General features: G+C 34.3%; 2 protein-coding genes across 5 annotated transcripts; one reads left to right on the forward strand and one right to left on the reverse strand.

The window, feature by feature from the left end:
• Positions 1 to 6,329: 6,329 nt before the first annotated feature.
• On the reverse strand, positions 6,330 to 17,843 carry LOC118607696. The gene is made up of 4 exons (XM_036226392.1): positions 17,659 to 17,843; positions 16,917 to 17,615; positions 7,067 to 7,189; positions 6,330 to 6,967 (listed from the first exon to the last, which is right to left on the reverse strand). The coding sequence occupies exons 1-2, from the start codon at positions 17,841 to 17,843 to the stop codon at positions 16,928 to 16,930; spliced, it is 873 nt and encodes a 290-aa protein (XP_036082285.1). The 3' UTR covers positions 6,330 to 6,967; positions 7,067 to 7,189; positions 16,917 to 16,927.
• A 34-nt stretch (positions 17,844 to 17,877) lies between these two features.
• On the forward strand, positions 17,878 to 116,167 carry CNOT6L (CCR4-NOT transcription complex subunit 6 like). Of its 4 annotated transcripts, none has more exons than XM_016154416.2 (12): positions 17,878 to 17,968; positions 47,006 to 47,127; positions 49,627 to 49,813; positions 51,128 to 51,213; positions 70,591 to 70,680; positions 82,806 to 82,874; positions 85,496 to 85,653; positions 87,387 to 87,541; positions 98,327 to 98,478; positions 102,496 to 102,720; positions 104,789 to 104,991; positions 108,844 to 116,167. In XM_016154416.2, the coding sequence occupies exons 2-12, from the start codon at positions 47,016 to 47,018 to the stop codon at positions 109,054 to 109,056; spliced, it is 1,650 nt and encodes a 549-aa protein (XP_016009902.1). In that variant the 5' UTR covers positions 17,878 to 17,968; positions 47,006 to 47,015; the 3' UTR covers positions 109,057 to 116,167. The 4 variants fall into 4 exon arrangements, with proteins under 4 accessions (XP_016009902.1, XP_016009903.1, XP_016009901.1 ...); XM_016154417.2 differs by lacking the exon at positions 17,878 to 17,968 and adding an exon at positions 18,082 to 18,343; XM_016154415.2 differs by lacking the exon at positions 17,878 to 17,968 and adding an exon at positions 18,082 to 18,253.
• The last annotated feature ends 28,012 nt before the right edge of the window (positions 116,168 to 144,179 follow it).

Below are 144,179 nucleotides of genomic sequence, written 5' to 3' on the forward strand. Positions count from 1 at the left end.
AAATCAGAAATATAGTAATAAAATATTTGTAAAAAAAAAAGATGCAAAGAAATATTCAATTTCTCTCATCCAAATTGAAGAAAACTAAAGAGGTTTAGAAAGGCATTATTTTTTTCCTTTAATTAACTTTATTGGACCTTTACCATACAACTCAGATTTCAGATAACTGTATTTATTGCTTTATCTGATTTTAATATGACAATATTATTTATAAGACAGTGTGCATATGTCCACCCCATTAAGAATTTTAACCAGCTTCTGTAGCATACTATGTGTTAACGAAAAAAAAGAAACACACGAAGTACAGATTTTCCACTTTATTAATAAAACATTTACTAAATATCTTCTAGAGGAACTACAGAGAGTTATTCTACTAAAAGTTAGGATGGCCAACTTGAAGTATAAAAAAAGAAAAGAAACAAAACTGGAATGATAATAATAGTATAAAAATGCCTCCAGGAAAGTCTTTTCTCCAGTCAAGTGTACTCAAAGCTTGCTTAAAAGGGAGAGGAAAGAGCTATTAGAACAATAGGAATTGTTAATATGAAAGAATATAAGATGGTGTCAAGGAAGTAAAGTAGGCAAGCGTTCTTAGAGAGAAATTGAAAAATGCTTGCCAAAAGACAGAAAAGTAATGAGCTAGGGAACAGATATCTCTGAGGTTACCCCTTAAAGAAACATTTATTTCCATGTCTATCTCCACCACTAGATTTTAAGTTCCTTGAAGCAAGATGTCATATCTTACTCATACTTGTGTCTCCCAGAGCAACTAGGTAGTTCTTCATTCATAGAAGATACTCAATGGGTACTGAGTTGAACCTGAATAAAAGTTACCTGTACTATATCAGCAGGCTATAAAACACAATAATAGGAATAAAACAAGACAAAGCTCAATAAGTAACTACTAGCTCATTTATTCATTTTACGAATTCTTAGTGAACACCATGGGCTGGCAAGGCTTTTAGGAAAGAGCAGTGAATCATATGTGTTAGGATTCTGTTTTTCTTTACAAAAATATAACCCAGATCTTCCAAATTTAGCATTAGAAAAATTCCCACATGATCAGGAGATAGCTGGACCACATGGTCCTGCCTGTTTCCTCCAGCTTTCCCTAGCCATTTAAGGTCTTTAAATTTAAACTGATTGGCATTGAGACAACCATACTGGATGAAGGGGGTGGGGAGTGAGATCCTCCTTTTGGCACTCTGGACTAAGCAGGGACAAATCCTTGCTTTCTGTAATACAACCAAAATACTTTATTAAAGATTGGGTGATAATGAACGGTAAATAAACCTAAAAAATATCTTGTATTTGGAATCTGAGTTGAAGTTTTACTTTGTCTCTAAAGCTCATGTGCTACCCTAGAGGGGGAAAAATAAATTAAAAACCAGAGATCTTATCTATGTCCTTTCTTGGCTACCCATTTGCTACTGTATGATGGATCATGGGAGTCATCTTTAATAGTCATTATTCAAGAGTACTCAGTAAAACCTTCCTGTCTGAAGACTAACTTCTTTCCTTGGTAATTATCAACAAGAAAGACCCAGTCCTTCCTACTATATCACAATGCAATAAGCTTAATATTCTCTCAAGAGATACACACGTATAGTAACAGTATAGGTGAGAAAGTTATATACTATGAGAGTACTATACTCTCTAGTTTCCTCTTTTATTCCTAATTACGGAGCTCTGTGTCTATTAAAATAATAACATAAAACTAAAGTTTGTTGATTGTGTTCAGATATCTCACCAAATTCCATATACATCATAGAGGGGGAAAAACCCTGTATGTAGACAAGTTCAAAATTTAAATCCTCAATACTTGGGCTCAAAGCACTCTGTGAAGGGAAGGAGGTTGTGGGAAAAAGATGATAGAGGAGGAAAAGAAGCTACTTACTCTTTTCAAATGTCTCCTACGTGCTAGTATAGTTTCAGCAACACTCACAAATATCTCATTTTGTCTTCGCAGTAACCCTATGAATACGGCTCATTTTATAAACGCGGAAACAAAACACAAAGGACTTAAGTGAGGAAGACTTCATTTTTAGCTTATAATTATTGTTGTAAATTAGATTGATCTCAGCTTAATATAGTCACTCAATAGACATTTACTGTGAATTTACTGTATGCAAGCACATGTCATACAATATATCAGAGAGGAAGCAAATTACTTCCATTCTAGTATTGGAGGGAAAAAACACTCCACTAGTGAGGAGGTCATTTATCACCACTGAAATAATATTTTCAGATGACAATAGTAGGGGCGAAAGCAACCATCCAGTGTTTTAAAAAGTGGATGTCTGGTGAGGAAACAGAGGTAATGAACATGTAATAGTATACTCCCTGAACATGTTGGTTCAGGTTAAAAATTCTCAAGCTCCTTTAAAACTTGAATTTACTCAGTTACATTGAGTCATTTATTCAGAGACAGCCTGAGGGCAGGTACATTAATTAGAACCAATTGTAGCAAGATCCAAATCTAACACAGATCTCCACTTTAAAAAGCATGGGAAGGAGGGAATGGGGAACAGCCTTCTGTTTCCAGAAAAGAATTGTTCCAGATAGTTCAAAACGGAAAGGCAGTTTTGAAGGGAAACTGCATAACAAGGCAAAAGAAAAAAAAAAAAATCAAACAGAAAGAGAATGGCTGCTCTAAGAAGTAATAAAAACTTCATCTGTCAATATATTGTTGCGGCTAACCGCATGGACTTAAACATCAAGAAGATCTGAATTTGGATACTGACTCCCTTGAAAAAAAGTTATTTGACATCTTTAAGCCTCAGGTTTCTCCTCTGTAAAACAGGGGGCAGGCAGTAGGGAATAACACTATTACTTACTTTTATATGATGATTGTAAAGGTTAAATAAGCAAATACAGATAAAATGTTGGGATCATTGTGAGCTCTCAGTGACTATTCAGTAATTTAAGGAGATTGTGTCCTTTAATTTAGTGAATAGTTGCTAATCCACTAGTGCCATATTACTTGAATGGAATGCCAGCAATCTTTAAAATATGTTCTACAGCAGTGGTTCTTAACTATTGTGTGCCTGCTCATAGATGGGTGGGACATTTTGAGAATTTGTAGGAAAGGTTTTTGGACATCACAGTCACCATGTAAGAGTGAGAACTGATACCTGGGATTAGTGGACATGGGCTGAGGATGCTATATATTCTAGAATTCTCAGGACAATCCTGCACATAAAGGATGCATGCTCATGCTTCCTGCAAGGTTTTCAAATGTCCCTCTAGATATCCATGTAGGTGAAAAACCTGTTCAAGATGATCTAAACCTAGACTTCAACTCCATTTTACTTAAAACATAATTTTTTTCATGGTTTTATGAATTTTCTAGAAATGCAGCTATTATGTAAATAGAGAAAAGAATGTATTTTGTTTTGTTGGAATTTTACCAAGAGTAGTTCACCATTTTGGTAGAATTGTGTAATTCATGACAGTGTCAGTTCTATGACATCCGTGTATCAGTCTGCTTTTGTAGACATGGTATTTGCATTAAAGCCACATATAGGTATAGGCATCTAACTTCTTTACTCTACCTTCTAAAAAAGTCATGCCTGAGCATTTCATATATTATTTTATTATAAATCATTTTATTTTTAATTATTCTATATATAATAGCTAAGGCATTATATTGTTTTTTATATAAATTGTTTATATACATGCAATATGTTATTTATGCATTTCATCCCAGGATTATAAAGAAGGCGTTACACAATATTTGCTGTAAAGAGGAGTATTGGGCCTGATGGATTGAGAACCATGTTCTAAAATTATATTTAATGTCATGAAAATAAATTAATAATATAAGGTCAAGTGGAAAAAATACATTTCAAAAAGCATTACCTATGGATCAATCTCAGTTTTATAAACAAACAAACAAAAACTTCAAGAACTATTACTCGTTCTCCCATAATATCTTATGGGAGCACAGTAACCCAACTGAAAAGGCCTCTTTTTATATGATTTATAGTTATATAGCATTTTGATCAAATAATTTGTGTTTTATTTTGAGAATTCTAGAAGTGTATTGTTTGAGTTCCCAGGAATCAGAAAGGAGATGAAATATGAATTCTAATCTTGGCTTTACTATTTAAACCAAGTCATTTTGCTTTTATAGGTCTATTTATCTGAAAAACTTGAGGCTTAAGATACATTATCAATAACACAAGATTTCAAGCTTTTTGGTTCTATGATTCTAAAGCAAAACTTTTAGGTTTGCTTCCCCAAGTACATTTCATAGAGCACTGATACAATAGGACATTTATAGGTGTTAAGTAAATAGAGTTCTGTGGTCAATACATCTGAGAAAACACTGGATTAAACAAAGTTAAATACGTTTCTTTAGGTAAGACTTTTCGATTTCCTTGTTAAGCTTAAGAGTATTATGAGTTTTCAAGAGAGGCACAGTGTATCACATTCCCTTTGTACATTTGACCACAGAATTTCCCCTCTCCCTATACTCAAAATCTCATGTAAGCAGTGTTCTGCATAGAAGGTGTTGGGAAACACTAATTTGAGATGATGTACATTTTAATAATGGTATTATACAAAAGCTTTTATTTTCAAAGGACTGAATCCCCATGGTTAATTTCCAAGCATTATAACAAGCAATGGGGAAAATAGTTTTGTGCAATAATTCTCTGAAATCACATATACTGGCGTCCTAACTTGTAAATTCAGGTTGACAGAAAGAAAGAACTGAAAAGGTTAACAAAAGAACACAAATTAAAGTATGTAATGAGCATGAGTCAATTTAGAACTAAAGAGTGAAACAAAGGCTCTCTTCACATCAAAAGATTGCTCTATTTCAAAAATTCTGTCCAAAGAAAAAGCAGATTTGGTTGGTCTAGTCAGTTAAAATTGTTAAATCTGAAAGATATTTACAGAACAACAACAACAGTATATATAGAGAAGTAATGTAATATTATATATGGAAAACAAATAGAATGAAATTGGATTATTTGAAATATTAGAAATATTGTATTTTCTTGATTATTTGTGTCATAAAAGTGATGCTGTTATGAGTTACATGATTAGGCCACCAATATAGATGAGTTAAATAAAAAAGTGGAGTAAAATTCTAGAAAGAACACAAATAACATTATTCCTCTTGCAGAAAAGAGCATAATTTTTTTAAACTAATGATTATTTTAAAGGTCAGCTGGTAAAAGTTCACCGGGTTTGTTTTGTGTAGGTGTATCGGCAGCAGTTGCTATTAGTTAAAAAACAGAAAGCAAGTTTTGATATTTATAGAGTTATTTTACATTATAAAAGTCTCACATTTCAAAATGTAAATTATTTAATGAATGGATTATCTATTTTATTTGCCCTGCCATACAGTGTGCTTCTGGACCAGTTTCCTATACAAGACGGTTTATGAAAACTAATAACATAACAAATAAAACTTAATCATAAAGGCAAGTCTACTATAAAAAAAATTGTCAAATATAGATTCTAAAACCAAATTAACGCTTAACAACATAAAAAGTCCTTAAAGGCAAAAGCAACACTGAAATCTATATTTTGCCAAACATTTATTAAGTCTCTACATGCACATGTCATTGAGCTAGATTTCTGGGAAAGAACCCTGCTATCACTCTAATCCAGGGTCCAAATTCAGTATCATTTATTGTGAATCAACCAGATATTATGTGTCTTCCGAGGGGAGGCAACATGACATACAGAATGTCCCTATAATGCATTCTAGCCGCGTCTTTAATTTGAATCCTTTAAAGCTTTGGATTTAACATCTGGTTTATAAAAAACACGAACAAACCAAATTAACACACGGAAGCAATTAGCCAAACCAGAAAGTGTGACATTCTCCAGAACCATTTTCCTGATTTCTTCAACAAGTCAGAGTCATAAAAAAGGTATAGTGCTACATGAAGAGAGACTTAGTTATATTAACTGGATGTAGTGTGTGATTCTGGATTAGACAAACCAGCTTTAAAGGACATTTTTGTGTCACTAATGATTTTTAAAATTATATTCTGCATTAGATAAAACAAACACTAAAATAGATAGGTGGCCATCATCAGCTGATAAAAGCAGGTTACAAAAGAGAATATACTGTATAAGTTAATTAAGTTAAAAACAAAACAAAACAGAACCAGAAAGATTATCCCACTAGGTATTAAATATAGTGGATACATGGTGTTTTTATTTTTCCTTGCCTGTATTTTCTATAATGCAAATTCATTAATAAAGGGATATTAAGAAACGGAACAACAATAAAATATGTTTTTCAAGGAAATGAGTTTCCCTGTGACTTTCCATGCTGTATATTAGGAAAAGTATATGACAAAAGCCAAGTTTTGCTGGGTCTTGATTCTACAAGTGAATGCTGAATCTCCAGTCTCCTGCAAAATGTTTCCACCCAAACCAATTCTTACCCTATTTCCCCATCAGTTACATATTGCTGGGAATCTTTTACAAGTTAAGAGTGAACTATTATCCTTGTCTCCTACAGACACAAAGAGAAAAAGACTTTAGTGCCTCTCTGTATTCTAGCTCTGTTGGGCCTCTTACTTACTAGTGCCCCATTGAAGAAAGAGTGGCCAACCCGATGGGCTAGAGCTTGACATTTACTCGAACATAGTTTTCTGATGGGTAGGGTCGCTGGGTCTAACGTGCAGGACCGTTCTAGCTCCAATATGTTAGCTGGACACGAGGGCAGAGCCTCAGGACCTCCTCCCCCTATGAGGGCATGGCCTGCCATCCTCTCTCTGTTCTACCTATAGCTGCCTGTCCACCATTCTCTCTTGCTGTTCCAGCTCTTCACATGCAACAGGGTAAATCAGCCAACCAGCCATTTTCATTTCTGTGGGAATGAATCCATCACTTTAGCCTCAGCCCAGTAGTGTAGGTAGTTCAACAGTTTCTTCAGCACAGCATGGCAGCATGGGACATATTTTTAGAGGCCATATACAAAATGTCCTTCCTTTGTCTACAGGGAAAAATCCAAGAAAGATTACTTGGTTTCTGAAATAAATATAAAAATGCTTCAAATAGAAAATTTAGTGTATGTGAAATATCAATTACTCACACTATTTTAAGAAAATTTTGGCACTATGTATGCTTTCAGAATAACATGCCAGGTAGTAAAATCTTGATAAAATGTACAATGTCTTTCCACATCTTTGTTGCTTTATGCTCTCCTTCTCCATCTCTAAAAGTATATTATAAAAATAAAAACAAAAATAAATCCAAAGGTTGAACACATATATTTTTTTGCAAATTTGAAATTTTATGGAAAATACTCATTGGAAAAATCATCCCTATAGAAACAAACTACAGCTTTATTAACAGATTCACATATTGGTGTGAGGCCTGGGTTAGTGTCATATAATCGTTCTAAGATTTCAATCTCTATTTCATCCTTGCTACACAGAATTGCAGGCTGTGCTGAAAAACAAGAACAAGAAAATCAGAAAGGAATATCCTCCCCCAATGCTTTTAACATGAGAACATGGCGACATTTGGGATTTGGGGTAAAGCAGTTAAGTGGGTCAATCCATGCATTAGCATATAATCTTTTTCTATCCACCCAAAGGGTTGGTCAGGTAAAAATATTAATTTCATTGATTAGACAATTATAAATCCTGTACTATAAATGAAGGAAGAACAAATAAAGTATGTGGATAGGTTGGTTCTGGAGAACTGATTTGGTTGTGCTATGAGAAAACAAGATATTGCAGCTGATAATGAAAAAATTCATTAAAGGAGACTTAGAAGAGATATACTTCTTTTGACTATTTCTTTGTCTTATTGTAATTACATAATTACAACGCCTTTAGTAATACATAGCATTTTTTGTTATGTATTCTCATAGTATTTTCACTTGATTATCTTCACTTTCAAGTAGTTTAGGGTATGAAATATCCTGTTTTTACTCTGTTTTTGCTAGATCAGGAAGCTGAGAAATAAAAATCCTGGCAAATTGCCAAAGGTAGCAAAATTATTTAATGACAGAATTGGAAATAGAACATAACATTTCTGCCTCCAAATCTGGTGCAAACAGATCTGTATATTTCTACGAATTTTCAGGCTATGGTCACCCAGAGATTATTTGAAAAGTGATTTCTTAAATTAAAGACATGATTTAAATATTTTTTACTTTTGGTTATATCTTTTTATTATGTCATTATGTTTTGTTTTTATGATTTTTTTTTTTTTTACTTCTGATAAAATCTTGCAGAAGAAAGCACAGCTGCTCTTTGAAGGTAGCTTTGAAAATTTCACAGTGTTAATATAAATCAGCACAAGCCTATATACTATATTTATTAATTTAGTCAAGAAACATCAAGTGTCTACTATTATCAGGCTTAACATTTAGTATTTTGTTTGTTTTCAAGCCAACCCTGAAAGTACATAGTATACTTATGTTTCAGATAAAGTTAAGCAATTTGCCGCCTGGGGTCATGTAGTAAGTGACAGAGCCAGAATTTGTATCCAGATCTGTCTTACTCCAAAAACCATAGGATTTCTTCTACACCATGTTTACATGTCAGTCTCTTCTCTCAAAGTTCTGTGGCTGATCAGAAGGGGAGGAAGATGTATCTGAAGGGGTCGGGAGGGAAAGAGTAAAGCTTTGTGAAAGGAGGAGCATTGGAGCTAGTGTTTGAAAATGTGCTTGTTTTGATTATATGAAAATAGAAGGTTGAGAAGTGGAAATAAAAAACAACATGAACAAAATGGTATGGAGAAGGAAAGTCAAAGTGTATGTAGGGAACAAGTTTGGATGGAACCTAGGGTGAGTGAAGAAATGTGCTAAGTTTAGAAGGATTTTCAGGTTATAAAGATTCTTGAACAAAGGCAGTAGGAGCTTTTACTACCATTGGCCTAGGAATACATGTGTGAATATAACACACACAGTCCTAAAATTTTAATGGTATCTGGGTTAGGAGAATGACCCTCTTCTTAAGAGGAGCCGTTGTTGTTGTTGTTGTTGTTGTTGTTAATTTATAAAGAGTAGGGGAAGCCTTCTACTTGACAACTCAGAATTTAAATGTCGATGGTGTTTGGGATACCAAAAACAAACATTACTGACCATGAAAGTTTTATCGAAAGTGTCTTGCTTTAATTTAAATGTAATCGTACATTTGCTTTGCTAGGGCAAAGCTTTTAGTTAAAAAAACAATTGCTGGACTCTATTTCTTTGCACTCATCAGCCATCCGATGTTGAAGTACTGGATTGTATCTATGCTGCAGCTATACTGAGGCTGCCCAGTAGTTTATTTGTAGCGACAATGTATTTAGATGAAACACTGTTTCCCAGCTTCCCTTTCAGCTAGTTGTGCCCTGTCATTAAGTTTTGGCCAATGAAATCTAAGCAAATATTTTTCCCCCCTCTTTGATTCCCTGTCCCCCAACTTCCACCCCTGACCTATGGATGTTGCCATTTCCCTTTATTTTAAGAACTAGATCTCTGAAGGTGGGGCATCTCCTCCCACACGCAGGGTGCACCCAGGGCCTGGTGCATGGGAGGGGCGGGGCGGGGTACACCAGGGACCCATCCAGGATATGGCCTGTGGCTCCACCTGGGATGCAATCCCAAGACTTTCTGCATGTAACCACAACACAATGGAGCTTCCCCGCTAAGCAAATATTTTTTTGTATGGGCCTTCCAGGAAAATCCTTAGTGGTAGAGATAATTTTGTCCTGCCAGGAAAATGGATGGGATAGCTGGAATATATAATATCTGTGTTAACCTCTTTTGTGCCTTTGAACAGAATAGAAAGGGCACTCATCTTTGCAAATGAATTAGAAAATTTCCTCCTCTGGGTAGATGTAATACATCACAGTATGCAGATCCCACTCACTTTTCGATCTAGTACCTTTGCAGTAAACAACCTGCACAACCACATGAAGTTGCCCTGACAGCCATATTGGACTATGAGGCAGGAAAGGAAGCTACGTTCTAAAGATAGCAAAGCCAAAGAGAGGAGACAGGTCTCAGCTGACCATGAATATGCCATATCAGCCCTGAATCAACTACTTCCAGACTTCTTTTGTATGACGGAAAAAAAAATTATTTCGTTTGTTACTGTTATTTCTGATTTCTTTCACCAGCAGCTGATTGCTAGTAAATTAAGCCCACACAGCATGTTTTGAGAAGTGTTACTATTAATTAATTAGTTAACTAATTAAACCAATGTTTCTGGAGCATTATGTATCAGACACTCTGACATGCTATAGAGAAGGACAGAGCTTACAATCTAGGCGGGGAAAGACAGATGTATACATAGATAATTACAGTATACTGTGATATAGTTGTTCGGTTTTGATATTACACAGATACGTGGTGAAGAGCTGAGAGAGGGCTATGCTTTGATACACTGCACTCACTCAGAGGGGGAAATTTTTCTAGTTCATCTCCTCCTTTTTACATATTACAATTCAACCAATAGTAATGCCTCATTGTTGTTTAGTTCAGTAATTTCCGAACTTATTTTAGCAGCAGTTAGCCTTCTTTTAAAGAACTCTCATGTGGAACACAATGTAGTAGTCCAGATGCTTTGGTTGTAGTGGTCTAACTCAAATTAGTTTAGAAGTAGAAGATAATTTACTAGTAAATTTATTTACACTTATTATAATAGAGGCAGGCATGGCATGCTAAAGAAATACACAATCGGGTTAAGAGAGAAGGCTTCACAACGGAAGTGATGCTTGAGCTAAATCTTGGATGATTTCAAGAGGAGAACAAAATGGGAAAAAAATATACTATGCTGAGAAAAGAGCATGTGTAAATATATCTAAGAGAGTATGTTCTGTTTCAGAAATGAGAAGTTTATTAAAAGTAGGGGTGAAAGAAAAAGGCTGATGGTTAAGTGGCCACAGGTGGTGGTAAGAGAGGCAGATCATTAAGGGACATATATGCCTGTGAAATTAGATTTTAGTTTATAAATTATGGGAAGTCATTGAAAGATTTTAAAGAGCAGAGTAATATGAACAGAATATGTTTTGGGAAGATGTTGGGATTATACTTAGCAGAGATACATTAATGGACAAAAATGCAAAAGCTCAGGGCAGAGGTGACACATGACTTAAGACAGTAGTACATTGGGATGGAAGGAATTTATTAACGAAAATATTTAGTAGGTCAAAATGGTAGATTGCAGTGAGGATGGAAGAGAAAAGTTAAGAATGATTCCTAGGATTCTACATTGGGTGACCCTTCAGATGATTCCATAATCATTATTAGCATGGTGGTACCATTTTTTAATGGGAGAGGGTCACACAAGATCAAGGGATAGATAATAGAGAAAAGACAATCAGCTCAGTTTTAGATATACTGATCTCGAAATATGTGCAGATTTCCCAGGTGGAAATATCTGGGAGGAAATTGACAATATAGATCTGATTGTGTGGCAAGAACTCTGAACTGGAGGTATAGATTTGAGAGTTATAAGTATAAAAATGGTACAAGCATACAATGGAGATTTTGAGAGTTCACTTCCAGACTACTGCAATAGAGTATTGCAATAAAGCAAGTTGTAATCATTTGCTGGTGGAGGGTCTTTCCTTCAGTTTGTAAAAATACAACATCTGTGAAGCATAATGAAGTGGAGCGCAATAAAATGAGGTATGCCTGTAGTTAAAACTTGTAAATCTTACCATCTAAGACTCAAAGAGTGTGTTTGAGATCAATATGAAAAATGTGAGAGGCTCAAAAGGGAAAAGAGTTCTATTATGGCCTCCATGCCACCAGGTATCTTCGCACTAAGCAGTTAGTGTCTGAAATTGCCATTGTTTTGATTTATTCCTTTGGGTTAAGGTTGTATGTCTAAGTAATTGCCACTTTAAAATGTCACTGAGAGAAATGAACCCGACGACAGGGTAGTTTAATGAAGAGAGCAACTGAGCTAGGTATCCAGAGATCAGTTTCTAACATTGACTTTGCCACTGATTGCCTGGGTGACATTCTGCAAGTCATTTTGCCTTAGGTTCCTCATGAGGAAAATGAGGAAGTCAAACTAGGTGACCTTCAACATTTTGTAGACAGTCTTACAGTAGTTTAGTTCGGTGATTCTCAAATTTATTTAGCGGCCGTTAGCTTTCTTTGAAAGAATTTTCCTGCAGAAACACAATGTTTTGGTTGTAGAGGTCTAAATCAAGTTAGTTTAGATATAGAAAAGAATTTACTAGTTAATTTAACTACGCTGTGTGAAAAAGGTGGAACTCAGCCACATGGATGACTATAGAACCTGAAACTGGTGCACCACCAGGACTTGCTCTCTATACGTCTCACCTTTGTGTGATGACTTCAGTCTGCACAGGGTGGTATGTGGCCACTTGCCTATCTCAAGACTTCTTTTTCTTCCTCCTTGTCAGACTACTATGGTGGAGTAACCCTTTTTCCCTGAAAACAATGTAGGGAGGATGTCTGCTTGTTATGGCTTGAGTCATATTGCCCACCGCATAGCCAAAAAGTTGGGGGACTCTCTTGAGCTGCAGTTGGCACTAGAATCACCTGTTTTTAGGACAGGCAGAGATCGTTACCCCCAAAGAAAAAGGATAAAGGAAAAGGAAAGCTGCTAGATAGACAAATAGATGATCAATATGTAAAACAGATAAAACAGATGCGTTCAAATTGGGATCACACCTATATGGTTCCGAGGTGACTTCTGAAGCATATATTTGAAGACCTCATGAGGATCCTTAAAGTATAGTGTTAAAGTAATTGATTTTGATTGGATAGCATACCAGGTACCTGCAAGTCCTTGACAAATTGAAGCACTAGACATCTATTGATAGTGGCAGTATTTACCTAGTAGAAAATTTCTGGAATACAGGGAAGTACTAGAAGGAGTGGTACTGATGCTGATGGAAGTGGAGTGGAGATTCTTAATATTCAGGGATCAAGGAACTTAAGAAGAGAGTGTAGAAAAAGTAGGCAGGAGGGAACCAAGATGAACTTTGCCTACTTAGCCATTTTATCTAGGACTAATATATTATATGGCATGCTACTGATATTGTTAGAAAATGTTCATCTTTGGCTTAGATAGTGGGACAAAGGGGAGGTTGATGGGAAAGAGTTGATGGACCTGTAGAGGGACAGAGGCAATGAATGAAGTCACCTTTCTTGGCTAAATATATCCATGGTATATGGTACCTCAAAAAAATATTAGGAATGTAGGGAGAGGAAGAGGTATGAGTAAAAGATGAAAAGATGGAGAGTAGTATAGTTCAGTAAAAGTTAGAATATGTCACTGGGATATAGTTTGGATCCCTGTCAGGAGGACTAGAATATAAACGGTCAAGATTATTTTGACTAATACTTGTTTAAAACTTGCACTAATGACTATCAGGTAAATTATAGTGAATTATTTTACTAATTATACCTTACTGAATAATTTAAATGTGACACTTCTTGAAAGTTATGTAGCTATTAATATAAAAGTGTATTGAAATCAGTAAAAGTAAGTATAATTCTTCATCAAATAGTAATAATGCTCTTAAATAAAAATTTTTAAATCTTTGCCTTTTGAGCAAAGTGCTCAACAAAATTTCAGAAAACAGACAAGGAACATAGTTATAAGGGATTTTATAGATAGCTACCTGGGCTACCAATAGAAAAACATGAAGAGATCAGATTTACTCAGATCAAATGTTAATTGCTAATTTGGAAAAGACACAGGTGGTTGCTAGAACACCAAGTACTTTTTTTTTTTTTTATTGAGAAGGAATGAATAATTCTGTAATAATATAAATAAATATGTGTCATTTCAGAACAAATTGTACCTACACAGTGCTATTAAACCAATTTGGTCAAAAATGCCTTACTTAAGCCAGAAGTTTTCACTAGGATAAATCATTTTAAAGAGATATATTCTTATTGTGTTCTTATTTTTAAATTTTATTTTTTCATTAGTATACATTCAGTATTATTTTATATTAGTTTCAGGTATACAGCTTAATGGTTAGACATTTATAAGTTACAAAGTGACCCTCTTGATTAGCCTAGTACCCACCTGGCACTATACATACTTATTACAATATTATTTATCTTTTCTATGCTGTACTTCACATCCACGTGACTATTTTCTAACTACCAAATTAATCCCTTCACCTATTTCACCCAGCCCTCCAACCCCACCTCTGGCAATCATCAGTTTACTTTCTGTATCTGAATCTGTTTTCATTTTGTTTATTTTGTTTAGGTTCCACATATAACTGAAATTATATGGTATTTGTCTTTTCCTGTCTGACTTATTTCACTTAGCATAATACCCTCTGGATCCACTTGTTATTGCAAATTTGTAAGATTTTATTTTTTATGGCTAATAGTCTATTGTATATGTGTACCACTTTTTTATCCAATTTCCTATTGATAGGCACTTAGTTTGCTTCCATATCTTGACTATTGTAAATAGTGCTATAATGAACCTAGGGGTGCATACATTTTTTCAAATTACTGTTTTGGTTTTCTTTAGATAAATAACCAGAAGTAGAATTGCTGGGTCATAAGGTAGTTCTATTTTTAATTTTTTGAGGAACTCCAAACTTTTCCATAGTGGCTATACCAATTTGTAATCTGACCAATAGTTCACAAGGGTTCCATTTTCTCCACATACTTCCAATACTTGTTGTTTTTTGATTTATTGATGATAGCCTTTCTGACAAGTGGTAGGTGATACCTAAATGTAATTTTAATTTGCATTTCTCTGGTGATTAGTGACATTGAGCATCTTTCATATGTCTATTGGCCATCTGTACATCCTCTTTGGAAAAACTTGCTAGGTCCTTTTTAAATTTAGATTGTTTTTTCAGTGCTGAGTTGTAGGAGTTCTTTAAAATTTTTAAATATTAACCCTTTATCAGATGTATCATTAGCAAATATCTTCTCTCACTCAGGTTGTCATTTGTTTTATTGATGGTTTCTTTTGCTGTGCAAAAACTTTTTAGTTTGATGTAGTATTGTTATTTTTAATTTTAATTAAAAATTACATCTGACAAACATGAAAAATTCCTATGAAATATCAAAAGCAGTTTATTCGGTTGCAAACACTGATCTTAAAACTGCTACTCTACGAAAAGTGCTACTCTTGTGTTGTTTGAATGTCTTTTGAATTGCATCTGAGAGGTTTTTTTAATCAGTGAAGATTTAATTTCACAGTATTTGTACAGTGCTAATTGAAAATTATTTCTCTAATCTCAATCTTACCGTAAATGAGTAAATTAACAATGTTTTTTGGGTGCTATAATTATAATATGTAAAAGTATTGCTTTCCTTTTGTTTTTAGTGAGGGTCAATCCATGTGCTATATGTGGCATAGAGAGCATCCCAGAGAGTAGAGATTTAAATTTAACTTGTACTCAATTGACCTTTTTATAATAAAGTCCAGTATTCTTAACTCTTAATGTCACAATCACAATTATTCAGTGGATTGTGACACTTAGTATTTAAAATTTAAAGGCCAACAATGAACATTTCCTACATAAACCTGAACTCCAGGACCACCAAATCCCATCATTTATTAGTGCTTCTCTAACATCCACAAAGACACTCCCCTCTTTCTTCACTCCAGTCACTACTGCTATTCAGCCTGTGAAAGTGTCAGGTATCATATGGCTCAAGTAAAATGCCAGTGCCTTCGGTCTTATCCTCCTGGGCATTGTTGTCACCTTTTATACTTTCATTTCTGGTTTGTCCTGTGAGAATTTCCTGTTTATGTGTCTGCTTCCCTTTCATCGGCTGTAAGCTGCTTAATAATAGAGACTACATATGCTTATCTTTGGATCTCTGATGCTAAATACAATGTCTGGAACATTGTACATCCTCCACAGATGTTTATTATACATGAATAAATAGGAATCTATACAGCTATGGAATTTGAAGAAGCTAAATCTGTGAGGACATCTCATTATTTATGTTTTTTGGTGTTTGTTTTCCTCTTTCCATCATCATTTGCTAATATTTCTCCTTGGAGAAGAGTGTGGGCCAAGGAGAAATGCTGTGGCAAGATGCCATTGAGCAGGTTGACTATTCTGGGCCCCTGAAGTAGCTTCTTTGGCTTTGTTGCTTACAATGCCAAAGATAATATTATATTTCAGCCTAGACTCAAGATAGTTGGGAATGAGTGAGACTTCTTCCAGGATTAAGGACATTTTGATGCCTATTACAGAAGCTGTATGGGTAGTATTGCTAGGGAGACAAATGGAACTTAACCTAAGTGGAAAACAAAGTAGTCTGAGGTCTTTTATGTCCTAAGAGACGTCTTCATTCACTCACACACACTTCCTGGTAACAAAGATGAAAGTGGTGCAATTGTTCTTCTGCAACTGTGGACTTTTTAAATAGCTGATCAGGTCTAGCTAAATGATTTGCATTTTTACCGCAACTTTTTCTCCCCAGGAAAGGAAGACCTTCTGCATTCAACAATAGGGCCTAAGATTATTGCAACCAATACAACATGATTAGTGTGCTAAACAACACCCCTATGGGAAAAAATTACTGAACACTGCTAATATACCCGTGGCTAATACTAGTAAGTACACAAGACGGGAGCATGCACTGAGAAAGAGATTGTGTGAAATGCAACAGAAGTATTCTGCTTCTAGAGCTGGTATAATTTATTTTTGGGCTGCTGGTGATAAAAGCTAAAGCTGACCCACGAAAACAAAATTAAACCCCAGAAAACTTAAAATGTCAAAGCTACAGTCACTAAGTAAACATTAATATTTCTAGTTTACATTCTGATGTTTTCATTCGTTAGCCAAATGTAATTTTATCGCGAGAAGGGATAATTAAAAAATAAATAGGACGAGATTATCGAGGAGCGTCACAGGTTCTTTTATTTACCTCTTGCGAAATAACCTACAGATGTTATAGGTTAAAAAAAAAAAAACAGTGACGATGTCAGGAAACATTTCCTTAGGTCATTTCACCTCACCTGGCGTCTCCTTAGCCACCTAGATCAGCGCTCGGCTTCGCTGTCAGGCCGCCTTTGGCGAACGTGCAGTAAAAAGCGCCGAGTCCACGCACCAACACGGGGAGAGGTGGGTTCGCCAGTCTCCTTCCTGCCATGGATTTGTGGATGTGGGTTTTTAATACCCTACCAGCCTTCCCAGCTCTGCTCGACACTAAAGACGAGAAAAGAGAATAAGAAAACAGTACTAGCAGGAGAGAAAATAGGAGACTCCCTGGCCGCTTCACGCGCACGCGCACCAGGACCAACGCACCGCCCAGGGGGCGGGGCCAAGGCGCAGCGCTGGAGCTCCGCCTTCTTTCCCTCACCCCACCCCTCGGCGCAGGGGAGTGACTGACTCCAGCCAGCCCCTCCACGTCAATCAACCCTTCTTCTCGCACTCTCTGCACCTTGTTATTAATCTCAATACCGATATCGCGCGGGTGCCTCTCCCCCGGCCCTCGGGGGTGTGAACGTGTGTGAGGGATTGCGAAGGCACCGAAAGCTGGCGTTTCTGTGTAGCAGCCTCGGCCCCGGCAGTAGCAGGCGAAGCAGCAACCCCCGCAGCGGCGGCAGACCCAGCGCCAGGAGGCCAAGGCCAAGGCCAGGCTCTGCGCGGCTCTCGGAGCAGTAGCCGCAGCTCCGGAGGCTGCGGAGGCGCAGCTTCCTCCGGCGAGGCCCTTCCTGTCGGTGGCCGCGGCCGCGGGGCCTCTCCCGCCAGGGTCACCGTCCCCAAAGCCCGGCAGCGCGGCCCTCGTCCCCTTCCTTCCCCGCCCCCTGTCGGTCTCCTTCTCTCTCCCTTCGGCTGCCCTCCTCACCGCCGCCTCTGCGGTTCCTCAGGCGGCCCGGCCCGGCCCACCCGCCCCGCGTCCCCTCCGGCCGGTGCCTCTCCCCCCGGCGGGCTGCCTGCATGTCTTTGCTGCCCTCAGCCCCGCCGCCACCGCCGCCACCGCCTCCCCCGCCGCCGCAGCTCCAGCACCAGCCGCCCCGCCGCCGCCGTCGCCGTCGCCGCCCGGACCCCGGCGCGCTGAATGCAGGTGAGGAGGGGGCGCAGGGCCTTGGCGACCCCAGACCCCGGCGCCCTGCGCGCCCGCCGTCCCGCGAGCCGGGGTCCGGGCCCCGCCGGCCCCGGTGGCTTCCCTTCTGGGCGGGCGGGACCGAGGCCCGCCCGTGGGTGTTTGTGTTTGCGTCTGCGGCCGCGGCTCTGGAGAGGAAGCATCTGTGGGGGCCTGGTGCGCGCGGGCGCGCGTGTTTGTGTGTGTTTCCCCTGCCGCGGGGAAATGGCTGCTGTTGCTCGTCCTGGGCCAGAGGAAGAGAATGAGGTAGAGTGTTTTCGTACCTCTGAGTAGGATGAAGAGTGTTGGGAAGACGAGCGCGCCCCTGGGGAAATGAGGTTGGAGAAAGGCGAATGTGTGAGTGGGCTGCAAGTTGAGACTTTGGCGGGTGGGGAGGCGGCCCCGAGGGTGTGTGTCGGGTGTGGGGATGACCCATGTCTCTGTCAGAGGCGGCGAAGGTTCCGGGGTGTGCGTGTGTGTGTGTGTGTGTGTGTGTGTGGTGGGGTGGGGGTCAGAAGTCCAAGACTCTGGGGGTGGGATCGTTGTATCTGGGACCCCCAAGTGGCACGTCCCTCCGCTTTGAGGCCGAGGCTCCGAAGCCTCGCAGGTGAGAGCTGCTCCGCGGCGGCTGACCCGGCAGGGCGAGCGTGTGCTGCACACGTACAGCCGCCGGGCTGGGAGAGCTGCGCGTCCCGGCAGCGCCGCTGTTCTCGGGGCCGCGGTAGGGAGCGCGCCGGCCTGCGGCGCGGCCTAACCGCCTCCGCTCCCGCCCGCCTCCCGCGGGCCTCCCGGGACGCATCCCGGGCCGCCGGGCCGCGCGGGCCCTGGACGCTGTCTCGGGCCTGGGCAGGTGAGGGTCGGAGGCGAGACGTGCCGATTGCGGTCGCCTTGGCCGCCTCCGCGACTCCTGAGGAGAGGCGAAAGCATATTTTGGTGTTGGAACTGCAAGTCTCCCCCCGGCCAGCGGTGGGACCGGAGGGAAAGTGAATCAAAGCAGTACATCTCGGGAATACGCGGTGTCGAGATCCCTTTTTTCATTTTTTTCTTAAGGCTACGTGGAGGGCTTAAGTACATGTTTTCAGTTTTCGTTGCAAATACTTTGTGGTTGGTAAGCTATTTACTTTTTTTTTTTTTTTTTTTTTTAAGATAAGTATTTTCTTGGAGGGGCGGGGAATAGAAATGGAAGCTGGCTTCCCTGTCCTGTGGTGTTGATGGGATTGGATCGATTTTGTGCATTTGAAAATTGTTTTATCCTGCCTCCTAGGGGGAAAGGCGTGTACACGCCTAGCCGAGGAGGTCGGTGAGGATGAGGAAGTTATTGGAGCTGTCATCCTCCTTAACTGAACTGGGTAAATTTAGCTTAGGCTGTTTAGATAGATTTATGTTCAGGCAGTTTAGCCGAACCATTTGTACGCGTTGGAACCACAGTACTACGTTTTAGGAGATACGTTATTGCCTCTAGTTATCTTAATTGTCAATCAAGATAGTTGTGCACAAACACGTTTTCCCTCACAGTCTCCAAAATCTAGATCAAACAGCCTCTATTGTCTATTCAACGTGTGCTCCTGGAAATCTATTTTGAGAGTAATCTTAGTAAAAGGCAACTGTAAAGAGAAATCTGCCAATAGGTGTACAGTGCATTTGAGAATTAAATATAAATGCCATTTGGATAATTATTCGTTAATTTACTTCACTCTCTTTCCATTTGCATCTAGTTAGCTCATCTAGCTAAAACCCTGTGGGTAAAGTCATGATAATATATTGGATCCTTGAAGGCCATGCCCTGTATAATGGCCAGAGATTGGTCCTTTCTGAACCTAATCTCACCAAGAAATGTTCTGTGCTGTTCACTGGGAAGTGGAGTAACAGTAAGAGAGGTGGATAGCTGTTTTCTGCTACCATTACTGGAAAAACAACACACAGTTTAGTGGGACAAAGACTGTTTTACAGACCTTGGAACTCAGTCTGTGCCATTTTTCTTAGCTGTTTGACCTAAGGCAAGGTACCTTGATATCAATAAGCCTTTGATTTCTCATCTGCAATAAAGAGATAATACACTTATAGTAAGGTTGTCTGAGGATAGAATGAAAAAAACATGTTTGGCGTGTTGTAGATGCTTAGTTAAGTATTACTTCCTCCTGCAGTACTGAGTGTGGGCATTGAAAAACATGAGTACAAATACTCATTTAATTACCGAAAGCAGTATTATGTAACTAAGTTAAAAATCAAGACAATAGAACGTTTCAGAGTCCTTTGATATACATAAGGTATAGATAAACAACTTTTAATGTATTTTAGAATTGTTTTTCTAAAAATAAGACTTATTAAAATGCCTAGTGTACTAGTTTATAGTGACCGTACAGTCATATTTAATATTTTTAAATACTTTTTAATATGCTATCTCTCATTACTCTTTTAATGAGTTCTTGCTATGTAGCCCTGGAAAAAAATATTTAAGCTATATGTAGCACACATATGTTCCAATACAATCAAACATTAAAAAGGATCAAAGAACTAGAGTTTATGTAGGTCCACAAAGTGTAAGTGCTACAAACATTGCTATATAATTCTTTTAGTTTATGTCGACTGATTCTGGTAAACAAAACCTTTGTAATATGTTCCTGAATGAAAGCAAAAATTTTCTATCAACTTTAAATAATTTCCTATTTTTATTCTGTGTAGAGAAGTAAATGTTCTGTTCATTTACTTTTAACTGTATTGTGGTGGAAAAAGTGATGGTATGGAGTTTAAGGCAAAGGCAACAGGTTAATAAATGACTTTTTCTTTTCTTTTTTTTTTTTTTTTGGTGAAGGCAGATTAAAAAGAATGAGAGAAGTTTTAGTGGCTTAAGTTTGTAATATCTTTGTTTACCAATGCCAAGTTTCCTAGTTAGGTCTTATATCATTATATTAGCAATATTAAACTTTAAAAAAAGCCTAGCAAAGCACTAAAATTTCAGCAAATTTGTGAAGGATTTTTGTGAAGGATAGTAGGGACGATTTTATTAGGATACAAAATGTCATGGTTTTGTTAAAGTGAGTGTGTTATAGGTATGTGTGCATTTACAACAAACAATTATCTGCCATGTTATTTAAAGGAAGAATTATTCCCTTAAAATTATAAATGATAACTTTCAATACTTTAAAAACAATAAAATAGAATTTTGCTTTTAACTAAGTATTTGGTAATTTTCACAAGACATTATGAGTTATAGTATTTTAAAACTTCCTACATTTTTTAATTCGGGGGAATTGAGGAAAACATTTCTGTAATATGAAAATAATGAATTAATAAATTAAGATTTGTAGACAGTGAAATTTATTATTAACAGTGGAACTACTCATGCTGTTATTGTTTAAAGGAATTACATTCCAACAAAATCAAGGTGGCAAATTGTTTAGGTTTTTTAATGTAATGTTACTTAAATGGGCTTTTAAACAATCTTTCTAAAGATTTGAATTGAAATACTTATAACTTTGTGCGTATATTAGTTTGAGTAATGCTACTTATGGTAATAAATACACTCCAAAATTTCAATGACTTAACACATGTAAGTTTATATTTTGCTCATATAACAGTTCAGTGCAGGTTAGTAGGCTTGTGACTTTCCTCCATCTGGTAGTTAGGCCCCCAGATTTCTTTTGTCTTATAGCTGCACCATTCCCTAAGGCCTTGGAGCCCTGTCTATTACCCACAGACTATTTCTTAACAATCCCCAGACTTGAAATGACAAACATCTGCCCATATTTCGTTGGTGAGAATTTGTCACAGAGTCTTATTTAAATGCAAGGGAAATGGGAATGTAGTCTCTGGATAGTGGACAACTTGGGGCATTTCATGATGTTATTTTAGATGATAACATATTTATGAAATTATGTCTAAAAATGAATTATAATACTTAAAAAAAATTGTTTTCCATCTTCAAAGAGTAAAATTAGGGGGAGGGAGAAGAGAAGGGAAGGAATAAAAGCCATAAGAAGAGGAGGAGGAAGGAACTTTCTGCTATGAGGAGTTTGAATGACAAGAGAACTTCAGCTATTTAAAGATACATATTTTACAGAGAACATTACAAATGTATTTTATAACTATTAGTGGGTCTCTCCTAAACTATCCACTTATTGTCATTGTGGTCTGCTGGGTTCCGGCTGTTTGAGTTGTTTCTCTTCATACTTTGAAATTAGTTTAGATTTCAGTTTTTGGTGTATAGTTTTATGGAAAATATATTTTTTTGGATTTTCTTTTTCCGTTGTTGATTTCAAACATTATTATTATTATTACTTTATATGTTAAGAAAGTATCATTTATGTAGGCCTTACCATGTTTTATTCTTTGCTCTTGGCCATTTTTGTAATTCTAATGTCATTATATTAATATATGTGATCCTTAGAACAATAAATCATCAAGTAAACATCAAGTAAAGTATTAATTATTAATTTGCACTTGTGTTTTATGATGAAAATTCTACAACTTTAACTATACTGACACCAAATCTCTTCTAAATTAAATGCATATTATCTCTGGACAACTTGAATTTTAATTGAATTGAAATTTATTCTTTCATTGCCTAGGAATCTTGTAATGTGAAACCTCAGCTCCATGGTCCACCTATGCTTATTGTTATTCTGAAGAGTTTGGTTGGGGATCTGGAGAGTTTATATAAACCTGTAGTCTCCAAAATGAAGATTTTTGCATAGTCTGGTTAACTCTGTGGCAAATATTTTTAATATTTTGCATTTTGAAAATTAAAAACCTTATCCAAGGGCCCATTTTGTACCCATTTTTATACTCAGTTCTAAAGAGAAGTATGAAAGAAGTAGGAGAAATCCTTGTGAAGCTCAGAGCTTATGAGTAAGGGAGATAAAACAATTTAGTTATTCAAAACAATAACCGCAGGTCACTATAGAATGAACTGTTTACAGACATTGTGAGAGGGAGTAACAACATGGAATGGGTGGGTAAGTTAGGGACTACTTAGAGAAAGAGTTGAGAGGCTTTTTTTTTTGGTAACAGCTTTTTTGAGATATAATTCACTTACCATAGAAGTAGTCTATTTAACATATATAACTCAGTAGTGTTTAGTATATTCATATTTGTGCAGCCATCACCACAATTTTAGAACATTTTAATCACCTGAAATATAAATTCTGTATTCTTTAAGAGTTAGCCATCATTTTCCCACACTCTTAGGCTAGGCAATCACTTTTCTATTTTCTGACTATAGCCTCTTCTGGACATTTTATACAAATGGAATTGTAATAGAATATGTGGTCTTCTTTTACTTTCTCTGTTTTCCAGGTACATTTGCATATGTACTTTCTTTTTATGACTGCATAATATGCCATCGTTTGGATATACCACATCTTGTTTATCAGTTGATGAGCATTTGGGTTGTTTCTACTTTTTGCGTATTGTATATTATGCTATGAACAACATGTGTAAGATTTCGAGTGTATAGTTTTTTTTTAGTTTTTTTTGTGTATATGCCGAGGAGTGGAATTGCTGGATCACATGGTACCTCTATGTTTAAACTCTTGACAAATTTCCATCCAGACTGTTTTCCAAAGCAGCCTCACCATTTCACATCTCTTCCAACAGTGAGCACGAGGGCTCCAGTTCCTGTAAATCCTTGCCAACATTTGTTATCTTTTCTATCATAGCTCTCCTAGTGGGCATTAAGTAGTAGTACCTCATTGTGATTTTGATTTGCATTTCCCTAATGAAGCTGAGCATCTTTTCATTTCCTTCTTGGCCATTTGTGTATCTTTTTTTGAGAGTTGTATATTCAGATCTTTTACCCATTTTTAAATTATTTTTTATTTTTATTGAGTTGGAAGAGTCCTCTGTATATTATAGATACAGGACCCTTATCACATATGTGATTTGTAAATATTTTCTCCCATTTAATGAATTGTCTTTTCACTTTGCTGATGGTGGAATTTTAGGAATAAAAGTTTTTAATTTTCATGAAGTCTACTTTTTCTTGTTGCTTGTGCTTTTGGTGTCATATCTAAGAAATCATTTACTAATCTAAGCTCACAAAGATTTTTCTGTTTTGTCTTAAGTTTTTTATAGTTTTAGCTCATATTTAGACCTTTGATCTATTTTGAGTTAATTACTGTATATGGAAGTATATGTATGTGATGAAGGAGTCTAATATTATTCCTTTGCATGTGGATATTCAGTTGTTCAGTACCATTTGTCGGAAAGACTATTCTTTCCTCTATAGCGCATTATCTTGTCACTCATCAAAAATCAATTAACATTAAATGTGAGGGTTTATTTCTGGACTTTCAATTTTATTTCATTGATCTATATGATTTTGCCTATACCAGTACCGTCTTTACTGCTGTAGCTTTGTAATTAAGAAGTATGAGTCCTCCAACTTTATTCTTCTTTTTCAAGATTGTTTTGACTATTTGGGGTCTTGTATTTCTATTTGAATTTTAGGATTACCTTGTCAATTTCTGCATAGACGCCAGCTGGGATTTTGATAGGAATTGTGTTAAATCTGTAGATCATTTTGGGGAGCACTGCCATCTTAAAAATATTAAATCTTCCTATTCAGGAACATGGGATCTTTCCATTTATTTCGATTTTCTTTGATTTATTTCAACAATGTTTTGCAGTGTTCAGAGAATTTTGCAATTATTGCATTTATTCCTAAATATTTTATTCTTTTAGATGTGATTGTAAATGGAATTGTTTTCTTTTGCTTTTTTTTTTTTTTTGAATTCTTAATTCGATTTTTGGGTTTACTGCAAGTGTATAAAAATACAGTTGATCTTTGTGTATCACTTTTGTATTTTGAAGCCTTGCCAAACTTGTTTATGTATTCTAATGGATTTTTAGTGGATTCTGTAAGATATTCTGTATAACAAGGATCATGCCATCTATAAATAAATATAGTTTTACTTTTTCAATCCGGATGTATTTTATTTCATGCCTAATTGTCCTGGTTTAAATCTCTAATATATTGTTGAAAAGAAGTGTCAAGAGCAGAAATCCTTGTCTTGTTCCTGATCTTGGGGGGGAAAGCCTGCGGTCTTTGACTATTAAGTGTATTAGCTGTGGGGTTTTCACAGATGCCTTTTTATCATGTTGAGGAAGTGCCCTTCTTTTCCCAGTTTGCTGAGTGTTTTATCATGAAGAGAAGTTAGGTTTGAGTTTTACTGGAAGTATGACATGTGGATTAGAAAATTGAATATGCTATGTCTAGTAATGGGTGGGAATAATAATGTTTAACTTGTTTAGAAAAGAGGGCCTGGCTTCCCACCCCCTCTTTCCCTCTCTCTCCTTCCTCCCCACCCTACTCCTTTAATGCTAATTGTCTTCTCATTGATCCATAGGGGTAGACTCTTTATTGTTTACTGAAGATTTTCTGAATAATTCAGATTTCTTGAGCAATGGAGAATATTGGTTTTTGTTTTTGTTTTTTAAACCTGGAGAATTTTTTTTTTTTTTGGTAGCTAGATTGGAGCGGGGAATGACACAGGGAGCAGAGAGAATACTAAATTGTAAATGAAGTGCTAATCATAGAATTAAAAAAAAAGGGAACAAACTTTTGTGGTATTGAGGTTATGGTTAATGAAGAATTCCATGTTTACTTTGAACCTGGTTGTCACCTGACTTTCCAAAATATTGCAGCATCAGTGGTTTTGTTTTTGTAAGTTTTCTAAAAAATTTAATAGCTTTCTTTGGAAATTTTGCTTTCCAAGGTAAGGTTATGTTTCACTCGATGTGGTGATTACCCTTTGTTTAATTTTTAAAACTTTAATTGTGTTTCCATGCAGCTACATTCTAATTAGATAAATATATATTTTTAAATTTTTTTTTCTTTCCTTCATGTTAAAAGTCTCAAGTTAAATAACTTAGGGTTTAGCTAAGAATCTTCCTGTTCAGGCAGAATTGGAATTTGGTAATTTCATTTTTGTTTCATATTCTCTTTTGTAGCAGGGTTATTACTTTTCATTATTTTTTTTTCAATCAATTTTAAAATCTCATTACAGATGAAAATTTATTTGTAACTTTTTCAAAGAAATTAGTTCACTTTGCTGCATTAGAGACTCATCATTCATACTGAATAGAAACCTAGTAATTTTAGCCTTTCATATTGTTTTCATTTATTAACACTAGAAATTGGTGACACAAAATAGAATTTATAACCGCTTTATCTTCCTTATATTCATTTTTTTTTTTTTTTTTGCAGAGAGAACCTCTCTCTCTAATCTTACAGTTTGGAATTTTATTTTTTCTTCCCAAATTATTTAAATAGATTCCCTACTTAAGTAACATAGATCAGCATTATATAATACCAGTCACAAATACTACTAAGAGAATAGAACTAAATTTAGTATATACCAACTTTAACGTTTCTGCACAGACTTTACCTATATATTTATTACTCTCTGACCTTAATATTTGCATTTAAACATAACAAAAAAACCGACAGGGTATGTTCTGCTATAGGTTTATATTTAATGCAGTCTTCTTTAGCATTACATGTAAATTTATGAAAGAATATATTGTGAATTACATACAGAATGGTAATCACCAAAAATATATTAACAAATATTTATTAAGCATCTGCTAGCTATAAACTGTATACAGGGTTCTGGGGACTAAAATGAAGTTTAGAATATAGTCTTTTCTACCAGGAGATGGAAAGTACTGAGTACTAAGGACTATGAAAAGCCATCTACTTCTCTTTAAATATGTAATTTAAATTAGTTTTCACAAAAATCCTGTGATTTAGACAGTATGATTCTCATTCTATATCTGGTTAAGAATATGAGCTTTGGTTCCTTCACTTTCTAGCTCTTGGGAAACTTGTTTAATTTCTTCATGCTTCAGTTTCCTCATCTGTAATAGAAAGATAATAGTCCTTATCTTACAGGGTTATTGTGAGGATTAAATGAAATAATATCTATAAAGTGTATAGAATAGTATGTGACACCTGTAGTAAAAAAAAAAAAAAAACTTAACTAAAAAATTCTATATATGTTAGCTATTACTGTTTCTTATTGGGCGACGTATAAGTTAAATAATAAGTCTTAAATATTGGTTAAAATAATATTTAAAACAGGATGTTTGACTCTAAAATACTTACCCTTTCACTACTTAAACTTATTAGATTTATCCTTGGATAAATAGCAAAACATTGAAGGCAGAATATGGTAAGTGACAAAGAACATTAAGTGTTATCACATACAGAGTACATATGGGTTTGTAATCTACAGAGATAAAGGTGTAGAAGTTGATCTCAGCTTTACATTTTGGAGAAGGAAGGAAAGGAAAAGTTAGTGGATTATTGCAACATCCTCCTTGCTTATCTCTCAGCATCCATTATTACTTCTTTTCTTTTCCTTTGTATGCATTGTTACCAGACAAATCCTTATAAAATTCAAAAAAGGACATTGCTTAAATCCCCTACATAAAATGCTTCAGTGATTATAGTTACTATTTTTTGGTTGCCTATTATGTATAAGTGAAGGAATTGGCAAATTTTCCCAATGTATAAGGTCACGTAGAGTAAATATTTTGGCTTTTTGGGTCACAAAAGATCTCTTATATTCTTTGTTTTTGTTGTAGTTTTTTCTTTTAACAATCCCTTAAGGATGTAAAACCATTTATTTCTGGCTTTGCTGAGGCCTGTGCTAGGAGATTCATGTGAATTAAGATCTTGTTAGAACATTGGCAAAATTTATATTAATCCCTATTTTATAGTTCAGGAAACTGAAGCTTAGGCAAATTTGATGAAAGTCACAAGGCAAGTAAATGTCAGAGCCTGAATTCAGATTTAGGTCATTAGAATTCCTGAACCTTTGTATTTTCCAGGATATCCTGCTGCCTCTTACTGCCTTTAAAATAAAATGGAGATTTCATAGTACTATGCGTAAAACTCCTCATGATCTTGTCCTTGTGTACCTTTCCAGTTTTATCATTTATTACTCCTTTCTTTTGAACATTCCCTAGCCTAGCTATACCGAGTGGCTTATTGCCTGGCTTATGCTTTATCTGTGTCTACAATACCTTATATTTAATGACCTCAGTGATTTTAATAATCCACCTCAGGTGCTCCCTATTCTGGGAAACCTTGCCAGACACTTCCAGTGTGTGCTTTATGCTCTTTCTTTGTTTTCCCCTAGAATCCTGTGCATTCCTCTTTCATAACATTTACCACATTGTCTTGTGTATACCTGCTTTTACATTAGATAGTGAGTTTTTAAGGGCACAGATAACCGACCTTTATGGCTTAACCCCTACTATGTAGTAAGTGTTTGGTATATTTTATGACCTTAGTAACTGTTTATTAAATGAATGAATAATCTAATGGCATTGAGAGTAGTAGGAATTATATTAACAAATATGCAGTAGCAGAAAGACTTGAGTCTGGATTCAAGGCTGAGAGAGAAATTGAGTTAATTCTAGATAACCTTCCATAGCTTCAGTGGGAACGAGGCTGATAAGGTAAATTGGAGCCTAATGATTATGGACGAGTTCAAATACCTGGGTAAGGAGTTAAAATTTTATCCTAGGTTCAACCGTACAGCAGCAAGTGTTTTTTATATCTGTAAATCGAGGTTCTCTTATTAATATTTGAGTTTTATGTTATAATGTCTTCAAATGTTTTTTAAAAGATTATGTATTTTAAGGCATAGGTATATGATAGTTTTGATTAATAGTTACTGTATATGTGTTTCTAGAATCTCATAATTATCAGTACTACTTTTAAAGACATTAGGAACATTGGGTGATTTTGAGCAGGTTGGTAGCAGTTTGAAAACAATTTTTTGAGATTAATCTGGTTGAGGTATGCAGAATCAGTTGAGATCAGAATGGGAAAAGGGAGGCTCTTTTTAAAAGAGTTAACATATGAAGTAATAAGTCAAGAAATAGATCTGTGTCTCTGGGATAGAAAAAGAAAGCTTTTAAGTCAGAGAGATGACTGCGAGAAATCAGGAGACAGACAGTATGCCTGAGTAACTAGAATGTCCTCATGATTGGTTTCCCTTCCTGTTTCTCATGCATGGGTGCTGTGTTTGGCTGTGGGTAGATGGTGGTGGTATGGACTTTTTGGCGGCCTGGAGAAGGCTGTGGAGCCTAATTTTAAGTGAATGAATGAAAAAAATCTTATTAAAGTACTAGAATATATAAAAACAAATTTGCGATTGATATACTAATATATGTACTCTTTACTCATTGCATTTAAATAACAAGATATAGTAGTGAATCTAATAACTACCATAATTTCGAAGTAGTGATATGTAGATGATATTTTTAGATATCTGTAGCAACTCTAATTGACGGAAATCATAGTTACTGTTAATATTATGGTAGGTTGTCTAGGTCTGTTAGTGAAAATGGTGAAATAATTTTTTTTCCTATACTAATTTACAGATTTTCTGAAGTTTATGGAGCCCAGGTTAATAATCTTTGCTTGAATTGTCTCCTGGTTTCAATCTAGTCTGTAATTTTTCATAGTACTGTACTTTTCTTTGCAGATGGTAATTTTTTTTATGTCCGCTTTTTGGAAAGAAATTTTTGTGTTCTTTGTGAGAAAAATAAAACGCTGAAGAGCATAATTTTCTGGTTATCCTATCTCATGGCAATCAAGACTGTTAGTAGTGTAATATATGTAGTACCATTATCTGTTTCTGGGCAATATGTATTTATATATCTATATAAACATACAAAAATAGAATCATCCTGTCACACTTTTTTTTTGTTAACTTGCTTTTTTAAATTTAAAAGCATAGCCATTTTCCCATCAATAGGTATGCCTCATGCTTTAAAAATTTATAGTATTAAAAAATTGAGATATACATCATATAACAAAACTCACCATTTTAAAGTATTTCAGCTATGTTATAAACACCACTACTGTCTACTTCTAGAATATTTCCATCACCCTCAAAAGAAACCTCATACCTATTAGCAGTTCCAATTTGCCCATTCTACCATCTGCTAGCAACCATCAATTTGCTTTCTGTCTCTGTGGATTTGCCTATTCTAGGTATTTTGTGTAAATGGAATCATAAAATATTTGACCTTTTGTGTCTGGCTTCTTTCACTTACTATGTTTTCAAGATTGTTCCATGTTGTAGCATGTAACACTATTTTATTCCTTTTTGTGGCTAATTTTGCCGTTGTGTGGATATACCATATCTTGTCCATCTTTTCATTCGCTGATGTACATTTGGGTGATTTTTACTTTTCGGCTATTGTAAATCTGCTGTGAATATTTACTAGTTTTTGTGGGGACATGTTTTTACTTCTCTTGGGTATATAACTAGGAGCAGAATTACTGGCTTATGATAATTCTATGTTTAACTTTTTGAGAAATTGACAAACTTTTTCACAGCAGCTGCATCATTCTGCATTTCCAGAAAATGTTTTTTTAATGTCTAAATTGTAATCAATTTTATTGATGTGCTGTAATTTGGTCCCCTATTAATTGGCAGTTGATTTCTTTCGCTTTGGCAGTTATCAGCAATAATGCAGTGAAGACTTGTATATACACCTTTGTACACTTTTTTAGAAGATAAATTTCTAGAAGTAGACATGCTGGATTAAAATGACTGCACATTTAAAACAGAAAGTGTTGCAAAATATTACATTCCCACCAGTTATGTAATGAATGCTTCTTTCCTCAAATTCTTATTCACATTGTTAATCTTTGCCCTTCTGATAATGAAGAATATATGTAGCATATCATATTTTTCTCACTGTCTCTTTGATCAGGTTTTTATTCATAATTAGCTGTGCATATCATTTTTTTAATTTGCAATTTTTTTTTATTAATAGAGGGGTTATATTATTCCCTTTTTCCTCCTTTTTGGGCCATTGTATATATACTTTTGTAATTTGTCTCATCATGATCTTTACCCCAAATTTTCTATTGGGGTGTTGACATTTTTAAAAAATTCATTTGTAAGAGCTGTTTATATTTTAGAAACATTACCTTGCTGTTCATTATGAATATTACAGAGGCTTTTTGCTCCAGTTTCCTTTTTATCTTTAGGCTTTATGACTTCAGTCTTTCCTTATGGGCATGAAAATTTTTTTATGTTTAATCTGTCACTCTTTCTCTTTAGATCTTTATCTTGTTTAGAAAAGTTTTCTGCACCCCACCATTGTGAGATGATTGTCTTGCATTTTCTTCTAGAAATGTCTAAAATTAAACTTGTTGTGGTTTAGTAGAAGCTTTGATTTTATAGTTAGACTTACTCATGTTCAAATTCCATTCCAGTCACTTATTAGCTATGATAAGTGTTGGATGTTTCACAACTTCTTTGTAGTTTAGCTTCCTCATTGTTAAGATGGCAATTAATAATACAGTTTATAATTTTAGTGAAATTAAATATGATAATGTGTGAAATCGTTTTGCATAGTATCAGGACGCAGGCATGGTTTCTCTCTTTCACTCAAACTCATCTTTCTTCAGCCAACTTGAAAATCTGATTCAAAAGATAAGTGAAAGAGAAGTGTCAAAAAATAGAGGGTAGTCTTGAGTTTTCAAACCCAGGGAAGCCATACAGGATGAGTACTGACTAAAAGGGATTTGCAAATCGATTTAGAAGTTCCAAGTAAAATATGTTTAATGAGAACATTTTTCGTTAGAATAATGAGAGAAAGCCACATTTTAATAGATGAGGACTAAATAAAACCATATAACATACACAAAGGATGATATATGCATAGACAACATGTATCCATCATTATTTATAATATCTTAGAGAAGTAGTTATAACTTTACTTTTTCTCTCATTATTAGAATGCTAGTAAGAACATAGGGGTAGCAATAGTAACATATATAGTATATTTATATTGTGTGTATAAATCGTACACAATTTAGGTCATTTTTACTATTAGTTACAAATTACAATCCTTGTAGCACTTTTCACAGTCATTAGCCTGATCAAGAACTGCTCCAATTGAATTTTATTCTTACTAGCTTTTATGGTATTTATACACATTTCTTTATTAAATTACAGTTGTCGTAAGCATTGTTATATATCTTTTGTGGAATGCAACCTTAAACCCATTTTAGAGAGGAGATAGGAAATAAATGAATATTTACAATATAGCGGACGTTGTGTACATTTTTCTCAGCTTTCATAGACTAAAGTTTTTGGGGGCAGAGAACACAGTTCTCATAATTAAAAATAATAGATTTTTGATGTATTTTAAAGCGTTATGTTTTCTTTTTCTCTTTTTGTGAAATATCCTCAAAATAAAGTTTTAAAAAAGTTAATAAAAATGTTTAATTCTTACTCAAATGGGGAAATAACAGACACATGGATTGTGTGCAGCTGAGTTTTAGAAATTCATATCAAATTCTATTCCTTGACTCTGACTCATTTCTGTCGTTCCTAGTATGTTGTAAGTATACTGTCCTCATTTTGTCAGCCTCAGAAACAAGAAGGAAGTTCTGTATTGGTTAGCTCAGGAGGAAGGTAATGAGTTTAAGTAACAAAACAGGAAATTTGTTTCTCTGTGACCTTTGATGAGTTTGTGAAGTTGGCATTTGACTGCAGTATTGAAATTCAGAAGAGTTTTATATTTAGTTTGCTTTGTTGCTTTTGCACAATATCTACCTGCCAGGAAAAACTAGGAATCCAAGTTAAAGGCTCTGTTCCCTTTATGGGAAATGATGGAACAATACTCTTCCTTCTGCTGACAAAATCTGGATATCTATTTTACAATGGCTGGTTTTTGCTTTCACATAGGGCCAAAGTATCCTTTTCCTGGAACCAAGCTTGACTCAAAGCTTTTCTGAGTTCTCTTATTCTTTATCTTTGTAAGTAACTATTTTAGAGAGCTGATACCCCTCCCCTTCAAACCTTTTCCGCTTAGTACAAAGCACCACCTTCTTTACAGTCATTTATATGAGTAGAGTGAGTACTCTCATAGGCATTTATTCATGCCAAAAAGCTAAGGATTATCTCTGTTGTTTAGTACTATCTGTTTTGGATCAAGGTGACTCAGCATTATCCCTGCCTTTTAAATTCTTTTATAATTAAGTTGTTGGCACCTTAGAATCCTTTTCAAGATGGAGTTTCTCTCTCTGCTTTACCAAGTTTTATCCTAGAGTTTGGTTACTAAGGTTTTCTGTTTTATACCATTCTTTTTAATGGAGCTTTGTAGTTTTGGATATGGCTTTTTCCAAATTCTAAACCCTGCTTCTCAGATAAAGTAAAACTAGTTTAACACTTTTTTTTTTTTTTTTTTTTTTTTTTAGTATATTTTGCTGTGTACATCTAATGCTGAAGCATTATAGTATTTGATTCAGGTCAAAAGTGTGGGGCAGCTGTGATGGTTACTCTTAGACTTTCATTATCAGTTAACTTTGTACTCAAGATTTCATTAAATTATTTTCCAAAGAAACACAAAAGCTAAAATAATTAGAAAAGCTATTCATTATGAAAATTATAGACATGAGTTAAATTCTTAATTTTTTATACTCATTTGATTATTTTCTAGTAACAGAAACCAAATAATTTCTTGAATTAGTGTTTATATATTCTTGATGCAATATGTTCTTAGTTTATATAAAGACAATATTTTGTTTTATAAACAAACTTAAGATGTTATATTTGTGAAATACTACTCAATTTTTTGATTCTGTAACCCACTAGAGAGGAGATCCTGAAATTGGAAGGTAGGACAAGGAAAAAGATGAAGTACTTTATTTTTTTAAATGAAGTTTTAGAATGTAACTTCAGTTTTTTTCACATTTAAACATGTTAGACTGAATCCAGTTCTTCTAGTGGATTTGTTACTTTTATAGGAACTCTCATACTCTTGATATACTTTTTAGCAATGTGGTTTATCCAGATGATTTGTGACCCTTCTAATTTGTCTTAGTTTGGGTCTGAACATATTTGCTCTTGAATATATAGCAGCAGAGATGTTTTCATTTCTGGTGGGTTTGAGGACTGTGCTATGTATTCTTGTGTATTCATCTTTCAGGCTGCACCAACAGTTGTCTTAGGAGAATATAATATTTGTTGTTGATTAGCAATTTTAGGAGAATACTTGCAGTAAACTCTCTGATCTTAAATTATAGACATCTCTGTGAATAGAGTACTCTTACTTTTGTCTTTTCCTGTCCCACTTTAGTAGGTTAAATATAGTGGAAAAGAGAGGGACTCAAGGGGAATTTATAGCAGTCAGATACAGCAAGTAACCTTGCTGGAGAATAAACAAATACCCTCATGTTTCTTCTTGGACACATGCCAATGTATTGGATAGATTTTTCTTAACTGCATAATAGCATCTTGAGTAAATAACAGGGTAGAAACTTTGTTCTCTGTTCTGTTTTTTTTTTTTTTTTTTTTTTTTTCTTGCTTACCTAGATGTCATAACAGTTGTCCTCAGAGGGATGTAAGCACAATTGGAGTTAGGCTGACAGAGAATTTAGAGGACAAGAGTACAAATTTAAAAATCCCAAACTATTTTTCTTATTTATTTTTTCAGTGTCTGTATTTGTTATTGAAGTAGGAAATGAAAGAGAACTGCTGGTGTGAGAATTCTTTAGAGACATGGGAACATGGTTTCCTTTGTGTTATCTCTAAGCTATACTATAATGGGTGTTACATTTGTTGTTGTTATGTCAGAAAAATGAACTGTTTCCAAGTCACTATGTACTCCATTCAGGCTACTTGGATTTAGGGTATGACAGTATTAGGATTTGGGTATTCCTCGGTCTCTAGCCAGATTGTTATCTCTCCATTCATCCTGCTAGTTAGGATTGTACTTGTCTCCTTGGGGTTTCTGAAGGGACGATACATAAGAAAAACAAATAGCATTAAAAAGTTATTAATGTATAAGACTTGTTCTGGGCTTTTTTACAGTCAAAACCTGTATAGGACCTTCTCAGCTCCCCTGCTTCTAGGTCAGTTTTTGAAAATCAATTTGCATATGAATCAATTTTTTGAAATTATCAAAGTTGTTTTCTTTTACTCAGCAAAATTATTTTGAAATTCATCCATGTCATCATATATATCAATACATCTTTCCTTGTTATTGCTGAGTAATATTTCATCGTTTGTATTTACCATGTTTTATTTATCTATTTGCCTGTCGATAGACATTGGGTTGTTTCCGATTTGGGGCTATTACAGATAAAACTAAGAACATTTGGGATCAGTAGAGTCTTTTTGGACATATGTTTTCATTTTTTTTTGGTTAAGTGTCTAGGAGTGAAATGTCTGGGTCCTCTGATAGATATATATTTAGGAAACTGCAAAACTGTATTTCAAAGTTTTGCTCTATTCATTTTTATCTGTAGTGTATGGGAGTTCTAGTTCCACATTCTTGCCTGGTCAGTCTTTTTAATTTTCTAGCCATTGTAGTAGGTGTGTGTGATATTTTAGCATGGTTTAATTTTCATGTCCCTAATGGCTAAGCTAATGACATTGAGTATCTTATGTGCTTATCTGCCTATATCATTTTTGGTGAAGTATATGTTAAAATGTTTTGTCCATTAAAAGTTTTTCTTTTTAAGTTTTGAAAGGTCTTTCTTTATTCTGGATATACATTCTTTATTACATATGTGATTTGAAAATATTTTTTTTCCAGTCCATGGGTTGTTTTTCCATTTTCTCAACAATGTCTTTCAAGGAACAAAAATTCTTGATTTTGATGAAGTTCAGCTTATTTATTTATTTTTTTTGCTTTATGGATCATGCTTTCCTCTTATTTAGGTCTTTGCTAAACTCATGATCACTAAGATTTTCTCCCATGTTTTCTTGTTGATGTTTAATAATTTTAACTTTTACATTTATAGTTCCCTGTGCCCCTCTGAACTAGAGATAATGAAAACATCTACAACTTAAAGTGTTGTGATTACTAAGTGAATTAATAATACATGAAATTAATACATGTTACTGATTTTCAGTTAATTTTTATATATTATGTGTGGTAAAGGTCGAGGTTCATTTGTTTTGAATATGACAGTCTAATTGCTTTAGCACTACTTTATAAAGATTATCTTTTCCCTCTTGATTTGCCTTGGTACCTCAAAATTAATTGACCAAATTTATGTGTGAATTTATTTCTAGACTCTGTTCTATTCTCTTGATGTATTTGTTTATCTTTATGCTAATACCTCATTGACATGATTACTGTAGCTTAATAATAACTCCTGGAATCAGGCAATATATGTCCTCATTTCATTTTTTGTTTTCAAAGTTGTTTTTGGTTGTTCTAGGTTCTTTGTATTTTCATATAAATTTTAGAATAAGCTTCCCAGTTTCTATAGAAACTAACCTACTGGGGTTTGATTGGGATTGCATTGAATCTATAAGTCAGTTTGGGGGAAATTAACGTCTTAAGCATGTTGAATCTTCAGTTCTATTACTATGATGTATGTCTCCATTTATTTACCTCTTTAATTTCTATTAGCAATTTGTTGTAGTTTTTAGTGTACACGTCTTGTGCATCTTTTTTCACAGAAGTCCTTAAGCATCATAATTTTGAATGCTATTGTAAATGGTAATTTTTAAAATTTCAGTTTCTGATTGCTTGTTACTTGTATATAGAAACAGTAGATTTGGGGAGGTGGGGTATATTTATTTTTCATTCTATAGCCTTGCTAAACTTACCCATTAGTTCTAGTAGCTGTGTGTGTGTGTGTGTGTGTGTGTGTGTGTGTGTGTGTGTGTAGATTCTGTGGGATTTTTTACATATACACAATCTTGTCAGAGAATAAAGATAGGTTTAATTTCTCCTTCCAATCTTAGTGCCTTTTATATCTTTTGTGGTTGTTGTTAGATTGCATGGGCTACAATCACCTTGATCTTTGCAGGAAAGCATTCAGAATTTCAGTGTTAAGAATCATGTTAGCTATAGTTTTTTCATGGGTAACATTTATCAGGCTGAGTAAATTCCCATTTATTTTTTAAATGAGAGTTTTTTTCTTTTTAAAGATTTTTTTCAGATGCTTTTTATGCACCTATTGAGATGATCATACATAAATTTTTAGTTTAGATATAGGTGGATTATATCAATTTGTTTTCAGATGTTAAACTTGCATTCCTGGGATAATCACCACTCGATATGATACATCATTCTTTTTATATATTACTAGATTAAATTTGCTAGAATTTAAAAAATTTCGTTTGTTTAGTTTTGGTATTATGATAAAGTTCATGTCAACTTTATGAAAGAGTTTGTTTAGAATTTGTATTGTCTTTTCCTTAAAGGCTAACCAAGGTTGAGAACTACTGGACCAGATCTGATCTTTGTTTCCTTCTGTTTCTAAAATTTTAATTCTTTTCTTCTCATATAGTAGGACATGTACATGCTTATAAGTGAAGACCAACTTATTTGTCATAATACTTAATGAATGAACCTCCTTGGAGGTGGAGTGGGAAAAGTAAATAAGTTTTGCTAGGTTTAGCACAGAAGCAAGTCAATGTTTGATCTGAATTTTTCAGTGAAGCAGAATCGACTCTAAAAAACTATGATCTATAGTAGTGGGGAAGGCAAGATTTCGTATACTCACAGTGGTATGCTAGTGTTGGCTTGTATTAATTTGAGAGAACTAGTTAATTTTTCAGAAATTTTGCAAGCCAGTTATTAAATACAACCTATTAAAATTATATAACATAAAAGTAAGTTATATTAGAAACAAAGATAATACTCAAAATTTATTACTTCCTAATTATTTTACTATATTTTACTATTATCTATGCTGTTGAGATTATTTATGTCTGAAATACACTATAATGTTGTGTTAACTGGGCATTCTGTTGATAGCTTGTAATCTGCCATTCATATGGGAGATTTTGTACCACAAATGCAGGTGGGAGTATTAGTACCACAGAAATAGACTAATGCTACAAATAGAGCTTAATTTGTTGATTGTCTAGTCTTAAGAAATGATGAAGGAGATATTAATAATCCAAATTAAGCTTTAATATGTTCTAAGTCTGCTGTAAATAGCACAAAAAAAATCAAGGAAACTTTTCAATATTAGACAGTGATTATCAGCAAACAAATTGCTCAAGTTATTGGACAAACAAGTGAAGTTCTGACATAAATCTTTGTTGTTTTGGTTTTTTCCTTTTAATGTAAATGAAATAAATCGTCAACTGTCATTCATATTGTTACTACACTCATTTGTCAGTTGCAACCATAAGTTGGCTACAGAGACAAGAATTCAACAAATCAACTAAAACATTCTGTGAAAGTCATTTGGCTATATGGAATTTACAATAATGGGTAATGTATATTTTATTTTTTTTAATTTTGTGATATGCACACTTTATTTTAGTGGAATTCATAACAAATCACACATCACTCTCCACCCACGCCTCCCCACCAGAGAATTTATGTCTTATATTAAGCAGTTCCTATAGTTAGTTATATTGGCTGTGTCTTGGTTCTTCTGCGTAACACCTAGCAATCGATGGCTGCTGTGTAGTACTTAGGAAGAGGCCCAGAGTTTCTGTGAAGTTTCTCTCCATTTTTCTGCTCTATCTTCAGTCTTTTCCAGGCCCAGCATGTGAGGCAGTATAACATATTAGATAAGACTGGGACTGTAATACCAGATTGCCTGGATTAAATCTCAGCTCTGCCAATGACCAGCCACATAACCAGAAGCAAGTTCCTTGTACATCTCTAAAATAGAGATAATTAAAATACCTATAACTTAGAGTAGTTGTGATTACTAACTGAATTAATACATGTAAAACCCTATGGATAATGTTTTCATACGGTTGGTACTCATTTAATGGTAGTTACAACCTGTTATTTGTCTCTGCTTGGAAGTTACTGAGGTGCTCATCCTTTGGTGGAATAGCTGTCTGCTTCTCTTAGTACCTAGAGATAATTTTAATTAGCCAGGGTGTCTTCTTTGGTCAAGTACTTATGGATATATAGAGCTCAAACCTTTGACTTTCTCCTTTCTATAATGTGATATTTTTCCCAGTACTTAATTTTCCAAACACTTGTTTAACATGCCTATACCCTGGACTCATGTGTAGGTCATTTTTGTGCAAGGATTCTCAGCCTTGGTACTGTAGACATTTTGAGCAAGGTTTTTCTTGTAGAATGTTTAGCTGCATCCATGACCTCTACTTACTAGATACAGTTAGCACCCTTCCCCTGAGTTATGACAACCAGAAATATCGCTAGACATTGGCAAATGTCCCCTGAGGGACAGAATCACACCTGGTTGAGAACCGCTTTTTTAGATGGTACGTCAGTGTGTGCTGTGATATAAGACTGCGATTTGTTATTTTAGTGATTTTTGGAGAGAGCCATGACAGTTTTATTAACCAGTACTTGTGTTTTAGACTGCCTTAGTTTTATTCAATGGATCGTTCTCATATTTTCACTTTAATATACCTACTTGATTTATTTTAGTTGCTGCTACTGGGATTGGTCAGTAGAGCATCTTTTATTGGTGACTGATCAAACTGGTGGCTTAAAAAAATCCTTTCTTGACTGTGTAGATGCCTTAGATTTAGACATCTCGGGGAATTTTCCAGTGGATAACACTCAGGCCTAATTTTTTTTTTCTTTTTAATGTCATTGCACTTTGGTTTCAAAAAGAAGAGACACAGAATCTCATATCTTGTGGATGATTTCACTTGTGTTATGTTCCGAGGTGAGTGGGAAAACAAGTATTTCCTACTCCAAAAAAAGAAATTATTGTTTGGAGATAGTCTATTGTCCTTATTGTCCTTAGGCAGTCGTAAGTGACTTTTAGGCTCTTTAAAAAAAAGAAATAGTAACCCAGGGCATTTTATATGAATTAAAATTATTGAATAATTAAAGAATAAATGCAGCGTTAAGTGTTACTGGTAGTAAGTTCTTAAAACATACTTTTGAATATAATCTTTATGCTTTGGATGTACGCATATATGTATATTTTGTGGGAAGAATATAGTATTAAATCCACAACTTACACATGGCTTGCCTTATCACAATATTTTTCATAATACTAAATGATTTTTAAAATATTGTATTATGTGTATATAATGATTTGTAGAAGAAAAAATCCTGCGTTCATAGCTTAAATAAATACTCAAGCAAAATAAGGTTAATTTCTTCAATCAGAATATGGAAAAACTTCAAAAAAATATTATGGATGCAACAGTTGAATAAATCTTAGATAGATTATCTGCCATAGTTTACTTCTATGTTCTTAGGCTTATAATAACTAAACATTTCACAGAAATGTTTAAATATACTGCCTTTGATCAAAGAAAATAATGGACATTTAAATGGACAGTGATCTCTTTATGTAATTCATTAATTTTGTGAATCTTTTTAAGTTACCTTTTTGGCAGAATTTTATTTCTTGTTTTATAAATATTTTTATTTTTTTATAGTACAACCTTGTTATTTATCTTGATATTTTGCAGATGTCTGTAAGTAATATAAACTTCAGTATTGAAAACATACTAGGTTATTATCAATTATGACAAGGGTTTTTTAAAATGTGGAAATTTTACATATATCTTTAAATATATGTCAAATGTCTTTAAATTTAAAAAGCCCTTTGTAAAATAATTAACAAAACACTACACATCAATTAGAATGGCCAGAAATCCAAAACATTGACAATATTAAATGCTGGTGAGGATGTAGAACAACAGGAACTCTCATTGCTGATGGGAATACAAAATGGTACAGCCACATTGGAAGACTCTGGCAGTTTCTTATAAAACTAAACATACTCTTGCCACACGGCCCAGCCAGCAGTCTTGCTCCTTGGTATTTACTCAAATGGATTGACAATTTATGTCCACACAAAACCTTGCATGTAGATGTTTATAACTGTCAAAACGTGGAAGCAACCAAGATTTCCTTTAATTTAGTTTAATGCATTTCACACATTCATACAAACTTGGCTGTTTCCAGTTTTGGGCGATTATGAATAAAGTTGCTACCAACATTTATGTGCAGGTTCATGTGTGAATGTAAGTTATTATTTTGCTAGGGTAAATATCTAGGAATGGGATTGCTAACTTGTGTAAGTGTATGTTTATGAGAAACTACCAAACTGTTTTCCAAAGTGGTGGTACCATTTTGGTTTACCAGCAAAATATGAGGGTGTATGTATACGCATGTATGAATATGTGTATGTTTGTGTGTGTGTGTGTGTGTGTGTGTGTTAGCATACACACAAGGATGTTGAGGTATATATGGCATCCTGTCAGTCCTAGGTATTGTAAGATCACTGGGTGTAAGCTACTTGAGGGCAAGGATGTTGCTAATTTTGTTCACTGCTGAAATCTAGTGCTTGGTATCTTATATCGTAGTGGTAGGCCTGCAATGAATATTTGTTGAACAAATGTTAAACTGGTCAGAAACATGAAACTCCAAAAATCCGAGCGTTATTTTTTCATAATGATGTGTGACTTTACTTTCATAAAACACGGGTTTTGTTTGCTATTTATTGTTTAGAGTGGTGACAAAGAAGATATCATAAAAATTTGGAGGTTCTTTCGCATGTTTGCCTTATTTTCATTTACAGACTTTAGTTAAATATGTCACTGAAGACAAATGCCATCCAGAGACCCTTGGTATAGAAGTGGAGTGGGACTTCTAATGAAATTATTGTTTATCTCAGAGTGTCTTCTAAGCTTTTGTGATTGCCATCAATCTTTATTTTTAGCAATATAATTATACTGTATCAGTATAATTTGCTAGGTGCAATTTTTTAGTTATCAGCTGGTGAGCCCATTCAGGGAAGGTATAAATTTTATATGATATTTGTAATGAATAATAGTGAAGTATGATTAAAAGTAGATATTGGTGTGGAAATAGAAATATCAGAGATGTTGCAGTGCAAAGGTTGTTTTGCTTTATTAGAGAAGGTAAACTTAGATTTATTTTCTCTGAAAGGAAAATGGTCTTAATGGTTAAGACCAGATGGGAAAGATGGATATTAGTCAAGGTGAGTATTTAACAAAGAATAATGGATTCCATAACAAAGAATAATGGATTCCATAACCTTTGGAAATAAATGTCAGTATAAGATAGATTTATCTTAGAATGTGTAAAATGTATGTCATTGACCTATTTCTCTCAATTGTAAGCAGAAATATCTAATTTAGGCTTAATTTTGCCTTCAGTTTTGGGAACTCTGGCAGGATCAGCATATCTGCCTAAGGTTCCTTTGCAAACTGCTGTTGAGATGATCACTTACTTTTTCTATGGAAATAAGTGTATGTCTAGCGATATCTATTTTAGGGTTGAATTCATTGAGTTAGAAATCTGGTTCATTATGAAGCAGTTTTTGATAGTTGTAATATTCTCTCTTTCTTAGTCTGAATTCTAAATAAAATAATGTTAATTGTACTGAGCTTTGATTGAGATAAAATAACCTTAAAAATAGACAAGGTAATGGAAAACAGTAAGGAGGTTCTTCAAAAAACTAAGACTTGAACCCCCATATGATCCAGCAATCTCGCTACTGGGTATTTACCCAACAAATTTGAAAACATTTATTTGAAAAGATGCATGCACACTGACGCTCATAGCAGCATTATTCATAGTGGCCAGGAATGGAAGCAACTGAAGTGTAGATAAAGAAGATGTGGTACATGTAGACAATGGAATATTACTCATCTATAAGAAGAGATGAAATACTGCCATTTGCAACAACATAGATGGATCTTGAGATAGTCATGCTAAGTGAAATAAGTCAGACAGAAAAAGTTGAAAACTGCATGCCATCACCCATATGTGGGATATAAATCTAAAAGCAACAAACACGACAATCAAACAGAGACTCATGGACATGGACAGTGGACTAGTAGTTACCAGAGAGTTAAGGGGAGGAGGAGGGAGAGGTAGATAGGGTAAAAGGGGTCAAATAAGTAGTAACAGAAAGGTAGATAGGAGTAAAAGAGGTCAAATAAGTGGTAACAGAAATCAAACTATGGATGGTAAACACACAACACAATATATATAGGACTTAGTATTGAATTGTACACTTGGAACTTACTGGATTTTGTGGGTCACTGTCATCTCGATCATTTTTAATGAAAAAAAAAATAGACAAGGTGCTGAGAGGGAAATTGTGGTTTAACACCATAAAGACTTACATCTTTATATGCACTATAGAGCTTGCTGTTTTTCAAAAAGCTGTTTCAGATGACCAATATTAAAAGAAGTTTAGTTCTAACCTACTAACAGTTTGGTTTAGCTCAGATTATTGGAGGTGAGTTGGTTATGCTGCATTTTTCTAGCCCAGGTATAAAACCTGAGATTTAGGGTTTCTTAGCAATTGTATATTTGGGTATATTGCATATACATTTTGTAACGTGCTATTCATTGAAATAGCATGCTATATAGTTACCTTGTATTTTATTTGAGTTTTGAAAAGTCCTAAACTTAAATTTTTTGAGGGCAAAATAGCCCTAGTGTTACATGAAATTATTCCAGTATTTTATTGTAATTTATTTGTTAAATTGCAAGTAAATTGATGAAATTGCTTCTAAATTTAAAAAATTGGAATACATTTTTATGAAGTCAGTATTTTACAAATTTACTGGACATTTTTGCTTAGTGCAACAGTATTTTTGAGAATAAACTTTACTACATGGTAGTTATCAGTTAGACTTCTGTGATGGAGATTAAAATTTGTTTACTTTCAAGATAGTTCATGTAGGAAATGAGAAGTAGTAGATAATCAGGTTTTCTGTGCAGGACTGATAGTTACTCTCAGACATTTTGAAGTATAATCTAGGAGGGCTTCATATATGATAGGCTAAGGTCCAAGGAATGGAAGAGGGTAGATGGCAAGTTCAAAGAGCGTGTGTGGTTAGTATTTAGGGAACTATGTGGAATATTTTTCATAGTATTGAAATGGGATCTGAGACTGAAAAGTTTAAAAGGTTGTGTTGTGAAGGGGCTTTTAGTTTACTTTGTTACATGATCAGAATCCTGAGTATGAATTAGGTTGATGTAATGGAAAGATCCTTTGGGACCTGATGTAAGACATTGTAGAAATTAGAAACTCTTGGAAAAACTCCTTCAAAAACTTGTGTCTTTCATCAATTTGAAAAAGAAGATATAATTTCCAAAATAAAACACTTATATTTGCTGGTTAAAAATGTCTGTTACCCAGTATTTACACATTATCAGTGTCACATTTAGAGATTTAAATTATATTCGAATTATTATTTCATAGATTAAGTTATTTTGAAATAGGTTTTGTGGTATGTTTCCAAGGCGGAAAGTTGATGCTAAGGAACTGAGAGGGAAAATAAAGCTAAATAGGATTCAGTAACATCAATTTTATAAATTTGAGTTCTCTAAGTTTTTAATAGCACATTTGAAGATCTCATGTTTGGAACAGTAGTAATCAATCACCAGAACCGTAGACTCTACTAAATTACTCAGTTAACCCAAATGAAAAATGTTTTAGCTTCAGTCAGACTATCCAAATCTAGATTCATTGTGACTTGTGTTTATATTGGCTTCCTAACTAACTCCAAGAGATTTTGACCCCTAATATGGCAATATTAATATTACTTTGTTTTTTACATATTATTAGACATTGGTGAACATTTTATGGATCTGTTTTGCAGGAATAGATGTTGTAAATTTTAATGGACTTATAAAAATGAAAATGGGAAATTTTTTTAAAAATACAATTTTATATAATAGCTTTTTCAAAATTAGAATTATAGGGCCAGAAGAGTTGGCAATTATTACTCTATCTAGATTTTTTAAATATTTAGGGAAGTTGAACATGTGAATTAGTTTTTTGAGATTAATTTTTTAAAAAGCATTGACTGTTAATTAGCTGCGAAATGGGAAAAGTAGGAGGAAGGTGGTAGATTTTAGGATCATAAAGCATATGATTATTGCATAAATATATATTAAGTGCATACTGTGTTGTAGGAACTGTATAGAGATATAAAAAAGATGGGCCTCCACACAGAAATAACTCATAGTCCCCTTAAGGAACATACCACCTAGTGGGAACCATGGTTGAAACAGTCAAATTAAGTTGATTTCTAATCCTATGCTTTGTACTTTCTAAAATTAGGATCTAAAGTTAGTGACCTGGCGGGGGTGGGGGAGTGAGGGAGTGGGAGGGGGCGCCCACTAAAATAAATAAATAGATAGATAGATAGATAGATAGATAGATAAATAAAAATTAAAAGTAAATTAAACATACGTTTTTGTACATTTTCTAGTCTTTGTTTTTACCCATCGTGTAGTTACCTACATGTATTTGAATCTGGATCTGTTTGATTTGCCTTGGCTTAATCTTGTATTTTTGTAGAATCTTACTATTTACTGCTAGTGCAGAAGTAACCACAGAAAGACATGTGCTTTATGGTGCACAGTAGAAATTCTGAAAACCTTGTTATCTAAAAATTTTATTTTCAGATGTGTTTTACATAGGCTGAATGTGGTAGAAATCAGGTTCGTGGAAAATGATTATATTCTTTGTGCTGTTTGAAGACCTGTGACATTTATGGGAAATAAAATATGGTCTAGAATCACCCAAGTTCTATGATAATATAAAAGCCAAAGGGTTTAACATGGAAACTTAGAAGCTAATGACTGTTAACAGATGAATAAATCTAGAAAGTGTTCTCTTTGCCCCTTTTAGTTAGGAAGGAATGACTGTTTCACCTTTAGAATTAAAAAGGCAAATTTTGGTATGAGAAACTTTGCTTGTACTCTTATGAACTAACTATGATTTCTTGATACATGATACAATACCAGTGCACTCTTTATTCTCTATATGTAACAGTTTTAGACCACTTGAAAGTAACTCTTCCATTGACATATAAATTCTAAACTCTACTTAGAAACACTTCCAGATTTAGACACTTGGTTTTGGTTTGTGTGTGTGTATGTTAAAATACAAGCAAAGAATCAATTATAAATACTACGAGGCAATTTACTGATAGTATGCAGGAGTTTAATTAGGTTTAGGACTTTGTTATTTGCTATTCTTGTTAGATCTGAACTAGATTTTATTTTCAGCCAATTACCAAGCAATAATTCTTCTTTTGGGACCCTTGATTTTTAGAGCCATTTGTCATCTGCTTCACACATGACTACTTGAGTTTTATGTCTAGTTGTTCATCACTAATGATTGTTCGGTGATTATTTTAGCAATTAGCATGAAGAAAAGTATATAATATTGGTTTCGGTGAAGGGGCCATCTAACTCATCATCCAACTTAGAAACTTGAAAGTGAAAAGGACTGATATTAATAACAATAGTTATAAACCAAGACCGGTCCATGCAGACAAAGATATACAATTTCCCTAATTAACATGCGTTTGATTTCAAGTAACAGAAAACACAATTCAAACTAATTTAAACAGAAATATATTGACTTGTGGTTCCGAAAAACCCAGTGTTTGGGAGAGCTACAAGTACGAATTAGTGAGAAATCTAGCTTTTTTCTCTATTTTCTAGACTCTGACTTCTATGGCTGACTTCCCTTATGGTTGTTGGATGGTTGTCAGCAGCAATCTGGGCCGTATTCTCCTACATTTGTGACCAGCAGGAGAAACCTGTTTCTCCCGTAAATAGAGAAGAGCCTTCAGCCCGTGGTTAATATATAATTCTGAACTAATCTGTGTGACAGGGGAATGTCTTATGCTTGTTGTCTTAGATGTGGGATATCTGAATATCACTGAGGCAATAAGAATAGGATTACTCTGATTTTCTTAGACTAGTTAGAATCCATTCAGAAAATGGGTGTAGGTCCATCAGTTTTGGAACACAAGGTAGTTAAATGAAGGGAGTGAGTGGGATGGATGTTTGGGAAACAACCACAATTCACTGTGAAGTCCAGTGTCATTGCTTATTTGAATTTTCCCTTACACATCTATTACTGAGTTCCTGCATGCACCTAGCATACTGTGGATCTATTTTTCTTTTAGTAAGAATTTGTAGTATAAAATGACTTAGAAGCCTGGCAAGGGGAGACAAAAAAAAAAAAAAGACTTACCATTCCATTTTTTCCTTTCGTTTTTTCTATAAGACTGTAATGATTTTTTTATTTTTTTTTAACAGACTAATAGGGATGCCAAAGGAAAAATATGATCCTCCAGATCCTCGCAAAATTTATACCATCATGTCAGCAGAGGAGGTAGCCAATGGAAAAAAATCTCACTGGGCAGAATTAGAAATCTCGGGTGAGTGGAATCTGAAGCATTTAATTTGGGATATAATAACAATAATAAACAAGAATGTTGTTATATTTATTTGTTGTACATTTTTAATTAGATGAACAAATTAAGAAAATATAAGACACTGAGGTACTGGTGTTTAATTTGCCTGTTTTTTCTGTGACTAAATATCTTTGTTCCTATCTCCCTTTTGAGATTGATACTTTGAGCCACATTTAGCATCTAGAATTGAAGACCTTGGGAGTTCACTTTCTAAGTAAAACTTAGGTTACCCGATTTAATAGCTTTCATTCTGGCTACTGTGGAATGATTATTTTTGCTAATTGAAATCTTTACCATTCTCCTATTCCAGTGTTGGCAGAATAGGGAACCTAGAAGCTCTCTGTTTATCCCAACAAATAAGTGATAACTTAGTTTTATGACCTCACATATTTAAGATTTGATAATAGATTGATTTCTAAAAACTCATAACTCCAGTCTAATAGTGAAAAAAAAAATTAGATAAACTCAACTGAAGGGCGTTCTAGCAATCCTTAAAATTGTTAAGGTCAGAAAAACAAGGAAAGATAGAGAAACTGTCACGAATCAGAGGAGGTTGAGGAGGCAGGATCACTAAATGCAAATGGTATCTTGAATGTTAGGAAAAAAATGGTATAAAAAGGGGTAAAATCCAAATAAGGTTTGTAAATTAGTTACTAGTAATGTACTGATCTTAGTTTTCTAGTTTTGACAAGTGTACTATGGTAATGTAAGATGCTAATATTAGGGGAAACTGGAAGAAGGGTATCTGGGAACTCTGTATTATCTTGCTAAATTATTCTGTAAGTAATTTTCTAAAATTATTACAAAGTTTAAAGTTTGTTAAAAATAGAATATGAGCACTTTTATGAACTGATGCAATACAGATTATACAGATTATATGTATACAGATTATATATATGCGGATTACATATATCCGGATGGATGGTTGGTTGGTAGGTAGGTAGGTAAGTAGGTAGGTAGGTAGGTAGGTAGGTAGATAGATAGATAGATAGATAGATAGATAGATAGATAGATAGATAGTAGTCTTTCCCCCAGGAGGCTTTCATTTGGAAGAGGTAAATGCACAATATAATGTCAGTAGCAAGAATTACCTATACAGTTAATTAAAAAGGTAACTGGATGGATGAGTGGTAATCAAAAGAATGAATATGAGCAAATCTTATTAGGTTAACCTAGGATTTCTCAAGGTGGCACTGCTGACACTTAGGGCCAGACAGTTCTCTGTGGTTGGAGGCTGTTATGTGGACTGTAGGATGTTTAGTGGCATTCCTGGCCTCTACCCACTAGATGCCAGTAGCAATCCTACAGTTTTAACAACCAAAAATATCTTCAGATTGCTAAAGTGCTCTGGGGAGCAAAATTGCCCCTGGTTGAGAACCACTCTGTTAAACCTTGAAATATGTTTCACTTGAAAACTTTGTTTCCTATTAAAATACAAAATCCTAGTTGGCACTTTAAGCCTGATTATAGGCAGTGTGAAAGAACCTGTGGTGGAAAGAACCCTGGACAGAAGATCTAAGTTTGAGTTCACTACTTGATAGCTTTGTGAAAAGTAACATTTACCTTTTGAGATTTTTTGCCCTCTCTACCTTCAACTACTTTTTAAATCAAAAGCAATTGTTTGGAAAGTGCTATGCAATTAAAACACCATTTTACTTTTGTAAAGTTTATAAAATGATCTTAATATAAATTATTAAGATGATAAACATTTTATAGAAGCTGAAGCTAGGCGATTTACTCAAGCTTATATAGTTAATAAATAGTAAATATCAGGACTCTGAACCAGGTCTTCCGACTTTTTCTAGCATATATTTCACCATAGATAGCTATCAGATGCTAACCGATTGATAAAACTTAATGTGTGACTATTTCCTTGAGTATGTTGTACTTAATGGAAAACATTAAACCAGGGCTAATCTATATAATTGTAACATCAGAAAACCGGGGAAGATGTGTCCTTTGGGAGTAAAATGGTTTTCCTGGGAACTAATCTGACTGAGGTTGGTTTTATAGCATAGTAATTACTCTTGTCTATTTAAAGTTGTAGACTAATCCAGGCCCCAGCTATGGATACCTCTTGCACTATTTTCATGGTGTATATGAGAAATACTTTTAGGAGTATGACTTAAAAATAAATTCAGGACTATAAAAGCTCAGTTCAGTTTCATGCTTTCTCCTTGAGACCATATGATCATCCTGATTCCAAGAGTCTCCTCAATACACCACATCTTATTTGATACTTGGAACATCTGTGAGAAAAAATGGTTGTCAGGCAAAAGTGGCCTAAAATTAAATAAGGGTAAGGTGTGTTTAGAAGCAGTCAGACGGCATTAAATACAAAATTAAAAAGTCAAAGATACAATAGCTGTATATATTTGTAGGCTCTTCTACCACTTTTTAGTTCTTGTAGTTTAGTCTTTGTCTTAGGCCTAGAGTTTAATGCTTCAATATTTTTCCTTTTAGGTAGAGTGCGGAGCTTAAGTACATCACTTTGGTCACTGACACACTTGACAGCACTGCACCTAAATGACAATTACCTTAGTCGCATTCCACCTGATATTGCCAAGCTTCATAATCTGGTTTACCTGGATTTGTCATCCAATAAACTCAGAAGTTTACCAGCAGAACTAGGAAACATGGTGTCTCTCAGGTGAGAAAATATTATAGATATGAGTCACTATATAAAATTCTAAATTTACCAAATATGAAAATTATGAGATGTTACTCATGTTACAGTAGGATTTCCATATGTGTCTGAAGATCAAATGATATAAATTGTCTAAGCACAGTGTTTGAGTTGGCTTCTCTTGAACTTTTCTTTTTCTTCCTTTAAATTTGTAGGTTTCTGGGTAGAAGTGTGCTTGTATTAATTACCAAGTTCTTTTGACAGACTTGTGGTTGGGTGGAACTAAAATACTAAGTTTGACTTTATGCTCAAGTATATGATAAGATGACTAATTAGAAATAATTGAGAAAGTATGATTTGCTTATAAGTAAAACTTTAAGGAACATACACTTGTTTGATAAGGTAAAGTATACTTATATGTTATAACTCCTTAAGGAAATCTTAAGACCTGATAATAAATGGATTTATTTCTAGTCCTTCAGTGTTTTTAAAGAATTTCTTTATAGGAGAAATTTTTGTAGGAGTCTTAAGACCTTATATAAATATTACCAATACAAACAAGGGTTGCTTTTCTATTTTGTTTATCTACTGAGCAGAATTTTTAAAAAATTGCTGTCATATGTATAAAATGAAACATTTATATTGTTTTAGAATCTTGTTCCTCACCGTCTTCTTACTGATTGATTAAACTTAATGTGACTTTTTCCTTGAGTATGTTATACTTAATAAAAACTTTTTAGTCATCTAATAAGAGGGCTGTTTACTTTTTCTATAGTCTGCCCAAAATTTCAGTCATAAACTCAGACTTTCTCTATGCTTTCCTATTGTTTATGCTATCCTGTGCTTTATTTTTAATGTTTATGTTCTGTTCTTCATCATATCTTGATATGATTATAGTTGTAATCACTTTAAAAATTAATGTTGACGATAGTTTATTAATTATAGTTAAATCTACTTTTTTCTGCGAATTAGGGTATGTTCCTAGATATGTTATCTTTGGATACTAAGAATATTTATCACCTTAATTTGCATCTGATGGACAGTTGTATGATAGAGAAAAGGGTGTGGATTTAGCCTGAGAATGATATGCAATTTCTACACCTTTAATAATCTTTACTAGGGAAATGAGTACATTATAGAAATACTGTTGATGTTTGTGGCAGTTACACATTTTTTGGTACTTTAATGTTGAACAACATTTTTATATAAGTATAAACTAATGTGCTTTAATGTAAGTACACATCAATCATGGTTAGAAAGTTAAGAAAACAATTGTAGATATTAATTAATAAAGCTTGATAAACTCTACTTAAATATTTCTTTTTTTTTTTTAAACAGGGAATTGCTTTTAAATTACAATTGCTTACGGGTTTTGCCTTATGAACTTGGTCGGCTCTTCCAGCTACAAACTCTAGGTTTGAAAGGTGAGTGATTTTTTTGAAAAAATGTAGCATTGACACTCAATATTGAGTGTTCTAAGCCTTTTAAAGATCATTTTGGTAACAGTATAGATCAGATTTTATTGTAATTTTGAGAATGTGTGATTATACTTTCTCGAAAGAAAATTGGTTCTTTGTTTTTTAATTGAGCTTCAGGATTTCAATATGCTGCCATTATTTTAACAAATGTTTGTGGAGAAAATATTTTGTTCTTATGTTTTACCTTTAATTTTATGTAAAAACTGAAATTTCTTAGAGGAGACATTTCAAATTAACACTAGTTTTTTCCCATTGTCTTTTTTTTTTTTTTTTTAAAGAAAGAATGACTTAATAGAGTAAACCTTAACCTTAGCTGGACTGTCCTATGTCAGGTTTTGATAGAGTAGATAAAATAGCATTGACATGTGATTATAAGAGGGAAACATTATGACAGTAGAAATGAAATACAAGTATAATTATTCTATATAAAATTTATTAATTCAAAATGCATGCTTCTCTGACAATCTCATTTTACAGTTTGGGATGAAAGTCATATTCAATTTATATGAATACCGAAATTTGTATAATTTTCTATTATGGCATAGCATGGCAAGAGGGGTTTATTTTGAATTCAAAGGACTAAATACAATTGTACTGTATTGATTAAACATTTTATTCTATGCTTGCGAGGAATGAACATTAATCAAACCCTTATAAAATATACATTTTCATGTATGTATTTTGTTTTCCTTCTTCAAAGATTATATGAGTCTCTGTGAACATGTTCTTTTTGCATTTGCTTATGTCATATAATGGAGCATTAAGAATGAAAATTGAATAAGAGTGTAAAGAATGACGACATTATTGGTCGAAGTGACAAATCATATTAGACTTTCTTATACAGTTAGCCCTTTGTAAATTGGATAATTATGTGAATGGTCTTAGTCTTGTGTTTTTAGTTTCTCTGTAGCATTTTTTTGATTTTTAAAAATTACATGTTAAGTGGACAGGGGAATACTTACATCTAAAATATTTTCTTGATTAACCCAAGGCATTTGAAATTTAACGGTTGGGATAGTTCACCTTATTCTGTGTATACCATATATCTTATTTTTATAGTTAAAACAGCCATCCAGCTAGAGTTGAAGGGGAGGTAGGTCTGTTCCTTTATTAAAAAAAATTATGGAATGGTCGTCATTTTTTTTATAATCACAGATTCACGAAGTATGAAAATTATACTTTATACTGATTTTTTTTTTTTGTCTTTAAGAACCACTGTTTCTTAATTTTAACATCACTCCAAATAGCCACTTTCCTCCTAATATTGGTGGAGCGCACATCAATGATAAATGAATAATTTACCATTGAACCCAGTGGACTTACTCTTTGTACTGGATAACATTTCTGAAAAAGTGCATATTATATATCTTACTGTTTCATAACTTTCTATTTCATGTTATCTCCTGTACATACATGTTCCCAGAAAATTTAGACTAAGTATCAACTGTATGAATCATTCTGAATATCTATTGTTAATCCTTGATTCTATTTGACTGATTATAATACTAGTCTTCTAAACCACGGTAGCCCTTATCTGCAGGAGATACATTCCAAGACCCCCAGTGGATACCTGAAACAGTGGATAGTACCAAATGCTATATATACTGTTTTTTTTCTTATACATACATACCTATGATAAAGTTTAATTTATAAATTAAGCACAATAATTTATATAGATTATTAAATAGATTAACAACAACTAATAATAAAATAGGACAACTATAAAAATACTGTCATAAAAGTTACGTGAATGTGGTCTCTCATCTCTCTCTCTTTCTCTCTCTGTCTCAAAATACATAGTACTTTATGGCTTCTCTTTGGCATATCCGAATTGCCAGCATCACTATTCTTGTGCTTTGGGGCCATTATTTAAGTAAAATAAGGGTTACTTGAACACAAGCACTGTGATACCTCAACAGTTGATCTGTCAGATAAACTGAGAGAGCTATTAGCTGGCAGGTAGTATATGCACTGTGGATGCACTAGACAGAGGAATGATTCACAATCTGGGTGGGGTGGTATGAGATTTCATCATGCTACTCAGAATAGCACATGATTTAAAACTTATGAATTGTTTATTTCTAGACTTTTTCATTTAACATTTTTGGACCATGGCTGACAGGTGTGTCACATGAACTGTGGATAACGCGGGACTACTTTATTGTCTTTGACCTTTGATTCTAGTGTCCTTTTGTCCGCTAATTCACATTTGTTAAAATCTCTTCTTAGATCGCTAGTCTTGTAGAGTAGGTATCAGTTCTGCCTTGCCAATTGTAACTCAGCTTTGTTCATGCCTGTGGATAAATTCCTTTTTATTGAACTTCAGTTTGTCCTATGGTAAACACCTACATGCAGCCCTTTTTTCCCTTCTATTAGATTCTCTTTTTCTGGCAGTGCCACTTTCTGTTCAGGTGATCCAGTACAGAAGAACAAGGACCTTTTAGAAATTAAAGAAAACCAGAGTCCTTTCTGCCTTTTTTCAAAAGTTAAAGATGGTAGAAGTGGAATTGGTTTTATGAAGCAATTGAAGGAATAAAATATTCCTAACAAATGGTAGCTTTATATTCTTAGGAAAGTAAATCTCGAAATCATTTTTTAATAGCTGCATATTGGTGTGTTTTGTCCAGAAAAGGGGAAAGAGCAGAATGGGACATTAAAATAGCACTGACATATGTGAAAAAAACAATGAGAATGCACTACGTCTGGGATTCCATTTTGTCTCAAAACTGAACAAAAAAGTACCTTTCTTCTGTTTCCTTGTCTCTCTCTCTGAAACACTGATATTGAAATTTTAATGATTTTGATTATCATGGCTCAACAAACTAATTTTTAGAAATTCTGTTTTGAGATTTGAAGAGTGTATGTGAAGGGTAGGGTATTTGAAGTCCAATTTAAAAACTGCAAACATGGCCAGACCAGTAGGTTGGAAATGTTCTCAAGTCAATTAAAAGAAAAATCCAACATGCATTTTATGGAAGAAATAGGGTAAATAAGAGCAATTCTCACACAGTTATTTTAAATAATTTAGAATTCATTTCCTAAGGTGTAAGGCAGTACTTTCTCTGGTATGTGGGCCAGAGTTATCCATAGGGGTTGAACATTGATGTCACAAGTCATAAAAAAATTTAGAACTTCAGTAATTGTGAGAATTTCTCACTTTCTTCCAAGAATTACTTATTTACCTTAAAATAAAATGTGTCGTGGCAATAGAATGTTCTTCATTTGTGAAATTTTTTATTCATAAAATATAACAACATACATTTTTAAAGAAAATAAATAACTATACTCAGCAGTCTCAGTACCTTTTTAAAAAATGCACTTTAGAGTCCAGAGTGCTAACCATTACACGATGGAACCAAGTTAAAAAAAAAGTGGACTTCAAAAATCTAATTATTCATATAGGAGACAAAGTACTTATTTGTGTCATATAATGAGCTTCTGGAAATCAGTAAGTAAGGAACAGTAGTAGAGAGCATATCGTAGTTTATATAAGGGGATATACAGATAGCTCTAAAATATAGAAAGCTGATAACCTTATGCATAATGATTATAGATACAATCGTATGTAGTTGGTGTAGCTCTTCTGTACATTTTAAGTTTCCTGTATACCTTTTCATAATTATATCTTCCTCGCTTCTCCCAGAAGTTATTACTGTCCTGAATTTTGTATTAGCTATTTCTTTACATTTCTTTTAGTCATTCAGCAGATATTGATGATTGCCTACTGTGTGCCAGATACTGACTGGGATATTGTATGTATCTCATGTGGGTGTTTTAACCTTTGTATAAATGGAATCCTACTGAATGTAATTTTCTTGCTTTTTTTCAACTTTGTTTTTTGATCAGCTACGTTCATGCATGCATATAATTGTAGTTTCTTTCTTTCTTTGCTGTGTTGTATTCTGATATACAAATAAGCTGTAATTTATTCATTCTACTATAGATATTTAGTCCTTCCCCCCACCCCCCCCCCCAACATACACATACGCACACACTTTTTTTATACAGGTCTCCCATGGAGTTCCTAAGAGTATACCTGTTGGGTTGTAGAGGTGTATACATCTTTAGCTTTATTAGGTAATGCCATAGTGTTTTGTAGTGATTGTACTAAACTATATTTCCCAAAGTAATATAGTTTCCATTTTTCTGTCTTCTTCCCAACACTTAGTATTGTCAGGTTTATAAAATTTTGCTTATTATTGAGTATGAAATAGTGGTAGTTGTACTCTTAATTTGCATTTTCTTAATTTGGCTGTATTTCTTCTGTGAAATTGCTATTGATGTTTCTTGCTCATTTTCACTTGAAGTATTTGTTTCTTATTGATTTGCAGGAGTTCTGTTTAGTATTGTAAATGTTTTCTCCCACTCTGGCTTTTCTTTTTGCTTCCTTTATTGGTATCTTTTAATGGATAGATTTGAAATTTTTGATGTAGTTGAATTGAAAAATTTTTCATGATTAAATGCATATTATGTCTTGTTAAAGAAATCCTGCCCTACCCCAGGTCAGAAATACATTTTCCTATATTACCTCCCAAAAGTTTTGTAAAGTTTTGCTCTTCGTAGTTATTTTTTTCATTCATTTGGAATTTATTTTTTAATACAGTATGAGGGGTCTAATTTTCAGTGGGATCTAATCTTGTTTTTTTCCCTGTAAATAACCAGTTGTCTCAACACCATTTAATGAAGCATTTTCCCTTTTTCCAGTGATCAGCAAAGTCACCTCTCTTATATCAGGTGTGTCTAGGTCGGTTTCTAGGATCTTCATTCTGTATATCCAGTAGATAATTTGTCTAACTTTGTACAAATTACTACATTATCATAATTATTATTATGGCTTTATATTAAGACTTGATATCTGGTTTAGGAATTCTTCTAACATTTTTCTTTTGCAGCATCTTGGCAGTCTGGGTGTCTGGAATCTTCTTTATATAAAAGAAATTATTAGATTTCACAAAAGCTGTTGGGGCGAAGAATTGTATTGACTGGACCAATTTAGGAAGACTTGACACCTTAATTATATTGAGTCTTCCTATCCATTTATTTATATCTTATTTAATGTATTTGAATAAAATTTTATAATTTCCTGCACACCAGTGAAGCACATCTTTTGTTAGATTTATTTCTGGGTACCATATTAAGTTTCTATGTTCCTATTATGAACATGTCTTTTTTATTTTAGAAGTTATCTTTTTTGCTTATTTACCGTTGGGGTATATAGAAATCCAATTTAAAAAACTGATCTTATAGTAAAAATTTTTGACTAAATTTTCATTCTTTCTAAAAATATGTCTGCAAATTCTTTTAGGTTTTGTATGTAGGTAATAATTCCTTCTCCTGATAGTGACAGTTTTTTTTCCCCCTTTCAAATTTTTATGTAATTTCTTATTTTAATATACTGACCAGGATGTTTAGTACAATGTTGAAGAGAAGCATTAATACGGGGCATGCTTCTATTCCCATTTTAAAGGAAATGCTTCTAATATTTTTCTATTAACAATGATATTTGCTCTATATTTTTGGCAAGAATAATTTTTTTTTAGTTTCTAGAAATTTCCTTTTTTTCCTACTTTGGTAGGAAAAAGTGCTGAATTCAAGTGCTGAATTTATTAATCCTTTTCTTTATCTAATGAGATGATTATGTTATTATTTCATAGGTTGAGGTGGTAAGTTATATGTATACATTTTTTCCAATTTAAATCACACTTGCATTCCTGTACACTACTGGATTTATTTTGATAATATTTTTCAAGAACTGTGAAGGCTCTGAGATTTTTTTTATTATTAAGTTTATGGGGTAACATTGGTTAATACAATTATATAATTTTCAGATATACATTATAATTTGACATCTATATATATTCTATTGTGTGTTTACCACCCAAAGCCCAGTTTCCTTCAGCTACCATATATTTGATCCCCTTTACCCACTTTACCCTCTCCGTACCTTCTTATATTTGACCCCCTTTACCCGTCTACCTCCCCTCTTTTCTCACACCCCCTACCCTCTGGTAACCACTAGTCCCTTGCCCATGTCCATGAGTCTCTGTTTGTCCTGTTCATTTGTTGCTTTTAGGTTTATATCCCACATATAAGTGATATCATGTGATTTTCAGCTTTTTCTGTATGGCTTATTATGCTCAGCATGATTATCTCGGGGTCCATCCATGTTGTCGCAAATAGCAGTATTTCATCTCTTATGGCTGAGGAATATTTTATTGTATATATGTACCACAGCTTCTTTAGACAGTCATCTATCAAAGGATACTTCAGTTGCTTCCTCCTGGCCACTGTGAATAATACTGGTATGAACATCGGTGTGCAAATATCTTTTTGGATATGGGTTTTCAAGTCTTTGGGGTAAATATTGAGTAGAGAGATTGTTGGATCATATGGTAGATCAATTCTTAGGTTTTTGAGGAACCTCCATACTGTTTTTCATAGTGGCTGTACCAATTCGCAGTCCCACCAGCAGTATATGAGTGTTCCTTTTTCTCTGCATCCTCTCCAACATTTGTTATTACTAGTTCTTCTATTGATTATAGCTATTCTAACAGGTTTGAGATGGTATCTCATTATGGTTTTGATGTGCAGTTCCCTAAATATTTGTTGGCCATTTTTATGACCTCTAGAGAGAAGTGTCCATTCAGGTCCTCTGCCCATTTTTTGATTGGATTTTTGTTTTGTTGTTGTTGTTGTTAGTTGTATGAATTCTTTGTGTATTTTGGATATTAGGCCTTTATCAGAGGTGTTGCTTGCAAATATATTTTCCCATTCGGATGGTTGTCTCTTTACCTTATTGACGATTTATTTTCCTGAGCAGAAGCTTTTTAGTTTGGTGTAGTCCCATTTATTTATTTTAGCTTTTACTTCCTCTTTGAGTCCAAGGTCCTTGAGTTTAGTCCTATGTTTTCTTCTATGCATTTTATTGTTTTATGTCTTATATTCAGGTCCCAAATCCACCTTGAGTTAATTTTGGTGTGTGGTGATAGACAACAGTCTAGTTTCATTCTTCTGCAGGTGGCCTTCCAGTTTTCCCAGCACCATTTATTGAAGAGGCTTTCCTTTCTCCACTGATTGTTTTTGGCTTTTTTTTTTTTTTTTTGGTCAAAAATTATTTGCCCGTATAAATATGGGTTTACTTCTGGACTCTTGATTCTATTCCACTGGTCCATGTGTCTGTTTTGCTGCCAATACCATACCTTTTTTGATTACTGTTGCTTTATAGTATAATTTGAAGTCAGGCAGAGTGATGCCTCCAGCCTCGTTCTTTTTTCTCAGAATGGCTTTGGCAATTTGGAGTCTTTTGTGCTTCCATGCAGATTTGATAATTTTTTTTCCTATATCTTTAAAAAATGCCGATGGGATTTTGATGGGTATTGCATTAAATCTGTATAATACTTTAGGTAATAAAGTCATTTTAACTATGTTGATTCTTTCAATCCAAGAACATGGGATATCTTTCCATTTCTTTGTATCTTCCGCAATTTCTTTTAATAGAATCTTGTAGTTTTCATTGTATAGGTCCTTCACATGTTTCATTAAATTTATTCCTAGGTATTTTATTCTTTATGTTGCAATTGCAAAAGGAATTATTTTTGCCACTTCTTTTTCTGACACTTCATTATTAGAGTATAGGAACGCTATGGATTTTTGAACATTTATTTTGTATCCAGAAACTTTACTGTATTAGCTTATTTTTTCTAGTAATGTTCTTGTGGAGTCTTTAGGGTTTTCTATATAGAGAATCATGTTATTCACAAATAGTGACAGTTTGACTTCTTTCTTTCTTATTCGGATGCCTTTTATATCTTTCTCTTGCCTGATTGCAATTGCTAGGACCTCCAATGTTATATTGAATAAGAGTGGCGATAGTGGACAGCCTTGCCCTGTTCCTGATCTTAGAGGGAAGGTTTTTAGTTTTTTAAGTATAATGTTGGCTGAGGTTTTGTCATATATGGCCTTTATTATATTAAGATACTTTCCTTCTATACCAATTTTGTTAAGTGTTTTGATCATAAATGCATGCTGTATCTTGTTGAAGGCTCTTTCTGCATCTATTGATATGATCATATGATTCTTATTTTTTAATTTGTTCATGTGATGTGTCACATTAATCCATTTGCGTATGTCGAACCATCTTCAGGCCCCTGGGATGAAGCCCACTTGATCATGATGTATAATCTTTAATATGTTGCTGTATTCGGTTCGCTAATATTTTATTTAGGATTTTTGCATCTCTGCATGAGAGAGATTGGTCTGTAGTTTTCTTTTTCTGTGTTGTTCTTACCAGGTTTTGGTATCAGAGTAAAATTGGCCTCATAAAATGAGTTGGGAAGTATTGCCTCCTCTTTGATTTTTTGGAAGAGTTTGAGGAGAGTAGGTATTAAATCTCCTTTGAATGTTTGGTAGAATTCACTGGTGATGTCATCTGGTCCTGGACTTTTACTTTTGGGTAGGTTTTTGATAATTGTTTCAATTTCCATACTGCTGATCAGTCTATTTAGATTTTCCAGATCTAATTGATTCAAACTAGAAAGGTTGTAATTTTCTAAGTACTGGCCCATTTCTTCTAGGTTATTAAATTTGGTATATACTTTTTCATAGTATTCTTGCATGATCCTTTGTATTTCTGCGATGTCAGTTGTAATTTCCCTTCTTACATCCCTGGTTTTGTTTATTTGTGTCCTTTCTCTTTTTTCCTTAGTGAGTATAGCCAGGGGTTTGTCAATTTTATTAACCTTTTCAAAGAACCAGCTCTTTGTTTTATTTATTTTTTCTATTGCTTTTTTTAAATTTGTTTTCAGTTTCATTTATTTCTGCTCTAATTTTGATGATTTTTTTCCTTCTGCTGACATTAGGCCTAATTTGTTCTTTTGTAGTTTTTTAAGATGAAGCATTAGGTTGTTTATTTGGATTCGCTCTCATTTTTGGAGATATGCCGTAATGATATGAACTTTTTTCTTATGATCATTTTTGCTGTATCCCAAAAGTTTTGATATGTTGTACTATCATTATCATTTGTTTTGATGTATCTCTTGATCTCTCTTTTTATTTCTTCTCTGACCCAATTATTCTTCAGTATCATGTTGTTTAATCTTCATGTATTTGTGGTTCTTCCTGATTTCCTTTTGCAGTTGATCTCTAGTTTCAATGTGTTATGGTCAGGGAATATGGTTGGTATGATTTCCACCCTCTTATATTTTTGAGGCTACCTCCGTGTCCCAGTATGTGGTTGATTCTTGAGAATGTTCCATGTGCACTAGAGAAGAACGTATAAGCAGCTGTTTTGAGATGGAAGGCTCTGTATATGTCAATTATGTCCACTTGGTCTAATGTGTCATTTAAAGATGTTATTTCCTTTTTGATCTTCCGTTTGGGTGATCTGTTCATATCTGACAGTGGGGTATTTAGGGTTTTAGTCTGTTTCTCCCTTTAGTTCTGTTAGTAATTGCTTTACATATTTTGGGGCACCCTGATTGGGAGTATAGATATAAAAAGTGTTATGTCTTCTTGGTGCATGATTCCCTTTATCATTATGAAGTGTCCCTCAGTATCTTTCTTCACCTTTTTTATTTTGAGGTCTATTTCATCTGACATTAGTACTGTTACTCCTGCTTTTCTCAGAATGCCATTTTCTTGAAATATCATTTCCACCCTTTCACTTTGAGTCTGTATTTATCTTTGGAGCTGAGATGTGTCTCCTGGAGGCAGCATATGGTTGGGTTTTGTTTTTTGATCCATTCTGCAACTCTGTGTCTTTTTCTTGGTGAGTTCAGTTTATTTATATTTAGGGTGATTATTGAAATAGGAGGCCTTCTTATAAGCCATTTTATCATTTGCTTTCTGGTAGCTCAGTGTTTCCATTGTTTCCTTGTCCTTGTGTTTCTGTTTTCTTTATTTTGGTTGGCTTTTGTGGGTTTTCCCTCTGGTTCTTCTCGTTTTATGTTATATACTTCAGTTCTGAATCTTTGGTGTGTCATTACCATTACGAATATGAAAAGGATAGTTACACACACACACACACACACACACACACACACACACACACAGTCATCCATTATCTTCTGAGTGTTACTTATCTCCATTCCCCTTTGCAAATTTACATCTTTGAATTCTCCCCTTTTCAGTCATTGTTATCTCAGTTTGTCCCTATGTATGCTGAACATTCATTATACCTTGCTATAGTAATTCTCTTTTTATTATTTAAGCTTCGAATGCCCTGTTCTTAGTAAGGATTGCACTCCTCTGTGTCTGTCTGTCTGATAGTCACTCTACTCCTAATTATGTATTTCTTTTTGATATTTTGTTTTATGTGACCTGACCCCTTTCAGTATTTCCTGTATTACAGTCCTCATAGTGGAGAATTCCCTCAATTTTTGTACATCTGGAAAGGTCTTAATTTCTCCTTCATATCTAAAGGAGAGCTTAGCCTGATATATTATTCTAGACTGGTAGTTCCTTTCACTTAATAGTTTAAATACTTGATTCCATTCCTTTCTTGCTTGTAAGGTCTGCGCTGAGAAGTCCAAAGATAATCTAATGGGTTTTCCTTTATACGTTACTGTTTTCTTCTCCTTGGCTGTCTTGAAAATTGTGTCTTTGTCATTGATTTTTGATAATTTTAATACAATGTGTCTTGGTGAAGGCCTTTTTGGGTTGAGATAATTGGGAGTTCTGTTGACTTCTTAAGTTCCAATCTGCAGCTCATTCTTTAGATTTGAGAAATTCTCATCCACTGTTTGTCTGAAAATGCTTTCGAGTCCCTGCTCTTTTTCCTTGCCTTCGATAATGCCCATTATTTTTATGTTTTCTCTCCTGATAGTATCAGCTAGTTCTTGAATTTCTCTTTCATTATTTTCTTCAGTTTCTCTCTTCTTCCTTTTGATTTATTTCCAGATTTCTGTCTTTGATATCACTAATCCTTTCCTCCATTTGGTCGACTCTTATTTCCCAAGCTTGCTATTTTACTTTTCAACTCTTGCAGTGTGTTTTTTATCTCCAGAGATCTATTCTGTTCTTTTTGAGGGTTTTAGTCTCTTTATTCTGCTCATCTAGTTGTTTTTTCATTCCTGAAATTATTGATATGAGTTGTTTTGAATTTCATTGAGTTTTTTCAGAGGTACCATCCTGAATTCTCTATCATTTAAGTTGTGTATTTCTATGTCTGTAAGCTTATTTTCTGGAGATTTTTTTCTTTCTTTCTGAAATGCCTAGCCACCTTGGTTGTTCACAGTGTTTAATGGACTATTTCTCCATCTGGGCATTAATGGAAGTGTATTCTGCTGTTTTTCCAGAAAGATTTATTATATAAAGGTCTCTCTTTAGCCTGCTGTAAAGAATGTGCTTTTACTTTTGTTTCCAGTAGGTGGTGTCTAAGCCTCTTGGATCCCTGCTTTATATAAAGCTTAAATAATGCCTTTTTGATTTTCTTATAGATATTTAGTCACACTTGCTACCCTCAGTTTTAGTCCCAGTCAGTATCAGTCACAGTCTTGGCAGTGTTTGCTCAGATTCCCGTGGGGCTCCATGGAGATTGGTCTCGGAGGGTATCAGGGGAAGGCCCATCTGGGTTGTGGGTTGGGAGCTGTGGCTCAGCCTTGGTTTTGCAGCCAGGGTTGTTTCTCTGTGTCCCTGTCTTGCCTCTCTGCTTTCGGCCCTGATGAGTAGGCCCTGCTGCTGGCTGCATAGAAGTCCCGGCACTTCCAGGCAGGGCTGTTCAGGGAAGTCGCCTTCCTTCTCCCCTCCTTCTCCTGCAGTGAGCTCCAGAGGCTATGAGAGGTAGCTTCAGTCTAGGCAGCATTTGCTCAGATTTTCCCAGGGGTCTGTGGTGTTTGGTCTTGGAGAGTATGGGGGGAGCGGCCCTCTGGGTTAAGGGCTAAGGGCTGTGGCTCAGCCTCACTTTTGCAACCGGGGCCAGTAAAAATCAACTGTTGTTTCTCTGGGGTCCCATTCTGCTTCTCTGCTTTCTACCCTGATGAGTGGGCCTTGCTGCCAACTGTATAAAGGTCACGGCACTTCCACACAGGGCTTTTCAGGGAAGTCACTGCACCTTTACCCTTCCTCCTCTTCCTGCAGGGAGCTCTGGTGCCTGTGAGAGACAGCTCCATTGTGTCTCCCAGTCCATGGCCTGACACCCGGGGTTCTCACCTGTGGTAGATCCCATGCACAGATCCCACGCTCAGACATGCTGATGTGCATTTTGGGTGTTTTTTGTTCATTTTAGATGTTCAGCTTATTGTTGTTTCAAGAAGTGAGATCTGAGGACGTCTCTCACTCTGCCATGTTTCCCAGAATGCCCTGGCTCTGAGATTTTATACTACTTACAAGCTAATTTGTTAGCCAGTTACTGTTGCATGGATAGTGGTGGAAGACATAAGACTCCTGGGTCAGAGACAAAGAACATTATCACTTAAACAAGACAGACCCAGACACATGCTATGTACACAGCAGGCTTACATTGTAGTTGATTAATCCAGATCCAAGGGTCCAGCTCTTTTCAAGCAAACCAGCAAATAGTCTAGCAAGCAGCAAAAGACCTGTTCCCTCAGGGAGACGAAGAGTTACATGGAAGTACTGGTTTAGTTGCCTTGACCTATTTAGTTTCCTATGTAACTAGCTCCAGAAACTGCTTAGTATCAGGAGACTGATAAGCCTCTGAATCTATCACATTCACTAAGAATGAGGAGGGAAGTACAGGATCCCTGGTGGACTACCTCCAAACAGAATTTTTTAAAGGAGTTTTTCACATGTGTTCATGAATAAGATAGTCCTGTGATTTTATTCTTATAAAGTGCTTTCACAGAGTTTGTTTAAAATTGAACTAATCTATTCCTTGAAATTTCGATAGAACAATTCTGTAAAACTGTTGTTGCCTGGTGTTTTCTTTGTAGAAGATAATTACGACCTCAGTATTTTTGTAGTTGAGAACTATTGAGGCTTTCTAATTGTTAATGAGTCAACTTTGTTGGACCATATTTGCACTATTAGAATTTGTCAATTTTTTAAGTTTTCAGACTTATTTGCATAAACATGTTCATAATATTCTCTTGATATAGTTTGACTCTTCTATTTATAGCTATGTCACCCTGTCTTTTAAGATTTTTTTTTTTTGTGCCTTCTCCTTTTCTTTGGTCTGATGTAGTCTCCACTGGAATTTGTCAGTTATGTTCTTTTCAGGAAATCAGTATTGGCTTTTATTTTTTAACAACTGGTTTGTTTCTTTTTTTCCTCTGTTTCGTCTGAATTTTTATTATATTTTTTCTTTTTCTGTCTATAAGGTTTAAATTTAGATTTACTCATTTTCAAATATAAACATTTAAGCCTGTAAATTTGCCTATTTGGCTTAATTTTTGTTATTGCACTCCACAATTTGAATATGAAATATTTCACTACTTCTTTGGCCTAAGTATTTTTAATATAGGTTATCATATCTTCTTTGACTCATCAGTTATTTAAAATTTCTATTCATGTGTGATTTTAAATTTAGCTTTTTTTATTGTTAGCTTTAAACTAATTGCAGTTAGGGTAGCCTGTATGAACCAGTTCTTTGATATCTGTCGATTGTTGCTTTATGGCCTAGTATCTGAAAATAATAGTTTCTCTCACTATTGGGCACAAGTCTATATATTTGCCATTAGATCAAATTTGGTTATATTGCTCAAATTTTCTAGATCTTTAGATATTTTTACCTATTTCTCTTTATGAGAAGATATTTATGCTAAAATTTCCATTAAAATGGGGGATTTGTTCATTTCTCCATGTAATGCCATCAGCTTTTGCTTTATATCCTTTGAGATTTTATTGGGTATACCAACTATACATAGATATTGCTGTACATTATATGTATTGCTCTACCTTCTGGTGAATTAAAGCTGATATTAGGGAGTGAGCCTCTTTTTTCATTATTAGGGTTTTCGTCTTATAGTCTGTGTTATTTAATAATACAGCTATGCAAGTTTTCTTTTGGTTCATGTTTGTCAACTATATCTTTTCTCATTTGTTTACTTTCAGCCTTTCTCTGTACTTATGCTTAGGTGTATCTCTTGCAAATAGTATATAGATGGACTTTGTTTTTAATCCGGTCTGACTTTATTTTGTTTTTAATGTGTGGGTTCAAACCAGTTGCCTCATCTATATTGTAATTATTGATATTTTTGTGTCATCACTATCCAACCTTTTGATTCTATCCCTTGTGTGATTTTTTTTTTGCCTTTCTAAAAATAGTTTCTCCCCTCTTGTTTGTTTCTCACTTTGTATACTTTCAGTTGGTTTAAAATTTGTACATTCTATTTCTAGACTCTAAGTAATGACTATTAAAATTGTACCTTGAACATATTTTTGAGAAAAATTAAAAATTCGGCAACTTTTTTACTGAGCTATAATTTACATATAGTGGTAAAATCCACCCCTTCAGTGAATGTTAACAGTGAATATATAACTCAATTGTTCTGTCACCTCTCAAAGTTCATTTTTGTTGAAGTGAACACTGTCCTCTAACTCTCAGCCCTTAGCAACTACTTTTCCAGAATGTCATATATGGAAACATTAGTATATAGTCTTTTGACTCTGGATTCTTCCATTTAGTATAATGCATTTGAGATTCAGCCATGTTGTTGCATGTATTGGTAGTTCATTTCTATTGCTGAGTAGTATTCCATCGTGCACATGTTGACACAAGTTGAAGGACGTTTGGGTTCTTTCCAGTTATGGGTGATTAGGAATAAAGGCACTGTTGATACAGCACTTTGAGGTTATTCCTTTCTTTAGTACAGCCACTCCAGCTTGCGTTTGGTTACTATTTACATGGCATACCGTTTTCTATTCTTTTAACCTGCTTGTGTCTTTGAATCTATCGTGTGTGTCTTGTGGACAGCATATAATGAATCATATTTTATTATTCATTCTACTAATCTCTGCTTTTTAATCAAAGTTTACTTCACTTTTAATGATTTGCTGATATAGTAGGATTTTTGTCTGCCATTTTGCTATGTTTTTATATGCCTTGTGTCCTTTTTATTTCTTTGTTCTTCAGTTAATGCCTTTTTTGTTGAATGGATATTTTCCAGTGTACCAGTTTAATTCCCTTGTTTCTTTTGTGATATCATTCTGAGTTATTTTCTTAGTGGTTACTTTGGGGATTAGAATTAACATATTAGTTTATAGTAATCCAGTTTGGATTAGTGTCAGTTTAACCATTAACATAAAAGACTTTGTTACTGTAGTTCCATTTAATTTTTGTTGATGCTGTTATTGACACAGATATTGTCATTTATACATTGTGTTCCCATCAACTTATATCTATAATTATTGCTGTATACAGTTGTATCGTTAGGAGAAAAAAGAGAAACAAAAATTACATATATTTTCTTTTATGTGTATGTATGTAGTTATTTTTAATGGTACTCATTTTTATATAAATTCAGATTACTGTTTAGTATACTCTTATTTCAGGCAAAAGGAATCTCTTTAGTATTTACTATAGGTCTGGCTTGCTAGTAACAAACTCACTCAATTTATGTTTATCAGGGAATACCTTAATTTCTGCTTTATTTTTAAGGATTTTTTTGCTATATATAGAATTCTTGGTTGACAGATTTTTTTTCTTTCAGCGCCTCGACTGTGTCATTCAGTTGCCTTTTGGCTTCCATGGTTTCTGATAAGAAATCAGCTTTTAATCTTATTGAGCATCTGTATATGATGAGTCACTACTTTCCCACTGCTTTTAAGATTCTCTTTTTGTCTTTGACTTTCCGGTATTATCACAATTTGTTTAGGTGTTAGTCTCTTTCATTTTATCCTCCTTGGAATTTGTTCAGCTTCCTGGATGTGTTTATTAATGTTTTCATCAAATTTGGGATGCTTTTGGCCACTATATCCTTATTTTTTTTATTCTGTTCTTTTCTTTCTTCCTCTTCTGGCACTCCCACGTGTATGTTGGTAAATTTAATATCTGATCGATCTCTGAGCTCTGTTCATTTTTTTTTTCATTTGTTTTTCTGTTCCTCAGACTGTATAACCTTAATCAGCCCATCCTCTAGTTCACAGATCCTTTCTTCCACCTGTTAGCCTACTCATGAGCCCCTATAGTGATTTTTTTTTATTGTGTTTTTCAACTTTATAATTTGTTATTTTGTTCCTTTTTATAATTTCTAATTTTGGATGCTCCAGTGATACATTATTCTTATACTTTCATTTAATTCTTTAGATATGATTTTCTCTAGCTCTTTGGACATATTGAAATAGTGGATTTTTAGTCTTTTCTGGTAAGTCCTCAGGTACAGTTTTTATTGTCCTTGGGGACAGTTTCTATTGATTTTTTTTTTTTCTGTGTATAAAGCATACTCTGTTTCTTTGCCTGCATCATTTTTTTTTGTTAAGGACTGGACATTTCAAATCATGTGGAAACTCTGAAATCAGAATCTCTCATCTTCTCAGAGTGGTTTATTATTGCTACTTTGTTGTTTGTTGCTTTAGTGACCTTATAACTAATTCTATAAAGTTTATATTCTTTGTCATGTGTGTCCACTAAAGCCTTTTTCCAGTTAAGTGGTCAGCTAATGCTTGGACAGATATTTTCTTAAATGCCTGGGGCCAGTAAATCTCCTGTTCTTGGCCAATTTGCTTTGTATGTGTGTTGAGCACACTTTCAGTACTCAGCCAGGAAGTTTATAACTCTGTCTTAGCCTTTATACTTGTGCATAGCCTTAAGGTCAGACAGGGGTGAGAGCTTAGACTGTGTTTAGGTTTTTCCTAAGCATGTGCATGGCCCTCCACATATGTATGGCTGTCTAGATTCCTCAGAATAAATCAGAGCTATTGAAAGCCCCTATCGACATCTTATTCCTAAGCTTTTCCTTTTAAGTTTTTTGGTTAGTCTCTTGTTTGATTCAGTTGTTCCCATGACCTCAGGCAGCCATAAAGTTAAAACATTTTCCTGTAATGGTTTCCTCAAATATGCTTTCAAACCCCTTCCCACCCCTTCAGGTGGAAGTCTTTCAGCACTAGGCAAGAGTCAAGTAACTCCACCCAGATCAGATAATGGCCAGTCTTTGGGAATGAGGCTTTGAAAGACCTCCACATCAGTTTTGGTTGCTCCATTTGTTCCCAAGCCCTGCCCTGGCAATGAGGAAACCAGGAGAAGTTAAAATTCCACAAATTGCTGTTCTCACCCATATTGTGCTTTTTTCTGGAATAAATATCCCCTGTGTTGCTATAATCATTTGGTAAATTTCCAGAGTTGTTAAATAGTTGATTCTGACAATTTTTATCAATTTGTTTTTTGTTGTTGTTACTGCTTTTATGGAGGGGCAAATTTTTTGGAAGTTTTTATTCTACTATGTTTGCCAAGTTTTCTATCCATGTTTTCTTGAGTGAGCTTTTGTGGTTTCTGTCTTTCAAGGAATTTGTTCATTTCTTTTAAGTTGTTGAATTCACGCACATTAAATTTTCCAATATTTTCTATTCTCTAATGTTTCAGCTATTCTCTCTTTCATTCTTGATATTTATAAGTTGTGTCCTTTTGTCCTTGTCAAAGATAGGTATATCTGTTTTATTGTCTCTTTTTCAGAGTACTATGTTCTGTGATTAGTAGTAATCATTTGTTTTTCTGTTTTAAATTTTATCGATTTTGCTTTTATTTTTATTAATTCCTTCTAGTTTTTTGGAGTTCATTTACTCTTATTTTTTTAGATTCTTAATGTGACAGTTATATCATCACTTTTAGATCTTTTCTAATATAAGCATTTTATGCTATAAATTTCCATGTAAACACCAATTTAGCTGCATCCAGCAAATTTTGATAATGTTTTTATTTTAATTCAATTAAAACATTTTAACCTATGAATCATTTAGAAGTTTGATGTTTAATTTCAAAGTACTTAGGAATTTTCCAAAATCTGTCTCTTGCTGATTTGTAGTTTTATTTTGCTATAGACAGATAGTATGCTTTGTATTATTTCATTTTTTTTTTTTAAATATGTTACAGTTTCATGGCCCAGAAAATGGTCCCTCTTGGTGAATGTTCATGTGCACTTGAAAAGAATGTTTTTTTCTGTTATTGAATAGGGTGTTATGTAAATATCAGGTCAGGTTTGTTGACAGTGTTTTGGTCTTCTCCATTTTTTTTCTGATTTTCTGTTTTCTTTTTCTGTTGATAACTGATAGAGAAGTGTTGATGTCTCAAATACCATCTTGCAGTCTTTGGAGATATTCACTGTATTCTTGCTTCTATTGTTGCTAATGAATTTTATTGCCATCTCTCTCTCTCTCTCTCTTTTTTTTTTTTGAAGTAATTGGTCCTTGTCTGGTTTTAAAGTCTTCTGCTTGCTATTGGCATTCTCTAGTTTGCCTACAGTGAAAAATGAAATTCTTTTGTAAACTTCTTTGTATATACTTTGTGCTTCCTTGTATCAGTTTATTCATTTTTTTTTTTTTTTAATGTTAGCTTTCAAAAGTTGACAGCCTTTTTTTTTTTTTTTTAAAAATTCTGAGTGTTGCCTCCCTGCCTTCTCTCTTTAACCTCTCTTTCCTGATTAGGAGTTAGGTTGTGTTTACTATTTATGGTAGCTGTGTATTAGAATCTAAAATTTCCTCTAGTGTCCTTATTTTATCTTTTCTGCCATCTTTGAGTTTTCCCAGAGACTCTATAACACATTTCCCATTTGCCCTGAGAATACTCTGAAGGCACTTGCAGCTGTACTTATTTACTCCAAGATAATTTGCGGATTATAGTTCTAACCTTACCCCCAAAGTGTGCCACGAAATATATCACTTTTATTATTTTCACATCTCTCTAGTATATCGATATTCTTTGGAAACAAATGATATTCTATTTATAGCATTCTGTTTTTAGTAGTGGTATTTCCATTTACAAAATATATTAATTCTAGATCACTAAAAATGTCAAATCCTAGAAAATGTAACTTTTCTACGAGTGATAGTAACATCATTTTCGAACAATTGTTAGCCAGAGATTCATTTGATGAATCCGATTTATATATACATTTCTGTTACATTACAATTAGAGAAAAATTCTGTTTAGAAATAACTCCAGGAACAGTTTTCATATTTTTTTCACATTGAAAACTAGTCATATTGCTTCAGCCTCAAAGAGTGTGTTTATGTAAAGTTAAATTAACACTAGCAGCAAGCTAAACTTTTTTTTTTCTAGATGGGAAATGGGTTACATTCATATAATTTCTTTAAATTTCTGTTCAGATTAAATACAATAAAATTTACTATAGAAAATTATTATTTTTTATTGTGTACATTTGTCTAGTCTTGCTGTTGTATGTCTTAAAGATTTATTTTTGTCTTCTGCTTTAGGCAATCCTTTATCACAGGATATTCTCAATTTATACCAGGACCCAGATGGAACCCGAAAGCTACTGAACTTCATGCTAGACAATCTTGCAGGTAACTATTAATGACAAACCAGTAAACTACAGATATTACTGTTAGCTAATATGTTACATGTTGCTTAAGACTATCTGACCATTTTTATAACTGCTTATAGGTTTGGAGTTCCTTGCAATAATTAGTATATCCTATGGTAGTGGGACATTCTTCTTTTCATATACTGAGTGCTTTCTATTTACCAAACAATATGTAAGGAGCTTTAGTTACATTATCTCATTTAGTCTTTCTGAGAACCTAAGAGATAAGAATTTTTACTGGCATTGTACAGGCAAATTCTGATTCAGAGAATAAAGCAATTTACCCAAGTTACACAGCTAATTAACACCTGAGCTGTGAACACAAGATTATCTTGTTCTTAATTACAAAGATACATAGTTATCAATTGTTTGAATTTTATGCAGATTATGGAGAACCCACATATTGCACATGTTTTTCATGAATTAAGTGACTAATTCGATTCACTACATGTTTGGAAATTTTGTAACCAAAATTTTAATAAGACCGGATTTCTCTGATTAAAATAGTTGTATCCCAAATGGACTTCTTTTGTATATAAGAAGGCTATTAAATATTTGACTTAAAACACTTTTTTGCTTTAAGCACTCAAAATATGGGTAAAAGTATAGATATGCTATTAAATTCAAGTGTTTTTTTTTTTTTTTTTTTTTTTAAATAATGTCTTTCTAAAATACAGAATCCTGAAACAGAGCTAGAAAAATCTAGATTCCAGCATAGAGGCCATCATCATAATATTTTGGCTATACTTTAAAAAATTTTCTCCAAGATAGAAGACACCTATATACTAAATTTTAAATAGTAAGATTTACAGTAAAGTAAAACCAAATTAATATTATCTAAACAACTTTGGGCTAAAAAGACTAAAAGTTGATTGATGGGAAAGAGATAAACTTATTAGAGAGGTCCTTTTAGTAAGAAATTAAGACTATGTAGCAGTTTAATTAAGCTGTATACATAGTATGTGTATGCTATTGCCTTCTTGCTCTAAAATTAAATACCTCTCATGTCTGTGGAGACATAGTTAGTTGACCCAACTATATGGCATGTATGTGGTGTTTGTATTAAGGAACTTTTCATATGTTTTAGATAAAAGCCATTTGCTGATATATGTTGCAAATACCTTCTCCCATGGTGTTTTTCACTCTCTTGATTTGTCTTTTGATGAACAGAACAAATTATAACATACTCGAATTTGTTGATCTTTTCTATCATAATACTGCTTTTGTGTCATCGTTAAGAATTTTTCCTTACCTCAAACTCATGATTATATTCTTCTATGTTATCCAAAAACTTTGTGTTTCTTTTAGCGCTATAATCTTCCTGGCATTGAAGTGTGTGTAATACAAGAGTAAATTTCATAACTTTTACACATTTGTATTAAATTGATCCTGAACTATTTATTGAAAAGACTGCTTTTTATTACTGGTTTGTAGCGCCATCCTTGTCATATATCATCAATGTATGTATGGGTCTGTTTCTGGATTCTGTATTCTTTTCCAGTAGTCTTTGTGGCAGTAAAACAGTGTTTGCTTTGGTAGCTGTATAAAGTGTCGTAAGATCCAGTAGCATTTCTCTTTGATTTTATTCTAGTCTCGGCTCGTTTTGACCTCATACATTTTTACCTTGTATATTCGTTAAAATTGTTGGAATCACCTTTTCTAATTCTTCTTTCCCCCAAATGTAGGAATTTTGATTGGAAATATGTTGAATCTATAAATTGCTTTAGAAAGAATTGGCATGTTAACCACACTTGATCTTCTAATCTAACAAAGTAGAATACTTTTTCATTGATTGCGCCTTTAATTTCTCTCAATATTGAGTTTTAGGTTTCTGTGCAGTTTTTAAAATTGTTGTGCATTTTTAAATTACATTTATTCTAGGTATTGACTTTTTTAGATGCTCTTACTGTCTTTTTGAAAATAAATCTTAATGTTTATTGCTGATTTATGGACTACAGTTGAGTTTTGTATATTTATTGTTATTTAGCCACCTTGCTGAACATTTGCTAAATGCTCTTGGTAAATGTATGTTCAGCCACTTTACTAAACTCTTTTTAATCCTGATATATTTTTATTTCAATTTATATAACAATGTAATTGCAAATAATGGCACTTTTATTACTCTGTAATTCTTACATCTTTTATTTCTTTTCTTGTTTAATTGTACTTACTAAGAACACTAGTAAAATGCTAACTAAAAGTGGTAATAATGGACATCCTCGTCTAATTTTATAGTTTATTAGCTTTTAATAATTCATGATTAAGTACAATATTCACTGTAGGTTTTATATAGATAACTTTTATCAGATTAAGGATATTTTCTTCTATTTCTTGTTTCCTAGGATTTTTTTTTATTTTTTAATATGAATAAATATTGAATTTTATCAAATACTTTTTCTCTATAGATATGAGTTTATAATTTTTGTCCTTTATTTTGTTAATTCAGTAAATGCATTGATTCTTATACCAACTCTGTATTCCTGGAATAAACTCAAGTAGGTTACGATATATTATTTTCCTTTTAATATATTCCTTTATTCAGTTAGCTAATATTTTACTTTGGATTTTTTGCATGTGAGTTTGAGTGAGATTGCCAAGAATTTTCCTTTCTTCAATATCCTTGTCAAGGTTTGATATAAAGATTATATCAGCCTCATAAAATTTATTGAGAAATATTTTCTCATTTTCTATTATTTGGAAGAGTTTATTTAATCTTGGTGTTCTTTCTCTTTCTTAAATGTTTGGTAGACTACATCAGAGCCTGGGGGTTCTTTGTAGGGAGTTTTTAATTACCGATTTAATTTCTTTAGTAACTATAGTACTGTTGTTCCATTTCTCTATCAACTTATGAAATGTGTTTTTTGCTAATTTTCCTATTTTATCTAAATCTTCAAAAGTATTGACATTAAGATTTAGAATATCTTTTTGATGATGTTTTAATGCCTATTTTATGTATAGTGATCTCTCTTTCCCTTTCCAGATATTAGTTTTTTGTGTTTTCTCTTTTATTTCATGCATAGTCTTGCCCAGGGATTTAGCTTTGTTGGTCTTGTTACATGGTTTTTTCCAGCATCTTTTGCTTTTTTTGGGTTTCATTTCCTGCTCTTTTTCTGATTTCTAAATACTTAAATTATTAACTTTCAAACTTTTTCTCCAGAGTATTTATAAATCTCTCACTAAACATGGCTTTCAACTGTATCCCACAAGTTTTAATTTTTATTACTTTTATTGTCATTCAGTTCAGCATATTTTCTAATAGTTCACATCATTTCTTCTTCGACTGGTGAATCATTTAGAAGTTTCTTTCCTTATTTCCAGGGGAGTTTTGCTAGTTTTCTTTATCATTGATTCCTGGCTTAATTCCATTGTGGTCAGAGAATATACTCTGATTGATTTTAATTTAAATTTTTGAAATGTGTTATTTAGTACCCAGCACATGCATAATATTTGTAAATATTAAGTGTGCGCTTAAAAAGAATGTGCATTCTATAGTTGTTTGGTGAGGCAGTCTTTATATATTAAAGGTTATTAATTGTTTAAATGTGTTTTATATCTTTAATGATTACTTTGTTTTTATTACCGATAGAACTATATTAAAATCTCCCACTTTGTAGGTTTGTTTATTTCTTTTTGTAGCTCTTACAATCTTTTAATCACATATATTGGGGTTATATTTTTGTGTTTCATCTTTCTGGTTATTTGAAACTTTATTGTTAATGCTGTTCTTATTACTTTGATATTGGAATAGCTACACAAAAATAATAGCTACATGCGTTCACTTTGGCTTAGAGTTTACACGCTCTGTATTTTTTCTGTTCTTTTATGCATAACCTTTCTGTTTCCCTATATCTTAGTATTTCCTTTGGTCTTCTTGCTTTGGGTTGTTTTTTTTTCTTATTCAGAGTAAGAACAAATTGTTGATTTGAGATCTTTCTTCTTTTTAATGTAATCATGTAGAATTATAAGTCCCCCTTGCGAGTCTATTTTAGTTGCATCCTACCAATTTTGATATGTTTTGTTTTCATTTTCATTTTGTTTAATGTAATTTTTAAAATTTTCTTTGAGACTTTTTGACTCATGGATTATTTAGAAATGTGTTGTTTAATTTCCTGCAGTCTTTCTTTTATTCTTGTTTGATTCTAGCTTGGGGCCACTTGGAAAACACATTCTATATAATTTCAGTTCTTTTAGATTTGCTAAAGCTTATATTTTGAGGCTATGTTTGGTGTATACACATTTAGGATTGCTACATCTTCTTGGTGGATTGATCCTTCTATCATTATGTAATGACCTTCATTGTTCCTGGTATTTTCTTTGCTCTTAAGTATACTTTATTGCTGTTAATATAACTTCTTTGCTCTTAAGTATACTTTATTGCTGTTAATATAACCTGATATTTTGTTTAATGTTAGCATGGTATATCTTCTTCCATCTTCTTTCAGCATTACTGTATTGTATTTGAAATGAGTTTCTTGTAGACAGCATATAGCTGAGTCATGTGTCATGTTTTTTTCTACTCCACCAAGATTTCACTCTTATTTATAATTTGTGTATTTACATTTAAAGTAATTATAAATATGTAGAACTAAAATCTACCATTTTATTACTTGTTTTCTGTTTGTTTCTCCTTCCTTTGTTATCTTTTCTTGGTTTCCTGTGGGCTATTTAAACATATTTTAGGACCATTTTTTTTTAATGCTGTTTTTGAGTATATTGTCTTAGATAGTTTTCTTAGTGGTTGTTATAGATATTACAATATACATACCTAGCACAGTCAGCTGATAATGGTGTTTTATCACGTTAAGTGAATTATTGATGCCTTACTTCCATTTATGTTATTTTGTCCTCCCCACTTTTAAATATAATTGTCTCTAGTGTTTACTCTGCCTACACTGAGCGCCACACATGTGTTGTTAAAATTTTTGATTTAACCATCAGGTATGATTTAAGTTCGTGTGGAGAAGGGTAATCTATTATATTTACCCCTAATTTTACTCATTCCTCATTTTTTCCTTTTGATGTTCTGATTCTTCTGTTATTTTTTTCTTTCTGTTTAGACAGCTTCCTTTAGCCATTCTTTAAGGCAGGTCTGCTAGCAACACAATCTCTTAATTTTTCTTTGATGACAGCTTTATTTCACCTTGATTTCTAAAGGATAGTTTTGCTGGATGTAGAATTTGTGGTTGACATTTCTTTTCTTTCAGCACTTGAAAATGTTGTGCCAATTCCTCTGGCTGCCATGGTTTCAGAAAAGAAACCCATTGTTCTCTTATAGGTAATGTGTCATTTCTCTCTGATGTTTTTGAGATTCTTTGTCTTTAGTATTCAGCAGTTTAATTATAACATGTCTTGGTGTGGATTTGTTTGGGTTTATTCTACTTGCAGTTTGCTCACCTTCTTGAATTTATAGGTATATGTCATTTACTAAATTTGGGGATTTTTAGTTGTTGACTCTTAAGAGTACTTTTTAAGTCCACATTCTTTCTCCTCTCCTTCTGAACTCTGATGATATGAATCTTAGAGCTTTTGTTATAGTCCCACAGGTACCTCAAACTCCGTTCACATTTTTTAGTTTATTTTCTTTTTATTGTTCATAATTAATAAATTCTATTGGTTTTCAAATTCATTCCTTTTATCCTTTGTTATCTTTACCTGATTATTGTGTCCTTCCAGCAAGTTGTTATTTTGGTTATTATACTTTTCAGTCCAATAATTTCTGTTTGGTTCTTTTTAAAAAATATATTTTAACTTTTTTTTGTGGGGTTTTCTGAGTTTTGTTGTTTTGCTTTCAAGAGAATTTATAATTACTTGAAGCAGTTTTATGATGGCATTGTAAAATCTCTGTCAGGTAATTTCTACATCTGAATTATCTCTGTGATGGTGTCTGTTGAAAGTCTTTTCTCACATAAATTGTCATTTGCCTAGTCTTCAGAATGACCAGTGATTTTTAGTTGTATCCTGGGTATTTTTAAGGTTGTGTTAAATGACTCTTAATCCATTTAAAATCTCAATTTTAGCAGGCAGTTTCCCAGTTTAGGTGTAGCATATGAGTTCTGTCAGCCCTTCCAAACTCAGGAGACACCCCTGCTATGGGCAAACCAGGCCACGTTCTGCTGGCCACTCCGAGGTGTGAGGTGGGTTGGCTCTCTTGGACTTCACTAAAAATTGGCACCAACAACATTGGATCACCACTGCCACTGAGTGTGGGTGTCTCACCTAGTCCCTGTTGGGATTCTCTTTTTCTGCTCCATTGGCCACAGAAATGAAGCTTTTCTTGGTTTCATTTTATTTATTTTTTCCCTCTTTGTTCCTGGTGGCTCCAGAACTGGTTGCAGGGTTGGTTAGCATCTACTATAGCATATATAGGAGAGCACCTACTATAGCAAATACAGGAGATAAAAATGAGGTAATTATTTTTATCATATTTTAGATATGATGCTGAGCCATGTATTAGCATGTTAATTCCTATCTCTTTTTTATTTAAATGAGGATAGTTTTATCTTTGATTTTGATCCAAATTCTAGTACTACATCTAGGACCATATATATTCATATGATTAAACAGTATTTATGTATTTTATTTTATAGTAGCCCATGTAACTGTATTTCTGTTCTTTGTCATATCACTGGCATTGTCATTTCATTCTTAGGAAAAAATGTATTTTTAGAATGGGATTAAATTTAAGTTTTTATCAACTTAAAATAGACTTTTTATAGATATAAGTTGTTACATGTAAGCCTCATGGTAACCACAAAGCAAAATCCTATAGTAAAAGTACAAAAGATAGAGAAAGCAGTATAAGGGTAACATTAAAGAAAATCATTAAACCACAAAGGAAGAGAGCAAAAGAAGAAGGGAACAGAAAAAAACTACAAAAACAGCCAGTAGAAAAACTAATAAAATGGTGATAAATACATACATGTTAATAATTACATTTAAAGGATCATAAGAGACTACTCTGAACAATTACATGCTAATAAACTGGACAACCTAGAAGAAATAAATTCCCAGAAACATATAATCCATCAGTACTGAATTATGATGAAATAGAAAATCTGAACAGACTAGTAAGAGATTGAATCAGTAATGAAAGACCTCCCAACAAACAAAAGTCTTGGACCAGATGGCTTCACTGTTGAATGTTACCAAGCATTCAGAGATTTAGTAACAATCCATCTCAAAGCTTCCCATGAAATAGAAGAGGGGGTAACTCTTCCAAACTTCTTTCATGTGATCAGCATCACCTAATAGAAAAACTGTCAAAGATGCAACAAGAAGAGAAAATTGCAGGCCTATATCCACAATGAACAGAAATGAAAAAATTCTCAACAAAACACTAGCAAACTGAATTCAGCGATACATTAAAAAGATCATGCATCATGACCAAGTATGATTTGTCCCAGGGTTCACCATCCACAAATCAGTCAATGTGATGATATACCACATTAACAAAATGAAGGATAAAAATCATATCATCTCAGTAGATGTAGAGAAAGCATTTGATGAAATTCAGCATTCATATATGATAAAAAAATCTCAACAAAGTAGATATAGAGGGAGCATACCTCAGCATAATAAAGGCCGTAGTGACAATCCCACAGCTAATATTATACTTGGCAGTGAAAATTTGAAAGCATTTCCTCCAAGATCAGCAACAAGACAAGAATGCCCATTTTTGCCACTTCTGTTCAACATAGTATTGGAAATTCTAGCCAGAGCAGTTAGACAAGAAAAAGAAATAAAAGGCATCCAGGTTGGAAAGGAAGAAGCAAAACTATCAGTATTTGCAGAGGACATAATATCTAGAAAACCCTGAAAATTTGGTCAAAAACCTGTTATAACCAATAAATAAATTCAGTAAAATTGCAGGTTACAAAACCAATACACAGAAATCTGTTGCATTTCTGTACACAAAGTATCAGAAAGAAATAAAACAATTCTATTTATAATTGCATCAAAAAATTAAAATACCTAGGAATAAATTTAACTGAGGAGGCAAAATACCTATTTATTGAAAACTTACAAGACATTAATGAAAGAAATTGAAGATACAAATAACTGGAAGATTATTTCCTGCTCATTGATTGGAAGAATCAATATTGTTAAAATGTCCATACTACCCAAAGGGATCTACACATTCAGTGAAAACCTTAACAAAAATTACAGTGGCATTTTTCAAAGAACTGTAACAAATAATCACAAAATTTATATGGAACCACAAAAACTTCAAATAACCAAAGCAATCTTAAGAAAGAAGAACAAAACTGGAAGTATCACATTCCCTGTTCTAGAACCATATTACAATGCTGTAGTAATTAAAACAGAATGGTAGTGGCATTAAAACTGATGCATAGATCAGCAGAACAGAGAACCCAGAAATCAGTCTATGCATAGGTCAATTAATTTATGACAAAGAATTCAAAAATATACAACGGGAAAGTACAGTCTCTTCAATAAATGGTGTTGCTAAAACTGTACAGCCACATGTAAAGGAATAAAAATCACTGTTTTATACTATACACACAAACTCTAAATGGATTATAGACTTTGAACATAAAACCTGAAACCATAAAACTCCTAGGAGAAAACATAGTAAGTGAGTTCTTTGACATAAGTCTTGCTGAAGGATTTTTGAATCTGACACCAAAAGCCAAAGCAACAAAAGCAAAAATAAGTACTAAAAACCTCTGCATAGCAAAGGAATCCATCAAGAAAGTGAAGAGGTAACCTACTGAATGAGAGAAAATATTGACAAATGATATATCTGATAAAGGACTAATATTCAAAAAATATTTAAAAACTCATACAATAGCAAATACATACACACACACACATATAATTAAAAATGGACAGAAAAATCTGAATATATATTTTCCAAAGAAGACATACAGGTACATGAAAAGATGATCAGTATCATTAATCGTCAAGGAAATGCATATCAAAACCACGATGAAATACTACCTCACACCTGTTAGAACGGCTGTTATTAAAAAGACAAGAAATAACAAGTGTTGACCTGGGTGTGGAGCAGAGGGAACCCTTGTGCACTGTGGTGGCAATGTATTTTGAGGAATCTCCATACTGTGGAAAACAGTATGGAGATTCCTCAAAAAAATAACAGTAGAACTAGCATATATTCCAGCAATTCCACTTCTGGGTATTTTTCCAAAGAAAATGAAAACACTAACTTTGAATGATATCTGTACTTTTATGTTCATTGTAGTATTTTTTACAACAGCCAAGATATGAAAACAACCTAAGTATCTATCCATGCATGAATAGATAAACTGTGATGTGTACCTATGTAATGGACTATTACATCTTGTCATTTGCAACAACATCTTGTCTTTTGCAACAATATTGATGGACTTTGAGGGCATTATATTAAATGAACTAAGTCAGGCAAAGACAAATATATGATCTCTCTTACATGTGAAATCTAAAATGGGTAAAAGAAAAAACCCTCATAGATACAGGTAACAGGTTAGTGGTTGCCAAACACAGGGGTGGGGTGGGAGAAATGGATAAAGGGGGTCAGAAGGTAAAAAGAAAAAATATATATATGATGAATACTGAGCAACAACAACATAAAGAAAAAGTGAGTAATAGAACAAATATTCAATTAAAAAAACATTCTAATAGAACTGGTAATATATCTAGAATTAAACAACAGTAAGATATATAAAGAAATGGGCAGCAAAATGAGGATTGGAAAGAAAAATGTATACTATGGAACTTTTTTAAAATTCAGGAGCAAATATAATAGTTTAGTGATTAAAAAAATTTTAGACAATGGAGAGAGTTTGAATACTTCCTAAGATTTCATATTTAGAAATCACCATTTTTTTGATGTTATGATATCATCAGTAACTGTTAGAGATATACTGAAATATTTATGGAAGACATAAAATATCACCATCAGCTTCAAAATAATCCAGGTGTAGAGCGAGTGAAGAATAGGAAGAATTATAGATGAATCAATATTGTCAAAGGGTTTATAATTATTGAATCTGGGTAATGGATTTTAGAGGTTTAGTACAGTATGGTCTTTGCACCTTTGCATATATTAGAAATTTTCTGTAATAAAAAGTGGAATTTAAAAGCAAGACCAAAGCCTTCCTAAAACTAAATAAATTAATTTTAAGTATATGTCACACTTAAATATACTATTCTCATCACAAAAAATGTTAAAATTTCTGTTAAGACTAGAATTCCCTTTGACAACTATCTTTAATTGCAGTTTCGTTCATATAAATAAACACACTTATAGGTTGGGTGTGTACCCTTGTAGACATTTTTATAGACATTTACATCTAAAAATTATAATAGAAATTTTATTTACTCTTAAGTGCATTTTAAAAATATTAATACAGTAAATCACATTTTGTCATTATATATTTTTTTACTTTTTTTATCTAACAGTATTTTTTTATGTATCTTTTCATTTTTGCATACATGCTTTTATTCTTTAAATTGTAGCAAGGACTTTTCATAAAATGGATTTTAGCCATTTACCATGGTTTTTGCTATACAAACAGTGGTGTAATGAATATCTATTTAAATCTGCTTTAAGCAGATAGGGCTGATCCAAGGAAATAAAATTGCAGGGTCACAAAGATATAGATGTTTTAAATTTTAAAAGATGATTCAACTTATCCTCCTAGATAGTAGTACCAGTTTATATTCCTACTAGTTGTACATGCAAGTGTGTGTTTCTTATTCAACTCTGGATATTATTATTGTTAAAATTATTTTGTTAACCTAGATGAAAACATACTATCTCATTTTTTAATTCTTTCTGGTTACTGGTGACATAGTCTTTTTCTATGTTTCTGACTCTTCAAGTATTGTTGGTGAATACTATGCATCTTACTTACACTGATGTATTGTAATGTATTAGTTAAAGTGTGTTAGATTTGGGAAGCACCAAAATGTTGATATCACCTTGTTTTATTGAGAATTTTCTCGATTTATGAATTTTTAATCTCTGTTAATAAAGATCTCAATAGCTGGGAAGTTTCCCATTTATCCTTCAGTGTATTTATATATTGGGCTTTCCATTTTTGAGATAGTTGCCATGATTTTAACATCGCACTCCTAGCAGGCATGATTATTTTTCAGAATTCAACATGTTGAGCCAGCTGAATGATTCATTTGTCATCTTATGATAACCATTTCTTTCCTGGTAAGACATAGAATGTGCAAAATAACGTTCATTCCATTTTTTGAAAAGTATGGATGCTAAAACTGGTATCCTTTAGGTAGACATTTAGGATACCAAAATGGTTAGTAAAGTGACACTTTTTTAAGATCTTGGAGATTTGTGTCAGAATTTCTGTGGCTGGATGAAGATGGCCTGTTTTTGTTTAAAGGAATACATTTCTCAGCCACTAATACCTTGGGCAAACTTGAATCAAATTGTCCTGTAATTGCAAATGTTTTTAAAAGGAAAAAAAAAAGTAGTAGTTAAATTTTAGCAAATTTTCTTTCATCTGATAGTTGGGTAGCATTTAGTTCCACGGTACTGATAACCATATCTGACCAATTAATGTTTAACCAATATCTTTCTTTTTTCTGTACAATGTAGTTCTAATCTCTTGCTTTGCATGGACATTATGAAAGAAAGATTAAAATTAGGAAGTGAAAGCCCCATTAGAAAATGATTAATTTTTATGCATTCATATGTAGTTTATTTTTTCCATTGTAAAGACACTGAGTATTTTAGTTCATTAGTATATTGAAACTTCACATAGCTTTAATTTCCTACCAGGGAATAAGGCTGAGTCAATACAATTTGCAGGTGTAATTAAGACATAAGATCCTACTTAAGGTTTTAAATAGGTGCTTCTTATAAATACTATGTAGGTGGAAATGCATTAATAAATTTCTTAATGTGCTTTTCATATATTAGTTATGTGTTTTCTACATAGCTTTTCTTAAACTTCTTTTGTCTTCTAAATTTTTATTATATATCATTAGATTCCTAAGTTAATTTCTGGGTCATTACAGCTGAAGAGAAAACTGAAATTGATTTGACATTGTAAAGTAAATAATACTGATTTTAGAAACTCATGAAATTAACATATTTAAAAAATTTTTTTTCAGTTCATCCAGAGCAGCTTCCTCCGAGGCCATGGATTACAATAAAAGAACGAGACCAAATTCTGCCATCAGGTAAATAGTGTTTATTCTTCCTTGACTTTTTAAAAGAAATAATTGAAATGCCATTGTATTTTGTGATATAATTAACAGGCCCTCACATTTTACTTCCCCTGGGTAGAGGAGTGTAAAAATACTGGTGGATAGTATTTAAAAATTCACACTAAGACTTACTATGTACAAGAATCTCCTATCTTTGACAGTGATGCTACTCTTGTTTTAAAATAATTCCTGTAATACAGCCTTCCAGATGGCATCTTCACACCAGCATGTTGGATGCCTTAAGAAAAATGAGTAATAATGAATTTTCTTCTGAAAACTCTTAACTTACTTAGGTAGTTAATCTTTCTTGAATGGGTAGACTGACAGCACTTGTGAAAGAATAATTTAGACTGGGTCTCTGTTTACTATATTGGAGACAAAATATGATACCAGGCCAGCAGTATAGATATCATACAGCATTTGGGCAATTTAGGGATATGGTTTAGTACTTCTAGAAATAAGTTATGTAAGAAATATAAAACTTTATCTCTGTGGAGACTCATAATGATGTGACATAATTTATAGGGCTTCTTACTGCTTATTAGCCATTTTATGATTGGGAATTCTACTTAAAAAAGTTATGAATTGGTATTTCTCCAAATGCCTCCTTTTTAATCACAAGAGTAATAGTTTTCATGATATCAAATTTCATTTTAAAATTAACAAATAAAAATTTTATTGTTTTCATATGAAGATTTAAACCAATCACTGAATGCTGTTACTTGAATAATTTTTAATAGATAAATCACAGTTTATTTTGTACTTGTTAAGCCTTTTGTGAGTTTATTTTTGTTGTGAAGTAAGAAAATTTAGAAAAAAAATCATTTTCTTTGGTATTGGGAAATGTGGAAAGTTATAACATCATGGTTCTATTTGCATTTTAATAACACTGAGAAATATTATCATATACAGTACATTTCTGTGTCTTCCAGAGGTAATAATTTTAAAACCAGTGCACCCTCGAGCCATAGTGTCAGCCTGTTCTAAGAGGCACTGTGTCAGTGTTGTTATGAATCACACCTCTATTATCAGGATACACATTGATAGTCCAAAAAAAAGAAGACCTAAGGTTTTTTACAAAGCCTTAAGTTAGGCAGATTTATTTTATGTTTAGCCTTCCCTAATGTGCAATTAATTTGTTTTTTTCCCCCTGATATTCTAGTTCTTCAATGTAATCTCTTTTTGAGCATGAATGAACATAATCTTGAAGAAAAGCTTTCTTAATATTGTATACCTGAATTTCCATTAAGAAAAGGAACAACAGAAACATGTTTTTAGTTGTTGAATTATCAAAGAAATGTGTTCTTGGATTTTCCTTATTGAAAAACTAGTATGAATTTTTCTTGGGATTTATGGTGCTTCCCTGAGTAGAATTTGAATACTAAAAAAATATTATTAAAATGCTTTTACTTCTTGTGAATAAGGAGATATATATAATAACTAATGATGGTTAAGGGTGATTTACATAATCAAACTATGTAAGAATAAGTACTAGATGGTGACAAGGTACCAGAATACAAAATGACCACCAGTCAGATGCCTAGGTGGGCAAATGAACTAAGTTTCTCTTAATATTTTTACCGTCATCTGAATCAGAATCAACTTCAATCAAGTGATACTTATTACTTAGATTTCTCGCCTTTTATTTAAATACATGATTCTCATCACATCTGCCTGGGATCCTTTTTATAAACATAAATACTCATACCCTAATATACCAACTTAATTAGTTTGGAGTAGGGCCCTGGGTATCAGCATTTTTTAAAAAGCTGTATAAAGGAATTCTAATGGGCAACCAAGATAGAGAATTACTGATAAAAATCAGGGCTTTTCAAACTAATATTGCATGTGCATATGAATCACCTGAGGATTTTGTTAAATTGCAGATTCTGATTCAATATTTCTTTGTGGGACCAAAGATTCTGCATTTCTGAGTTCCTAGGTGATAACTGATGCTGCTAGAGCACACTTTTGAGTAGCAAGAATATGAACCATGTTTTTCTGATTATTATTTTGCTCATAACCGTTTTATAGTTCAAGGACATTGATAATGAGAATTTAATTTCAGAAGTGAACATTTGATTGGGCAAAAAAAAATTCTCTTATAACCAAACTTTGTTAGTCCAAATTGTGGCTCAAAGCAGTGAGAGCATTAAGAGGTCCGAAAAAGTACTAAGTATGGATATTCTCTTAATAAAGATCAATGATGTTAAAGCCATTTAATGACAATGCAACTAAAATTTGTTTTTGTTTCATTTATACAGAGAAGATTTGCTCAACAGATTATGTGCAAAAAAAAAAAATCAGCATTCTGATTTAAAATTTGAATTTTTATTAAAATAAATTTCCTAAAAATCTCAAGTATGAGCTGTTAGTCTTGGTCTAGTACAATTGCTTTGGTGTGATGGAATCTAGTGAAGCTTTATTGGATATCATTTAACAGAATCTTGTCTGAGGCATTACAGTGATGATATTTTGAGTATGTTTTTTGTATACTGTGTGTGCTTGAGCTGGTATGTATATAATATTGCTCTAGAAAAAAGTTGCCTAATTTTCTCCCTTTTGTCTGTTGTTTTTTTTCTCCCACTTCTTAGCATCATTCACGGTTATGTGTTACAATGTGTTATGTGATAAATACGCCACCCGGCAGCTATATGGCTATTGTCCATCCTGGGCATTAAACTGGGAATACAGGAAAAAGGGAATTATGGAAGAAATTGTTAACTGTGATGCAGATATCATTAGTCTTCAGGTAACACTAAAGAAATTGAATTATCTTTAACTTAAAGGTGAACTTAAAAGAAGGGAGAGATCCTATGTTCAAAGCAAAACTTAAAAGGAATTGTTTTTTCTCCTTTTAAAATAAGGACAATTTTAATAAAAAGACATTTCCTCAATGAAACAATTTTGCTAAGTACAGCCATTTACTTACACACATTTACTATTTTCTTAAGTGAAAATTATTTCATGCATTATTCATGTTAACAGTTTATCTTATGAACAAATTATTAGTATTGCTGAAGGAGAATGCTGCAGAAAATATTATCTTTTAGGAAGATAAATTTAACTTGTAATGGAATCTGAAAAAAAAATTGCTCACTCTTGTTCCTTAAGGATAACCATTTTAAACATTTAAAACTATTGTATTATAAATTATGCATTTTTGCCTTATTTTAAAAACAACCTCTGAAATATAGATTCTTCTAGTTTATAACACTTTTATTATAATTTAACTGAAGGAGCACCTTTCCATTGAAATATTTTATTGCTTCTATTCAGCACTCAGCTAATGATTAGCCAAGGCTTATAGACAGTTTTTAGTAATTTTTTTTCTTAGCAACTTTGAAAACATATTAAATACTTATAAAGGTGTTTTAAAAATTTTAGTGTTAAAATTTTATACCTTCTTTTCAACCTAGTCTGAGAAGAAAGTTATCACTTAAAATTTTTTTTGTACTACAGCTTATTCATTTTTATGTTGCCCATGGTTTATATAACTTCCTGGGAAATAAAAAAAAATCTTCAAAAGATAAATTCTCTTCTTAACAGTGAGAACTGTCCACAGAATTGGGGGAAGGAGGAGACAGATAGGCTTACTGCAGTTACCTAATTGTCCCCATTTTGATTTTAGTATTTAATATTTGTGATATTTGATTTAGTATTTGAAGTAATAGTACCTCACTCCTAAAGTAAAGTTTGAAGGATAAAAATATCATAATAAAAGTTTTCTTATTATAAAAATAATACTGTCTTATAAAGTATTCATTCTAGAGAAGTTGAAAATTTTGAAAAAAATATAAAGAATGATGGAAGAAAACACCTAACCTCATATCCCAAAAGATAGTTGCTATGTTAAAACTTAGGAAGTATTTCTTACATACTGTTTTTAATTCATTTATCTATATATTTACAGATATATTTTCAAAATAAAGTCTCATCACACTATTGACATATTTTGTTTCTTATTTATTGCACTTAATGTACTTTTTGTATTATTAACAGAGACGACTAGATTCAGGTACCTATATATTCCTTAAAGTAGAATTTTTTATTACTCTTAAGCTTCTCACTTTTGAGTATCATTCTTTTACACCATAGTTGTAAAAAAATTTTTAAATTTTTAAATTACCTTTTTATGTATAAAATTTACTATTCCTTAACAGTTAATCTATAATATGATCAACTTTATTTGTTTAATTATCAGTCTTGAGAAAGTGAAGGATAGTGGAATGACCTCTAAATTGAGAGTCAAAAGACTTGGGACCCACTCACTATGTGAGCATGAGAAAATCATATAACATCTGGTTCTTTTAGGTTTGAAAAGCTGCCATTGTCAAATGGCTGCTATTAGCAGTAAGGAAAGATAGTTAGAAAATTATGTGAATTATTTTAACTTAGTCATATCTTACTCATAATGCCGACATTTTCGTAGCTCAATCATAGTTTTCCTCTGTCATGTCAATGATAACTTTTCTTTTGCCTCAGGAAGTGGAAACAGAGCAATACTTTACTCTCTTTCTGCCAGCGTTGAAGGAGCGTGGATATGATGGATTTTTTTCTCCAAAGTCACGTGCCAAAATCATGTCTGAGCAGGAGAGAAAGCATGTGGACGGTTGTGCAATATTCTTCAAAACAGAAAAGTGAGTTAAGGAAACCAAGCATAATAGTGTAAACTTATTTCTTCAGTTACCACACATTTGAAATGATTTTGATTCTGTGTGTCAGTTATATCTCAAATAAGTTACTTTTAGGAAAAAAAAATGATTTTCACTTTAACCTTATAAAACACACGAAGAGCTAGAAAGTAAGTGATACAAAATTAAATTTTAAGTAAATTCATGTACTTGATATGGTGTTATAGTCATATTTCCAAATATATTTTTATAAAGTAAAGTACTCGTTTTGGTGTAAAAAAAAAGAAAGTAGTATCTTTTAAGATTGGAAATAAGTTTTTAGTTTCTGTGATTCTTTTTGATAGTTACCTTGTTTAGAGTAATTTATCAACCTTTTCATCTTTCAATTAACATTGTACTTATTTACTGAATGATTATTGAGTATTTGCTTTGTGACAAGTGCTGTGCTAGTCACAGTAGACACAAAGATAGACAAGACATAGTTCCTAATCCCACTGAGAGCTCTAGTCTAGTAGAAAAAGGTAAGCATATAAGGAAATCACAATATAATATGGTGTAATTAAGATAGAGATATGCCTTAAGATAGATAAAGGAGGACAGAAGAGAGGCACAAAGCTTATGGAGGTGGAGAGTTAAAGGATTGATTGAGACAGGACAATGGAAAGCAGTCATTATCAGACAATCAGAAAACATGACTTGTGGTTGTGTTTTTTTTTTAGGGCTGTTAATGTAGTTGATTATAGTACAGTCAAAATGAGAATATTACGAATCTACCTATTAAAATAAATGATCTTGTGTTTTAATATTCTTGACTTTAAAATGGAAAACAGTATGTGTTCAGCCTACTCACTTCAGAGGTAGTTATAAGAATTAAATGAAGTAATGAATGGGTAGGTACTTCCTAAACCATTAAATGACCTGGAAATACTTTTATTATTATTATAATTCTGTTTCTGTAGTCCTTTGTAATTTTAGTATTTCTCTTACTGGGTTTATTATGTTGTGTGCATTGGATTTAGACCGGTACTTCCTGCTTGAAGGTACAGAGCCGTAACACGCTCAGAAGGCTATTTCTTGAGTGCTGGCTGAGTGACTAGATGGTAAGAGGCAGATTTTTTGGTTACTATCTTGTGGAAAAGAAAAGAATATTTTTGCTCCCTAAGGCTGCCAGTTTTAGAGTGGGAAAATTTGAAGGGACCTCCAGTGGAAGACTGAAATATTTGAAAGTATGATAGAGGTTAAATCTCATGAATAATAATTTGAGTTTGATATATTCTATGGGGAATTACCTACTTATAAGCATGTACATGCTTAAGACTTTTTTCCTGTTTAATACCTATTATAACAAAACCAATTAAATGTTCTTATTGATATAGGCATATTACTAGTATGACATGTTATTTTAAGTAAATCAATTAAGTGATTTTGAAAGATATTTGGTTCACCTCTCATATATTTGTACCTACTTTTCTGTTTTTTTTTTTTCTGTGAATTTTTAATGAAGACATTCTCATTTTGATTAACAATTAGTACACAGCCCTATAATATTTGAGGTCAGAATAAATCCTAGTGGGTCGATTTTTTTTTTTTTTAATGAATTTTAGAACGAGAGCTATTACTTTCATAGTATTTACATGTCAGGCCTTTTATTTATATGGATTATCTTGTTTAATTTTTAAACAGTCCTCAGAGGTAGGAATAGAGCTATTTCCTCATTTTTATGGATGAGGAAAACAAGGCACTGAGTGCAGTCAGGCTTCATAGTCACTGTGAAGCTTGTAACCACTGTGCTAAACTGAACCTTTAGGCTTCTTATTTGAGCTTCCAATATTACTTGTACCTCTTATAAGGTTACCTCATTTGGAAAAATTTCCTTGAATTTGATATTTGTTAACCTGTTGGCATACACAAATTTCCTTGAAACACCATAATATTTTTTAAAGGTGCTGATCATGTTAAGACATCTAACATCAAACTCTTTATCCACTTGGCATTGTTTCTTATGAAAAAAAATACAGAAAATTATTATCATTGTTTTTATGGTTTTGAAAGAAAAATCTAAAATGCCTTGATAATTTATTAGATAGTTATGATTTTGAACTAAGAATTATCTAGGAAACTTTAAATAACTGAGTATTTGAAAACTGATGCTTGAATAGTTAAAAATACTGTGAATTAGTTAAGAGATGAATACATAGGAAATATTTAGATGCATCATTTGGATTTCTTCCCTTCTTCAACTCTTCTTGCCTAAATAGTAGCATGGATCCAGCAACAATAAAATGGACCCAGACTTTAAGTGTGATAAATTATTACATTCTACCTCTTCTGAACAGTACCAAATATTTGTTTATGTCATATTAGCTAAAGTTATCCAATGCCATACTATTGGGAATTAAACACAAAGTGTACTACCTTGCCTCTATTCTATTCTTTCTTCAGATTGGAGAGAGAATGCTGTGCAAAGAAAAGACAGTTTTGATGCCAGGTCCTTCTCTTATTTATGTAGTTGTGTAATGTTGAATGATTCTCTTATCCTTTCTGGGCTTATTTCCTCATTTGTATATATTTGTATATTATCCGGTAAGATAATTTCTTTATATAGTTAACAAAGTGAACCAAATCAAAAGTTTGATAGGACTTCAACTCTCTGTAGTCATTCTCAGTTTCATTCCTCTAAAATCTAGTTCCTGGATGATAATTCCTAATCTTCACTATGACAGTTTTTTTCCTTCATTAAAAAGAGTGGTAACAATAAATGGAAACTGATAAACTTACTATTTTAGCAAAATACTATAATAATCTCTTATCCATTGTGATGAAAGGATTGGATATTGCCTAGTAAAGGTAAGGACACAGATTACCAATTTTTAGAGAATTAGAATAAAATACTCCCTTATCATATTCATTCTAGTTTAATTTGATCTTTGGGGATTCAGAAGGCACTTGAAGATTTGGAAGCACCTTTTGGTCATCTTTATGTGCATCATTTTTGGGATAGACATGTAGAGTTACCAGAAAATATAAATTTAGATTGATAAAATGCCAGAAATCAGCTTTTGCTTTGTCCTTTATCTCAATAAGTATTATCATCAGTTAAAATTATTTTATAAAATACATATAAACCTAATTGTATGTATTTCTGGATGTATATGGCAAGACTGTTATTATAGAGAAGTTTTATAGACTCCAAAATTTGAATCTCTTTTTGCCATATTTTATTCTGTAGCTTTAACGGTTAGTAGAAATGGAGTCTTGGATTTAGATACACAAATTGAAGGAATCCAAAGTGGAGAGAAATGGAAATGAAACCAGACCTAGATTTGCTGTTCCTGAGGTGAGCAGTTCTGATCTGATCCTGCTTTGTTTCAAATCAGTGAGAGAGGGAAAGATGAGAATAGCAGGTTTAAGACAGTGTGACCATTACACTGTGAAGAGATAGTCTGTACCAATAGGATTTGGGAACCAGGTTGTCATGGTGCTTACTTAGTCTTTGCTATATTGCCTCTGCTTTCTTACTGGCTTCCAATCTCAGAGGTACTACATAAGGCCAAGTCCTTGCTTTTGCTTTCTATATTACAGGTAGTTTTGTGCTTGAGAAGAGAATGTTCAGTGGTTATAGTATTATCCCCAAATGACCTATTGTGATAATCCTGTCTCACTGGTTTCTCAGTTATTAATTTCCTATGTCATACATGGTAGTTGCATTTAGAATTTGTCTGCATGACTTTTTAAAAAACATTGCGATTTCTGGTTTCTAATGTTAACTTACCATTAATTTAATCTAGTACATAAATTTATTGCTTTGTGCTACAGTTTCCTTACCTCTCTAATATGGATAGTAATAATTGTTTCACCTAACTTCAGAGGTTTCTTACGTGGGCTAAAATGGTCAAGAAAGTAAATGTGCTTTCAGTGGTTAAAAGAATTTTACAAATATAGGTAATATTTATCCAGTCTCTAAGCTTATGCTTTTTTAGTAAATTATTTTCTGATTACTTAACAGGACCTAGGAACACATTTTATAGTACTGAATATACAATAAAAACTTTTATTTGCTTTAGGTTTAAGAGTTCTGGGATATGATTCAGAAAGGGTCATAGTTAACTTTTGTGTGGTTATGCTTTCTTCTGGACTATGTACTACATTGTTCCTTTTGGCTCTTAAATGAATTTGCAGAGGAAATATGACTTTTTAAAATTACAGTTGACATACAATATTATATTAGTTTCACATGTACAACATAGTGATTCAATATTTATATACCTTACGAAGTAATCACAATAAGTCTAGTAACCATCTGTCAGTGTACATAGTTATATTATTGACTATTCCCTATGCTGTACGTTACATTCCCATGACAATACTGGAAGCTTGTACTTCTTAATCATCTTCCCGTTTTTGTCCATTCCCCACCCCCTCTCCTCTGGCAACCATCAGTTCTCTCTGAGTTTCTGTTTCATTTTGTTTGTTTTATTTTTCAGATTCAACATGTAAGTGAAATTATATGTTATTGTTTTGCTTATTCGTAGTTGGTGTTCACTGTCCTCTCTAGCATTAATTTAATCACATCACAGCACATAAAATTACTCCTAGGTCACAAGTTAGTAAGAAATTGAGTTATTTCTTTTTTTCTGTTTGAAGGGCTCTTTTGAACATGTTCTTCCTCCCTTTGAAACATTCAATCTAATAATCTTTCTCAAATCATGTAAGAGGGGTGGGGTCTTTTGTGTTTTTGTGTCATATCAATATATATTATGTATGATCTCTCATACCCATTTGACCTTCTACGAAATAAGATTTTTAAAAAGGTGAATATACAGAATTCTTAGAATAAAATAAAATAACATCAGGAATAACATTTATAGTATCTGTGTACTAGCTACAGAGTAGGAATAATTAAATGAATTAAAATAGAGAGACATGTTTAAGATTTTACTTATTACTAAGCCTTGATAGTTTGGATTGATAAGTGGAAAATAACTATAAACTAGTATGTCTTATTCACAAAAAACATCTAATAGAAGGAATGGAGGACGACCTCTTTATGTCAAAATACCACCTGTTTGGAAAGCTATGGTTGTGTGTGGAAGGGAAAAGTATGAAGTAGTATTGTTAAGGTGGTATAGGTAGAACACGGATAATTATGTTTTATTATATTATAAATTATTATTAAAAATTTAAAATAACTACAGAAACAAGATAAGTTGTAGGAGATTATAGCTACCTGCAATAGTGTTGGAAATTTCATTTTCTAAAAGCAGAATACCTTAAAACTTTTTAAGGTTCAAGAAGTATATCTGTGTTTTTATTTAATTCTCACTGGAAAGAAAAAACTTTCTTTAGTTCATTAGTTCTAAACTGTCTCTTTGGTTATTCAACTAGTCATGCACCACATAATGACATTCCAGTCAACCATAGACCACCTATACTACAGCAGTCCCATAAGATTATAATGGAGCTGAAAAATTCTTATTGCCTAGTGATATCATACCCATCATAAAGTAGCACAATGCAGTACTCATACGTTTGTGGTGATGCTAATGTAAACAGGCCTCTACTGCCAGTGGCATAAAAGTATAGCACATACAATTATATACAGTACATAATACTTGATAGTGATAATAAAGGACTGTTACCATTTTATTTATTTATTATACTATACTTTTTATCATTATTTTAGTGTGTACTCTTTGTCCTTATTAAAACAAGTGCTATAAAACAGTATGCAGCAGCTTCATACATCTAGTGTTTACCATGCCTCTTGATTGCATCATTTTCTCTTGTTCTTGATTAATTTTCTGTCATTTTATGCAATAACATGCTGTACAGACTTGTAGCTTAGGAGCAATAGGCTATACCATCTAGGTTTGTGTTGTAAGTATATCATTATGTTTGCACATGATAAAATTGCCTAACTACACATTTCTCAGAATGTATCCCCATTGCTAAGTGATGCATGACTGTATTGATGAAGCTGAAATGATAAAACTCAAGGGTGTGACTCTGCTGTTTTTAGTATTTTTAAGCACCAAGGAAAGGAGCGTTGGTTACAATGACATATGTACTCTGTTTAGGAACACTGGTTTTACCTTTTGAAATTTTTTGCAATCAAAGTCATTAACAAATGGATACCTCAAGAAGATTGGGAAATTTTAAGTCAAAAGTAGATCAATACAATTATAAATTATACTAGCAAGAAGAAAGTTGGAAGAGTAGTTGGGAGCATTTAATAAACAGTAATTGTTCAGGATTCATTTTGCAAGGATATATATATATATTTTAATGAAGAAAAGTTAGTAACCAAGCATATATTTTAAAGAATTTATGTACCTGTGATTTTTGCCAGGAAAATTAAGAAAATGCAGAGGTTTAGTAAAAGTGATAAGATAACAAGGGGGATATTTTAAATAACATTGTGTGAAGAGGAGATTGGCAAACCAAGATAATAAGGCTAGTAACCCAAGAGAATCACTACACTGCCTTAATTAGTTAGGCTTCCAAATCAAGATGATTACATTTCATTTTACTAAAAGATCTTGTTGCACAAGTATGATTAGAGAACTGGCATATGTAATCTATTAGGATTATTGGCGTTTAGAAGTTTTAGGGTATTGGAGATGAGTGAACCATCTCACTTTTTAAAAAGAACTTCTGAGCCTCAGTTTACCTCAATTTTGTTATGAGAATAGTAGTACTGCCTCTTGCAATTTGAGTTCTCTAGAGAGAAAACTGAGTGAGTTTGGTGTTCAGGAGTTTTTAGGAATCAACATCCACGGAAAGAAACAGGGAAGAAGAATTGGGCATAGAGGGTAAAGATGTGTTACAATCCTGACAACCTCAGCTGACCCCACCTGTAGTTTTGGAGCTGAAATGGCCTGTGAGAATTAACCCTGGGGAGGACCAAAATCCCCAAATCTTTTATCTTTTGCTTTTCATCTAAAATGGGAGGTGAGCCACTCCCAAAAATACTTGACCTTTGGTGAAGCAGCAGTCTTCTACTGGAGCAATTCCTAAAGGAATCTGGAATGTTGATGAGGAATCTGGACAGTATATCTCCTTGTCCACCTTTTGCAAAACTTTTGTAAGTTTTAGGACTATATGTATGAAGTACCTATCACAGGTATTAATACAAAGTAGATCCTTAATAATGGGCTTTTATTATTTTTATCATTCCTATCGAGAGTTTTGATTATTTCAGAAAAGACAAATACATACACGTAAGATTTCTAAAAACCAAAAAGCTGGCAAAGATATTTAATCTTTTGGAAAAATAGAATGAAGTTTCATAGTGCTCGTAGTAACTGAATTGATGAACTAATGAGAAGCTCATGAAATGATATTCAACAGAAATAGATAAAGTCTATGCTCTTAGATTTTTAAAGAGAGAGAAATAACATCATTTGCAAGTACAGAAAAATATGTGCAAAAATGTACATAATTGCGTTAATTATAATAGCTCAAAACAAAAGTAACTTAAATGTCCAACGCAGTTAAAATTATGGTGCATCTGTATAGTGAACTATATTACAATCATAAAAATTGATTTTGGAGAAAATTTTATGGGAAGGAATCTCTGATAGAGTGTTCACTAATAAGCCAAATTATAAGCTTGTAAGTATTATCCTAATTGCATAAAATATTTTTTGAGTGCATATGCATGGCGAAAATTCCAGAGGATTAAAATTATTGACTTATAAATGGGGATGTTGGGTTGCAAGTGACTTTAAATTTTCTTTGTATTTTTCCCTATTCCCAAATCTCTATGATAAATTATGTAGCTTAATAAAATCATTTTTTCACTTGTTTATTTTTAAGTATCTATAAATGCAGGACTGAAGAAACTTGATTTAAGAACAAAAAAGACCAAACAATTTTAGATATATATTCTTATTTGGCTTATAATTAATATGACTATCCCCAATTTCAGTCTTTATTAACAAAACTACACACAGTCTACAATGAAGAAGGTAGTGTTCATTTATGCCCAATTGTAGGTACTGCACCTTTGCGTAAACTTGAGGTGTTAAAATGAAGAACTGTCTTACACCATATATATATATATATATATATATATATATATATATATATATATATAAGAAATTTATCTTTTTTTTTCCTAGAAAAGACTTGCGATGTATATTTAAAGTACAGTTGACTCTTAGACAACAGGGTCAACTGCATGGGTCCACTTATATGTGGATTTTTTTCTAATAAATGTACATTAGCCCTTCTATCTCTTCGGGTTTTACATCTGCAGATTCAACCAGTATTTTCAAACAGTATTTTCAATCCGTGGTTGGGGGGATCTGTGGATACAGAGGACCAACTGTATTCATTGTTCTATGCCATTTTAATAAGGGATTTGAATATCCATGATTTTGGGTACCAGGGGGTGGGGTCCTGGAACCAATTTCCTGCGATACTGAGAAGACAACTAAAGTTTTGGGGAAGTCAAAAGTTACACATGGATTTTCAACTGTGTTGGGCATCAGACCCCGTAGACTCCGTGTTGTTCAAGGGTCAGCTGTAGGGACAAGTGGAATACAAATTAGATTTATTCTATATTCCTTTAAAGAAAAGATCTAGGTCTAAGTTTAATGATAGAAAAACACAGGAAAACAAATTTTAGTTAAGGAAGATACTTCTAATAATTAGATACCTCCCCCCAAATAATGGCCTGACTTTGGTAGAAGTAAAATTTTCCAGTACTAAAAATAGTGCAATTAAGCAGGATTTTCAGACTTTCCTATAGAACTATGGGTTCTTATAAATAAGCCCAAGAGTTCTGTATTTATATTTTAAAAATTAAACAAAAATAATGGAACAGTAATTTTAAAATAATATGTTTACTCACATGTTTCAAATACCAAATTATAACACTTTGGAAATCAATAACATTTTCCTGATGTACTGCTTACTTGACTTGCTTTGGTACAGATCTCTAAATTCAGTTTTTGCATGCTTGCTTGCTTTTACTGACTTCAAGACCAGTTATTTACCACTTGTGTGTCTATGTGAATGAGGATTTTTATTAATACCATGTAACCGAAACAAAATACATTTTAAAAATTGAATAATGAGACTGATATAAGACTATACTTATCATCCGTACCCTCTGTTTTCAAATCTTTATATTCATCAAAATGTCCTTTATTTTAGTGATTGATTTATTAAAACAATATTCCTTTCATCTGTTTTATGTGTGGGAATCTTACTAGAAATTGTTTGAAAATGGTATTCTGTTTAAAGACGTTTCAAAAAGTCTGATATGAAGGATGGTCAGTTCTATCTATAGAGCATATTTTGAATCTGCCTGCTCCTCTTTATTTCTCTTATCTGAATCTAGCTACTGTCAGCTGTCACCCAAGCAACCTCACATTTTCGAATTGGTCTCAAAATTAGCACTCTGGCTCCTGTAATTCATTCTTCACAAAGCAGCTGGAGTGATCTTAAAAAATATAAATCAGATATCATGTTCTTGCCTTGTCATTCGTCTTCCTCTCATTTCCAACATCATTTCATACCCTTTGATTCTTTTCTAACCTGTAAACACACAAAGCTCTTTGTTGGCTTAGGGTCTTTTCTTCCTCTGTTTAGAGTGCTCTTAATCCCATTCTTCACCTTGGTAACTCCTTATCCTTCCTGTTTCAGTTTAAAGGTCACCTCTTTAGGGTAGAGAGTGCAAGCTATACTGTCTTTAATCACTCTGAGTTACAAGTAGGCACATAACCTAACCTTTTGCACTTCTCAGTGCATCTGAGATATTCAGAATTGAAGTAGGGAGAAGAGAGTATTGTTTCACCTAGCACAGCATCCTGTGGCATAGTAAGAATTTAGTCAATATTTTGCAAAGATGTGTGCCTGCTTCTGTTTCAAAGTAAGAAAGATGGGATGGGGTCCTGTTATAAGAACAAAGATGTCTTCTCGCCACTCAACACGTAGTGAAAAGTAAACAGTATATTTAATAGGGATTGGTCATTGATAAATATTTCACAAATTTAATAAAAGTAGACTGAGGTTAAATAGCTTGACCAAGGTCATACTGCTATTAAATGTTAGTGCTGTACTGAATTCTATTAGGTTCTCCAACTCTACAATACTTAATTTGGCACTAAGGAAGAAAATACTATTAGTGCCAGAGCTCTAATCTCAGGGAGAGCCATTTTTCATCTTATTTTTCTGAAATACATTCTAATTCTATGCACCAATTCCAGCTTTCTAGTAAAAGCCAGATGGAAAAATTGGCTGCTCTTAGCTGAGATAAGGTTATGTCCCTGTTTTGTGTTGACAAATCTCTTGATGTGGTGAGAATAAAATTGCAAACAGGGTATGTAGATTTTAGTCCATTCTTTCTCATTGACTTACTGACTCATTAATGTTCTGTTCCCCTTTAAATGCCAGAAAATCCCAACAGTAGCTTAAAGAAATAGGAGAAGGGTAACTTTCTCACACAAGAAGTCCAGAAATGTCAGTCCAAAAATTGGTTCAGCTACTTCTTCTACAGTGGGTTAACTTTTGCCCTCCAGCTTCTCACCACATGGACAAAGTTGTAAAAGAGCATAAGGATGTATATGCCATTTTTACTAAGTGGTGCTTCCGAGAAAGTTTTACAGTAATGAAACTTCTTATGTCCCATTGGCCAGAACTGTGTCCTATGGCCCTTTGCAGCTAGCAAATGACTAGAGAGACAGTGAGTAGTGTGTGTATCTTGTGTTCCCTTCGTTTAATGTCTGTTACTATGATATCCAAGTACCTAATAACATAATAATAATGCATTGTACCTTTTAGATTTACATTGGTGCAGAAGCATACAGTGGAATTTAACCAAGTAGCAATGGCTAATTCAGATGGATCCGAAGCTATGCTGAACAGAGTGATGACAAAAGATAATATTGGTGTTGCTGTGGTATTAGAGGTCCACAAAGAACTATTTGGAGCAGGTGAGTGTATTTTAAAATACTCTTACTACATATATACAATGGAATATTACTCAGCCATAAGAAGAGATGAAATACTGCCATTTATAACAACATGGATGGACCTTGAAATAATCATACTAAGCAAAACAAGCCAGACAGAAAAGGTTGAAAATCACATTATATCACATATGTGGGATATAAACCTAAAAGCAGCAAATGAACAGGACAAACAGAGACTCATGGACATGAACAATGGACTAGTGGTTACCAGAAGGGAGGAGGAAAATAAAAAAATAAAATGTTAAAAAAAAAAGACCCAGCAAGCAAAAAAATAATAAAATAAAATAAAATATTCTTACTAAAAATAAACATCATCCCAAGTTTTCCCATCTCAAGTGCAGAGAATCTTGCTGTTATTTGTTGCACAGTTATTTTCTTGTCTTTTGTGGAAAGTTATGGGAGATGGGCCGGAAAATAGCACTTATTTTGTGAACCATGTATTTCTTGGCATGTTACTTTCCAGGTAATCTGTAAAAAGGAAAGTCTTTAATATGCCATTAATTCCAAAAGGTTATTTGAAATAGGATATGTTTTAGTTAGGCTGAATTTAGAAATTATGATGAGTTGAAGCTCTTCTTAGCTATATTTTCAGCTTCTAGAGAGTGAAAGCTTTTGTCTTTAAGGTTAAGTACTTGGCACATTTTCTCTAATTTCTTTGTTATATCTGTCTCAGTCATTGTCAGGGTAAAAGCAGATCTTTTATCTAACTGCTACTTTTCTTTTGCATTTTAGATTTTTTTATAGCTTAAAGTTAGAAACTTACGTATTTTTCATATCTATACTACCCCCTGCCGCCACCCCCACCCCACCCCCTGCTTTTTGTACTGCCTGCCTTTGAACATTTTACTGTTTACTTAGCTATACTTTAGGCAAGAGCTAGGAGAAGGTGTAAGATTACATCAGGACTTTTATTTTTAAATATTTTTTTCTATACCTGCTAGCTGTAGAGAAAAAGATTTTTTGCCTTGAGTTTTTATTGGAATTATTCACATCATGCATATCTTGCAAACTTCCTTTTTTCTCCGTTTTTCAATTTATCCATCATCGAAAACAATCTTTGATATAAGATTAAAATTTTTCTTTTTTAGTCTCCATTGTTACCTATGTCCTATGTCCTTTCCAGTCTCATTCTTCTCAAAAGTTTGTGCCTTTTGTTTATAGTAATGTAAAAATTGAATTTCTTTCAGAATTTTACTCTCCTTTTAATTTTTCAGAAGAGTAATTATAAATTATAATGTAGACAATTTCACATTCTGAACTATGTCTGTCTTATACTCCTAGAAGAAGAATTTAATATTACAGAAGGTACTTATGACCCCTTCGAAGGGGCAAGTTTTTAATGTTTAATAGAGTGAACATTTACTTAATCTGTAGCCAAAGGTGACACAATATAAAACTTTTAGGAAAAGAAGAGAGCTTAGAAAATTTTAGCCAAAGACCACAAAATTATTGGTAATAAAGCCAGATATAAAACCCAAGTGTCCAGACTTTCAGAGCACACTATTCCCTAAATCTCATTTTTTAAATCTCATTTTTTAAATTACCTTATCTGAATTTGTTTTGATAGGAAATTCACTTTCTTATTTTGTATAAGTTAATATGATGTTACTGCTTTTTACTAGTGACCTATCACTGATGTGCCCAGGAAATACAAGATGAATGAGTACTGGGCAGTGTGAAGAATTTAAGGTTTAGATAGCTCAACTGAAAACCCACCTCACTAGGTCATTGTGATATTTAAATGACAGAGATATTTAAAGTGCTTGTTTACACTAATAACTCAGCAAATCAAGATATAATCAAATGATATCATGGTATACTTCCTAACTTTAGCATATAGAGTAGGGGTCAACAAACTTTCTTTAAAGGACTAGATAGTATTTTAGGCCCTGAGGGCCGCATATGGTCTTTGTTGTGGTCTTTTAAAAATAATTTGGGGGGGGGGGGTGGTATTTAAATTGTATTTTATTTTTTAAATAATATTTTTAAATTACAGTTGACATATTTCAGGTGTACAACAGTGATTAGACATTTATATAACTTTGAAGTAATCACCTCAATAAATCTAGTTATTCACCTTACATCATACATAGTTGTTACAATATTATTTACTGTATTTCCTATTAAATTACATCCCCATAAGTATTTTGTAACTACAATTTGTAATTATTAATCCCATCCCCTTTTTCACCTATCCCCTGAACTCCCCTCCCATCTGGCAACCATCAGTTTGTTCTCTGTCTCTATGGGTTTGTTTTTGTGTCATTTGTTCATTTATTTTGTTCTTTAGATTCCATATGTAAATGAAGTCATATGGCATATTTTGTCTTTCTCTGTCTTACTTCACTCAGCACAATACCATCTAGGTCCATCCATGTTATTGCAGATAGCAAGATTTCATTCTTATTTATGGTTATCATTACATTGTATATATGTAGCACCTCTTCTTTATTCACTGAGGTTGCCTCCATATCTTGGCTATTGTAAATAATGCTGCAACGAACATATGGATGCACATCTCTCTTGGAAGTAATGTTTTGGGTTTCTTCAGATAAATACCCAGAAGTGGGATTATTGGGTTGTTTGTCTCCTGTTGGAGCTTTTGTTTTAAAGTCTATTTTATATGGTATAAGTATTGCTACCCAGCTTTTTTGTTTATTTAAATTTTCATCAATTATCTTTTTCCATCCCTTTATTTTCAGTCTCTGTGTGTTTTTCAATATGAAATGAATCTCTTGTAGGCATCATATGTAAGGGTCTTGTTTTCTTATCCATTCAGCCACTCTGTGTCTTTTGATTGGATCATTTAACTCAATTTTATTTAAAGTAATTAATAGATATGTAGTTATTGCCATTTTATTATTCAAATTTTTAAACTTTTTTTCTTCTTTTTAAAGAAGTCTCTAATATTATACAAAGAAGTCTCTCTAATATTTCTTATAATACTGGTTGAACGTCTTTAGCTGTTTCTTATCTGGGAAGCTATTTATTTGTCCTTCAATTCTAAATAATAGCTTTGCTGAGGAGAATAATCTTGGCTTTAGGTTCTTACTTTTCATCACTTGGAACATTTCCTGCCAGTCCCTTCTGACCCGCAAGATTTCTGTTGAGAAATCAATTGACAGACTTAGGGGAGCTCCCTTATAGGTAATTAACTGCTTTTCTCTTGGCTGTGTGTAAGATTCTCTCTTTGTCTTTGACCTTTGGCATTTTAATGATGTATCTTGGTGTGGGCCTCTTTGGGTTCATCTTGTTTGGGACTTTCTGTGCTTCCTATGCTTGTATGTCTTAATTCCTTCCCCAGATTAGGGACATTTTCCGTCATTTCTTCAAATAGGTTTTCAGTTCCTTGCTTTCTCTCTCTTCCTTCTGGTATCCCTGATGCAACTGTTGGTACACTTAGTGTTATCATTTTTTGGATTCTTTTTTCTTGCTGCTATTCTGATTGCTTTCTGCTACCTTATCTTCCAAATCACTGATTAGATTCTCTGATTCATCTAATTTACTGTAGAATTCCTCTAATTTATTCTTCATTTCAGTTATTGTATTCTTCACTTGTGACTGGTTCTTTTTATGTTTCTATCTCCATTTTTTTTATGTTTTCTGGCTTTTTGTTGAAGTTATCACTGAAATCATTGAGCATTTTTCTAACCAGTGTTTTGAACTATACATCTGGTAGAACCCTTTAAAAATGTAAAACTAGCCTTAGCTTATACAGGCTGTTCAAAAACAGGTGGTGGGCCGTAGTTAGCCCATGGGCTGCAGTTTGTCGACTCTTGTCTAAAGGAGTAATTTCTATATTGTGATTACCAGAATCTCAGCACTTTACCTTCAAGAACTACTTTTTGAGGTAAAGGGGAAGATATAAATTAATGAAAAAGAGTTAAGAAGTGACTGTGGGTTTGGGGAGAAAACCTTAAGGTACTGCCATTTTGAAACATAGTGTAACCTTATTCTTTTTCTAATGTTTAAATTTAGGTATGAAACCTATTCATGCTGCAGACAAACAGCTGCTTATAGTGGCAAATGCCCACATGCATTGGGACCCAGAGTATTCTGATGTGAAACTCATCCAGACCATGATGTTTGTCTCAGAGGTTAAAAACATTCTGGAGAAAGCCTCTAGGCCTGGCAGCCCAACCGCAGATCCTAATTCCATCCCGCTGGTGCTATGTGCAGATCTTAATTCATTGCCAGATTCAGGTATTTATAATGTTATTTTCTTATTGCATTCAGTTTTGCATTCACTTCTAGTTGAAAGGCAAGCTAGTTCCTAACTTTTGGTAGAGAATTTCTCTTCTAAATCAGAGAATGTATCAGTAAGAATACCAGTGATGTGGTCATGAGGTATTTGACGGGAATTTAGTTAAAAAGCTATTTCCAAAAGTGTGTTCAGGTTTAAGAGAAACAAAACAATGAATGATGCAGTACTCTGCCACAAGGAGCGTTCGGGACCCTTTACCACTCCTTCACCTGAAGGGAAAGTGGTGGGAGGTTTTATCAGAACTTGGAAAAAGTAGTTACAGGGAGAGGGCCATTTAATAGGAGAGATGTGGTCAATTCCTGGCAAACCAACAAAGTGAGCCAGGGGAGTATATATCCCTACCTCACTATGCCCTTGTCCTCTGCTCTCCTTCCAGTGCTGCCACTGACCAGATCTAACGAGCAGCTGCAGGACTGGGTAGGGTAGAAGGGTTTGCTGTTGACTCAATTGATGGTCAGCCTCTTTAAGTATAGAGTACAGGGGAGACAGGTGATCTGAAGAAGCAAGCAGAAAATATTCAGCATAGGTAGCTATCTAGTTTAATAACGTTAGCAACTTTTAAGTGAATTTACTAAATTTGGATACCGGTAGTAGGTACAGAAACATGATCAGAATTCGTCTAGGAGTTGACATTATTTCTTGAGCTTTACTAAACTACTTTGTGTCCTAACATATTATATTAGATCTCTGTAAAAAAAAAATAATAATAATTTCTGCATTTTAGATATTAGATTTTCAATAAGCTATCCTAATTTTTTAAAAATAATCACTCAAGAATATATATGAAATAACCCAAATGCCTACAATTCATAGTACTATTTAAAAAATTATAAATGTAGAAAACATCTTTTTCTCCTTAGCTACTAAATGCCAAAATCATTCTTGCACAAATATTTGTTTTTAGCACCTAGCCTCACTGCCACCTTAACCATGTTCTCCTTTCCTAATCTTTTTAAGTTGATTCACTATCAGGTACAAGTTTTCCCCATCATTTCATTTGTTTAAACCAACTAGCTATCATTTGCAGCATGTCACAGTGGCTCTGGAGCCAGACTTTCAGGGTTGGATCCTGGTAGAGAGCTATACAATCTATGACTAATTTTCTTATTTTATAAGAAGGGAATAATCATTTGATCTACTTCATAGAGTTGTCTGTGAGGCTTAAGTGTGTAAAGCACTTAAAGCAGTGCCTGGCATGTAGCAAATACTAGACAAATGATAGCTCCTTTTCAGCTATTCACAATATAGATAATGTGCTCATCTCTTATTCATTATGTGTTGCTGTCATTTCTGATCACAAATAGAGATGACTAACAGTGTTCATTAATCTTAAGAAGGGTTGTAATATTTTTTCATGTTTACTTAATCAGTGACAGCAGTATAACTTTTTGAATGCTTGCACTCTCTTCAGCTTCTAAATACATCTAATATTTTTGACCAAGTGATATACCACTAGCATATAATGTTAGACTGAAAACACTTTAGCTCAGAATGAAGAATGATGCCCTCACGTTGCTGAAACGAGACATTGAAATGTTGAAAATGCAAAATCTGTTTTTGTTGTAGATGATTTTTTATTTTTTTTATGGTCTGTGTTATATTTTACATAGTCCCAAAGTTGTTGATTGCATAGGAGGGTGAAATACTAAAAATGTATTGGCTGGGATAATAGAATAACATTTAGAGTCAAGACCTTTCTGGTGAATGCCACCCTATGCCCTGGGAATCATCTTTAGCCTGAAAGAACCATTTATAAAACTGGGGATATTTCTGGGTCCTACTCATACTTTGCTTTGAAATAGCCAAATAACCTTCAGTTTGATTAAACCATATGAAATTGCTGATTCTTGATTTTTTTTTTTAACATCAAAAAAGTAATTTCATATGGCTTAACCTAATAAAAGCACTGTGAACCTGGTACATTCACCTGGCAACTAGATTTTGGCCGCAAAGTCTTGTTTAAGGTCTCAAGTGCTAAATGATAGTATTTCTTCCTTAATTTACTAGGTGTTGTGGAATATTTAAGCAATGGAGGAGTAGCTGACAACCATAAAGACTTCAAGGAGCTAAGGTACAATGAGTGTCTTATGAACTTCAGCTGCAATGGAAAGAATGGAAGCTCAGAAGGGAGAATCACACATGGCTTCCAACTGAAGAGCGCTTATGAAAATAACTTGATGCCTTACACCAATTACACCTTTGATTTCAAAGTGAGTGATAGTTGAAAGTATTTTAAATATAAATATGTGATAAGAAAGGTATATATGATTTATGCTTAATTGCATAATCTTTAGGAATTTTTAAATTCTCAGACTATCTTGGCTAAGTATGCACCTAAATGTAAGGTGGTTTGTTAGGTTTTGTCAGTTATTTTTGACTTGAGGATATCTTATTTATCTTTAAGTTTTCCAGGTTTCTTTGGGCAGTGGGGTTAGAGAGGATTATATGTAGGGTCAGTTTTACACCCATGTAGCCATGCTAAAATATTCCAAGACAGTAAAACACTCCAGCTTAATAAAAGGAAAAGAAAGGTATTTTTGGAAATAAGAAAAAAACTCAGATGGCTCATTGTACAAGACCAATTGTTCTTTTAGAAAGATGGATTGTAGTAGTTTTCTGTAGTTAAGCCCTTTCCTTTTGGTAATTTTCTCATCACCCTATCTCCATGTAGCTCTTCCATTGTACCTGTTTGATTTTTCTGACATTTCAGGCATGTATACTAAAATCTTATACTGTGCTGAAAAAAACAACAACATAGATGCTAGAAAGTAGTTTGGTAAGAATCCTATGGGGAATTTAACAGAATACCAAAGGAAATTTATGAAATGGGCTCTTGTACATCTCTAATAATCTTTTCATTTTCAGTGCTTGTCAGCTCTTTTCTAAGAAACAATAGGAAGAGGAAATAAAATTCATATGCTGATATTATTAGCTTTTGTAATCATGAAGTAGAAAAAAGTTGCTTAGGAGTTGAATCTTAGTACTTTTGCTGTTAGAGCAGATAATACTATCCAGCAATAGTGGATTTTGTTCAGATCACTCGAATGCAGTGATATGCTAGTAAATATTTAAAAGCCAGCTTCCTGAGAAAAAGAAGCCCCAATGTGTTTGCTGATTTTTGTGGTATAATCACTCTCACTGTAGTAGATTTCAAGCTCCCAACATAATACCTTTGAACGCAGAGTAGGGATAAAGTGCTAAGAAGCAGGCACTAGCTGACTCGTGCACACCATTGCTCTTGTGTAAGCTTAAAGGAAAATCTCTAGATTTAATGATTCATAGTTTACTATAGGTTAATTCCTATCCTTGTGACTATAGTGACACACACACACACAGTTGATATATCTCTGCCAGCACAACCCCAGAAAACTTAAAATAAAGTTCCCCCAAATGAGTGTTCAGTAATTTTCCAACTCATTTTGGGTGTGTAGGTAAAAAGACCAAATCATTTCTGCCTGATCTAGCCTTTTATGAACTTTTTCCTTGTCCATAAAGTAAAAATTTTAGAAACAACGTTTAGGATATAACTCTAAGCCGTATTCCTCAATCATCTGATTTGTTTTAAAATCCTCATTGATGTTTCTTCAAAAGGTCTTACATGTGTTAATGATAGAATCAAAAATCTTATCAAACCATTTACATTGTCCAAAGAAGTACAGTTAAAGAACCAGAGTGTGCATTGTTATGGATTTATAAGATAAGATGAGAAAAAAAGACAAAGTTATAAAGAGGCATATGTGAGAAGATAATTATGCTGGCTGGCTTGATAGATGGATGGGATAGGAAAGATGTCCAGAGAACAAACTAAAGGTATACCTGACTAGTCAGAATTAAGGTTTTAGTCCACATAACAGACAGTGACCTTTTCAATCTTAAAGAAAGCAAATTTTATGTAATTAGTGCTATTCCAATATTGTGAGCAGTTGTAAAAAAGGATAGATAACATCAGATATAAAAATGTCATGTGATTAGCATTAACTACAGATGCAAATGCAGTATCTTGCCATTGAACAAAGGAGTATTGTTTTGTTTACTTAGCATTTGTTTACTTTCCTGATCCTTGAATAAGTTAGAAATGTAGAAAGGTGGTTTTTAGAACTCAGGATTCATTGAATCTGGAGCTGATTTGGACTGAACCAAAGGTAAGCAGTTTGGAGAATTACTTGCATACTAGGTGTCTTAGTGACTTTGGGCTACTGTTAACAGAATACCATAGACTGTCTGATTTATACAACAATAGAAATTTATTTCTCACGGTGTTGGGTTGCTTAAGGTACAAGATCAGGGTGCCAGCGTGGTCAGGTTTTAATGAGAGCCCTCTTCTGGATCGCAGACAGCTGTATGACAGAGATCGAGAGCATTCTCTGGGGTCTCTTTTATAGAGCACTAACCACATTCATGAAGATTCTACTTTCTTGACCTAATCACCTTCTAGGTGGGCTTCCTAATATCACATTAGGGATTAGGATTTCAACATATGAATTTGGGAGGCACACAATCATTCAGTCCATAACACCAGATAAACTGAATAAATGGCTTAATTCAAATTGCTGCTGCGGTGCCTCCTGCCACCCCCCTCCCCGCCCCACCCAAAATCTAAAGGTGTGCCTGAACCATTTAATGAAAAGAGGAAGGACAGTTCTCCTGCTATGTCAAGTAATAAATCTTATCAAAAGTGTTTTGATAAGAGCTTTTACTCTGTTATAGCAATCCAAGAAAATAATTACAAGTGATGCTTCCAATTAAATACATCTTACCTTCTGGAGTATTTAACATTTTCATTGGGGCTTATGCAGAGGATTCTAACTCTACCAGCTAATGTACATAATGACATTAAATATCACTGCAGAAGTGCACATTAACCAAAGTGAAGGAATAATACCTCATACTAATGTCGTTTCTTGACTCTTTGGACTTGGAGTATTAATGGCAGAAAGTCCTCCCGTGGATTCAAGCAGGTTCCTTAATTTGTGGTAAAGTAAGGTTAAGGTATCTAATTTGAATAAGGCCCTCTCCCTCAGAAGAAGAATTGCTTTTGTTATTTTGGTCTTGGTCATGTCAAAATCAATGGACTAAGGTAATTGTTTCAAAATTTCATGACATTTTTTTTGTTGTTAAATGTTATTCCACTTCACTTTGATACCATATAAAATATTATCTGGAACTCATTGTATGAATAGGTACTTCCAGATCTGTAAATATCAGACTCAGACTCGTTTAATGTGAGTAGGAAGAAAATTTGACTTTACCCTCTTGCATACACACCTTGGGTGGGGCAGTAAAAGCACAATAGTTTTGAAACTTACTGATTACATGAACTCTGAGGGGTACAGCTGAAAACAGAAGACTCCTTGCTGGAAAAAAAAATGTGTGTGTGTGTATTTATATTTTAAGGTATCGTTATGCAGCAAGGAATCCAGAATTTAGAGTATACCAGGATTTGTGAAAAAAGAGTATTCTAAACTAAAAGACAGATTAGAGCAATTAACTGTGTGTAGAATGTCTGGGAAAGCTGAACTAGGATTAGTAAATCTGAAAACATGCTTTACCATGGCGTCATTAGATGTTTTTGGATATCTTAATGTGCAAAGAATTGAAAATAATGCCAATTATCATTAAAAGAATTCATTTCAGTCATACCTTTTTATTAACTATGTGTATGTATAAATCTTTTTCTGTTTATTTAACTGTTAGAGTTAGTGCAGTTTCTATAATGTTTATAGTGATATATTAGATTTTACTAACGCAAGCAAGCCAATTTTAAAGATGCCTAGATGTAATTTGGTGTGCTTAGCCTCTCAGTTTGCTTACTGCTTATACACAATTGCAAGACTTTTTGATTCTAATAGGTCACTCTGTTTCCTATTAGCCACCTTTATTTCATGTAATACCCATTGAAGACTTTAGCCTTTTTTTGATCCATTGTCAAGGCAACCAGAAATAAAGGTTACTTGGGAATTTTGGCTTTTACAAATTATAGATTGTTCTTTATATATCTTGAGGTTTTCTTTTTTCTAAGCAACTATTTTTCTTTTTTTTCCCAATCCCCAATCTCTTTCCAGGGTGTGATTGACTACATTTTCTATTCCAAGACTCATATGAACGTGCTTGGTGTCCTGGGGCCTTTAGATCCTCAATGGCTGGTTGAGAACAACATCACTGGGTGTCCACACCCACACATCCCTTCAGACCACTTCTCACTGTTAACACAACTTGAACTCCACCCTCCACTCCTGCCTCTTGTCAATGGTGTTCACTTGCCTAATAGGAGGTAGTGGAGTACTGCCCCGCAAAGACGGGGATTTGTTGCTATGGACCTGTACAGTTGTAAATCAAAGTATGTAGGAGTGAAGTATGGCCATCCTTAAGCTGCTTCTTCAGGTTTCTTTCATTATGTGTTTGCTATAAGATTTTGTACATTTTTGTGCATATTGGTATCATTTGGCACTAGGGCTGGAACCAAAGTATTACTCTTTCCAAAATTTTAATTTACCATGTTTTTAAATTGGACCTTTTTCATATTATATTAGCAGTCAGTGTTCATAATTGATACATCACCAATTTGAGGCCCAATAAAAGTGTATTTAGTTTCAAATGAGCCATTTTCATAAAAGGCAATTTTTAAAAACTATGTAAAATTTTAAATGAAATGATAGCATGCCTTGTTGGAAAACTTTCTTGAATTTCTGTTTTCCATTATAACAAACTGATTTTTGGCTCCCCAAGTCATTTGCACATTTACAAAGCACTTAAATTTGCTAGCTCTGTACATAAACTATTATATAGCTTCTAGCCACAATAAGAAAATTGAGAAATTAAAGATGGTTGTACAATATGCTTTCAAAATCAAGCTTTTAACAGCACATGACAGTTTGTTGGGCAAACACTGGTTGTTTTTTTTTTGTTTTTGTTTTTGTTTTTGAGGAATCATTCTATATTTTGTTCCCCTGTTAGATATGTATAATCTTATTGGAAGTCTTAATTCTAAGCCTGTCTCTCCAGTTCATTTATAGGGAAACAGTGGGTAATTTCTACTGCCACATACCTTGAAAAAAGAATTTGGTACATTTAGGATGCCCACAAAATTAGTGTCCAGTATTTTTCATTATTCCTATCCACATTTTTCTGCCTGGTTGCGCTGGAAAAACAGATAGTATGTGATCTATGTCATTTTTGCTGTTATACTTAAATGTTAAAAAAAAATAACTACTGAATGAAAAGACCCTGATCAAAATTTTAGGAGGGGAAAGCTATACAGATATTTCGTGTGTTTCCCAAAGTAGGTCAAGAGGCTGTTGGTTTTGGCTTTTTGAGGTGACAATGGAAAGGATTTGGGGGAGCGAGAGAACAGGGAGTAGTTGAAAACCTTGCATCATTTTTCCTGACTCTAGTTGCCAAATGGCCATAATATGCTTTTAATCTTTGTTTCCGTCGTCTGTCAGGGTTAAATTAAGAAGCTACTGGTTTATTCCCAACTGTTAATGCTCTAGATATGTTGGAATCCTTTTTTTGCCCAGGAGGGTCCAGTTGAAAATCTGTGACTCAGGGGGCAGTGAAGGTAATATTGTTTTCTGGGGGAAAAATTGGTTGGCTACTTGATGTTAATTATGGCACAGTAACAGGAAAAGGTTGTGTCTGTGTTTTTAAGTTTTTCTTTATTCTGCTTTTTTGCTGCTATAAGAGTTTTCTGAAATTTATATTTTAAACTTTTCATGCACTTTACTGTTTCTAGTCTCAAAATGTGATATTTTTAATAAATGAGAAATTTTCCATTATGTGAATGAAATTTTAAAAGAAGATAGCCTATATTTGTGTCTCACTAATATATAAAATACAGGTCAAATTTAAATTATTTAATTAGTTTTACATATGTACAATTTGTCTCCTCTTTCAAACCTGACATCTTAGGCTGTTTTATTAGTCTTGAATGACGCTTTTCCTTTGGTCATTTTATACTAATTTCTTCTGTAGTAAATGAATCAGGCTAAATAATATAATATTTCCCCCAAAGGGAAATTTTAGTGGATGAGGGTGGTGGGATGATGTAATATCATATATGGGATTGCATCAGAAGATTTCTGTGAAGCCTAAGGTCCCTTTTAAAAGTGCCTAATGATGAGGCATTGTTTGTCATCTATTATAATTGCAATGTCATTGTAGTTGAGTGAAGTTCGATATGAATAAAATATTCTTTTAAAAATGTTAGAGAACCAGAATAAACACACACAAAGAAACAACCCTAAAGATGACAGATTTTCCTCAGTGTGCAGGTATCCCTTCTTATATACCTCAAGCATTCAACATCTAGCCATGCAAATTGATTACCTGAAGCATAGTACTGGAAAGTAGAATAGCATGAAAAACTTAATTTTGTGGACATTACCTTTTTTTGTAATCAGCTACTGTATGTTTTTTTTTTTTTTTTTTTTTTTGGTTTTGTTTTGTTTTAGGTGGGTTTTCTGCTCTGGAGGTATCTGCACTTACAAAACATTTTCCTCCTTTCATATACGCATGTTAATTAGCAATGTGAGCAATATTTCCTACCATACTTCACTCCCAATATTTTTTGAGATGTTTGTATAAAATGGAATTTAAAGTTCACTTATGATTGTATATGAACCACAGAGGAGCCCATTTATTAATAAAAACTTTTTTAATAGTTTAATGTAGAGGGAAAAATAAAAATAATTGGGAAACATTGTAAACAGTTTAAGTTTATTTTGTGTATTATCGAGGCACTCTGTTGCAGGAAGGTGTGTAATTGGGTTCTCTCTGCTTCCAAATGCACTCTTTCGAACCATTCATTATCCTGTGTATTTTTAATGTGGTTTTAGTAAATGTTGGTAGTAGCTCTGTTGAAGTAGGTAACTGTGTTATGGTTTGGGTAGCACACACACTCTTGGGGCATGGTAACCCAAATTTCATGTGCACGGTTTCCCTTTAGCCCACTGCCCAAATTTCACACACCCTTCACTCTTTGTTCCCTTTGTGAAAGGAGTGGTATCTGTTTTGAGCTGCCAATTCAGATGATCAGAAATGCTGCTCTCCTCAGTATTGTTAAAACACATGCCATTTGGAACTTTGGCAGTGAAAAGCGAAAAGGAAGAGGTGAATGACATATGGTATATAGTCAATGAAAGTAAAATATTTATGCTCATAAACTTTCTAGTTCTCAGAATTATTTAATAAGCTTTATGCCATGGGGCTGCTGCATATTTTATCTGAAGATAAAAAGAAAATTTGGGCATTTTTAGATTGTGATAATCTTTTTTCGTTTTGTTTTACTGTTAAATATGATTTATGATGTTTAAGAACTGGAGTGTTCTTTAAATTTGTTAAAAACAGTGTTGTTTGAGGAAGGGAAAACTGCACTGTTTGCCATTACAACAGTCATGCAAATGCATGTCAAGTTACCCATTCTCTCAGGCATCAGTATCCGCCTCATAGCTTTACACACTTCGATGGGGAATATTGCAGCATCCTCAGGACTGACATCTGGGAAAGGCTCAGATCCACTTACTGCTCCTTGCTTGTTAACTTTGTTTTAAAATATTGTGCCTGGTGTCAACTTTTAAGCAACAGCACTGCCTAAACGCAAGCAGAGAACAGAATCCCAGCACCATTCTATAGGCAACTTTTTAGAATTCAGATATAGTAAATCTGTTCAAGATTTATGATGTTTTATGTAAAAAAAAAAATTTTGTACAATGTAGCTGAATATTTTTGTTTCATTTCTTTGATGTAAGACGTGTGAACGTTTGTTTGAATATCACATGTTAAAGTCAGGTATGGCACAATGGGTTCTGAGACCAGCTTTCCCCCCTCCCATTTGCCTTGTTCCAAGCTCTTTGTTTTCAAATTACTTTTCTGATATTAATAGGCAAATATTTAATTTTACTAATAAGCATCCTTTGTGAATGTATTAAAGAAGCCACTGTGTTTTAGTGTTGTAGTTTGCAGAAATATAAAGCTTGGTTCCTAATTTGTTCCTATTCTTTGGTGTCTTAAAGTTGTATGTTAAATCACAGAAAAATTTCACAAGGGAGAAAGTTGAAAGATATCTAAGGTTCATATCACTTGATTCTGTGGTAGGTTACATTAGTTTTGAGGATGTGGCACATTAAAACTGGAACATGGACAAACAAATTGTGTTCCATTTTAAAATTGTATCTTATAAATATATATTGTTAAAAGGGTGAAAAATTAAGTTTGTATTTGTGAGAGTTTCTCAAAATCACTAATGCCATTTATAATTTCATATTAAATAGCAAGGAGTAGAGAAAGCACAAGAAAAAATTGGTTAAATGTGTTTTTTGATGGAACCAGAGACATATAGTTCATCATTCCTAATCCAAGGCTAGATTTTCTAGCAATAAAAATTGACAGTCTCAGTACTTTTTTATTTCTAAGGTCTTATATTCTGAGGTTCTGAGGGATTTTAATAGCTTTGTAAAATGCACTGACTGATCAATAGCTTCAGTCACAGAAAACATCTGTTTCAGATAGCCTTTGGCAGGCCATAAGAATAATGGTTTTATAGCAGGCAAAGACTTTATGGCACGTTTTCAAAATAGTGCTCATCTCTACTTACATTTTGCCAGAAATGTGAATTCTCACATTTGTAGTCTTTTTCTCTCCCACCTGCTCTCCCCTTTTTTAAAAAAATTACCTTTCTTGACTGTGTAGATTTGTTTAACCTTTTTCTTCAGAATTGTGTCATGTTTGTAGAACTCCTAATTATAGGTAGTCAAATTAACTAGGGAAATTAGAATATTTTTCTAAGCCATAACCTTCAACTAAAGATTTGAAATTGTACACACATACGAGAACTTTTATACTTAGGGTTGCTTTGGGTGATTTAAATTTTTTTAACAGCATCATGGTCACCAAATTTGAATTCAAACATAAGTAAATTAGTACAATATTTAACCTGACCTATTTACCAAAGTTGTAATATGTTTCAAAACAGGATGCCAAGAGCATTTTTTATTTTATGGAATCATCTGCAAATCTTTATAAGCTTAAGTGTAAAAAGAAAAAAAGAAAAATCCCTTATACCTATATTGTATGGTGTTCTGAACAAGATCCACAGAAAGAAGAGGAGGGGAGACCAACATTTCTTTTTAAGAGGTGGTGAAAGCATATACGCTTCTTGTTTTAAGCAAATACCTTTATGTAAGTCTTTCTCTTAAATCCTACAGCAAAACACACACACACACACACACACACAACAAGAACAAAAACAAAAACAAAAAAAACGGAGACACCAGGAAAAGCAAGCTTTATTAACCTAGTTAATAATTTCTTTTGGCATAGGTGTGTTTGGTTAGACCTGGGTTATTCTTGTAACCAAAGGAAAACAGCATCTTGAGGTTTATTCAACAAACATTATGCCATTGAAATAATGGAAATTTTTAAGTAAAATAGTTTTTACTTTCAAAACATAACGAAATAAGGACATATCTGCCTATTAAATGTTAATTTTATGGCATATAGTATAAACTCAGCATTGAACTGAAATTAGAAGTTGTGTCATGAGAAACATCACATTATGAAAAGAGTTTTCAAATGCCAAGTGATATGACTTTTGGCATGGTACATTCAGCTTTCAGAAACTTTCAGAAGGCATAATTTGGAGCCTATTAGTAATTTTTTTAATAACAGTCTCCCCAAATTTAGATAATTTCCCTGTTTGTATGCCTGTCGCTTTTAACTCTGAAACATAAGAATCATGGTAGCCCTCTCAGAAGTGGTCCTTTCTTGCTCATTTCAGTTTTGTGTTAATATCTAATCACTGATATATGACTATATTTTCTTTCAAGCTATCTATGGTTATGTGTACCACATTTGTTTAAGTAGTTAACTCACACAATTGGCTCAGCATTGATGTGTCAAACAATGGCTTGCTTTTTATGGAACAGGCTTAGTTTCCTGCTACTTGTTTCAATCTTGATGCAGTAAGTGATGCAGTAGTTTGGGTGTGTATTTATTCAGAAACTGTACTGTTCTTTCTCTGTGCTTAACTTGCTAAAAATATATTCCCTTACCTGTGAAATTCCTGAGCGGTGCTTTGCCGACTTTTTTGAGGGGGAGGGTTGGGAGGTTGGATGGCTGTGTTACTGAACACTGGATCTGGAATTGTTCAGTGTTGTGAGTGGCAAATTTTTTAAACACCAGCAGCACTGAGAAGTGCACTATGGGCATTCGTACAGTTGTCCAAATGCAAGCAATTCTTTCATCTAGGAGAAGCTGAGAAATTGGAGTACTTGGAATATTTTGAGGAGGATGAACATTTCAGCTTTGGTTTTCGTTGTCTTTGAAGTGGGATGGTATGGACAGAGGTTTTGTTTTGTTTTTTTAAGAGAAAGAGTATATGTACCTTTTCTCTCTGAAAGTGCCAGAGAGTTGGTCAAATTCACCATGGATTGATTTGTATTGTCTATTGTGATTTCTGTCAACTATAAAACAAGTGCCAACTCATTGTCCATGAGATGACCTACTCTTCCACTCAATTTACCATTTGAATAGGGAAGGGTTATTTATTTTCAGTACTTGGCATTAAATGCATTGTTTTGCATACATTTGAGTCATTCTGTGGCCTATAAAGTGTTTTTGTAACTAACTAAATGGTTGGAAAGCAAAGCACATGAGTTTAAAACAGAGCAAGATGTTTTGGTAAGTTTTATCCCTCAATACTTTATCGTTTTTATTGATACTATTCCAAAACAAATTTTACTGTTTTAGGTTGTGTATTTACTTTGCTTTTGTTTTAAGAAAAAGTCTAGCGCTAAATCAATTTGTTATTGTGTACTAATAATCAGTTTAAAATCTAAGATTTTCATTTTTTTAAATTAGAAGATTTAATGAAGTGCCATGTAAATGTAGCTTAGTAGTATTTAATGTTTAATAGACTGGTTCTGTGGTGTTCTAATCATTTGACACTCTGTCATCCCTGGAGAAAGTGTTTCTACTCTTACTGAACGCATTCTCTGACAAAATCACCAGCTGCTTTATTTTTCTATTTATTACAGTTAAACAATTGATGAGGTCTGAATCTTGACCAAACTGCTCAGCTGAGATGTTTTTCACACTAGACACTGTACAAAATATGCGTGCAAAAGGACACAGTTGGGTGGTAGTATTTTTTCATTAATGTGAACATTGACTAAACAAAGCAGTTCTGCCTTTTAAATCTTGTGGCAGCTCGGAAGGGAGGTGCTTAAGAACCTAAACTACTATGTCAGCTGACAAAATACTTTTTTCCATTTTGGAGATTGGGTACTGCTCACACATGATGTATAGGGCTAAATATATGCTTGTTTTCTTGCACCTGTGTACTTCCCTTTCCTTCCCCTGTAGGCAATAAATGGCCATTTTGCAACTGCATACCTTTGTCTTGGTTTTTTACTCTTCATGGGTGCAGTACATCTCTTACAAAGTGAAGTAGGGAGAGCCAAGGTAATTGAGGCACAAAACATACAAATTCATGCTGCATTTTTTTGGTTACAGACTATATTACTAGTTAAACAATACTTTAGATTCAGAGGCTAGTCGTAATTATGAGACTGACTTTGGCTGAAGAAATCTGAGTAGAAAGACATGAGTCACTTCTGAGTGGGGCTTTACAAGCCAGTGTGCAATTTGCCATATTCCCCTTTCTTGCCTTGGTGATCAGGGAAAGCATATATTGAGATCAAACCTCTCATCCTATATCCTTGAGTGACTTTGATGAACAGAGCTCCCCTGCTGGCCTCCATAGGACATGTAGTGTGAGTGAGAAACAACTGCTAAATCTCGGTGTCTTCATACAATAAACATTTGTTAATATGGCATAATCTGGCCCATCCTGACTGCTAGACACCATCAGATCTGCTGAGTAACCAGTATTGATTGATCTGCTAAGACCTAAAGTGAGTTGGTTTAGCAAACAAAAAACTACTATGAACAAGGTGCTTTGGAGGATATAAAGATGGACAAACTCCTTTTCCTCCAAGAATTCACATTCCAAACCCTCTTCCATTTATGAGACAAGAAAATACTGAAGTGTCTTAGAGTAAAGGCATGTTAAATCTTAGGATCTTGCAAGGGGTGGCCAAGGGCACAGTAAAATAATTCTGAAAATGATGTTTAGAGATATTTAGTTGAAAAATGATTTTAAGATAGGATAATTATGACATTTGTCAAGTTTCCTTGCATTTAACCATGTGATCTTAAACAATGTATTCTCATTGGTAAAGAGAAACTAAATCTTATGAAATGGTTCTCTCAAAAAACACACCAAGACAAGGGTTTGCACGCAGGTGGTTTATTTGAAGCGATCCCACAAAAGCAGAGTAGAGGACTAGGAAGAATGAAATCAGGAAGGAGAGAAAGCCGAGTCAAGGTGCATTATTGAGCTGATCACTTCTCTGGGCAACAAGCATAAAGTTGCCACTGAATATCTGCGGAGCTGAATAGAATGTTGTTTTCATGAAGAATGGGGAAGGAGAGACTTTATTTACAGGCTCTCACTTCTCATGAAGCAGGGGTTAGTCCATGCATGGTCATTCTATTTCCTCCATGTTTGTCAATCATAATTCACTAAGATTCTTACAGGTATCCCATACAATAATAGTGGAGAGATAGGATGGTGAGGTACAGAAAGCAAACATTTGATACAGCTGAGGCAAAATGCTATTAAGTTGCACTTGCGTGCAGCTGGTTGCCAAGGCAGTGGTAAGAGGTGAGCTGAGAGAATGAAGCACAAAGCACAAAGGAGTTTGACACATCGTACCTCCTTGTACCACTGAAATCTAGATCCACTGTTGTCTATTTTATCAGAGCCTTCTAGGTCATGACAGGCTATAACCTCAAAATATAAAGGAACAGTGGAATGAGGTATATAGTCCACTGCTGCAGCTGGTGCTGAGGCTATTAGTATTTGTCATCTTTCCTCTTCCATTATACATTCCAGATTTTACTCAGCTTTGCACCAACACATCAGTGGGTCTAGATTCTTCCCTAATGAAGGGTGACCTGTACCTTCACACCAACAATTTTTTTTAATGCTAACTGGGCCATGATGACTGAGTTTGTCCACTTATCCCTGGGCATAAAAATACAAAGAGCTGACAGGTAAATCCTTTGGGTTATAGACACCTTCTTTCTGCCTCTCACCATGTAGCTGCAACCATACCTTCTCATGCCAATGTGATGAATCTTTGCTTGTATGCCAATATTGTGAACCCTAAATGACTCCTTCTAGGGAGCAGCCTACATCCAGTGTCTGTACAATATGTGGGTGTAAAGGCTCAGTCCACCTCAGCAACTTGGAAGGGCCTCCCATCTCGAGAGTTCCCTAGGGTGCCTTTGTTGAGACTGCACTGTAACCCATTTACTTCCTTGGTCCAGTTCTGATTCTTTCCACAGGGTTTGATTTGAGAGCACTCATACATTTACTGCACACTAATCTCCATCACAGAGTATGCTTCCTGAGGAACAAAACTCACCACACTTAAGTTTCAAGGTGTCCTGCCAACAGGAAATCAAGACAGCCTGCAGGACTGCTTGCTAAGACTTTAAATTTTGAATCACTAGTGAGTACTACCATATCAAAAAACTGTTCTTCATGCAGACTGTCAAGTGTCTCTGGTCCAATACTTTTAAGATCCATTTCCACATGTTTCTTCAGTTCCTGGTCTTAATGTTAGCCCAGGACTTAGAATTCTTTGGCTGTGAAAGGTATTTTTTTCTGATGTAGGTGCTCTATTCCTCTGATTAGGCTGTGCTGTGATGTCACCATAATTACTGATCTTTAGTTCAAAGAGAAGAGGCATGAGTAGATCTTGAGGGCAAGCATCATCTTTTGAGGCACTTGCTACAAGTGAAAACTTGGTAAGTTACCAGGCAATGGAAAGTTTCTTTCCTTTAACAAGGGAGAGGACCCTGAGGAGTCAAGGATATCTGGCGAGTTGATCTTCTCTGGCTTTTCTACCAAATGTCTTCATCCCAGGTTTTAGAGTCTCACTTTGAGTGCACGACCTTGAAGACTATGCCTGCATTGGCTGTGGTTCTGCTACCATTATGCAAATCCTGGGCCTGATCTTTAGCACAATTTGCCCCATGGCTGCTGGAATAATGGTCACTAAACACTACTTTGGATATAGATGACTTGGTATGTTTTGAATTATAGTTGGCTAATCTGAGGCTTGTCGTTTTCTTTTTTTCAAGGTGTTTAGAGTCAGGTTTGAGAACCAGATGACCCCACAATCCTTGTAATTACTACTGCGTCATACTGTTTAAGTGTTACTGCTTTCCATGTAAGCCAATTCTTCCCTTTCATCTGTACCTCAGATCCACCAGTGAAAGCATACTGGAGTCATCAATCAGCAATGGAGTGACTACAAACTGATTCAGGTCTAAAATCCCATCTTGACCATTTTCTTTCTTGGGCTACTTCTAGTAATGACTATTTTAGCCTATGTTTTCCCCAAAGAGTGGAGCCTGAGAGATCTTTCTTACAGGTAGTTGATTGGGGGAAGTGATCTCAAGAAACAAGCAATGGGGACTGGGAAGAGTCAACTGGGCGGGAGGACAAGCCAATTCAGTGGTGAGTTCTTGAGCTCTGTGGGCAAACAGTATAGGTAACTGAGGCTTAATCCTACTGGAAATCCTCCAACGAGCCAGGTAGTTGCATCTGAGAATTGTACCTGAGGAGTGGAAGATAAGATTTAGCCAATGGCTCCTAGACCTTCTTGGTCAAAGTTGACTTACCTGGATGTTAACTGTCATATATCCAAGCTTAGCTTTTATCTTCAAATATGAAATGGTGAGGGATCTTGAACTTCTGTTGAAACAAACCAAGGAAATAAAATTACAATAGCGAATGACAAAGTTATTAAAGTTTAAGCATAGTCCTGTGTTTTCTAAGCACATTATATGTATACCTGTAACTGTTTCTTCTTTGTGAGTCATGCCAAATGTGTAAATTAATACAAAAACTAGAATTTACTGTTACAGGGCTTAATATGTGCCAGCCACTATTTATGTACTTTATAGACATTAACCCATTTAATATTCAAAACAACCCAATAAAACGTGTACTGTAATTCTCTTAATTTTCCAGGTGAGGAAATGGAGGCCCAGAGAGCTCAGTAACCAAACAACTGTGTGATCTTGGGCATGAGCTGGAAAAGGAAATAGGAATGGGCTCTGCAGTAGGCTAGAGCACAAATGGCCCTTCCCATTGGGTCATGGGACCCTGCAGACCAATGGTGTTAGAAGTCCAGCTGCTGTTCCACTTGGGAACAGTGAGAAATGTGTTTGGCATCCAGTAGTACACTTGGATGACTCTTGATATTCCCTTGTCCCATTTTGCTGTTAAATTGACAAGTGCAAGAATCATGACCTAAAAGGGCACGGTAACTAGGTCCTAGGTTACCTCACAGCCATCAAGACCAGCAGAGGTGCTTGCTGAGGATGAGAGGAAGCTAGGGATGAGTGGATAGTGGAGGAGCGAGATTATGAGTATCAATTGTAGTCTCAGGTGCAATTGAAAGGCTTAAGTTCATCTCACTAACTTTTATAAGTTTAGGGGTGGCATAGATGGAGATAATTGCAGAATGTATTATACAAACCAAGTGACTCTGAGTGGCTCTGGTGGTATTGTGATGTACCACTCTGATTCCCCTCTTCAGGACTAAAACACTCGTTCATCTTCTGGGAATGTGCTCTCCACTAAAACCCTCCCTGAGAATGACTGTAGACTGAAGAGGGACAGCTGCCTCACCCTATTCTGAGGGGATGCCTGTCTGCAGCCAATGACTGCTGAATGTGTGGTTATTAAGGCTTATTTCCCTCACATCAGAGTATGACAATTCTGAAGTGAAACACCAGTTCCAGAGCCCCCATGGGAGCTGCTAAGGCTTTTGTTGTAACCATATTGCTTCTTTCATATCCCAAGTTGACCTGAACACTCTTCTAAAAAATTTCCTGAATGCCAATCTCCATCTCAAAATGTGTTTCCTGGGGTATCTACATGGTAGGTGATTATATTAGTTATCCTGGATTATAGAAATCACGCTACAGAAAACTATAATACTTGGCACATAAAATGAATTCCTATATTTATGTGTATATATTTCATAAGTATATATTAAACACTTAAAACTGTGCAACATGTAGAAATAACTAAATGGTGCAGTTTATAGGGATTTGTTATTTCATGTGGATTAGGTTTAGAGCTGTCTATAATAAAGGATTGGATTTGTTAAGATTCAGTTGAAAAAACAGAAGTGATTATTTCAATTAGGATGAATATAATATAGGAATGAATTAAAATGGGGGAGGAAAAAAGTCAAACAGTGGATGGTGAGGCAAACCAGATTAGCAACATCCAACAGGCACTACAGCCTTTAAGCCACCGAAAATCAGGAGGAGATGGGGTTACCATCTGAGAAAGTGGGTTTACCTTGGAAGAACTAGAACCATGGCAGGGGCTGCCTGCAGGAGGAGGTGTCACAAATGGAGGAGCTGCCTTTAGGGGGCCGAGATCATAGAGAAGACCTAGAGACTGCTGGAAATGCTACCTGTAGCAGTAAGGGAAAGAAATACCATGGCTTTCCCTCATATCTTCTCGCCAGTTTTCTACCGTGCCTCTCTTTGGCTGAACCTAACCAGAGGTGATTGGCAAAGAAGCCTGGAAAATGTTGCTTCCTATGGTGCACTCAGAATACAGGAATGGTGGAGGATGCGTGCAGAAGCAAGCAAATAATTAGCACACACTGTTGCTTCTACTACTCAGCATTCGTTCTTGTCCTTTCCCATTCGACTCTTCTTGTGCTTCTAAACATTTTCTTTTTAAGCACTTTATTTGCATCATCTTTTTTTGTGTGTGATAAAAAATATAATATGATTGTCTTCACCATTTTTAAGTGTTCAGTTCCCATTGGGTTAGTTGTGTTAAGTATATTCACATTGTTGTGTAACAGATTTCTACAACTTTTTCAGCTTGCAAAAGTAAAACTCTATATCCATTGAACAACTCATCGTTTCCCTTCCCCCTGACCACTGCTACTGCTATTCTTTCTGTTCCTATGAATTTGACTACTTTAGATACCCTATATGAGTGGAATATGTTATTGTCTTTTTGTGACTGGCTTATTTCACTTAGCACAGCATCGTCAAGGGTCACTTATGCTGTAGCTTGTGTCAGAATTTCCTTCCTTTTGAAGGCTGAGTTATATTCCACTGTATGTATAGACTGCATTTTGCTTATCCATGCCTCCATTGATGAACACAGATTGCTTCCACATTTTAGCTATCGTGAATAATGTTACTATGGACGTGGGTATACAAATATCTCTTTGAGACCTTGCTTTCAATTCTTTTGGGTCTATACTCGGGAGTGGAATTGCTGAATTGTATGATAATTCTAGTTTTAATTTTTGAGGAACTACCATATGATTGTCACAGTGGTAATACTATTTTATATTCCCACCAGCAGGCGCAGGGTTTCAGTTTCTGCACATCCTTATCAACTCTTGCTATTTTCTTCTGTTATTTATTTGATAATAGCCATCATAAAGGGGTGTGAGGTGGTGGTTATGAAGAGGAATTTTCATTCAAAAGGCTAATCAGCTCTCTGTTCTGCTTCTGTAAATATGCTTGCTACATGGGCCATACTGAAAATTGACAAAGACTCACCTTCCCTTTTGTTCAATCTGTCTAAGCAACAAATATAATTGTACCCCCTAGCAACTCCTGCTGCTTTGTAATGGTCTGAGGACAAATTAATCAATCAGCCCATGCCGAAAAGGGTCTATATAAGGAATGTTGCAACTGAGCTCAGGGCCAAGATCTTCAGAGCACTAGCTCTTCTGGGACTGCTGGCATAATAAACCTGAGTTCTCCAACTCTCCGCGTGCTGCTTGGTTTCTCAACGGTCTGATTTTGGACCTTTTCTGTAACAGTATCTCATAGTTTTGATCTGCATTTTCCTGGTTATTAGTGATCTTGAACATCTTTTGATCAGCTTATTGGCCATTTATGTATCTTTGGAGAAATGTCTATTCAAGTTCTTTGCCCATTTTAGATCGAATTGTTTCTTGTTGATGTTATTGAGTTTTAGGAGTTCTCTATATATCCTGGTATGAATTCCTTATCAGATAAGATTTACAAGTATTTTCTTTCATTCTGTGGATTGACTTTTTATTCTGTTGATAGTGTCCTCTGATGCATAAAAGTTTTTCATTTTCATGAAGTCCAATTTGTCTATTTTTGCTTTTGTTTCCTGTGCCTTTGGTGTCATATCTAAGAATTCATTGCCAAATTCAGTGTTGTGAAGCGTTTGCCTTATGTTTTTTTCTAAAAGTTTTAGAGTTTTAGGTCTTACATTTAGGTCTGTGATCCATTTTGAGTTAATTTTTGTATATGATTTTGTATTTGTTAGGTAAAGATCCAGCTTTATTCTTTTGCATTAGATGTGCAGTTCCCCTAGCACCATTCGTTGAAAGGTAGTGCTTTCCCCCATTGAATGGTCTTGGTGTTCTTATCAAAAACCATTTGGCCGTATATGTGAGAGTTCATTTATGGGGTCTCTTTGCTGTTCCATTGGCTTATAAGTCTATCATTATGCCAGTACCATAATGTTTTGATTACTGCAGCTTTGTAGTAAGTTTTAAAATCAGGAAGTATAAGACCTCCTGCTTTTTACCCCTAAGATTGTTTTGACTATTTGGGGTCCTTTGAAATTCCATATAAATTTTAGGATGAGTTTTTCTGTTTCTGCAAAACATGCGATTGGTATTTTTGTAGGAATTGTATTGGATCTATAGATCACTTTGGGTAGTATGGACATTTTAATATTAAGTCTCCTAATCCATGAACATGGAACAACTTTTCATTTACTTATGCCTTTAATTTCTTTCAGCATTGTTTTGTAGTTTCATTGTATAAATCTTGCACTTCTTTAGTTAAGTTCCTAACTATTTTATATGCTATCGTAAATGAAATTATTTTTATTATTTTCTTTTCAAATTGGTCCTTGTGAGTATAGAGATGCAACTTCTTTTTGTGTGTTGAGTTTATATCCTGTTACTTTGCTGAATTTATTTATTTGTTCTAAAAGTTTTTTGTGGAATCTTAAGTTTTCTACATGTGAGATTATCATCTATGGTTTTACTTCCTCTTTCCAATTTAGATGCCTTTTATTTTTTGCTCCTTTTCCTTTTCCTTTTCCTTTTCCTTTTCCTTCCTTCCTTCCTTCCTTCCTTCCTTCCTTCCTTCCTTCCTTTCTTTTTTTTTCTTTCTTTATTTTTTGCAGGAGGAGTGGGACTAATATCCTGGCTAGAACTTCTGTTACTGCGATGAATAGAAGAAGTAAAAGTAGGCATCCTCTCCTTATTCCTGATCTTAAAAGAAAAGCTGTCAGTATTTTACCATTGAATATGATATTCACTGTGTGTTTCTCATATGGCTTATATTATGTTGAAGTAGTTTCCTTCTATTCCTAGTTTGTTTTTCTTATCGTGAAAAGGTGTTGGACTTTGTCAAATGCTTTTTCTGCGTCGATTGAAGTGATCATGTGAGGTTTTTTCTTCATCTATTAGATTGAAGTGGGTATGTCCTTGGTAGATTTTTGTATAATGAATCCTCCTTGCATCTCAGAAATTAATCTCACTTGGTCATGATGTATAATTCTTTTAATATGCTGCCGAATTCAGTTTGCTAGTATATATGCACGTGTTCATAAAGGATATCGATCTATAGTTTTCTTGTAGTGTCTTTGTCCAGCTTTGGTATCAGGGTAATGCAGGCTCATGAAATGACTTTGGAAGTGTACCCACCTCTCCTTAGAGTTTTAAAAGACTTTGAGAAGAATTGGTTTAATTCTTCTTTAAATGTTTGGTAGAATTCACCAGGGAAGCCACCAAGTCCAGGGTTTTTCTCTTTTGGGAGACTTTATTACTGATTCAATCTCCTTACTAGTTATAGGTCTATTCAGATTTTCTGTTTGTGTTTTAGTCTTGGTAGCTTTTATGTTTCTCAGAATTTATCTATTTCATTTGGTTATCCAATTTGTTGGCATACAATTGGTCATAGTACTCTCCTATAATTCTTTTATTTTTGTAGAATCAGCAGTAATGTCTTCACTTACTTTTCTGGATATAGTAATTAGTCTTTATTTCTTAGTTCATCTAGCTAAATGTTTGATGATATGGTTGATCTTTTCAAAGAATCAAGTTTTGGTTTCATTAATGTTCTTTATTTTCTTTCTGTTCGGTATTTCACTTTTCTCTTCTCTGATCTTTATTTCCTTCCCTTTGCTAACTTTGGGCTTAGTTAATTCTTTTTCTAGTTCTTTAAGTTGTAAAGTTAGGTGGTTGGTTGAGGTTTTTTTGTTTTGTTTTGTTTTTGTTTTTAGTGCAAGAATTATAGATATAAATTCCTCCTTTAGTACTGCTTTTGCTGCATCCTATTAGTTTGGGTATGTTGTGTTTTCCTTTTTCATTTATCTCTAAGTATTTTCTAACGTCTCTTGTGATTTCTTCTTTGATCCATTGGTGGTTAAAATGTATTGTTTAATTTCCACATCTTTGTGAAATTTCAAGTAATACTTCTTTCATTTCTGAGTTAATCCTGTTATGATCAGAGAAGATACTTTGTATGACATCTGTATTGGTCCACTGCCTTCTTGCCTCCAAAATGTCTGATTTTCTGATGATAACCTTATTATGGATTCCTTGTGTGTGATGAATTGCTTCCCTCTGTTTCAAGATTCTCTCTTTGTCTTTTGAAAGTCTGATTATAATGCGCTTCAGTTTGGGTCTTTTTGAGTTCATCTTTCTGAGGTCATTGATCTTCTTGGGTGTTTATATTTATGTCTTTCTTCAAATTTAGGGAGTTCTCCCTACCTCTTTCTTTCCTCTTCTCTTTCTGAGATTCCCACAATGCATATATGGACCCACAGGTCTCTTAGGCTCTGTTCATGTTTCTTTAGTCTTCTTTCTTTCTGTTCCTTAGCCTCAATAATTTTCCTCAGCCTCAATAATTAATTCTTATTGTCACCGTTTCTCCTGCCTGTTCAAATATGCCTTTACATACCTCTAGTTAATTTTTCATTTGTTATTGTACTTTTCAGCTCTAGAATTTCTTTTTTGGTTTTCTATTTATTGAAATTTTCATTTTGATTATAAATCATTTTCTCTACTTTCTCCATATCTTTCTTTAGTTCTTTGAGCATCTTTATGACAGTTGTTTTAAAGTCCTTTTCTAGTAGATCTGCTATCAGGTCTTTTTAAGGAACTGCGTCTGTTGATTTGTTGTTTTTTCCTTTAAATGGGCTATACTTTCCTATTTTTTTGTATGACTTGCAATATTTTTGTTGAAGGGGGATATTTAAATGTAATAATGTGGTAACTTTAGAAATTGGATTGTCCCTCTTTCACAAGGCTTGCTGAGTTTTTGTTAGTTTTGTTTGGATTTTTTTTTTTTTTTTAATGTTGTAGGCTGTCTCTCTGCCAAGGATCAGCTTGAAGTGTAAACTTAAGCTCTTAGATCTTTTCTGAGCCTGTACCTTTCCTTGGGCATGCATGGTCACATTCTAACTTTACCTGTAAATGCAGTTGTTTTTGAATGTTTAAGTCTTTCATGTCTGGCTCCCAGAAGCAGGGGAAGAAAGAGAAAAGTGAAGAGAGGACAGGACACTGGCTCTTAAAATTCCCTGGAAGTCACTTCAGCTACAGGGAGAGGAACTTGAAACAATGAGAAGGTGTGCAACACCATTGGCTGCTTGTTTCTTTGTCCACATCTTTGTGATCAGAAGGAGCAGTCAGCAGTCAGAGCACTGATAACTCAATTATTTGGAAGACTGGATCCTTTTTCCTCCCCCTGGCTCCTACAAGCTGTGTGCAGGCTGCTCTAGGAACAGGCACACAGCTGTCTGCCATGTGGCTGGGGGTGGGGTAGCTGCTACTATGCTAAAAGCTAACTTTGACCAAACGTAATCACAATTTATCTTCGAAGCCTTTCCCCAGGAAGTTGCAAAGATTTAACAGACTTCAGAGTTCTAAAATAGTTACATCAGATAACTCTGCCAGTGTAATTGTATTCTAGGTGGGGAGACAGATTCCTGGTGCTTTTTACTCTGTCATCTTTCCAGAATCCTCCTCTACTTCTAACCATTTTAAACTTCAATGCAACCACAGTGCTGCTATATAACAGGATGGAACTCTCCATTATACAAATATACTTCTTTCACCAATGCAATTCTTAATACTGTGGTGAAAGGAATGTCTTCTGGACTCTCCAAGGCAAGGGTATGGTCGGAAGTGGCTAGGCATTTGCACATTCTGGATCCATTCCAAATTCCCACCTCTAGGATTCTCGATTTTTTTTTACCTATGCTGTGCTATGCAGTATGTTCACCACTAGCCTCATCGAACACTTAAAATGATAATTTTTAAGAACATATCAAACAATGAAACAAATTAAAAAAGAAAAAAGTATTGGACAGAATTCTGCAACTCCTTTGGTATTTGCTATCTCTCATTTGAAGCATGTCCTGCACTCTTCCATCTGGGCTTTGTTGGGATAGAATTTGATACAGTGATCTGTGGTTAGAATGGGCTTTGTAGGGGCTAATTATCCTCTTCTACAGCAACTGCCACAAGTGAAGTCATGTAAAGGTTTTTATGCAGGTACAGGTTGATTGTCTCTGTTGGGTGTTAAATTGACAAGTAGACAAGAGGAGAACTTTCTGCTAGCTAGGAAAGTGCAAGAAGTTGTAAAAAGTTTGCAGCCTCATCTCTGCACAAACATCACCATTCACAGTCTCCTTTCCAGCCAGGGCTTTATATTAGCATAAAATACCCGATAGGACTATACATTTAACTAATGTTGCAACTTTGCGACCTGTATTATTAAGCCTTGGACTCGATTCTAGCCCTGTCTGCCTTATGGCTTCAGGGCTATGGAATGTGGCTACATAGCTTAAGGTTTTCTGTTAGAAGTTTGAGGTCTTAGATTTATCTTTTCTTTTGTGTACACTCTTTAGGGCAGTTAGGAATATCCATATCATGTAATAATGAATCATTATTATAATGTTCAAGTTCATTAGTTACTTAACCAAAGCCTTGTCTTCACCCTATACTATGTGTCAAGAAACCACAGCTTAGAGTTTAAGTGATTATGATGCCACTGCATGACACAACTTATTAGTATTCATTTCTTGCTTGTAAGGAGGTCTTCATTGCATTCATGGTCAAATAGATAACAACCCAATCCCAGAGTCCTGTGTTGAATATTAGTGTTCTGTGACTATTCTTGGAACTAAGAATTGTATCAGTAAGGAGCCATTCAGAAAAATAGAAACCACTCTGGATATTACAAACTAAAGAATTTAGTGCCGTGTATTGTTTACACAGTTAATGGAAGAACTGGGAAGCAAAATAAGAAGACGTAGAGGCAATTCTGAAATTAGGAAACGCAGGAAACTGCTATCACCATCTGTGTGGATGAAGTGTAGAGAGGATGCATGTTCCCAGCACTTAGAAACTGAGCCATATAGTAGGAGCTGGAATCTCTCAGTGGCTATCTTGTGAGATCTGAAATACCTAGGAATCATTATCTCATGGGCAGTTGTATTAGGAGGAAACAGAGCCACTTCCGGAGATGGCACCAAAGCAGAGTAAGAGAGAGAAATCCCGTTTCTTTTCCCTTTCCCAAGTAATCCAGCAAGTCTTCCCATTTGCCAAAACTACTCAGAAGCCACTTGTCAAGGAGCCCTAAGAAGTGTAGGCCCTGAGATACAGGCAGAACTAGGGAAAGATGACAATGAATCTGACAGCAAGCAGGCAAATGAAGAGCAAAAGAAATATATCTCTTTTTTTGTAATTATGTACACACTTGGTGCTGTTGGTGGATTCATAGAGATAATATGGTACAGACCTTGTTTCAGAAAAGCTTGCAAATATATAAATATATCTATATGTCATTAGTAGTAACAGCATGAATGTCAGACAAACCTTACATAATCCTAGCATTATTTCCTGGTAGGGCTACCTACGTAATTTTTATATATAGAAGAAATCATCATAGATATCATCTTATGAGAGGTACGAAATTACTTAAAGCAGAAAACTTGTAAATAAGATTCTAAGTACTTCCTTATTTTGACTACTTTATTCAAAATTTAGCAGTTAATTGAGAAAAGAAAACCCAAAGAACAACATATATCTTACCTCCTATAAGCTTGACTTTCTTTAGTGATTTGCAGCTACATAGCCAAGATGATTTGTTTAAGTTAAGTAGACCACCAATGATGTGTGAAAATGAGAAACTAAACATTAGAGAGAAAATAGTGTGGAGAATATTGCTTTAAAATATTTATTTCTGTGGAAACTTTAATCTTTATTTTTAATATTTTCACATCTATAAACAGTTCTATGGGGAAAAAGGGAACCCCCTTCTTCTATTTAACAGGCTTATTCTAAGCTGCAAATATTAACCAACTTTTTGCTTATGCCCTTAATAGTTTGTGAACTGTACTTACCAAAATTCATAAATATTTTGAAAGTTTGGCAAATTTACAACCTATATCAAACTTTGAAACAACAAAAAAAAGGAGTTTATATTTTGAATGTGTGAATTTTCTCTACCCTGTGATCAGAAGTTAGATTCACGCAGTGACCCAATGATCTATGGAACATGTTTCATTTTTTTTTTTTTTTTTCCGGTGGAAGGAAGAAAGATTCATTAGAGAGGCTGACAAATATGAGAATGTACTACTTCTTTTAACCCTCCAGATTGGGTTTCTCCTCAACACAACTGGCCTAGCAGTTGTTTCTAAAGTATCTTGAATGCTATACCCAGGACCAGGCTGTCATTTTTATGTGGTAATGCCTTGCATTAGAACCAAGGTATATCTTTGATAATCACCATAAACTTTTGTCTTTACAAACTCAACACTTACAAACCATGTGACATTGAATACAGGATTCAGAATGAAAAAAGGCAAATTATGAATATTCTATCCTGATGCAGGCCACCTCGTAGGCGTACTTAAAAAACAGTCATAGAGTCATTAGGAAATGTGTAGGGTAAGTTAAGGAGGTGAGAGGATACCAAAACCTATGTTCTTTTTGCAACTTTCTATTTTTGGGGGGTGCGGCATTTTTAAACTTTGCACAGTGTCTTCAATAAGGATTTATTAAATGGATTAATTAAAGAAGACTTCGAAATATGACAGCTCTTTAAATATTTAAAAATTGTTATCATATGGTAGAGAAATTAGTGACAGAGCCTCTTTTTATTTCACAACCAGGCTTTTTTTCTTAGCTTTCCTCTCCTTAAAGACACACAGAACAATAAACTAATCAAGTGTAGGGATTCCTGACAGTGGAAAACTTATCAAATAATTAATTAAACCTTGTACCTCTCTTCTGTACACTTCCTCTTCCAAATCCAAGCCACAATGGCTTGGCTTTGCTATTGGCCTACACTGACCCTCTTTTTTTCTCCAATGGTATGTATGGGAATCCCCGAGACCTGATTACAGTCTGATTACAAATGGAATGACTAGAAATGGCTTTTTGTCTGTCAGGGCTGAACTGTGTTTTAATCACCTGCTGTCTAAATACATATTAAAGTAGCTTATCCAAGTAGATGCCATTGTCTACCCATGGAAATACTCAGCTGTCGGGAGGGACAAGTGTTATGTCATTTGGGCTCTCAGTATCACTTGTCCTGGCTTGAAAACAAATGCCGGAGAGAGAAATAAGAAATTCTCTCAGGATATGTGCCAAAGTCCTGAGAGTGCTTAATACTGTAGTTTTAAAAATCAGATATAATATTTATTTGCCCATTGCCAGAATTAAGCAATTCCTATTTAAAATTTCGATCTTGTCTATCTGAAACTGCAGGGGTGGGACCGTCATCTAATGGAATTGTGTACTCACGGGCAGCCAGTTCTTCTCTAGTGACAGCGCCCTGTGTCTTTTCACAGATACGAGGAGGAGAGTCTCGGTGAAAAGATGAAATGGGAGAAGTGTTTGTTCTACTTTTCTGCTCCTCTCATCTGTGACTCAGGTGCCGAGAAGAGGGGCCGGGATGACTTTGAGACAAAAGAGAGAAAAAGAAGGAAAGAAATGAAAGGATTGATTTTTCTATGGTGGTGGTGTTGAAGAATTAGTAGTAGAAAACAGAGTTTCAGGAATTGGTGGAAGCAATCAAAATGGTTTATCCCACCTGTCAGCTGTGGGTTTATACTGGTTAACAAGTTGTACCTATAGCATAGCTATTGTATTTGCATTGATTTCTTGTTACTATGAAAAGTAAAAGTGTTTTTTAAATTAACAGAAGTTCTCTTTTTATGCTTTTAAGAATATTTGTGCAGGACAAAATGAGGAGATGAAAATGTGTCAAAATGATTATTACTTTTTAATTCATTTTTGTATCCTGCTTCTTTTCCCCTTAACACTGTAACTTAATTTAGGTTAATAAATATACTTTGAAACCACAGAATATTACAAAGCCATTCAAAATGCTTTAGTTTTGTTCTCATAGGGCTGAAATTTATGTTTAATAAATATATAAATTGCTTCTAATATTTTGCTATTATATATCACTGAAACTAACATAAATATACCAAAATTTTTTCTTTTCAATATCAAAACTTACTTTGCCGACACTTAGAATGAGTGGAGTTGCAGAGGAGCATTAAGCTATTATGTGGTTCAGAGCTTGGGGTTCTATTCCACCTCCACTGTTAACACCCAGAGAGCCAGGGGTTAAACTCCTAGCAGATGGTGCTGCTGCCCTTGATGCTGCGGACTGAGCATCCTAGGAATTTAAAGACGTGCTGAAACAGGGTTAATACAGGGCCTTTGGGAAGACAGCTGGTCTGTGGCAGGATTATAGTTCAGAAGGTTAGCCACATTTCTTTGAAAACAGAGGACACATGATAGTTAGGATCAGTAAAAGCCATTTAGGGAAGGGAAAAAGCAGAGAGTTTCTATTTAGGGGGCAACTGAACAAACGGGTAGATGGTGCTAGGGTAAAACAGTAACTACCAAATATGGCGGGGATGGGGAAGTGAAAGAAAACAGACAGGGACGGCAGAGCACTGCCCACAGCCTCCGCTCTCAAGACGTGACTAGAGAGCATGCCTCTAGCCCATTTCCCAGCTTTAAGGTTCATTGTCCTGTTTGCACCAGTATGTGGATCTGAGGTAGGAGAACTTTCATTTTTCCAGCCTATTAGACATTTAACATGGCTAATTCACTCTATAAGAGGATACAGTAGGATGTTATTAAATTGGAGGAAGATATTAATGTCTTAGAATTAAAATTTTATCAAGGACAAGTGGCCGACATCTATTGTAGCCCAAATTCTGCAAAATTCCTTGAGGATTTATTCTTTATGGAGCACTGTGATAGGCACTATAGAGGTTTGCAATAATAATAACAATAAAGACAGTCTAATCTTTCAGATAGTTTATTATGTAATATAAGGATGGTAGACAGAATAATTAGATCCACCAGTGACTGTGATACAGGGTAACTGAGAAAACAGGTACAGAAAAAGCGGTAGGAGGTTCAAAAGTGTGAGAGAGAAAGATCAGTGAGGAACATTCTGAATTTTTATGAAGGATGTGGGGAAATATGAACGAAGATGTAGGAGTGCCTTACGAGTGGAATAACTCAATCTATTCTCAACATCAATTTCTGGCATAAAATAGTGTTCAATAAATATATTTTAATATTTGAGGACCCAATTTTTATATGGCCTACAAAATGATAGAAGGAAAAACCACGGGCTTTAATGCTAGATAGACTTGAGTTCAAATTTCAATCCATTTCCTAGCTTTGTGACCTTGAATAAATTGCTCAATCTCTCTGAGGATTTTCTTATCTATAAAAATGAAGAATATAAGAATGGACTTCACAAAGTTGTTATAAAAATTTGATAGGAAAATGTCTTAATACACTTGCTTGGTAAAGGCTAGTATTCTCCTTTCCTTACCTTCACATCTTTAAGGCATCCTCATCTTGACCAAGTCTTTGTAGCCACTTGCTGCCTCGTTAATAACACCAGAGGGCGACATTATCCCATTCTTATACCAAAGGCTACCAGGAGTGAGAGTCTTCTCTGTGGACAGGATTTTTCTAAATGCCTCAGCATGGGAAGATACAGAAACTCTATGCTCCAGAATATGAATAGGGTGGTAAGAGATAAACTATGGAAGGACTTTGGAGCAGCTGCTATGTCCCTCTGTGGGCAACAGCTGGGTAAGAAGATGTCATTGGAAGGCATCATTCCAGCCATCTATTTCTACCAGTTGGATTCGGAGGACTTGTGGTACAAAATAGTAACATAACCTTAGATTGGGCATCTAAATGATCTGCTTGATTACTACTAGAAAACCATTGTGCTTATATGATATTTCCAAAAAGACTGCTGGAATTTGTTTGCGAGAGAATCAGAACTACAGTGAGCATGCGTTCCAATTTGCCTGGGACAGTTCTGGTTTATGCCTGACATAAATTTTTTAAATTTTATTATTAGTTTCAAGTGTACAGTACATTGGTTAGACTTTCATATAGTTTATAAAACGATCCTCCTGATTACTTTATCTCTGCTGGTTCTCCATCTAGCCATTACATTAATGCTAACTGCATTCCCTATGCTGTGCTCACCATCCCAGTGATCATCTATCAACTACTAATTTAACCCTTCACCCCTTTTTCCCAGCCTCCCTACTCCCTCGCCTCTGGCTGTCACCAGATTGTCCTCTACATTTGAATCTTGTTGATTAGTTTGTTCTTTTTGTTCTTTAGATCCCACATATAAGTGAAATCATATGGTAATTATCTTTCTCTGTCTGACTTATTTCACTCGGCATAATAACCTCTAGGTCTACCCATGTCGTTGCAAATAGTAGGATTTCATTTTTTGATGGCTGAATAATATTCCACTGTATTTGTGAACCATAACTTCTTTATTCAATCATCTGTTGATGAGTAAATGCCACAATTTACATCTTGGCTATTGTAACTTGTGCTTCCATGAATATTGGGGTGAATAGATCTTTACAAATCATTGTTTTGGTTTTCTTTGGATAAATACCCAGAAGTGCAATTGCTGGGTCAAAAGATATATCCATTTTTAATTTTTTTGAGAAACTCCCAGATCGTTTCCTTACTGGCTGTAATCCCACCAATTTGCAATTCCACCAATAGTATATTAGGGTTCCCTCACCAACATTTGTTGTTCCTTGATTTATTGATGATAGCCATTCAGGTGTGAAGTGACATCTCATTGTGGTTTTAATTTGCATTTCTCTGATGGTCAGCAACCTTGAGCATCTTTTCATATATCTATTAGTTGTCTGTATTTACTCTTTGGAGAAATGTCTGTTCAGGTCTACTCATTTTCTAATGGGACTTCTGGTACAATATAGCAGTAAAACCTTAGATTGGACATTGTATTTTTGTTGTTGAGTTGTATGAGTTCTTTATATATTTTGGATATTAAATTCTCTTGTCAGATGTATCATAAGTGAATATCTTCTCCCCATCAGTCAGTTGTTTTTTGGTTTTGTTGATGATTTCCTTTGCTGTGCAAAAACTTTTTAGTTTGATGTAGTCCTGTTTACTTTTCGTTTGTTTCCCTTACCTGAGAAGATATGTCTGTTCAATTTTCCCAACATCATTTATTGAAGAAACTGTCTTTACCCCATTGTATAATCTTGCCTACTTTGTTATATGTTAAGTGAGTGTATAGGCATGGATTTACCTCTGGGCTCTCTATTCTGTTCCATTAATTAATGTATCTGTTTTTATGCCATTACCATGCTGTTTTGATTACTGCAGACTTGTAGTATAGTTTGAGATCAGGTAATGTGATACCTCCAACTTTGTTTTTTCTCAAGATTGTCATGGCTATTCGGGGTCTTTATAAATTTTAGGATTATTTGTTCTAGCTCTCTGAAAAATGACATTGGTATTTGATAGGAATTGCATTGAATTTGTAGATTGCTTTGGGTAGTATGGCCATTTTCATGATGTTGATTCTTCCTACTCATGAGCATGGTATATGCTTTCATTTATTTGTATCTTCTTTAATTTCTTTTTTCAATGACTTACAATTTTCTGAGAACAGGTGTTTTACCTCCTTGGCTAACTTGATTCACAGGTAATTTATTGCTTTGATGCAATTGTAAATGGGATTGCTTTCTTAATTTCTTCTTCTGAAAGTTCGTCATTGGTGTATAAAAATGCCACTGACTTCTGAATATTTATTTTGTATCCTGCTACTTTACTGAATTCATCAATCAATTCTAACAATTTTTTTGTGGAATCTCTAGGGTTCTCTATAGTATCATGTCATCTGCAAATAATAAGAGTTTTACTTCCACCTTTCCAATTCGGATACCTTTTATTTCTCTTGTCTTATTGATGTTTTTAAAACTTCCAGTACAATGTTGAAGAGGAGTGGTGAAAGTGGGCATCCTTGTCTTGCTCCTGATCCTAAGGAAAATACTTTTAGCTTTTCCCCATTGAGTATGATGTTAGCTGTAGGTTTGTCATATATGGCCTTTATTATATTGAGGTATTTTCCTCTATTCTCACTTTGCTGACAGTTTTTATCATAAAAGGATGCTGGATTTTGTCAAATGCTTTTTCTGCATCTATTGATATGACATCATTTTTATTTTTTTGATTTATTAATGTAGTGTATCACATTAATTGATTTGCAAATATTGTATCAACCTTGCATCCAGGATAAATCCAACTTGTTCGTGATGTATGATATTTTTAATGTATTGCTAAATTCAGTTTGCTAATATTTTGTTGAGTATTTTTACATCAGTGTTTATAAGAGATATTAGCCAATAGTTTTCTTACTGTTTTTTTTCGTAATGTCTTCGTCTGGTTTTGAAATTAAGGTAATAGTGGTCTCATAAAAGGAGTTAGAGAGCCTTTTCTCTTCCTAAATTTTTTTGAAATAGTTTGAGAAGAATAAACATTAATTCTTATTTGAATGTTTGGTAAAATTCACCTATAAAGGCATCTGGTCCAGGGCTTTGTTTTTTGGGTGGTGTTTGATCACTGATTTGATTTTGTTGGTGGTAATATTTCAGTTCATGTTTTTGGTTTCTTCTTGAATCAGTCTTGGGAGATTGTATGTTTCTAGGAATGTATCCAATTCTTCCAGATTGCTCAGTTTTTGGCGTATAATTGTGTGTAGCATTTTCTGTGGAGTTTAGTTATTCTTCTCTTTCATTTCTGGTATTATTTATTTGCGTATTCTCTCTTTTTTTCTTGATGAGTCTGGTTAAAGGTTTGTCAATTTTGTTTATCCTTTCAAAGAACCAGCTCTTGGTTTCATTGTTTCTTTTGTATTGTTTTTCTAGACTATTTTATTTCTGCTCTGATTTTTATTCCTTCCACTTGGGGCTTTGCTGTTCTTTTTCTAGTTCTTTTAAGTGTAAGGTTGAATTGTTTATTTGGGCTTTTTCTTGTTTCTTGAGATAGGCTTTTATTGCTATGAATTTCCCTCTTAGAACTGCTTTTTCTGTGTCCCATAAATTTTGAGTCATTGTATTTTTATTTTCATTTGTCTCTAGGTATCTTTTGATTTCTTGATCTCATTGTTAGCCCATTCATTGTTTAGTAGCATGTTATTTAGCCTCCATGTGTTTGTGCATTTTCCAGTTTTTTTCTTTCAATTTATATCTAGTTTCATACCATTGTCATCAGAGAGGACAGTTGATGTGATTTCAGTCTTCTTAAATTTATTGAGACTTGTTTTGTGTCCTAACATGTTGTCTATTCTAGACAATGTTTTATGTGCACTTGAGAAGAATGTATATTTTGCTGCTTTTGGCGTGAAATGTTATGAAAATATCTGTTAAGTCCATCTAGTCTAATGTGTTTTTTAGGCCCACGTTTCCTTGTTGATTTTTCGCCTGAAATATCTGTCCATTGGTGTCAGTGGGGTGTAAAATTTCCTACTATGAGTGTACTATTGTTGGTCTCTCCTTTTCTATCAATCAATAATTGCTTTATGTATATAGGTGCTCCTATGTTGGGTGTGTATATGTTTATTAGGGTTATGCCCTCTTGATTTATTGATCCCTTTATCATTATTTTGTCTAAGTATTGTTACTACAGCTTTTCTTTAAATTTCCATTTGCATGAAATATCTTTTTCCATCCTCTTTATCCACTTCACCCTCCCCCTACCTCCCTATATTTGACCTCCTTTACCTATCTACTTCCCCCCTCCAACCACTCCTTACCCTCTAGTCTCTGTTTGTTTGTCCTGTTCATTTGTTGCTTTTAGGTTTATATCCCACATATAAGTGATATCATGTGATATCATGTGATTTTCAGCTTTTTCTCTCTGGCTTATTTTGCTCAGCATGATTATCTTGAGGTCCAACCACATTCTCGCAGTATTTCATCTCTTCTTACGGCTGAGGAATATTTCATTGTATATATGTACCACAGTTTCTTTAGCCGATCATCTATCATAAGACACTTTGGTTGCTTCCATGTCCTGGCCACTGTGATAAATGCTCCTGTGAACATCAGTGTGCAAATATCTTTTTGGATATGGGTTTTCAAGTCTTTGGGGTAAATACCCAGTAGAGGGCTTGCTGGATCATATGGTAGATTAATTTTTAGTTTTTGGAGGAACCTCCATAGTGTTTTCCATTGTGGCTTTACCAATTTGCAGTCCCACCAGCAGTGTATCAGGGTTCCTTTTTCTCTGCATCCTCTCCAGCATTTTTTATTACTTGTTCTGTTCATTATAGCTATTCTAACAGGTGTGAGATGGTATCTCATTGTGGTTTTGATTTGCATTTTCCTAATAGCTAGCAATGTTGAGCATCTTTTCACATATTTGTTTAATGGCCACTCTATTTAGAACATTAGGGGGGATACTTATTAATAGAGTAGATCTGACCTAGCAAGAGTTCTCAGGTCTGTAAGATTGTGCATGGACTTTGGAATCAAAAAGTGGCAGATGTATCCAGGTTAACATCCCTACCTTGTTTGTATGTGCCTGACAAGTTATTTAACTTTTCTAAGTCTCATTTTCCTGATATATAGATTAGATAATAACAGGACATATATAATGCATATACCAGTTAAGCCTCCTAATTAAAGTGATTACCAGAATCTTTGGCACATAGCAAAAAATGTAGCTATCACTGGTTTTTATTTTTAAGATTCACTATAAGATACAGGCTGTCTCCTTAGTCATCTTGGTTAAGGAGGAAGTAAAGAAATTGAAGACCAAAATAAAATGAATTGCTCAAGGTCATGAGAAAGTTATCGAGTTGCTCAATGTCAGAGCCAAAACGAGCACCAATTTCTCAAAACACCCTGTTTGATGCACCTCAGTGATTGCTGTTTCTGTGATCATTCAATGTTAAAGATTTGAATCTGTTTCTCTCCTGAAGCCTTTAGCAAATACTGGAAACAGTATAATTCTGGAGCTTAGAGGACAATAGATGTTTGATAATTGCATTTTTCTTTTCATTTTATTGCAAAATGTTTCAAACATAAATAAAAATAGAGACTCTTGTAATGAACACCAATATATGGACCTCTATCAAATCCTAACATTATGCTATATGTGCTCGATCCTTTTTTCAAAGAAATTAAATATCATAAATTAAGACCTCCTGTGTACCTCTCCTTTATACAAACCTCTTTCTTTATTTGTAATATAGTATTATATAACAGTTTTTTAAATAAAATTTTTATTTTATATATGGGATACAATATTAGTTTCAGGTATACAGCATAGTGATTAGAAACCTACATAACTCACAAAGTGATTCCCCCAATAAATATAGTACCCCTCTGATCCCATACATATTAATTACAATATTATTGACTATTTCCCTTATGATAGACTTTATCTCCATGACTATTTTGTAACTACCATTTTGTACTTCTTAATCACTTCCCCTTTTTCACAGACCCGCCATTCCCCAACCTCTCTCTCTCCCATCTGATGATTATCAAAATATTCTCTGTTTCTATGAGTTTGTTTCTGCTTTTTGTTGTTGTTGTTTATACTTTAGATTCAACATATAAGTGAAATCACATAGCATTTGCCTTTCTCTATCTTACTTAGTCCATTCAGCATCTTTTAGTCCATCAGCATCTTTAGTCCATCATGTAGCATCTTTTTCCATCCTTTTACTCTTAGTCTCTTTATGTCTTTTAACCTGAAATGAGTCTTTTGCAGGCAGCATATTTAAGGGTTTTGTTTTCTTATTCATTCAGCCACACTATCTTTTGATTGGAGCCCTTAATTCTTTTTCATTTAAAGAACTTGTTGATAAACATGTAGTTATTGCCACTCTTTATTTGTATTTTAATACATATTTTTTTCTTCTTCTTAAAGATAAGTTCCATCAACATTTCCTGTAATACTGTCTTGGTGGTGATGAACTCCTTAAGCTTTTTCTTGTCTTGGAAGCTCTTTACTTGTCCTTCAACTCTAAATGATAGCTTTGCTGGATAAAGTATTCTTGGTTGTAGATCCTAGGTTTTCGTCACTTTGAATATTTTTTTTCCTTAGTGAATATCTTTATCTTAAATGGTAGATATGATCCAGTCACTCAAAGAAAGATGAAATCACTTTCCCCAACAATACAGGGAGAGACAAAGTATGTTGTGATTCTGTTAAACTCACAAGTTTGGCTCAGTACAGAAGTTCTCTAATGAACCCTAGGACTCTCCATCCTTTCCAGATGACAACTCTTCCTTCCATCTCCGGCCTCCAAGTCCCGTTCTGCAAGTAATCTGACACATTTTCATATTTTGGGACCCACAGGGTCCACCACACCCTACCATACCAGATTTCTATTCTCCTATGGGCTCTGGGGGAATTTTATTGATACACACATACAACACACACACACACACACACACACACACACGTGCATGTGCGTGCGCGCACATCTATGAGCTGACAAACCAAGTCTTGGGGCCTAACTAATCCTTTTCCCTCAACTCTCAAAACTAAAGTGTCCTCACAAATCTTTGATTCTCATGAACTCTCTCCTCTGTCTTGGAACGTCTGTCTGGTGTTGACCTCTCAGCTTCCATGGCCACAACTAGCTAGGGTTCTTGTGGCCCTTTCCTGTTCCTTGCTTGAGGTTCTGGGCCACACTCAACCTGTTTCCTAGTCTGCAAAATCCTTGAAGGTTGGAAAGAGGCCTATAAGACCCCCACCCCTCAAATGATATCCAGGATCTACAACTAAATGGGCCCAGCTTCTCCCTCGACTCTCACTCACTCTTTCATTGTCCACACCTCAAACTGTCTTTGCTTAGGCTCCGTGACCACTGCCAGCACCCTCCGTCCACCCCCTGCAGCAGCCCAGACTGCCTCAGCCCCCTGCTTTCCAGCTTTGCCCGCAGTTCTGCTTCTGGTCCTCAGCCTCTCCCCTGCGGCGGCTCCACTGGCCTGTGTCCCCCGGCCAAGGCCACTCATTTGCAGGCTCTCATCACTTGAAAAGCAGCCTCACAGAGAATATATCTACCACCAGTGGGAACACTGAGAGGATGTGATGGGCCTGCAGGTAGCTGTAACTGTCACCTGGCCCCTCGAGGTCTGCCCAGCTCACGTTCTGGGGCATCCAGAAGTGTTCACTGCACAGCCAGTCCCACTGCAGGCGCAGGGCTCCCACCACCACTGTCGCCATCTTATGCCCGCCCTGCAGCCACCTCCGCCACAGCCTCGGCTGCCACTGCAGCAGCCAGTGGGACCTGCCACTGTGAATATTTTGTGCCAAGCGCTTCTGTCCTGCAAAGTTTCTTTTGAAAAGGTAGCTGCCAGTTTTATGGGGTAACCTTGTAGATAACTAGCTGCTTTTTTCTTGCAACTTTTAAGATTCTCTCTCTGTATTTAACCTTTGGCATTTTAATTATGATGTGTTTTGGTGTGGGCCTCTTTGGGTTCATCTTTTTGGGGGCCCTGAGCTTCCTAGGCTTATAGGTCTATTTCCTCACCAGCTTAGGGAAATTTCCCATCATTATTTCTTCAAATAGATTTTCAACTTCTTGCCATCTCTTCTCCTTTCGGTACCCCTATGGTGCGACTACTGCTGCACTGAATGTTGTCCCATAGTCTCCTTAAATTATCCTCTTTTTTAGGATTCTTTTCTTCTTATTGCTGTTCTGATGGGGTGTCCTTTGCTATCCAGCCTTTACGTGGGTGATTCAATCCTTCCTCTTCGTCCACTTGGTTGATTCCCTCTATTGTGCTCTCCATCTCAGATATTGTAGTCGTCGTTTCTGACTGGTTCTTTTTTATTTTCTATCTCTTTGATAAAGTTCTCACCAAGCTCATCTACTCTTCCCCTAAGTTCATTGAGGATCCTTATAAACAGTGTTTTGAACTCTGCAACTGTTAGATTTCTTGACTCTACTTTGTTTAATTTTTTCTGGAGCTCTATTATATTCTTTCATGTGGAACATGCTTCCCCATTTTGGATGCTTTTCTATGTCTGTTTCTATGTACTCTTTAAAGTTCCTAAGTCTCCTGGTCTTAGTAGCATGGCTTTCTGGGGCCCAGTGGCATAGTCCTGAGAAGGGTCTAGCTGAAGGCCAAGTTTAGCTCTTCTGTGCCCCTCTGGGGCTGCCTGGTAAGAATCAGCAAGCAATCCACAGAAGGACACCATCCATGCTGTGTTTATAGTTGTCTCAAGAGACCACACCAATCTATATACAGCCATGCTACCCTGAACAAGCCAGATCCCATCTGATCTTGGAAGCTAAGCAGGGTTGGGTTAGTACTTAGATGGGATACCACCTAGGAAGACCAGGTGCTGTAGTAGTAAAAAATAAAAAAAACACAAGGGATTGTAACCTGACAAGGTCCTTGTAATCTGTGAGGTCAACCAAAGGTTGCCTCACCTAAAAAAAAAAAAAAAAAAAAAAAAAAAAAAAAAGGCCATGGCAGGAATCAAAACTGGCTGCCACCAGTGCAGGGCTTGGAGCTACTCAGCAAGGGGCACAGGGCACATCAGAACACCACCGGATGTGGCTTGGATAGCCACATCCAAGTGGTGTTCTGTGGGGAGGAGCAGTATCTCAGGGAATCTTCTCAGCAGAGCAACCTCTGTCATTGTTGTATGATGTCTCAGCTATGGTGGTGTCTGTGTATGCACGCTGGAAGCGGGGAGGGCTCCGCCAAGGATCAATGGATACCGCCGGCGCTTATGCCCAGAGAAAAGTGCCCCTCTGGCCCTCACCCCTTGGCTCTACAACTCAGGATCCCCTGCCCATATGTCCCTGGCACAACCCTCAATCCCAAACAGCTGCCCTAGGGCTGGAGCTCAGGTAGAACGAATCCATCACTGGGAAGGTCTTGGCGCAGTTGCGGCCCCTTGAAGAGGAATGTCTGCACCTGCTGGCTGCAGCTGCTGCAGCCTCTGTCTCACTCAACCTGCGTGGGACCAGGCAGCCTCGAGTCTCCTCCCTGTTCTACCATTCCAAGGTGATTTCTTAATTCTCTTCCTAGTTTTTGGCTCCTGTTCATCCAGACCCTAGGCAACTTTGCTTGCTGTTTGCTCCATGGTTTCCTCACAATTTGGGTGTGGTCACAAGAGGGGAATATACAAAGCCTCTACCCTCTATGCCATTTTGACCAGAAGCTGTAACAGATTTTAACCCTTTATTTAAATGGTATCATATATATCCATCTGAAACTTTTTTTTTGCTTACTATGTTTTTGAAATTTATCCATGCTGATAAATACTGTATAGCATGCCATTATATGAATATTTCATAATTTGTTTCTCTATTTTCCCCATAATAGACATTTTGATTCATTCCAGTTTTCATATATGTGAGAGTTTCCATAGGGGTTATTATCCAGAAGTGGGCTTTCAGGGTCTTAGGTTATGAGACCATATTGCCAAGTTTTGCCAGATATTACCAGAAGTTTTCCAAAGTGGTTGTTTCAATTTTTATTTTTCCCAGATGAAAATGTATTATTTATTTTTTAAAATACAGTTATTTCAGTAACCAAGTAACAGAAAAGTCACCCTAGTTATAAAACATATGCACTTTTAAGAGGGGGAAATGAATATTATTGGATGCCTACTATGTGGCAGGCCCTATGCTAGGTGAATTACATTTGTTTTCTCCATTTACTTTTCAATTAATCCCATTACCTATCAGTCACCAAATCCTCTTAGTTATATCTCAGAAACATCTCTTAAATTCATTCCTTCCACAATTTCTTTGATAAATTTTTACAAAAGTACAGATGACAGCAGCTGAGCTCCACAACTTTTCTTTCTTATAGACTTTGCCCTCACTAATCCACCCTTCGCAGTTGTCAGAATTATTTTTCTGAAAACACAAATGGGATCTTGTCACTCACTTTTGTGGAAACTTTTTAGAGATTTCCCCGTTGACTAGGAGATAAACTTCCAACTTTTTGGATGGGGTCAGATTTTGAAAGGCTTTACATAACATTGGGCCTTCCTAACCTCACCTCCTTCTCATCCTTCACCCTTTGTTCTCCTGCCTCACCAGGAGGACTAGTTCCCCAAATAAATCATGTACTTTTTAAACTGGGGAAGGACATAAGCAAAGCAATGGAAGTTTGAATGTTCTTTCCACCACCTCACCTCAGGTAGACTTTACCATAACACAGATTTGAGTGATTCATTCTCTAGAGTAGGTTGGGGAGGAGTGTTAGAGATGGCTTGCTTCAGAAAGGAAAGATTAGTTGAATGATTCAGCTGTGTGTCACAGGTAGGGAGATCATATGATATAACTTAACCTATATATAACATATTACTTTACTTGGACACTTTATCTTTGTAAAAAACACATAACATAAAATTTACCCTCAGCCATTTTTTAAGTGTACAGTAGTACAACAGTGTTAAATTTGTGTACATTGTCCTGCAATAGATCCAAAACTTTAATCTTGCAAAATTGAAACTTTATTCTCATTGAACAGAAATTCCTTTTCTCCCTCCTGCTAGCCCCTGGAAACCACCATTCTATTTTTTGTTTCTAGAAGTTTGACTACTTGTGAGTGACTTGTTTTACTTAGCATAATGCCCTCAAGGGTCATCCATGTTATTGCCAATGGTAAAATTTTCTTTTTTTTTCTCAGCTGAATAATATTTTTGTGTGTATATACAACACTTTCTTTAATCATTCATCTCGTAATGGACATTTAAGTTACTTTCACCTCTTGATGTTGTGAGTCATGCTGCAAGGAACATATGTGCAAATAATCTCTTTGAAATCCTGTTTTCAGTTCCTCTGTATATATACTCATAAGTAGGATTGCTGGATCACATGGTAATTCTATTTTTAATTTTTTGAGAAACCTCCATACTGTTTTCCATAATGGCCATACCAA

Source organism: Rousettus aegyptiacus, unplaced genomic scaffold (assembly GCF_014176215.1).
Source record: "Rousettus aegyptiacus isolate mRouAeg1 unplaced genomic scaffold, mRouAeg1.p scaffold_m13_p_10, whole genome shotgun sequence".
Classification (NCBI taxonomy): Eukaryota; Metazoa; Chordata; class Mammalia; order Chiroptera; family Pteropodidae; genus Rousettus; species Rousettus aegyptiacus.

What these genes read in the sequence shown, in the direction of transcription:
- LOC118607696 (XM_036226392.1), bottom strand. Translation starts at nt 17,843, where the DNA reads ATGCAGGCAGCCCGCCGGGGGGAGAGGCACCGGCCGGAGGGGACGCGG. An exon ending in GCTGCCGGGCTTTGGGGACG is followed by an intron (nt 17,616 to 17,658) that starts GTGACCCTGGCG and finishes GGCCACCGACAG; the next exon opens with GAAGGGCCTCGCCGGAGGAA.
- CNOT6L (XM_016154415.2), top strand. An exon ending in CATGCTAGACAATCTTGCAG is followed by an intron (nt 70,681 to 82,805) that starts GTAACTATTAAT and finishes ATTTTTTTTCAG; the next exon opens with TTCATCCAGAGCAGCTTCCT. An exon ending in AGACCAAATTCTGCCATCAG is followed by an intron (nt 82,875 to 85,495) that starts GTAAATAGTGTT and finishes CCCACTTCTTAG; the next exon opens with CATCATTCACGGTTATGTGT.